Source organism: Chaetodon auriga, chromosome 20, assembly GCF_051107435.1.
Source record: "Chaetodon auriga isolate fChaAug3 chromosome 20, fChaAug3.hap1, whole genome shotgun sequence".
Taxonomy (NCBI): Eukaryota; Metazoa; Chordata; class Actinopteri; order Chaetodontiformes; family Chaetodontidae; genus Chaetodon; species Chaetodon auriga.
Genome location: NC_135093.1, coordinates 10,688,133 through 10,806,188, shown reverse-complemented (window position 1 = coordinate 10,806,188; position 118,056 = coordinate 10,688,133). Strand labels below are relative to the sequence as shown.

Sequence of the window (118,056 nt, the reverse complement as noted above, 5' to 3'; positions counted from 1 at the left end):
TCGGGATGTTTTTACGGAGGCTCGACTGTGTCTGTGTTGCCTTGAAGAAAGTGTGAAACATGCGCTGGAGCAGCTCTTGTGCGCAGATATCAATCGAACTCACGACTACATGTCAGTGGTGGTTTTGTAAATGAGATATTTATGGAAAGGAGCAGGCCCACAGAGCACAAGGGCCAATAAGAAGACACAGACATAAATCCCAAAGCCAGTGCTTTGTGTGTTTATTCTGTGCACAGCAGGTCTAACTAGTGCATGAATAAATTAGTTTTCTAATAACACAACAACTAAATTAAATAAGACAGCAATTCAGAGTTTACCTCAGGTCTGGTGTGGATTCATGTTTGGCCACTCTGAGACTCTATACGTTTGTAGTGTTGTGTAGCAGGCATGATGTCTACCATGATCAGTAATTAGTGTGTTATCAAGCTGACTTTTGCTAATTAGCACTTAACACAAAGTACAGTGGATCAGCTGATAAAAGCGTTGGACAAATTAAAATGATGACCAGCTGATGGCGCTAAGCTCAGAGGATCACCAAAGTTACTACTGAGGGGCACATGAATATTTGTACCAAATGTCATGGCAATCCACCCAATAGCTGTTGAGAGATTTCTCTTAAAACCACCAAATGCACCTCAAGGTGACACTTGATCAAATGTCAAGTGATCATAATGAAGTCTTAAGGATTCATCCTCTGGGGACTGCGCATGTCTGTTCAAAATGTTGTGCCAATACATTGAGTCCATTTTGAATTATCTTACAAAATAAGTGATTTGCTGGATAATCGTGGATGAATATATGCATGAATGTGACTAAGAAGTAGACTGACAATGAAACAAAATATTAAAAGAAAAAGACAAAACTTATTGTAAATTACACTTCAGAGATCTCACAATTAAAGCATTATCAGTCAAAGGGTTGTGGTATTTTGATAGTTTTATATGTTTCATAGTTCAGTTTTTTCCTCTGCATACTAGTGAAGGGAGCTCATATTATAGTTTGAGAGTAATGGCCATAAAAGGTGCCACCAGAGACCCAAACATTTAAATTCTAACTCTATCAAACATAGGACAGAGTCCAAGCTTGAAATGAGTAAATACTGTAATGCTGAAATGAACTGGTCCCAAAATATCCTCTGACCTCTGCTCACCAAAAGGGATGCAAATATCATCAGAGTTTGCAAACAATGTGTTGTGGAAACCACACGAAACCGTATGTGATGACTGGACAAGCAAATGCTGTTTTTGCTGTTAGCAGGTGGAAAAACAAAGCAAGTGGCACCTTAAGCGTCTTGTGTATGACAGGCAAATTGGATGTCAGAGCACAGCTTTGTTCCTCCAAATGAGCTGTCAGTGATCGATAATCCTACAAGTATTGCTGAGGTTAATCAGAGGTCAGTGGGCTGCAGCTGAGAAGAACAAGTGTTGCCTTCATGGGTACTGTTGGCAGTGGCAGCGTTACTGATGTGCTCATGAAGTGTGCAAACGCCTTGACTCAATCTCAGTGATAACTTGAACATCCCTGCAGTAGCTGACAATGAGCACAAGAGGGAGCCGTTTATGTGATTCATCTTGTGATGACTGATGATCAGCTTTGACCAGAACTAACCATACTGTGAAAACAATCAATTCAGTTCAGTCAACAGTTTCCATGTTGCATTGGTCCTATAGTACAACATATTGATGTGCTGTTTTGTGGGCACATCACAATTCTTAAGTCCTGAAAACAAGATGAAAAATAGTTCTTTCCCATATTCAGTCCAGTAATTATTTTGTTTGTGTTTGAATAAGATAAATCAGTTAAAATGAAACCTCCTCCCATCCTCTGTTCAGCTGAGGTGCACCAGGCTCACTGAGAGATCAATAATGTCCCATAGAGCCTCCGCCCAGCCTATATGGACCTCTGTCTGTTACTGTTTGGAAATCCTCTGAGCAGCAGTCACGAAGAAATCATGTTACTATCACCTGTTACCAATCAACCTGTTTACCTGTGGAATGTTCCAAACAGGTGTTTTTGGAGCATTCCACAACTTTCCCAGTCTTTAGTTGCTCCTGTCACAACTTGTTTGAACCATGTTGCTGCATCACATTTAGAATAAACATTCATATATTGTCTTTGTATTGTTTCCAATTGAGCATTATGTGAAGAAGGACTGGCAATGTATCACATCTGTTTCATTTGTTTTACACATCCCAACTTTTATTTATTACATGACAACAGCACGTATTAATTGACCATAATACAGATTTTTTTTTATTTGAGCACCAGTTATTTTATTCATAGTCACTGTCAAACAGCCTGGAAATGCGACATTGTCTCATGAATGCCGTGAGCCCTGTTGTGATGTTGCGATTAGGATGACAAATACAACATTGGGATTGAAGAGGTTGCAGGTGTTTCAATATGGGGTCATGTGTGATTATTTGCTGGACATAAATTCAGAAAACCACTTGTTCATAGATTAATTTTTAATTTTCACAACTCAGGGCCAGATCATGTCACAGTATATTCGGTTCTCTGACCTGCTGCCATTGTTTCCTCGTCTGCTCACTGGTGCCTTCACCTGATTGCACACCTGAGACTCATAGCAATCAGTGCAGTATATAAGCTGGTCTGCCACACTTACTCTTTGCCAGACTGTCATTGTTCTAATGCAAGGCTCTTCAGCAATTTCTCATGGACTGATCTCCAGTTACTGAACCTGCCTGTTTCCCGGTAAACACCTTAGCCTTTTGGTCCCTGACCACAAGTCTTGCTTTTCGCTTCCTGGATTTTGGTTTGCCTGAGACTGTATGTCCTGAATCTTTGCCTGCCTGTGTCTGATTCACTGTGCACTGATAGAGACTCTGTATTGTTGCTGCTTATCTGGACCGGCCAAGTTGAGATTGAAGTTGATATAAAATATATCCGAGTTGTGGTGGTTCTGCACTTGGGTCCAAAACCCACCCTTGTGACAGATCAGGTCCAATGGAGTGGCAGCTATGTCAGCAAAACATTAAGTAGAAGGTACAGTACATAAATGTCAGAGATATGTTTGCTGTAATTAAGAAAAATGTTGCCATAACATAATTTAAGCACCAGAGAGCACTGACAAAATTACTAAGATTATTATTATTTTAATAGAAAATTGTCCCACAGTGTACATTTCTTACCAACCAAATTCAACTGATCCTAATCCAAAACACTTATGTGATGAATGTTCATTTTTATTAAAAATGAGTATCAGCCCATATAATGTTATCATAGTTTCTTAAACAATATCAGCAATGGCCTCACAAATCCAATGTTGGCACAGAAGCTCTGCACTGGTCAGGTAGGACAACAGTTACTCAGGATTAAATGTGACAAAACACAGATGGCACCCACAAAATGTACTGGACTGGGATGGAACAAAAGACATAAAAAAGAACACGATGTCGAGAAAATTTGTGCACACTTAATCTGCACATACTGTAAATTAGCAGTTGACCTTTAAAAAGTAACTGTGTTGCAATCTCAATTGACTGAGTGTAATCTTGTGTCGACACAATAAATGGAAGTTCTCATAGCCCACTATCTGATTCTGAGACACTACTCGCTGTCCAAATGTGTTATGATACCTGATTGTTGGACTAGTTATATGTCTCCTCAAAAAGTCTGTAAGTAGCGGATTATCAAAGTCACGTTGGTTGCCAGGAAAACTTTTTGACTGAAGGTCTTCAGGTGACAGGCAGCACAGGGTCTGAGAGATGTTTCTGGATCTCAGTCAGTCCTGAGGTGATGTCCAGGTTCCCCGGCAGTGATGGGTAGCGGGGGCTGCCGCACAGCCTGGGATTCTCAATGAGGGAGGATTGTACTGATGGCTGGGGCAGCTGCGGAGTCAACCCTGTATGGGTCTCGGTTTCGGGGGTGACGGCCATGAACATGGTGTCATCTGACGCCACAGTCACATGGATACCACTGGACATTGACTCCTGGGACTTCTGGGTGAATTTTAGGTCCGTCTGGGTAGAGCTCTAGAGTAAAGAATCCCCATACTTTTACATTTTGTTTCTTAAGTAAAATGTTAGAAATGGATCTCTGTTAGCAGCTTACACAGTGACTAATAATTTCTCTACAAGTTTCACTGTATCATTTGGTATTATTCTGTACCTGTGTTGGTGCCCTGCTGTCCACCTGTATGGTAGAAATGGGGTACATGCTGTGCAGCACTGGTGTCCCAGTTCCATACATGCCAGGTGAGTCAGTAGGGAGGGTACTAGACGATACAGTGCTGTAAGCAGGAGGTACAGGAGCAATCTGCCTCTGGAGGAGCTGCAGAATAACGTTGATGTCGGCTGTCATGCGAGTCTCCAGTCTGGTGGAAATAAGAGACGATGAGAATTGCAGAGACTTCTATGGTTAAACGATCAGTTATATCAGAAACAGTATCCAAGAGCCTTCTTTCAAACCTCACCACTGCTCACAAGCATTGGCCTCAATTGTGATACTTGATGAGAGAAAAGTGGCCTCAACATCAAGTTGTTCCTCCTCTGCATTGAGGTTTGGTAATTTTAGAACCTAGAATACATCCAAGGAGACCTAAAAGCACTTTGAGAATTCATCAGGAGGAGCCAAAGGAAACATTTTGTCCACTGCTACACTTGCCCTGCTACCATAACCCTAATACAGGACAGCACATTGCATCTTTAATGAACCTCTACCTTCCAGACAGGTTCTAGTCAAAACTGTCTTCATCTCAACACTTTCTGAGTTACCCACTGCTTATGTTCTGCCTAAGCGACAGTATCGAAACAAGCTGAGAGCATCATTAAATTCACCTGTTGAGCTGTGAATGTAAAACCTCAAGTCGAGACTCTAGCTCACTGGGCCGTTCTTCTGTGAATGGTGGTGGATGGTATGAGTTGCGAACAGAGGAAGATCGCCAGGCACGACTGGAAAGCTGTGGTGACTGTCGGTCTGGCCAGTATCGATACATTCCTGGGACATTCAAAGATGAAGCTGAGAAAAATATAAAGACAAGAAAGTGGTGAACATATTAACCATTTAAGAAATGGGAATGTCCAAAGTGTTCGAAGATATGAACAGAAATACAATATATTAAAAGCATGTTGAGTTTTGACCACAAGAGGTGCTGTAGAGCAATGTTTTAAAGCAAGAATTAAATTCAATGTGTATGTATGGGTGCTGCATACACCCAATGTAAACTCCATAAGCTACTTTTAACATTGAAGCCTCAGTCTACTATGCAACATAAACATCTGTGGTTAATTATAGCATATTTGAAACTTCAAAACACTGGACAAACACATCCTGTATTTCTTTACAGCGCAATGCAAGACTCATATCCATCTACCTTGGTGGCCGAGGTCCAACACTGGTTCTCTCCCCACTGTGGGGCCACTCGGGGGTAGCAGCTGCACTACTGAGGGGGAGTAGTCCCGTCTGGCATCTTCTGAAGAGTAAAGCTCTACTTTGGCACTGTGGGCAAGAGGTTTAGCCAGGTCTTCACTTGACTGGGAACACGGGGATCCGCAGCTACAGTGGTCATCCCAGTGGGCCCGAGGAGGTGAGTGACGATAACGGAAGGACTGAAGGGGGTACGAGTCTTCATGATCAATTCCATCTGTTCACATGAAGGCATTCAATTACACTTTTATTTTGACCACATTCAGGGTGTCAAGAATCCAGAACCTAGAATGGCTACAACGGGGGTTGAACAACAGGTCAACAATCCATTAATGGGCATTCAAAACTGTGAACATGATTAGACACCGGTAAAAAAAAAAATACAAATACAAATATCAAATAATACAAATATCAAATACAGCACTAACACACTGACCAACTCTATTGACTTCTTGTCCAGTAAGGTTCAAATTATGCCTTTGTATCTCTTACTAACAGACCTATCATACTGATGACCGAGCAGACCATCTCTTAACGCATGACAATTTAATCTTTGCAGGGCCATGTATGCAAAAGATTGGCAGCCTGACTGATACCAGATATCTCACCTGGTCTGATTCTGCAGTCCAGGGAGTGGATCCTGTGTCTTGGCTTTTGGCGATAAACAAAGTCGTCACCAGAGTCATCGGTTGTTATCATTGGTGGTACTTGGTCGGCCTGATGAACACAGAAACAACAGTATCATATACAATTTCTAAATTAGTCTAATTTATTAGACAGTCGACAGTAGTGAGATGATGGAGAATGACATGCAACAAAGGTCTCCAGCCTGATGCAAACCAGGTATGCTGCGGTTCATGGTCTGCACATGAACCCCTAGACTACCAAGAGGGTTTTAAGCCACCAGTACCTAAACAATACTAGCAGTAGTTCCATTCAAGGACAAGTGTCTCTACTTTTTTCTTCTAGGAGGAACGCTAATACTAATGAAATATGGTAAAATATTTTATGTGTCAATGAGGAAACATCTGACATTCAAATTGTCAAGATGTACATTTTTTTCCAGCAATCAACTGCCAACATACATCTCTGAGGTCAAAAGTTATCTCCAGGTTCCTCCAGAAGTTGTCCGCAAAGCTGGGGTAGATATCGAGGACCTCCAGCAGGTCATCCCTCAGTATGCGGTGCAAGTCACAGTAGGTGATAGTGTGGACATCTGAATTGGACTTCCCTGGCTCATCATACAGGTGTATTGGTTCCCCAAAGATGTCATTCTTTTCTGCAACAGCATTAATATTTTTTATTCAAGTAGATGATGTTTTGAGGTGACCACAATCAAATCCCCTGTGGTTGGATGGAATTACCTAATATGGCAACCACCACATCATCCCTGATGACCTGAATGGAACCACGTGAGATGAAGAAGAGAGAGTCCAGGATGTCTCCATAGTGGATCAGGTTATCTCCTGGAGGAGCGTGGACTGTCTTGAACCTCATACCCAATGCGCGCAGACAGGCTTGACTGCCTCCATGGAAAGCCTTGCAGTTCTGTAGCAGAGATCTGTTCAAGTGCAAACAGATATCTGCCTGCAAAGACTCTGGAAATCCCTTCAACACCTGAATATGGGAAGAAAAGATCATCAACATATCAGCAACAAGATTAAAAAAAAACAAAAAAACAGGGATAATGAAAAACAAAAGTAGGACTTCTGACGAATACAATAACACTCAATTGTGTCACTTTTTACTTACAGCATTCATGTCAATGCCATTTGTGTAGGACCAGGCATGCTGAAAATACTCCTCCAGCCTTTGGCGAAGGCTACCTGGGATTTGGTGGAATCGAATGAACTCTTTGACTCGCAACATCTGGGTATGGTACCGGGTTGTACCGGAATACAGTCGCTGGATGATGGCTGACACATTCCCAAATATGCTTGCATACATGAGAGCTGAGAAGGAGCATGAGAACATCAAGATTACAACAAGGTCCTGGTGATTGTGGCATGTCAATTGCAATATTGGCTAGTTGTGGAAATGGGCAGAGTTCATGTTTCGTACAGTAAGGACTATATGAAAATTATGAGGAAGGGGTGGTCATAAAGGGGGACTGAATTTATAGAAATAAGATCAAATGCAAAAATAAAGAACAAAACAATGAACACTCTTATTTCAATAACCACCCCAATAATTTTCATACAGTGTTTAACAGTCCCTTGCAGTGTTGTACAACTCACAGCCAATGACCATGACACAGATGGAGAAGATCTTCTCTGAGTTGGTGTTTGGAGAGACATTACCGAAGCCCACACTCGTCAAGCTGCTCAAGGTGAAGTAAAGTGCAGTGACGTACTTGTCTTTGACTGACGGACCAGAGCTGGAGTCGCTGTCGTTGTATGACTTGCCCAGCTGCTCAGCCAGGTTGTCCAACCAACCGGTCTCCGTGTACGGCCTCTCCACAAAACCAATGGCGTACCAAATGCAGGCAAGCCAATGGGCAATGAGCACAAAGGTGCACATAAGCAAGAAGAGGACAGCAGCCCCATATTCAGAATATCGGTCCAGCTTTCTTGCCACGCGGACCAATCGCAGCAGCCGTGCTGTTTTCAGCAGGCTTGTTAAGGTTGCCATCTTTGGTGTCCATTAACAACAGGGAAGAGGATGTTAAGCAGGGAAATAGCCATTCAATTAACAGTAGCTTTAGAGAGCTTCACACCTGAGGACAGTACAATTATGAAACAGGTCCTCCTTCAAAGTAATTTTAGAATCAATATAAACAATGTAAACTGGGTTGCTTTTGAATAAATGTTTGTAATATAGGGGCAAAGTTCTTACCTCGTCAGAGCCAGATCTGAAAATGAGAAGGTCAAAAGGGATCGCTGCGAACAGATCAATTGGGAACCAGCCTTTGATATAGTGCTTGGCTATCCGGCTCGGCTGTGTGACCACCTCATCGTTGTGATCCACATATGTCGTGCGAAGGTTGATGACTATATCAACAATAAACAGCACGTCCACCAAAAGGTCCGCCACATTCAGAGGGTTACACGTGTAGCCACAACTCCTTTGATGTAAATCCCCGTGTTCATCTAAGAGGAAGGCAGCCGAGTATGGAGTGAAAACAGCTGTGTAGAGGACCAGGAGGAGAATAATCCAGTCCCAACACGCCTTGAAGGGGCTGTAGTGAAGCAAGATCCACCATGTTGTCTCTGGCACCTGGAGTTTGTATTCAGGCAGTACATCAGACTCCAAAGAAAGCACCTAAGCATAAAAAATGCATCATTCTCCCATATCAGTACTTACTTTTAACATTCATTCAATTATGTATCTTCCTTGCTTAATGTTTAGTGCAATTTTAATGGATTTTGGGAAAACAATTCCCTTTTCCAGAAGGCAAACAAATACTCTTACATTAACCAAACTCTTCTCACTTTGACACAAAACAGATCTAATCTTTTGCTTTGAAGTGCATTCCCTGACAACAACCCCCCCCCCCAGTATTTTCAAGACTCTTTCTCTCTGAACTAATTTCTAACCAACAGACCTTTCTAGAAGACGTACTGTTTTGACCAAGTTCTCTGTGGAAGCTGCATGCTCTGGTTTTGCGACCTTGTAGGTCCAACAAATCCTTGACCATCCTGTCATTGGTGACTCAGCGGAGGCAAGACTTGAATAAAGATCACATCCAGGTAGTAAAAATATATCTTTAGGAGGAAGCTAAAGCAATAGTGTGCTGTAATCAGACATGCAAGAGCTGACTGAGTGCAGGGTGCTGGTGGGCTGGGGCGCTGTAATGATGAGTTGGGCGTCACAGTCACATAACTGAGTTCATGTGCTGCCACAGTACTCGTATTCTCTTTAGCCCAGTTTCAAATTAATATTTGCTGCCCTGCTGAATCTCATTAACCTTGCAAACACATATATCTATCAGGTAGATAAATAAGTAAATAGAAAAATAGACAGACCATCAGATGGACACTCAGGAATCAACAAGTAACCCCATGCAGCAAGGTCACGGGTCGTTACAAAAAACTTTCCTTGCTTTTGTTTTCTATCCACCACACATCATCCCACAGAGGCAGTGATGCAGAATGCGGAGCCCCAGGGCTCCAACAGTGACAACAGTAGGTCTGAATTGAACTGTGGCTCAATGTAACTTTGCTTTTCACACCCAGAAGGAAAACATCCAGCCACCAAACCACCTACTGATTTTTCCACTTGTGGGTTAATTAATCGTGGTCTTCCTGGAAGTCTCTTTTTTTGTTAGAAATCAAAACATGACTAATGTGAGCTCATTGTTGATGGACTGAACCTGGAAAACAGTGAATGCATCATGCAACGTTACAGTCACAGATTTTTCACTTGAAATTTGGTGGTGAATGCCCAAGTTTGTTCATTTTGAGCTCTCTAATTTGGGACTTCTTCGCTCTCGGCCAGCCAGAGACTGAGCTCTTGTGAGGCTCTCGACCCCGTACCTGCGTGACCTTCTCTGTGACGTTCTGAGAGCGGTCCTTCACCTTGGAGGGGCTAAGCAGCTCCATCCTTGGAGTTGGAGGCGAGTGGCATTCAGGGCCCCTGCTGGCTGGTCCCCCACTCTTCATAAGGTCAGAGTCAGACATGGAGCTCTGATGGCCTATGGTGACAGGAAACATATTTGTATTTATATTTAGGCCAAAGAGATCCTAAGAAATCTTTGTTTTTCGTTTCTTTGTTCTCATTTTGCAGTTTTTTTCCTGCCTTTTTATTTTCTAGAAATATTCAGCCTACTACTACTATTACTGCAATTATTCAGTAACAGTAACACTGTTAGCTACATTGCTGTGCTCATGATGTAATTTTCTTGCTATATTGGACTTATATTTGCCTTGGAAAATCTCAATATGAATGCAAAAAAGGAAGTACTCAGTGACAACCCCCTCCTCCCCAAATTCCTCCCTGCTCTGATTTCCCAGAATGCCAATCTAACTGTGCCCCTCCCAAAAATACTCTGCACTTGAATACTGGATAGTCTCAATACTTGTCTCACAGAGTGTTGCTGCATTGGGAATGCAGCAATTACATCTCTGCTCTCACTAGTCGGTCAAGGTGACGGTAAATAAAACACAACATACCTGATTTGAAACCAGAATGTCAGATCCTTCTTGGTCTTGACCACTAGGCAGCCATGACTCAAATGTCCATCCTTCCAGACACTTTTTTGGAGTGTTTTCAAGAACATTCACTCTCCCTTTTCATGGTTCATATTGAGGCAAATCAAATGAACTTCTTTCAATCGGACGTCAATGTTGAACTCTCCACTCTGGCACAGGGCAGAGGACTGGCCTGCAGCTCGCATGTTGCCGCGCAACATTCGCCAACACTGGAAACCAATCAATGCCATGCTATAGCTGAGAGGAAGTGGCTGGGAAATCGAAGACGAGCATTGATAAACTGAGCAAATGGCCTCCGAGCCATTACACTGGACTTCGCCGTTAACATCATATTACCATTTCAGTGTTCCTGTATGCGATTCAGTTTGGTGGAGTGGGTCTAAAATGTAGTTCAGGCTGTGACATACATGACACTGCGGTGTAAAAAAAAATAAGTTGGTGGCTAAAGGAACAATGTTCGCTCGATATGTTGCATGCATACTGTTGATGGGGGGATCTTATTGACTGCAATGTTGACACTACAGTAATATGAGGGGGTAATGACCTGTGATGACATTGGCTCAAAATGTCCTTCAGCACTAACCTTCAGCGATAACTGCGTCGAGTCCCCTCGACCCAAAAAATGTTCTTTGCTTCTTGTTTCTTCACTTTGATTTTTTTTAGCTTCACTGTGCAGAATGATGCACCTGCAGAGTTTGACACTTTATATCTGAGATGAGCATGATTTTGTGACATCACAACCACTTTTCAGCTAACCATGGTCCAGTTCAAAACTTCCGCTCGTGTCATGTGAAATCTTCAAACCTCCATATGAAAAACATATTTGCATATTCATAGATTTTGGATTATGACAGAGAAGTTATCTTATTGTCTAGAGGGGACCTTTAAATTATTTTATTTTCTGATCCTTGTTCTCAACTAGTACAAGCAAAACATGCTTGAGTCCAGCTGTCCAGCTCCAAGTTTTTTTCCCATACAGAAAAAACACACTTATATTTCAATAATGATAATGACGAGCAGTACAGGGCATCTGGTGACGTGTCATTTCTCTGCAAAATCAAATATTCCACATAATAGATATTCACTGTCCACCAGGAAGCAGACTCAGCTGTCCACCTGGATGTTGTCCCACACTCGAACTATGTCTGGAAAGTCATGGAGGAGTTCTATTAGCCTCGAAGCCACATCCAGCTGATCCTGGTTTAGAGACAAGAGGGTGCGTGGAACAAACTCCAACCCGGCAGACGTAATCTGCATCCCCAGCTCCTCCAATGAGGCCCGCACTTTCCTCACGTCCGTCAAGTCACAAATAAACTGAGGAGACAGGAACAGATGGAAGTATTAGGGAAAGGTTTCACAAATGTTTTTGATGCACACACAAATATTTCTTAATTTAAATAGATGAAGCAGAAATACACAAACACATGTACATATATGTTGCAATATTCATCACATGACTGCTTGTCATGTGTGAACATCACCGCATTTGTGTGTAGGTTTCCTGAGACCCAATTCACAAATGCATGTTTCTCAACGGGTCATATCTTTGGCCAATCAGATGGTTCCTTCCGCTTCAGCCACATATTTCTTTATATCTGGATTTGTGTGCATTAAAACACATTAATGTGGAGGAAGCCATGTATACATAAATCCCCAAAACCAAGACAAATATTCTCCTTAGAAAAGATGCCTCTTCATGTCTGACCTGCAGGATGGGCTGCTCCTCCTCATCCTCAGCCTCTTGGACGTCTTCGGCTCCCACCTCAATGGCCAGCTCCAGAGCTCGCTCCGTCGAGATGTTCTTGCCTGGCACCACCACCAACCCCCTCTTGTTGAAGTTGTTGCGTGCTCCGTCTGACAGCATCCCTCTGTGGATGAGTGCAGAATTACACCTCTGTGACAACATGAGCCTACATTAAACTATATGAAGTGATCCTTCTGTTTAAATGCATACACCACTTATGGGTATTTCTTCTTATTTGGTATCTTTTACTGAATGTATGAGTATACTTTCAGGTATTCCTTTCAGACCAGTTAAACAGTATTTGTGTACAACTAGTGGTGTTTGCTTCACCATTATTTAAGTGCCAGAGGTATTACACTCCTTAACAATGCCTAACACTCAGGATTAAGCATCAGTAGTGTGGTGAAAACACATGACATGTCTGCGTTTGAGTATTTCAGATATACAGTAGAGTAATAAGAAGCCGGTCCTGACCCGTTCCTGATAAGCAGGCGTTTAATTTCCTGCAGGCTGCGTGAGTGGTTGTCAGTCAAGACCTCCATGAGCAGCAGACATCCACCAGGCCCCCGAGCTTCAAATATGTACTGGGACATTGGTTTAGCCTTTTCCTGCAGAGCCAGGGGAAAAGACAGGAATGAGAATCTGTGCCGAGGCATATTTAAGCTTTTCACGTGGCTTTTGCTGGTCCACTAAGACGCTTCGTGTTGTTTTTTGAAATCATGTTTCACCCGCTGGTCTGAGGCAGTGTGTTGGCGACCTACCGCATTCTTGATTGCAGCCTCTATGGACGCTTTGGGCATGTTCTTGCTTCTGCACTGGTCCAGTACCTGGGCTAAGTTTACATTCATGTCTGGGTTGGATCCACCCTCTGCATGTCAAAACAAAATTGAAATTAGCGATAGCTGACAAGAAAACACACCAGCTGTGATTGAAATGCATGATTTCCTTGTCTTTGAGCGAGTTCTTGTCTCACCTTTCACAGCTAACTTGATCATCATGCCAAACTTCATAAACATCCTGCCCCGCGCATCATCTTTAGGTCCCTTGATGTGTTTCACCTTTGACCACTTGTTGTGTCCTGCACACACGGCGGAGCAGAGATGCAGCGCCCTGACAGGAGAGGTCCTCCACGGCGTGCACGGAAGACATGAAGCCAGCGGGAGGACGGATTCCACCTGGACCGGGAACCTGGCTGAGGTCGCGGCCAGGTTCCTGGGGCGCAGGGTCCGAAGAGTCCACAGCCCCACGGCCCCCGCCATGCCCTTCACACACACAGGCGAAGTGTTAGTGAATTCAGTGCTACTGTCACATGTTTAAGCTGCTGTACGTGTGGAACAAAGACTGTTCAAGAGCCGAGCTGGAGGCCTCCGTCTGCAGGAGAGGTCTTTAACGTCAGAAATCAATCGTTTTCAGATCGATAAGTAAATTAAACAGCCCGACGTTTACTGACTTACAGTTTCGACAGACGGCACAGCACGCAGCTGCTGCTGTCCTTGTGAACCCGGTACTTCCTGGTTGCGATGACGTCAGGAATCGGCCTTTCAAAATAAAAGATCAACCAAGCAGCGCGTGGTTATAGATATGTATGACTGTAAGGTTGTTCAGGGTCATGGAAACGCCATATAAGTGTATGTGACGTGCTTTATTCTTTATTCTCTTTATCATGAATCTTAGAATTTTAACCAGAGTGTAGCTGCAAAAAAGAAAAAAAAAAATCAATTATTGTTATTATTATTGTGTAAAATGTGTGCAATAAATGTAGAAAATGCGCTGTAAAATATTTGTATTTAGATAATATTAGAGTAAAATGATTTTGTTGATATTAAAAAAAAAAAGGCAAGCATTTTGGGCACTGGTTACCGATCATTGCTTGTTCAATATTCACAAACTGCAGAAAAAGTACATGCCAAATTTGTTTTCTGCTTATAATCTAGTCATTTCTTCACATGTATATCTATTCTCATACAAGTCGTTCTTATTGTTTCAAAACTTCTGTCTTCATTGTAAATTTTATTGAATGAGAGAAATGTATTATAAATCCTGAACCATGGGAACCTGAAATCTCTTGGAGGACCCGTGGGTGTTTCTGGCTGAGATTGGGAACCGCAGCAGAATACCGGCACAAAACTCAAACATCTGGTCCCATGTAATTTGTGTATCTGTAACATCTGCTGGTGTCAGTGTCAGGGATGTTAACACTGTAGAGATTATACAATAATAATAACACAATAACTAACTGGGACAAACAGTAGTTAGTGTGAGTGTGTCCTCCAAAATGTCCCAGCGTGGGAAATGGAAATGAAATGTTGGTCTCTTGCCATGGGACCAAAGCCTATTAAATCATACTGCTTCTATTTATGATGGTGGGACATAATAATAATAGGCTTATGACCCAGTCTCTTGTCCTGGATTCAAAAAACAAGAACATACGTATGTACCAAATCCTTGAGCAATATACTTGTGATTAATATATACGGAATTATCACAAGGATGGTAAAAGCTAAGACCAATTTGTCTGATAGTGGGAAAAAACTGTAAAAGGAGACAAGTGTGAAAAACAACAAATAAAACAGACAGATAGAGAGGATGACAGAGACAGATGTCCACACCAGAGGAGCACAAAGAGTTAAGTGAGATGGAAGCCACAGCCAATCAAGGCCAACCCATCTCTGATAGGCAACAGTCCAAAGAACTGTAAAAGGAGGAGATTTCTTCCACAGAGCTCCCCTCTCCCTCTTTTCCTGTCAGAAACCTTCTCACACTAGTCTGGCTGCTACATGGTCCCTCAGACCTGATCAGCGATGTCCACTGAGCCTCAAGGAGAAGACTGGAGACAGGGGACATTTTGAAAAGGGATGTCAAAAGTACGCAAAGCTCAAGAAGATATCTCCAAAGGCAGCTCTTATTGGCAGGTGAAACCCAAACAATCGCTTAAGAACACCAGGAGCACTGATGAGACACCAGAGGAGAACTGTCGTTGACTGTGGGACACAAGTTCCTTCAGTGCAACCTGAGGAAGACAAGATGATCTGATGTTAATGAGACGTCCCGTTCAAGACAACAGTTGAAAAGACGTCATGTTATCTGTGCAAGGAACTGCCGCCTTGGCTCTTTTCCACGGTGCTCTAATAGTGGCTGCACTGGTAAGTGTGTTTGAGTTATTGATTACGTCATTGATTGAATGTTTTCCTTTCAGAAATCTGTTTTAGTTTATCAACAACATTTCTTTTCACTTTGCTTTCACTTGAACAATTTTCATGTTTTGTAATTTGTGCAAACTTAACTTCTTCTGAATAATATTGATCTTCTCATATTTGTGGAGGGATTGGTGAGCATGTGATCTCCTACAGAAAATCACCAGCTTAAATAAAACGAACACAATTGAAGCTTAACTCTCAATCCAGTGTAAATGTATAAAAGGATGATTTTTTATGTTCTAAATTTAAACTTTTCACACAAGAGCATCATATCTTACACTATAATACGACCCTGAGTCAGAAATAACACTCCCATACCGCTGCGCCTTCAGCCAAATGCAGAACATTTCGTATATCTGTGACTTTCTTTGATCATTTGAATTTTGGACATAAATTTATCTCGCGTGTTGGGAAACCTGCCAACCATTCACCAGCAAGGCAGACCATCGATGGTTGGCACAACTTTCTTCCTTTTTTAACAAACGTGGTGATGCTGAGTAACTTCTTTTTTGCAGTGCTGCTGAGGAATATCATTTTTTTTTTCTTTTTTGAGTAGTTTTATATATTGTATAGTTTATTTCCAACTGTAAAACAAAGTCAAATCAGGTGACAATGAAGCCCAAAATGACCTAAAAGCCAAATATTTATTTATCAACAATAAGATAGTCAATAAATTATTGGATATTTGGCAAATTTGCCTGCAGAATCTTGTGTCCAAATGGGAATACTGCTTTGAAAAATGTAGGGGATAACAAAGGCAACACACACACGCTTACAAACAAACAAGAGTAGGTCTCTTTGAAAATATGATTTCTTATAAAGGGCACTTGAGGTTATTTTTTAGGAGAAAAGACGTTCAGATAAACAACAGACATCTCCTTGACTGAGACAAAAGCCTGTGAAAACAACAGCATCAGCAAAACCAAACCAGAAACCCTCAACCTCTGCCATCAGAGGCCACCTGTGATCTGCTTTACCTCACAAACCTCCATCAGCTCTGACCTCTTTAACCTTTCGCCCACTGAAGCACGACCCTCCTGCAGCTCGAGCTGACCTTCTCCTGCGCCTGAGCCCCATCTCTTCATCTTCCCTCAGGTCGATCCTGAGTGTCGCCCTCAGGCAGACTTACAACCTCCTGCTCAGTCAGCCTGAAAATCACTTTACATGAAGCAGAGGCCTGAGAGAGCAAATTCAATTACGACACAAAGCCGAGGAGATGTCTAAACCCGATTGTTTTGCTAACACTCCCTGTCCGTCAGCAGAAAACCCTCCCGTTCAAAGAAAAGCGACTTCTCCGTATTGACTTGCATGTATTGAATTATGCCGCATGTCAATGTACTTTCTTCGTTTTTGAGGATGTTTTGTTGAGGACAGGTAGAGGACTTTATCTGGAAACTTGAAAATCTAATTAGGGCTATCAGTAATTGACGTGTTTAAATGGGATTGCGGACAGAAACTGACATACACACATACACACACACACACGCTGTAAGCAGTGTCAGCATGGCCAGAGTGTGTCCACAGTCCTCTACAGCAACAACAACAAGTGGTTTGAGCAGCTCAATATGTCTGTATTGACTTTGGCTGAGAGTCTCCTCCCAAAACAAATCACTGTAGGAAATGATAGCCGTTCAGCAATCCCAGTGCTACAATACTGGAAACGCTGTTTGCCCACTGGTGATTTATTTTAATGGCTTATACCAAGAATGTTAGTTATCACATATCCTTCGGCATGACTGGGTCCAGTCTAAGTTTTCTGACGTTTGCCAGGAAGACAGCTGTGAGAAGCAGTGGTGGAAGAAGTACTCAGATCCTGTACAAGTAAAACTCTGCTGAAAATTGGCCCTTATGACAGATAAATTATCATATTGTTTACCTTTTTTACTACTTCTTTGCTCAGTGGTTCCTAACCTACAGGTCTGGTCAGTTAATCTTTGGACGTTTCTTTCTTTTTACTCAGTCTTTAACAGTTAAATGAAACAATCTGAGAAACCACTCTTTGGTGGCTTACATGGCTTTAAGGGGAGTGGAGTTAAGTAAGAGTGGATCCTGTCACCATCCAAGGAAAAAATATCACTTCACCCTCAAATTTCATAACCCAAATTTCAATTTGTCCAATATTTTGATTGATGACCAAATATCTGAAAACTAACAACATCCCCATCATCAAAAACTTGTTTCTGTCTCTTTCCTCGCTCTTTTCTGCCTCATCATCTCTCTCACTGCTCTACTCTAGCAGGCAAACAATCCTTATGTGAGTTCTCTAGTTGCTAGATTTGCTGGTATGTTGTGAAATGCACCTGGGAACACAAAGCTGCTTGTGTAGACTAGCCCTCACCAGCATGGCCGAGGTGCAGAGGACAAGGCCCCCATGTGGCCAGCGGCAGCCCCACCTCTGGACAAAAAAGGGGCTGGTGAGGCATCATCACATACCGCACCCTCACACAACTATTTCACAACACCTGAAGGCAGCACATCAGACCCATGGGAGAGTTTTTGGTTGACAGATGGTTGTATTGGAAAGGGACTTCAGAAAGACTTTTATTGGGAAACTTCTCATGTCTGTGGGCACCTTTGAGGCTTTGACAAATACCAAACAGCCTAATCACACCCCTGCAGACGCATCATTGCGGTTGGGTAAATCACATCGCTCTTAAAGGATCACACCTTCAGTTCTTTTACAGTTTGCTACAAAGCATGCCTACTTCACATCACAGCTAACTATTATGGCATCTTAAAATTTTAGGTTTACTTGTTTTGCCTGTGAAGTAGCAGACTTTGTAATGTAATGCAAATGAAAGAAGTGCATCCAAAATCTAAAACTGCATAGTGGACATTTGAGATGCTCAACAAAAATGTTCTGTATTTTGTCATTAATAGGCTAAAACTGACAAAAAGATGTATATAAGCCTTCAATGCATCATTAAATGGTTAGTGAACCAGCTACAGCAGATGTTAAAAATCTGTTAATTCACCTTAATTACCTAACTTTTCTTTACATTTCTATTTCATGCCATACACAGAGGAAGAAAACCTGCTTGCTTATATTCCACATACATCACTGTAAATGCATTTCACGTCTCTCTTTCATCCACCCGCTACAGATAGACTCTGATGATGTCATCACGCGAGATGAGCAGATCTACGTCCTGATTGGTGCTCACGCCAAGTGTGAAAGGAACATCCAGGCACAGATGGCCCTGGCTGAAGGTTTGTGTGCTGCTTGGTTATCCCATCATCAAAACGTCACAAGGAGACATGTCAGCTTTCCTTTCAAAATATTATCGAAGACTCCAGGGGAGAAAAGCCCTTCAACAAGCACACCCAGCCTTAGTATAAAAAAAAAACAAAACACAAGAGGTCAGTGAGTGCACATCCAAATATATAATCAGAAACGATATTTATGACATCAATTATTTATTTAGGATCAGATATAACACCATCCAATGTCCTGCTGACCAGTATCTGTGTGATTACAGAGCTGAATTTAGGTGCAGACAATAGCAGGACATTTTTCATTCAGATTATGACGCAGAAGCTCATGATAAGTTGCTTCAATGGTCTGTTTGCAGAGAAATTTGATTTGAAGACGGAGCTGCAGTTTGAAGCCTAACAGAGGCACAGATATAATACAAAATACTGGATGAAATATTACATTATGTAGCTTATAGTGTGGAAACCATCAAAGGAAACCTGTGATACAGGCTCTGTTTTCTTGAATCACCCAAACACATTTTCATGCATAATGAGTGCTTCAACTTCTGAGACTTTAAAAGTATTTTTGCTGACATCAGATAATCAAAATCAATAAAAACCAACTTAGGGGCCTTCTGACTCCTTGGGCCCCGATCCTGTGTCAAGCCTACAGAGTATGTAGAAAAGCACAAGCTAAAACCTGAAATAGGTAACAGCTGTTTCCTATTATTTCTGAAGATGGCGACTGTATCCCTGAGTGGGACGGGATCATCTGCTGGCCGCAGAGTAGAGCAGGTCAGCTGGTGTCAGTGCTGTGTCCAGAGTACATCTACGACTTCAACCACAGAGGTAGGAGAGCTCAGGAGACACTAACATGCAGAAATAACACAGCAGCTTTGTCCCGGTGAGTGTTTTTATATATTTCTACTGTAGCACAGACCGTTATGCTAATGTTGTGACTGTATCCTGCTCTGCTGTGATGCAGGACAAGCCTACCGCCAGTGTGATGCATCCGGGAACTGGGAGCAGGTGCCCAGTATCAACCGCACGTGGGCTAACTACACCGAGTGCACCACATACTTGACCTCCAACCACAGGAGCCAAGAGGAAGTATGTACACGTGCGTTTGTCGAGATATGTATTGGACACAGACACAGTGTGTTCTTGTGGTTGGTTGAACGTGTGTGTTTGTGCACTTGTATAGATTAAAGAGAGGAAAGTTTCAGGCTGCAGATTGTTGCTTTGTTTTCGCTGAAGTGGAATTACTCCACACAATATTCTCTGTGTAATAATGACAATATTCTGTCATCTACTAAAAGGTTTCAGATGTGTTTGCAAGAAGTGTCAGAGATATCAAATCAGTCTGAATCCTGCAAATGTGGTTTGAAAAAATGTATTGATCTTCCCATATAAAATATGTTTACTCACTGACTTTTCCATAATAATATTGATGCACTGCTGTTTAGCCTCCGTGTTCAGTTTCAGTCATGCTGGCCTGGTGTTCTGTCTCTATGAATCTGCACACACGCACACTCTAAGTGTGTTTCTGTTTTGCTTCAGAAGGTGTTTGAGAGGCTCCATCTAATGTACACTGTTGGCTACTCCATTTCTCTGGTGTCACTGCTGGTGGCAGTCTCCATCCTCTGCTATTTCAAGTAAGAAACAGAAAACCTCAGTTATATTCAAGTGAGAGGATTTGTCCAAAAAACAGCAGAAGAGATTATCAAAAAACATGATTTTTTTTCATGTTAACATCCCAACATCTCTCTCTTTCCAGGCGTCTCCACTGCACACGCAATTACATCCACATTCACCTCTTCACCTCCTTCATATGCCGAGCAGTCAGCATCTTCGTGAAGGACGCTGTGCTCTACACCATATCTGATGACAGCAATGCTGAGCCGGAGTTCACTGCACAGAAGCCCCATATGGTAAATTATTATTAGGATGCAAGACGTGCTTGCGTACTTGTATGTTATGAAATTAAATTTATGTTCTTTGCTTTCTTGGCAAAAATGACATGAGAGTATTGTCACCACTCTGTGTGCTAAATATGAAGCTGCAGGCCGATGGTTAGCTTACCTTAACATAAAGACTCTAAAACTCATTAATTAACATGCTATATCTCATTCATTTCATCTGTGAAGGAAAAGAAGTGTAAAAACGACACATTCTGGATTAGATTTTTCCCTCTTTTTCCAGTCTGTATGCCAAGATCAGCTAACTGGTTATAGTTTCATATTTAACAGACAATTAAGGGACTGACATCGATCCTCTCACCTAATGCTTGGCAAGAAAGCAAATGAGTGTTTAAATGTCAAATCCTTCAAGAGGAAAACATAAATCCCAGTCTTCCTGATGCTACATATTACCATATATTTTACACAGAGCTAATGCGCCTTGCAGCGTTTATGACCTGACTGAATGTTTCATGTACATGCTGCTTTGTGTCCTCAGGCCGGCTGTAAAGTTGCTGTTACTTTCTTCCTTTATTTCCTGGCCACCAATCATTACTGGATCCTGGTGGAGGGGTTGTACCTACACAGCCTCATCTTCATGGCCTTCCTCTCTGACAAGAACTACCTATGGGCCCTCACTATCATCGGCTGGGGTAAGCGACATCGGCCAAGACACTGTGTCGTCATGTATCGAGCTAACAGTGAATTAACAGACTCACTCTCTCCGCTCATCTCAGGTGTTCCAGTTGTGTTTGTGTCCATTTGGGTCAGTGCACGAGCCTCGCTGGCGGACACGCAGTGAGTCATGTGATGTGTTCACATGTCTAATATTTACACGACACCTGTATCACAAATTCTTACTTCATCTTTGCGTCTCTGTCTTCAGATGTTGGGACATCAGTGCAGGAAACCTAAAGTGGATCTATCAAGTTCCCATTCTGGCAGCCATTGTTGTAAGAAAAAGTTTACATTTTGACACTATTAAAGGATATCTGACACTTGAATATGGCCTCACTGTACCCCTCTGCCCCTGTAGGTAAATTTCCTGCTCTTCGTGAACATAATACGTGTACTGGCGTCTAAACTGTGGGAAACAAACACTGGTAAATTGGACCCTCGGCAGCAATATCGGTAAATTTTCATTAAACCCTCCAAGAATGATAAGCTGGAAAGACTGTCTTATATTACATTTTTCCCTCTTAGTGTAAAACTCTCCTGAAAATCTTTTAAATGACTGTTGGCTGCCATCCTTTGACAAGAAACATTAAATCACCACATGAATGTTTCCACTCTTAATCGGCAGGAAGCTGCTAAAGTCCACATTAGTCCTCATGCCCTTGTTTGGAGTCCATTACATGGTGTTCATGGCTCTTCCCTACACTGAGGTCACTGGGCTGCTGTGGCAGGTGCAAATGCATTATGAGATGTTCTTCAATTCATCCCAGGTCAGCATTCATAAGCATCAGCTCTGCAAGCAATAACTAGACAAGACGGCAAATGGGCATGTTGTCAAAAATATCAAAGTATTGCTTTGTTTTGGGTAATAGAATACAGATATGTTTCCAGTATTTCGATGCAATACATTTACAAAAATTTTATCCTTTTTAACAAGATCTCAATTTCATCTTTCAGGGCTTTTTTGTGGCATTTATCTACTGTTTCTGCAATGGGGAGGTAATGAAGCTGTTGTTCAGTTTTCATGAATCAACTCACATTTTACAATTAAAAAAAAGAAACAAACAGAACTTACTGTTTGTCTCCTGCCTGTTCTCAGGTGCAGGCGGAGGTAAAGAAGGCGTGGTTAAGACGCAACCTCACGCTGGACCTTAAACAGAAAGCCAGGATAACCAGCAGCGGTGGCGGAGGCAGCTGTTACTACGGCGGCATGATGTCACACACCACCACCCACAGCGTCAGCTTGTCTGCTGCCAATCCCAGAGCTCTCTCCTTCACTGGAGGTGTTGTGGGCTCAGGTGGAGCTGCTGGTGGAGGGTCAGGGGTCCGGCCGCCACGCCACGGCTCTCTCCATCCACAGACCAGCCTGCCCGGATACGTGCCCGGTGATACTGAGACCGCCGGCCCCCAGCAGGAGCTAGCTGTGTGGAAGGCAGGGGGGACGGAGTCTGGAGTTTTTGCCAGGCATGCCAGGGCCAGCAAAGGAAATCACGAGTCCAGAAGTCAGGGAACATTTCCACAAACCCCTGGAGAAGAACCAGACAGCTACTTAACTCTGAAAGAGCTGGAGACCATCTTGTGATTGTTCTGATAAATGTCCAGCTGAGCTAAAATGAAGTACTGGACTCATGCAGATCAAACCAGTTGACAAAATGACACTGAAGGCCTCTACGCATTATGACATTCCAGATCAGGAATGTGTCTGACGGTTTGTGTTGTACTATAATCTCATCTCAAGCTATAGACACAATCTCCAGGTGGATATCTTGTGGATCTATTTAATTCCTGTCAGTGTACATGAATTGTACATTCATTTTATATGCTTTCAATTGCTGTGAAGAGGTGAAGCTGCAGAGGACAGACCTGGATGTTTAAACAGGGACATATTTGTCTCCCTCTTCACATCTTTCCTGTGTTGGATTTTCCAGGCCTGACTAGCTGACCCCAGTTTAAACTGCACTTACGTTTGTGTGTGTGTGTGTGTGTGTGTGTGTGTGTATGTGTGAGAGAGAGGGAGTTGCTGCTGTCTATGAGTCTGCTGTAATCATCGCTTTTCCAAATACTGACCTCCATACATATAAGCTGCACATGTATGATGGAGGGAGTATTATTCCAATAGTTACCAACCTAACTGTCCACATTTGATTATTTCTAAGAGTCAGTGGTGTCCAGACAGTATGTCTAGACAGGTTGGGTCTCTCCGTGCACCTTTGTTGTTGTCCATGTTGTCTACTCAGCCCTATTTATCAGTCTGACAGGAGCCTGAGGGCTCACGCACAAACCTTTTGCCCATCTCAGGCCAGACCCCACGCTCCCTCCTCCACGTGACCTCTGCCCCCAACGCTCTCACAACACTGTCCAGAATTTCACACACTCCCCTCAAGCCTCGGCTCAGAGCGAAGAGGCACCTGAGCTGTTTGTGGACCTCGTGCATGAGTGACAAACCTGCAGCACAAGCCACCAGTATTCACAAGATAAACAGACAGGAAACCGTGCTTATGAGTATTTTAGGTATCCAGAAATAGAGATGACTGCTCTGTGTTTATAGAATATGTACACTATAAGATAACTAATTTAAGAAATGTTCTGCCTTGAGAGTTTGAATAAAGTGAAATAAAATGAATGGAACTAAACCAAATGGAATTGATTTCCATAATACTTCATAGCTCTATGTGTAAAAAGTTTTGTTTGTTATTAAAGGAAAAACATTTACTACTATTCTCATTCTGCAAATTCCTCCAACATAAAATTATACTCACCTTTTAAGCAGTGATCCCTCACTTTTATAATCTTTTCTTCATTCATTTGAACTTTATTTAACCTGGTGAGTTCCACTGGAGTTGAAGAAATCTTTTGCAAAGACGATGATGAAAAGCAGTCTAAATTAAGAATAGAGTCAGTCATCATAGAGCTTACATTGGTCTCGTCTTCTGCCGGAGATATCAGATTCATCAATTTAATTTCCTTTTGCAGACTGTTCCAAGCAGCCTGGAGTAGGAGACGTTTAGGCTTTCTTTCCCTTCTCTGTACAGCTTGAGCAGACTGAGTATAGCAGGTGCGTCACCAACGCTACTGAAAGCCAACAGTAAAGATCATAAAGTCCAAGATTCAATGAGAAAAATGCCACCGCTATCAAAATCCTGAAATATATGAGCCAAGCACATTTTAAATGTCACATCTTTCCTGAAAACTACCTGCATCTCTTACAGTAGCTGTTTATACTGCATCATACTGCCGACACCATGTACCATATATTCAGTCTGAAAAACACCACCATCATGTAAATGTTTCTATTCCATGATCCAAGTGAACCTGCAATGTTATTTACTCTCATGTATTTAAAGGGTCACTGTTGCATAATGTTTTGTGCCGGTTCTGGACACACTTATCTAAAAAAAAAAGTAAGAAAGAAAAGGATGATGTTTGATATTTTTTCAGCTTTAGAAACTTTTATCCATCTCAAGTGAGTCCTTAATCTTCTGGAAGTGCGACATGAAGTCAGTGGACTGCCCCTTTAAGTGAATAGATACCAGATAAAACTCTGCCCCCTGCTGCAGGAATGAAAACACTGCACGTTAAAGTGTCTTCACTGGTTGTTGCTACATGAGGAGTCAAATGTGAAAAGTGAAATGGAAACAATTATCAATCAATAGTCTGTGAGTTTCCAACCATCAAAGAAAATCTATAAACGCACAGCGAGAAGTGCGTAGCATGGCGAGAACATAGGAGCCTTTTAGAGACATAACACTCATGCAGTCGATGGATGAAATTAAAATAATGGACAATAGTTTGACCTGCTTAGCTTTGTTTTGAGGGGGATTTGATTAAAAGGTTAGCCCATAAATCTTCATATAATGAGCAATAAAACACGAAACAATATGACAGTGAACCATGAGGTATTGTTATGTCTGCATATAACATCTGTTTATGTCTGAATGCTATCTCACAGCTCTGATGTTGCCAAAACGGGAGTATGAAGCATTCAAACATATGGAGCATCAGACCCAGATATGCATGAGTGATTACTCCTCCACTTCCACCGGGACAAAAAACCCCCACAACCCCAACCCCCCGCCCAACAATGCATGGTGGCAACCAGCTGTCAGCTCATTAGAGAGGAGAAGGTGGAGGCCAAAGTGTCACCGTTTGATGACACTTTACAGTTCTGCAGAAGCACAGAACCTCTTCTGGGAGTAGAAGGAGGAGGAAAAACAAGGAAGGGAGGAGACTGAAGAGGATGCTGATCGGAAATTACAGGAGGAGGAAGTGATCCAGCGTGATGACTGAGGTGGTGCTGCTGGCGTTGATGATATCACCCTTATTGTACTGTAAACCTGTTTTCAGAGGCTGCTATTGAACAAGAAACGAATGACACATAACCGCAGTACAAAAAGGTCTTTTGATGGAGAGACACACATGACGTTCATATAATAAAGATGCATTGTCCCTTAGAGAGAAAACATGCATTGAAATCTATTTTACAACACAATGAAAAATAATCGCAGTGTAATATGGAGGTCCTTTTCTGCAAATTGTCATTTTTTTATCTATAACACATGATTATACAGCATCTATGACATTAAAATCATAAATATATTATTGGGAAATACTTTTCTACGTTATATAAAAGCAACAATCAAACAAATAAACAGACACTTTCCCTTTTTAATCTTTAGATTTGTTATGGTTTCAAAAATCATCTTATGCCCCGCTGTCTGACAGTTGTACTCTGCATTCTGTTTTCTAGATGTTTTGTACATCGTTTTGTACACATTTACCCCAAATTCATTCTGACATATTTAGTATCTTTGGACACTTGGGGATGTTTACAAGATTTTCCGTGTATTCAGTAATAAAATCATTACTGTAGCTTACCATCTTTTCGATGTTTGTAATGACGGACCCATCAAGTGTATCAGCGAATATGAGGAGTTTTTTTAATATTTGATAGACTTATTGGATATATTTATCAAAATTACCTTTTAGATATATCTTTCATTTGCGTAATGCTACTGAAGTCCTTATGTGCAGAGTAAAAATGTTAAAACCATGTGGTGAAGCAGGAAAGTGCTTTCAAAGTACACTTGTCACTCAAACCGCTGAGGTGACTCGTCATGTTCAGTCTGCATGATGAGAGCTGATCCAGTGACGTCAGGCTGACGTCAAAATAGGCGGAGAGAGAGACAGAGAGAGAGAGAGAGAGAGAGAGAGAGAGAGAGAGAGAGAGCAGATGTAATTGGGTCCTCTGTGTATAAGAGTAATAATAAAAACAGATCAACACACTACATGCTCCGCTGTAGCTGATGTCTCAAGCCGCACATCCTCCGCCGTAAGACGAAGCGCTGCAGCCCGCTGACAGCGGCTCTGATGCGGCCAGGCAGCATCCTCTCTCTGGCATCCAGAAGTGAATGAGGAGGGCAGGTGGCCGACAGGGAGGGGTCCTTTGATTTCAGGGCTGCCTCCTCCTGGATGGAGTCCGGCTGTGTGCAGGCAGCGATGGCCATGGGAGATGTCTCGAAAAAAGCGTCGGCTCGGAACGTGGCGGTGGAGCGAAAAAACCTCATCACTGTCTGCAGGTCAGTGTGTGGTCAAAGAGACCGTGTGCGTTTTAAGTGCCTGTGCTCTGATATAAGCGCAGATTTTAAAAGGCTAAATGTTGCAGTCCTTCTGAATGCCCGTGCGATTGCGTGTGTGTGTTTTCTAACACCGAATTGACCCCTCCGGTGTTTTTATTCTCACGTAGAATAAATGCAGAAGACATATTTTGACATGCGCGCTGACGTCATCCTCATAATAAGTCTTTTTTTCATGAACTCCGTGCTGACAGTGGGCCTGCTCGCTGACGAAGCCTCTGTGCGTGAACCACCTTCTATTACAAATGTCTGACGTATAAAATCAGACAGACAGACAGACAGACAGACAGACAGACAGCCGGGCTCCTCTGTGTGACTTTAGCAGTGTCATCTTTGTCAGTACGATTCATTTTCTCTCCGCTGATGGCGTGGTTGCTATGACGACAACCTTCATGGGGCAAGGACTAGCTGGCACCCCAGGGACTCAGGGCAGGGAGGCGATGTAAGGCCTGTACATCAAGTCCTGATTGGACAGAGCTTAAACACATGCAGACATAAACATACTGTACATGTACGAAAGATTAAACTTCTGCCACGTTGTTGTCTGTAGTTGAGTCTGAGCTCTTTTAAAATCAATATGAAAATAATATTTTTACAGTAACAATGGAGCCAATGACTATGTTAAAAGGGTCACTCATAGAGATGAACCCACATAGATTTAGACAATCACCTGACTACACTTTCTCAGCTGTAAGGAGCACTTTGACATCTTTAAGCTCATTGTTTTTGTTTTCTGACCCACACCTTTAATGTTTTGGTTTAGTCTCACAGCTCTCATCACTATCAGTTTATTGGCAGCTAACGAGCTCTGAAGACTGAGCTTCCTGCTCGGCACCAAAACACTGGACAGGCACAGTAGGTGACTGGCTAAGGTAGTGTTTACATTCGCTAGTATAGCAGCTAAAGAGCCATTATCTCCTTCAGGAGTTGATGGAGAGTCAAAATCAGAGCTAAAAGGAGAGTGAATATAGGACCTACGATTGTCATGGTGACCAGAAACACGACTCCAAATTCGTGCTAATACTTTGTATTGGCTGGATGTGTGAATTGCATAGACTGTACAAAACATGGACGTAGTCTCTGTAACTTCACTAAGCTACTGCATTTCTACAATAAAGTTGGGCAGTTTTATTTGGGGGTCTGTGGGGATTGTCCTGCTTTTGGCCTCAAGTGGCCAATCGATATGTATTATTTATTAGATTTATTGGACTCATTATTAGATGTAGTTTTGAAAGAGACTTGGATATACAACGACAATTGCACAGTCATGATGCAGCTGCTGCTAAACCTGACAATAAACTTAACAATATATGCAAGATCTAATTCAGAATGCTTAATGGCCCCTGAACAACCCATCTTTAGCGTCTCTCCTTACAGATATACACTAGACACCTTAAAGAAATCTTTCCATAATGCTACAATAATTCATTCAAAGGCACATTAAAAGTGCTAACCCTGGCTTTGTGTCTGCTCTGTCTCTGAACATGCTGCTTGTCCTGCCAAGATTCAAGTCACTGATGTTAAACTCAAGCTTATTTTGAGGCCAAGTCATGTGGTTGGAGTCCACAGACTGGACATGTGGACTCCAGTCACATGTCCAGTCCTGCATTATGTTCTTGTCATACTGTATGTGGAACATTTATTAAACAAACACTACACAGACATCCGTGCAGGTGAACAAGACTGCACCTCTGCCGAGCCTATCTGGGTCATGTCACGTCCCTGCTGTCTGTAATACAGTGAAAACACAGAGGATTGTGCTCGTTTTGAGGATAATCAGCCAATTATTGTCCAGTATCTGGCTGCAGTCGGAGCAGCTCAATGAGACATTGTTGCCTTTGGAACAATGGGGAGTGAAATCACTTGCCTCAGTGGCCTCTGTTAGGATAAGCATTGTCTTATGGACACATGCACCATGCAACCTGAATATAAAGTGCTCCGGGATGGTTTACTAAAAACTGTTTGGGCTTGACAACTAAAACTCAACATCTGAGTCAGCAAAAACATGAGCAATATCTGTCAGAGATCATTTCTACTGCATGTCTGCCAGGTTTTCTCTTTTCCATATGGCCCCATATCTCCGTGTCACTGGACAAATAGCATTTGGCAGGCGTTCTTGCAGCAAATAGAGGCGCTGAATTATTTAGTCTCCAGGAAAATATTTAGGAGTGGTTATTTCAGGAGAAGGCTAATGTTGCCTGAAATACACTTACCACAGGTTCACAGGGTCTTTGAGTGTTACTCTATTATGGCGGGGGGTCACCCAATTGTAACCACTTCAGCCTCAAATGTACCTTTTGTTTAGCGACGATTTGCAAATGTTAGCATGCTAACACACGAACCTGAGACGGTGATCTAAACATTAGCCTATACCTGCTACACATCGGGATGTTGGCATTGTGAGCCTGCCTGCCATGCCAGTGTTAGCATTTAGCCGCTGTCAAAACTCATGCACGCGGTTCATAGGAGTTTTACTCAGAACAGACTTTCAGTGAAATTTGTTTAAGGCTCATCACAAAAGTTAAGCAGAAAACAATTTACAACAATACTGAATTTGTCTTCCATATTTGTTCATGTTCTCAAAATGTACTTTATAGGCTACACCATTACAAGCAGGCATCTATACAGCTGTCGGTGTATTATAACAGACTGGAGTCATAAATTCGAGCTGTCCAGTAAGAAGAAAATTGAGTTGTTGCAGCTTCCTGAAAGCTTTCCATAAACGTCCTCCTCACAGTAAATGGGTGACATTAGCCTCGAGTGTAGAGATGAGAGTCAGCCAGAAATGGATAGACTGTGGGTGTAAATCAACAAACATACAGGAGGAACAATGTGTCTTCTGATTCACTGATGCACTTTTTGATTTTGTCCATTTTACAGGTTTTATTATCGCAGTTTGCTACGTGATTTCTTTTTATCGAGTAGATTCCAAAGAGTTAAATTATAGTTTGATCTATGACGTGATCCTCCTACAGTAACTGAAACATAGAAAGCAGTAATCCATTAATCTGTTCCCTGACTAATTTATTCCCTCGATGAACCTTATTATTGGCAACCAAACGTTTTGTTTAAAACTTTGCTTTCTCTTTCTGTTCTGCACACAGGTTTTCAGTAAAGACTCTGTTAGAGAAATACACGGCCGAGCCCATAGATGATTCATCTGAGGAGTTCATCAATTTTGCAGCCATCCTTGAACACATCCTCAGCCACCGTTTCAAAGGTAATAAACCTGAACCAGGACTTTGTGTGGGATAGCACTGAGTGTGGGAAACGCTGAGAAATGAATGGAAATAAGTTACCTGTTATTGATAATGGATTGGAATGGAATGGAGAAGGTTTCATTATTAATTCTGTAAATATTAAACAGGAAATTAAGAAGTGGTGTGCTGTTAAACATTTATTAGAATCAATTCAATTAAATAACTCAATTGAACAACACTGAAATTACTATATTAAGTAGAGTCTAAACATGTGTCACATGTTATGTCTCTGCACTGTTGCATCTAAAGTGCTAACATTGCTGCAGCAAATTCAGATGCATATAACAAATCAGTATCAAGTGCATCAGTCTATTTCTAATGCCAACACAGTTTTTCATGGTCAAACAAAGTGGGTTTCCTCCATCAGCAGTACCTGCTCCTTGAATCTCAAGTTTCTCAAGTTATAGCTGCATCTGCTGGCTCAAGCCTCCACCCTCATTGAAATAAATACATATTACACATGGCGACAGTTAAGTTCAACATATCAACTCAAATGATATTTGTGTCACATTCTCGTTTTAGGCTCCGGCAGCTGGTTTGATGGTCAGAGGAGTTACTGGGACTACATCCGCCTGGCCTGCGCTAAAGTCCCAAACAGCTGCATTAGCAGCATCGAGAGCATGGAGAACATCAGCACCTCACAAGCCAAGGCAAGTCCTGCATGCAGTTGCAACAAAGCTTGACTGAAGTCTGAAGCTGTCTGAGCAAACTGAACTGCAGCATCCAGAAATAATGTGAGCAAACAGCTGTACACGAGCATGCTGCATCACACAAACACAAAGTCAATTTCCTGTTCTCTGGTGACTCCTTCAGGGGCGAGCCTGGATGAGAGTAGCCCTGATGGAAAAGAGGCTGTCGGAATACATCGCCACCGCTCTGAGGGACAGCAGAACGACCAGGTAAGAGGCCCCACACACCTGACTTTACAGCGCAGCATCACCCCAGCCCTGCTAGAACCATGTTCCCACCTGGCTGTATTTGTCTCTGCGCTTTAGGAGGTTCTACGCAGAAGGAGCCATCCTGTTAAGAGAGGAAGCCACAGTGCTAACAGGGATGCTCATAGGTCTTGGAGCCATAGACTTTAAGTGAGAAGACTTGGCCTTTATACACTGCTATTTCATATTGAGCAGATCATTTTAGAAGGGTATTAATAGTTTCTGTTCTTTTTCTGTGTTGTTCATCTTCCATAGTTTTTGTCTGAAAGGGGAGGCCTTGGATGGGAAATCTTCTGCTGTCATTGACTATACGCCATACTTGAAATTCACACAAAGGTATGTTTCATTGACAAATAATTATGTGTTCACTTTGTGCCATACAAGATAGGAGATTAATTATTTTAGGGGTCTTGCTTACATATCTTTTTCACAGCAGACATTGAGACTTGTCATAGCAAATGACAGACGTTACTAATAACATTAATGATACTTTTCTAACGGTCATTTGGTTGCTTTTGTTGTAGCTATGATTACCTGAGTGATGATGATGATCGGCAGAGTGTTGACAGCAGCACAAGTGACGACAGCGTCCCTGAACACCCTTACATCCCCCTGGTCACCGACGAGGAGAGCTGGAGCACAAAGTGTCGCAAGATGGAGCAGAGGTTCAAGATCGTCAATGCTCAGAAGGTGTGCAGAGATCTTTTTTTGTTTGAATGTAAGAAACTGTTTGACATTTTAGGAAAACGGCTCATTTGCTCTCCTTGCATAGAGGCAGATGAGCAGTTTGACACCACTCTCATATCTCATTACGTTACATACGTACTAATATGAGCATCCGAGGGCAAGTGTTTCCTTTCACTTAGTGTGGATGTGCATTGTCAGGGTTACCTGGAGGAGCTTGTGCGCTTGCGTGAGTCGCAGCTGAAGAACACGGAAACAGAGAACAAGAGGCTAAAGGCCCGACTGGAGGAGCTGCAGAGCCACAGCCTGCAGGAGAAGAAGGAGCTGGAGTCCGTAGTTCTGGAGCTTCAGGAGCAACTGTGAGTGATGTAGACAGAAGTTTCACCCACTGCAAAACAGCTGAAAAGATCAGCATCTTAAATCACATGTTAGAACCTTTTCAACACTGAATGGCGTCAGCATTTTCATTGGTTTTAGTAACTTGCAGGTGTGGGTGTGTCTGTACCAGAGGCCTGTATTTGATTACTTCTTAGTCATGTGTTGTATCCTCATGTTTGTCAGGACAAGCTTGATTCCATGTGACTCCAACCACCTGGCCAAAAACCTTTCAATCCCGTTGGTCAACCAGTGGCCGACGCTCCAGGCATACAACAACCAAGATGACTTCAAGCTGTTCCGCAGGTTTGACTGAGTGTCTGTCTCCTGGCGTAACTGAGCATACGGACAGCAAGTTAATTTCACTGCTAACTGAAAAGAGAGCACTCTGTTATGTCGACAAGGATGTGGCATTCAATACTGCTCTTTCCTGCTTCTTTAAATTATTATTTATATTCTGTTTACTCATACATCATGTACAGCACATGTATTTTTATTAATTAGTAATAGGTATTAGACATAGCAACCACAGCTGCATCTGCGGCTTGGTTTATCAGTTAAACAATTAATCATTTTGTCTGTAAAATGTTGCAGAACAGTGAAATATGTCCATTATGATTTCCCAGAGCCCACGGTGATGTCTCCAAACAGCTTGTTTTATGCGATAATGAGTGCGAAGACTATTTATTTACTTTTTTGTTTTTTTCAGCTGCAACCATTCAAAAATGGGCCGGTCTGGAAGCACTCTACTTTATTATTGACCGGCTACAGTGTGAACCCTAACCCTAAACTTGTGTTGACCTGCAGGAGGAGTTTCCCCAGCACAGAGCTGCTGTCAGTGGCGATCAGCCTGGATTCAGTCTCCCAGGGGATGGAGGGGAAACAGAATGGAGGTGCCTGCTGCACACACTGTGCCACACTGCCTTCTTGAAAGATCAGTAAACACAGTTAGACATTTGAAGTAACCCTTCCTTTGTATATCTGCCCCACCCCTCCAGAAAAGGACTACACCCCCTCCATGATGGGCCTGTGCGGGTCCTTGGCCTCTCTCCCGAGCTGCAAGTCTCTGTCTAGCCTCAAGTCCAGCGAGTGCCTGGTCAACATCAGCACAGAGAACAGTCCTGCCCTCTCTCCCAGCTAGGGGGCGCCAAAGAAACACTGCCAACCACTAAACAGACACTGAGACAATTCAACATGAACACAAAAAGACTGCTTTTGGAAGGCGGACAAATGCTCTCTTTCATGGCCCTTACGTGAGTCCCTTTACCTTTATGCTCTGAGCCCAGCACTCTCTCATCTTGCTTATTTTAAGCGAAAGAGCAGCCTCCGTGTCTGAGACTGACCAACAAAGATGCAGGAATAGCTGCTGTACTGCCTGACGGCCTCCTTCAGTTTCAGTCTTTAATTCTCCTGACATGTTTATGCCTCCTGAAATGCAAACAACTGGTTCAAGTTTGACCTCTCTTCCGTCACGATGCTTGATTTTGTGCACTTACAGTCCTGTATCTGTACCGGTCACATTCATCAAAACTCACTGTAGGGTTGTCCTGTATGTACTTGTCCATTTGTCTGTGTCTTAGCAGTCTGTCAGTGTATCTTATTCTGCCTCTTGCATAATAATGGCAGTGCAGGATGGATGAGCTGTTATAACCTTTTAGGGAACAGAAACAATGTTTTGCCATATCTATTACACTATTATAAGAGAGATAAAAAAAAGAGAGGCTCGCAATATGCTGAGTAAAAGTGGCCAGACTGTTTTATGATGAAGATTATTTAAAAATTAACGGATGCAGCTTCATGATATTAGGGTGAATGACAGTTTAGGCCTTATTCAATCATACAGTAGGTTAGACACAGAGTTTAGGTTGTGACATACAGGATCTGTCAGGCTACCAAGGTTTGCAGAGCCATTACAATGTGAACATAAAAAGCAGACATGATATCTATTGCATACAAATGCAGAATGCATTGTGACTATGCAGAATGAATGTTTTCATTGTCTTTTTCTACAAACCTGGCTTGATGGAGTATGAGCAGAAGAGAAATACTGAATGTGTGTAAGTGTGTCTTTGTTTTTTTTTTTGTTTTTTTTGCTCTCATTTTGTTTCTTATGATCTGTTCTTTTTATACGGTATTATAATTCATTTCATGACATACTTACTTCTGTCATTTACCATCATGTAAATTGCAATCTCATGCAGTGTTGGTCAGAGTTGGGATATGTTGTTGTTATTTAAAATTGCAATAAAACTGCCTTTTTTGAAACATTAAATGCTGGTATGCAATGGATGTGTGTTATTTGGGGTTTCTCACTCCACAGATAGTAATATCAGTCAGTCGGTGATGCATTCAACAATAATTGAATGCATCATTGTGATATTTTGTACAGACATTGACTTTGGTGACCCCTAATTTCTCCAATAGGCAAGTGACTTTCAATTTGACCAATACAAAAATACTTAATGTACAAATACCTGCAAAAATAATGGCATTCACATCAGCCTCAGCTGTTACTTAGTTGGTAAATATAGCAAATATTAACCATTAGCATGTTAGCATTGTCACTGTGAGCATGAAAGCTTTCAGCTCACTGTGCAGAAGTAAAGCCTCACGTTGCTGTACACTGCTAGCCTCCTTTATCTTAGGTCCAGACTGAAGTATCTCAGCAGCTAGATGGATAGATTGTTAACTCTCAGGGTGGGACATCCATGGTCACCAGAGAATGAATCCTGATGACTTTGGTGAATCTTTGGTGAACTTTTCATCTAGCGTTGCTATCAGGTCAAAGCTTTTACTTATCCAATGAAATATCATTTGCATCTACTAGATGAACTGACATAAACTTTTGTACAGACGTCCATGGCTGCCAGATGATGTATCCCAGTGACTTAAATGGTCTCAGGACTTATCTAATAGCGCCACCATTTTTGATTTGTCCACTGCTTTGGTTTATGTTTAAATAACAGCATAACATTTTCATCATTCCTCCTTCAGGCACATATTGCTCCTGAATCTCCTCCACATTTACAACCAACTATATCTTTTTTCTGCAAGTCCTGTTAAGTCAGAAACTGCTGTGTCAACGTATTGCAAACCTGATCAGACACAAAAATGCGGAGCAAACTAAAATTTGCTGACAGCAATTTCATTTACTGTAGGTCCAAGAAACCCAGCACGCGCTGTTCCCCCTGTGCCTTGGTCACTTTTTGTTTTCACGTCTCCCCTTTGTGGCTTCGCTTTGTTAAGCATGACATCGTGTCTCTTCCAATGGGTTTGAAATAGCTTACATGAGGTCATAGGTTAGGATCATTCATTCATTAACACAGACAAATACAGGGAGCTAAACAAACAGCAGCTGAAGGTCCTTTGGTAAACGATGGAAATGCATTATGTAGGAGACGCATTCCAGGTCGACATACTGTCCAATTAACTGCTTGGCTGTAAAATGAATGGATACCAGAGGGGTGTGAAAAGTTGGATTTATTTATCTGGCTTTGTCTTTGGCTGTTTTGTGAAAGTGACATCAATTGTTGGGTGGAGCTGCGCTAGATAGATGAGCAGGCTGCTGAACACATGGTTCAGCACTTCAGCCTTCTGTGATAAAGCACATGCACTCCCATTCTGCTGTGCCAGTCACACAAATGTGTTATCTAAAACATGGGCTGAGGTCTTGGTAAGTAATTGCATATTTAGAGCCAGTTTGGTTTGGGTGAGGAGGTACTGATCTAGGATCTGCCTCTAAAACTGCATGCCATGTTATCTCTATGCCTTACTCTTGTCCCACCATTGGCACTCCCTTTTACACAGGGTCAGACCATTTATCTCTCACAATGCACACTGTCTCACACATGCACACACACCACCCAAACCCACTTCACAGTCCACCCAGATGGTGCACACACACCCAGCTGGGGAGATTAAGTATGATGAAATAATTAGCCTACAAATGAATGAGTGAATAAAGGTGATGATTAATGTATGTCATTATGTATATTGTAGCTGAATTTCTGCAGCTCACGTGTATTTTATATCACAGCTAATTACTCTGCAAAACATGCAACAGCATTTTAGAAATTTGATCATATTTTTCCTTCTGTCAGGTATCCACTTGTTTCCATTAATTTCACACCGTATGAAAATCTATATAGCTGACTCTTGAAACTTTGTGCTTTGTGTGATCCATCACAGCAAACATCAAGTCTTCATTAATTTTTGTCAAATTCCATTATGGTATGAGGTAATGTGGTGCAGACTTTTTCAATCAATCTGCTCTTATATTGCATCACCATATAACGACAATCAAGTTTCAGGAGTGTGCATAATTTTCATGCAGTATGCTAAAATGAATAGAAAATGAAAGTGCTCTGCACAAACGCAGCTAACTAAAGCTAGAACTTGAACTGGTGTGGCCCTTTAAATTGGTCGACATTTAAAATGGTAAACTACAGAAGCTTCGAGCCTTTATGCAGTTTAACAAGTGCACCATGTTTTTTCAGTGTCATGATCAATCGTTACAACTGCCGATTTTCAAACTTTAAAAGCTTAAATTTTATATTTCAACACGAATTTAACGGCGAAAATCAGTTGATATGAGATATGAATTGGGGGCGGTGACACAAAATTTCATTGTCCGAAGTTTGACGGATTGATGGCAGACTGTCCAATAGAATTATAGCCTGTGGCGGCACAAACCAATGAAAAGTGAGCTCGGGAGCCGGGGCCGCCCTCCATATAATTAAATCCACAGCAGCGTGGTGGTGGAAGTGTTTGGAGTTTGCGTTAAAACGAGAACATCGAGGGGAGAATAACTGTGACCACCTCGCAGCTTTTAGGGGCTACCAAAATACGCTCCAGCCCGAAAAACTCTAATGAAACACACCTTCATGTTTTCTGAGAAGACGTAGGAGTTGACGTTAAAGTCGCTTTTTGAAACTGGAGCTGCTTCCTTGTTCGGCAACGGGCTGAAATATCTCAACATCCTCACAAAGAAACTTTGCTTGCTAGGCTGCTAACTCGCACACAAGCCAGAAAAAAAGTATGATCACCGCCGAAGACTTGACCTCGAGCTGCTAGTAACGTCTCATCTGTCGACTCAAGTGTTTCTAGTAGTTGCACTTACTCGGAAATGCTTTTCTAAATGACTCAAAGCTGCTTTTTGTAACGGTTTTGAGTAGTCATCATCAGCAGTGGAGGAAGGGCTGCAGCTGGTAACTTAGCCAGCCACACAGCGCCCCCAGACCTCCTCCAGGCAGCACGTCCAGTCCTTTTTTCACTTAGATAGGAGCCAAGTAGCCCCCGATTTGTGACTGGAGCCATGTCTGGCCGAAGTGGAGTCGGACAGACCCGGGGAGCCACTTTGGGTCCACAGCCCCTCAAGGCTACTGTTCCCTATCAGCTGGCCAGCAAGCCCCGACCCAGCCGGAGAGATGGAAAGCCAGGTATGAACCCAACACCTGCAGACTATATGGATCATATAGTTAAGTCCCCTGATACATGTGCACAGACTTAAGTGTGATGGCTTAATAGAAAATGTGAACGTCAGGTAATGTGGATTACTTATAATCCAGCCTTATATGGTTTCACTCCAGTTAAATCCATCACTAAGTTCGCAAGTAAAGGACACATTAATGACTAAAAGGTTTCAAACTTGAGACTGATGACCAAGTAAAGCCCCAGTGAAACATCTGTAGCAGCATCCCGTCAGAAAACAATCAATCATGTCAAACAAGGAAGTCCTGGCAGCATCTCTATCTGTAATTCATCAATGGATGTATTGTGTGGTTCTCGATGTACATTTAGTGATGGGTGTGTTAAAGTGTTTGCCTATAATATTAAAAAAATCGATGAAATAATGAAAATAAAATGACTTGATGATAAATAGGTGTACATATGATACAATGCACCAGTAATTACTCTGTGGATTTTTTTTTTAATGTTTATAGCTGCCACAAATGCTTATTTATATTATTGATTAATCTGGCAAAAACCTTCAGAAAATGGTGAAAAATAACCATTCGAGGTTCTCAGAGCCCAACGTGACGTCTTCGAATCGCCAGCTCTTAACCCATGTATTCACTTTACAGTCATTTCACACAAAACAGGAAACTTCATATTTTCAAGGCTGGAACCAGCAAATTTTTTGCCATTTGTCCTTAAAAAATTACTTAAATGATGAACAAGTTGTCAAGAATTGTGAATTCTGTCGGTATAATTGTTTAATCAGAGTATTTATTTGAGCTCTAGGTATTGTTAGTGGTGGCAAAGTGGCTTAAAGCTTTCTTACATGTAGCTGCTTTACACCCTTTTAGGCTCATACTCATGTATGAGTTGTTTACTGGAGAGTGTTGAGTATGTTACAGTCATCTGCTCTTAAATATCAAAGTTCAACTTGTTTGCCACCAACTTATTAAATAAGAGACAACTGAAGCTGCATGTTGACTAAAAGTTGTCTGCGCCTCACAGCTGGAAAGACCAAACCGCACCAGCTGAGCTCTGGCATGAGGCGGACGATGTCTCTCGACGCCATCGTCGGGCCGTACCTGCAGGGACACTGGCCCAAAGAACCGGAGGGCCCGAGCAGCTCGTCACGCAGGGATAAATCCACCCAGGTCAGCCCCGGAGGAAGACGTGTGAACATAGTTGTGCTGGTGAATTTCAGATTATAGCGATTTTTGTCAGAGAGAAATGAATGGAATGCATCATCACAGACATTTCCATATTTAGAGCTTTAATTTTTAAAATCATTAATGCGTCTGTGCAGTGGAGGGCAGATGGGGTCGGCTCATGTTAGAAGATTAGTTTGCAGTTTTTTGCGGATAAAGAAGTTGCCAGGAGACGGACGGACGGAAGGAGGGAGGGACTGTCCGGTGCTCGCGCCGCTATTACAGAGTGAGAACCACAGCGATGAGAACAGTCCCTGAAGTCAGCTGATGAGGCCGTTTTGGCTGCACCCATCCTCTCTGCTCTCTGTGCAGGCACTCGCCACTGCTCTATGGTTGCCCACATCCTCCCCCCCCTTCTTTTTGTTTTTCAGTTTCTCCTGCTCTTTCGCTCTTCTAAGTGTGAAGAGAGAATCTGTGGGTGTGGATGGTGTGATGTGGATGCAGATCAGCCTTTGAGCATAAAAAGATGTGCTAAGCGTGCAACTTTTGGTGAAATGCGTGTGAAGTCCTGATGTAACGCGTGACTTAAGCCTAACACTTTCCAGGTTTCAGGTCATGAGTCGGCTTCAGGCCACAACTTGGACATATGTGCTTATTTGTCATGTGTGATCTTATTTGAAGAGTATTAGTCCTTATGGTTGCTTTCTTCCTCCTTCAGACCCCAGACTCATGGTCGGATAAATCCCAGAGTGGGAGAGGGAGCAGCAACCACAAGCGATCGGCGTCATGGGGCAGTGCTGAGAATCTGCGAGAGGTGAATCTCTGCCCGCATTGCCCAACATGAGTTTGTTAAAACCAGACGAGCTAAACTGGATTTTTTTTTTTTTTTTTTTTTGTACGCGTATGTATCAAAGAGGACAAGCTCTTGAAAAAAGGCCTGACTCAATTATTTCAACAGCATTGAGCAACAGGAGACCAGATGATCTCATCTTTAAAGAAACTTCCCTTTTTTTTCACGCTCCTCATCGCATCTGTTATCTGAACCATCAAATAATCAGATTATCACCGCGAGAAACGTTCCCAGCACGCCTTGAAAGGGACCTTGTTGTAAAGTGTGTGACATTTGTACGTTTCAAGGACTTCCTCTGTGTGTTTGTGTGTGTGTGCAGGCTCATTGACTGACAATAACCTCTGTTCATTGCAGATTGCTAAACTAAAACAACAGCTGCAGCAGCGCAGCAAACCTGCAGCCTCAGGGGGCCACGACAAAGACCGCCAGCGTGGCTATCCTCAGGGGAGCTGCAGCCTAGGAACCGCTCAGGTACCATAGCATCATCAACACACATACGCACACTGCCTGCTTCATGCATGCGTGTGTGTGTGTGCACAAAAAAAGGCAAAGTTTGACAAAGACAGCAGATGTGAAATGTTGTATCAGAGCAACCTGTCTGACTCCAGACGAGTGCCACTGATTTTATTCATCGCGAGCCGGTGCAGCTCATCGCAGGAAGCGAGTGAAATAAAACACAGAGGCAACAGGAAGACCACTACATCACGTTGCTTCTGCTTTTCAGAGTGAAATGCGTAGTTCTGCTTTTCAGCACAGCTGGTTTGCACCGACTCAGTGCACAGCGCCACGCTCCTCTTGACTGAGGCGGTTTCAGATAGTTTGAAGTGTGGTGACATGACAAACCAGTAACAGCTGATTTGTAACCAGTCGTGTTTGTGCGATTTTAATAATGACCTGCACACTTTAAGATTTTAGATGATCATTGTGGAACCTGATGAATTTGAGTGATTTCTCAAGCACATGTTGCTTGATGCTTGCTTGCCTAATTTGTTTTGTTTTTTTACAGCACTCTTCCTGCAAGGAATGTAGCTCAGAGTGCATCATAATAAGAGGAAACAAGAAAAACTGACTTTGAAAAAACAAGCGTCTGCTCTGCTCGAAGTTGCTTCTCAAGACTAATGCGGCCTAAATTCCATTTAAGTTGTTTTCGTGTCCTCAGACTCAGCCGATTCCCATCCCCCTCGCTCCCCTGTCTACACTGGTCCCTCGACTGCGCTGCAGCGTGGAGGGCCTCAACCAGGAGCTGGAAGGCATGTTCATCTGCCAGCCACCGCATCTGCAGCACAGGGTAAGTGTCAAGTGAAAGGACAAGTAGCCGATGTCAGATAGCGTGGCTGATGTTGACTGCGCGGCTAACACGCGGCTGTTTCCTGTCTTGTCAGCTCCTTGAGGTTCCAGACGGTCACAGGGCTCCAGTCCCTCCACAGAGCTGCAGCAGTGGATCTCAGAGTGACCCCCTAACCACCTCTCTGTCCTCGTCCTCCTCTCCCAGCCCACCTCCCACCTCCCCACCTAACACCGACGATGCACCTCCAAATATCCACCAAGGTTAGTTTCTAAGTGTAATAAGGTGTTTTTACCTTTTCCAGTGGTGCTGCCCACTGGAAACCATGTGTCCGTCAGTTCTGGTTTTAACTTGGATTAGTATTTAAAAAAGGTGAGTTGCCCGAAAACAAAAGGGAAAGTGGAGTGCCGTGTGACACTCACACCTGCTGCAGCCACTCAAGACATGGCCTAAAATCAGAAACCCACCCAGACACAACCTAAAATCAGAAAACCACATATGACCTTACATTTCACACAGGGCTCTGGGGATTTACTCAACATCACAGAAGACATTTTTTCTGCAATATTTTTTCTTCAGAAAGCTCACATGCCAGAATTAGAGTATCCGTATTTACGTTGACCTGTTATTGTGCGATGACAGCAGATGCTTCATCAGTTGACATTAACCATCAGTTTTGCTTTAATTGAACAAGCGTAACTCATTGATGAACATAATTTGAGAACAGTTAAGTGTAGCTGTCTCTACGTGTTGTGCACACATCCAACTTTCAAAAACTCTCCTGAACTTTTGCTTATCGAATCTGTTATTAGACTAATTTATCACTTCCCTCCTGTTTCCAGGTTTGATGGACAGCGCAGAGATGTGCCTCCTGTCTCCGCTCTCCTCCCAGAATGAGGCTGACCACTCCCTGCCTCTGCTCATGTCTTCCTCTCCGGGACCCAACAAAAGTTGCTGCTTCCAGCGAGAGCCTCCAGAGGGCTGCGAAAAGGTCCGAGTCTGGGAGGAAACCGGGTACGTTCGCTCCACACCTGAACAGAACGGACAGACCTGGACAAATGTAGCACATCAATTCAAACTGAGCCAGTGTGTGGATGCCCTCTGGTGGTGATTTCACTCTGTCCTCATGCAGTAACAAGTGCTGACTGTTGATTTCTGCTTTCTGTAGACATGACCAGGCATTTAATCAGAGTGCTAGAGTAAGCTAGTTAAGGTTAGGCATTACAATTTTTGAATGCACCTACCAAGGAGGTTGGGGTGGTTAGATGGCTCAGACAGATTTTCACCCAGGAGCACAGGGTTTGTGTCCTGTGTGAAACCAAAAGTGAAGTTATGTCACTTAACGTACGTAACTAACTCACTTCGTTTAACCCAAACCATAGTCTTTTCCTCTCTGGTGCCTAAACCTAACCAAACTGCGACCACGTGTTTATTATTGTACTTTGCAAGTTTTATTTTGAAAGTCTAACCTGATGGTGCACTTCTGTTATTGCTAACTGGACCGCGGAGCTGTACATAATGCAAAACATGGTGCACGAGTGTCACGTAGAGCATCATGGTCTGGAGCGTAGGGTCTCTGATCAAGCTTCTATGTGACGAGTTTGCAGTGAGAGCATGTTGTGTAGCCAAACTTTATTTCTATCACTCACACCTAAGAGGAATGAGCTCAGTCACTCATCTGTTACAGCCCCTCTCCTCTCATTCTGCAGCACTCCACACCAACTCAAGCCGGCCCTCATCTCCTCCTGCCCAGACCCCAACAAGGTAAACTTCACCCCCCACGGGGGCTCAGCCTTCTGCCCCGTGAGCCTCCTCAAGCCCCTGCTGCCCTCCATGGACCTGTTGTTCCGCAGCCTCTCCGTCTCTCCAGCGGGCGCTTGCTCGAACCAGGGGACGAGCTCCTGCCAGGCGATGTCCTCTGGCAACCGGGCGGCTCCTCCAGATGCTCCAGCCACCTCCGCCGTCATGGGAGAAAGCTCAGGGGAGGGCCTGGCGTTCTGATCACAGCTGCAGATCTTTCTGCAGAACGTGCCTGATGCAAATATTTCAGTGGTCAGGGACAGATTTGTTGCTTTATTTTAGGGAAGAACCATTCTTTTCTATACAGGTTTCAAATAATCTTATGTTGGAAAATAAGAATATTTTGGAGGAAAAAGAACTAATGTCATATTTGAACACAATCAAACGGATATGCTCTGTGAGCTGCTTGTTTTGGGTTTCATTGTAACTTTCCTAAATTGAGCTCTTTGTTTTGTTATTTCATAGCCCAAAGATATCTTTTTGGCCAAACACGAGTGGAGAGACTGTGACTGTCTTATGGCAGGACTGTTAACTCTATGTGAGAGGGGATTCACTGGATGACTGTCAGCCGCACATTTCTCCCGTTTCCCCAAAGAAGCCATGACATACTCTTATTTGTTGATACCAATTTTTAAACTCTGACCGTATTGTGTGATCTCTGGCCAAAATGTCAGCAGTCTGGGTCAAATAAGAGGAAAAAAACCTTCTCAATATGTTTGTTTTTAAGTCATCAGCCGTTCATCTTAACGTTTTGCCTAACTTGACCCTGGACCTGTTGCTGGTGTACAAAGCACGACAAATCAGTAGGGTACTTTTGATTTACCTGATGGGGAAAAAAAAAACAAAATAACACGACACGATGGAATCACATTCTGTTTATCGTAGACTGGAGGGATTTTGGACTTGGGTAGCATCGATACCTAAAGGCTTCAGCTCGCGCATTCCTGCTTTAAAACTTCTACAGATGTTATTTTTGCTGTTTACTTCCAAAAAAAAAAAAAAAAAGTATCTCGTGCACGTGTTAACGGATGAAAACCTGTTATTCCTTGATGTTATAGATGTGTGCTTGATGGTATGTTTCTAAGTTTGGAGGTTTCACAGCCTTGTTGGCTACCTAACCAGTTTTAGTGGTGTAGATTTATCATCCTTAATGTTTTTTTTTTTTTTTTTTTTCTTCTGCCAAGCTGACAAGTTGATGTTGAGATAGTTTTATTTCTGGTAGACATGTTTGCACAAATTGAACTGCTACTTTTGAGTCGCAATTCTTATTTTTATATTCACTTTTGTACTTTAAGAGTAGTAATGTGTATTTTCTACATCTTTTTTTTTCCTCAGTTACCTGCAACATAAGCTAAAAAAAAAAAAACCTTGTTACTTTTTAGGTTTGCTCTGTCAGTATAAGTGAGGCAGGTCTTACATGCGATACTGTATCGGGTGGATTTTTATGCACTTCCAGGAGGGGGTTTTGTATGGAGGAGGAGACGTCTCTTCCATATGTTAGTCCTGGGTTTATCGTCTCTGACAGCAGTTTTGTTCGTGTGTGCGCGTGGATGGAAAATTAACTAGTCCGATCGTTTGACTTCCTCTAGTTTTAGTATCCCGGTGAAATACTGATCGATCGAAACATTGTCTCTTTCCAAAAAAGCCTCAATATCAATGTTTTCTGAATCGGTGTGGATGCTGTGGACGTGCTGTTATCTCAGGTTCTGTGTTCTGTCCACATAAATATACAATTGATGGCGTGCTGTCTTTGTCATTTATTAAACTGGTCTTAAGTCCCGGCTCCTCATGCTCTCGTCTGTATTGTCTGCTGAGAGGTGTCGCACCTGGAATTGCTCTGACCTGGATCATCCAGATGTTCACTGTTAGAAAATAATACAATACACTTGACGTCATACACTGTGACATTTTTCAAGGTCTCTTTTTCCCTTGTCCTGGATCAGATTTTTAGTCCTTACAGCTGTCTTTTGCACTTGCTGCAGTGAAATTCAAATCTGATCAATCACCTTACAACAATTTTTAACATTTTTGGGCATTTACACAGACATAATTTGAGGAAACATATTACATATATATCAATAATCAATAATAATATCAATCTTTAAGCCAGTGGACTAGAAAAAGTCCTCCAACTGCTCAGAAAAAACAAAAACACCTACAATTTCATGACCTGCTGATAAAAACAATGTGGGATGACTGAAAACTCCAGAACAGCTACCAAACGGTGGTTGTGGTGAGACTTTTCCTCAAAACGATTGTACGTGAGCACAATGCAGGTTTATGCTTATGTTTCATGATGGTTGATGTGATTTAAATGATCCCTTACTGCATATTGAACTATAGACAATGGACTTTCAGTTTTTGTTTTTTTTTCTCATGAAGCTCAGTGAGCAGTTTTCTTTAAGACCTGCTGTCCCGCTGTGACATACAGTCATACAGCTGTTACCGTTGCATTGTGGGATTGGCTGACAGCAGAGGAGGTGGTGTGTACTTCACTGTACGTCCGGGCCTGGAGGAAACAGCACCAGACCCTCCGCAGGAACGCGCATTTTTCGCCGGCAGATCTTCACTTTAACGGACTCCGTCAGCGGGAGGATTGTCCACCATGTCGTCCATGTTGGGGACCGTCGCCAAACAGCTGAAGAACCACCCGGCTGTGAGTCCTGAACCCCGTTTGTCTGTAAAACACGCGGACGACCCGCTGACATTGAAAGCGCAGAGGAGGACGCGCGGTGTGCTGACGCGCGCGCCGGTCCCCAATATTCTCACCTTAATTAATCTGATGTATCACCACCCGTTATTATTTTTTACTGTTATTGTTATTTATTATCGTTTATCATCATTTACACACGCTGCTTTCCTCTGTGAATGTGATGTTTGGGATGTCTTACAGCACGCGGATGATTTTTTTTTATTATAAGTCTGTGAGTGTGTCTTAATTCCTCCACATGAGCCACTGATACTGGAAGAAATGGACGAGAAATCCACATTATAGTCCATATTCATCTTCCCAGTCCTTCCTTTCCTTTCTCATGTTGAGGCTTATAATTTTGCTCTGCCGCCCACCAATTGATCAAGCCAGGATTCGTTTTTCTCTCTGAAAATGAAGCCACCTGCTCAGATGCGGCAGAATATATTTAATTTCAGCCAAGAGGCGGTATGTTAATCGGGGTGTTGTATGGCGGCTGTGATGAGGATAAACATGGCCCGTGCCCACAGGCGCGCCGTAACGTCCACAGCCATGTGTGTGTGTCGCTGCAGCACGTACAGATCTGTATGGAATCCATACTGGCACGACTCAAGGCCAGAGGAGAGAGCGTCGATCCAAGGGCGGCGGGGTGAGAGCGCCTGCTTTACGGCAGCGTCCATATTAATAGATCACTGGGTAGAAAGGTTTTTGTGCCCTGCTGAACGGTGGGAGCTTCACTGGAGGTGAAACGTGTCTGTGATTGTTGAAATGATCCTGATACTGTCAACGGGGGAAAACAGTTATTTTGCTGCTGGAAGGGAATAAAACAGTTTCCATCCTAATAAAGGCTCACAAGACATATCTGAACATGATACCCTAAGTTGTTCTCGCGCTCTTTTAGTTGTTCTTCTCATTTTTCCATCTTTCTTGTCAGTTACTGGCTTTTTAAATTACATTTGAAATGTCTGAAATGATTCAAATAAGACACATGGAAGAGCCAACTGGAGTAAAGATGATCCAATGTGATCATCATCAACCTCCTTGTTGCCTATATCATGTGATTAAGACTCATTTATCTTGTTCTTTTCTCACCAGCTCATCCCCCTCTTCATCTTCATCGGTGGCGGGGCAACCATGAGCATGATGTACTTGGGTCGGCTGGCTCTGAAAAACCCTGATGTCTCGTAAGTCTCTTATCATCAGAGAGTAAACAGTGATAGAAACAGGGACTTCTAGTTGTGGATTTAACCTTGTCTTCTTCAGCCCTCGTCTGGTTTGGGGTCCCATCAGTTTCGGTGTGTTTAGGTCTCAGGTTTTATGAGAAAAACGTTGATGATCTTCCATGTTTTTCCTCATTTTCCTGTCCTCAGATGGGATCGCAAGAACAACCCGGAGCCCTGGAACAAAATGCAGCCCAATCAGCAGTATAAAGTATGTCGTGTTAACTGTTAACTGTTTTCTGCATGTGGCTCTTTGGTTATGTTCAAACTGAAAACATGTTTCTGTCCAGAGCGAGCCATATCTCTTCTGTTATCATGCCTCAAAGTCCATACTGCCTCCCCTCATGCTGATTGTGTACATTTGCTCTTGTGTGTGCCTTCCCAGCTTTTCGCCATTAACATGGACTACTCCAAGATGAAGAAGGACAGGCCTGACTTCTAAGTCGACCTCCGGTGTTGTCGTCAGTGTGAGGCGCCTTTGCACTTTTTGCCAAATATGAAACAAACCCACGACGCTGAGTGAAGGTTGATAAATACACGCTGTGTGCTGCACTCGTTCAGTCGGTTCATTTCCAGTGTGAAGGGGGATGGGGGGGGGATCATTCATGTATCAATGACTGTATGAACAAAACAGGCGACCACCTGTTTTAATAATTGATGAATTTATTTTTGACTTTGTTGTAAATTATTAAAACCATTTAAATCACACACTTCTCACTTGCATGTGTACTTTTTGCACATCATGAAAAACGTCAAGTTTATTATCAATTTGTATTTTTTGGTGGGATAGTAATGATTGAGTTGCAAAGAAATACATTACATTTTATGGTTTTGAGATCATCATTATAAGATCAAGTGGCATCAAAGGTGTCACTATGGCCAATATTGTGTAATATCCTGATCAAAGCTTACTCAGACACCCTGGTTGGACATCTGTTTGTCCTTACTGTCCGCTAGAAACCGCTCTCAACTTAAACATTTTTAAATTATATAGCTGCCGTTGACACCTGACATTTGGTTTGAACAGGAAGAAAATGGCACAAAAATTGTGATTGAAGGCTTTTGAATATGACACTATTTGTCTTCAATCCAAGGTAATCTATAAAAATGTAAACATTCAACATAGTCCACAAACATCAAACCTCAGTGGAGCTGCACTTACTGAATGCTGGTGAAATAATAAGTCTTTATGGTAAAATTCTGAACGTTATAGTAACTTTTTTCGAGCCTGTGTGTCTGACGCTAAAAACCCTTGGAAAACCCCAGGAACAGGTTTCAGCCCTCATTAAGAAATTACAGTCAGTGATGAGTTCAGCGGAAATCCAGTCATTTCCTGTCACGTATTGAGGTTTTACAGCCTGTGGGGAATACGACCATTGTGGACAGCAGTGCTTGAAAACTGCAGCTGTTTTAATGAGGATTTCATGAGGTTGTTGTTGTCCACGTCAGGGACACCACAGCAGGTCACGAGAGGAGAGCGCCGCTGATGGATTCTGTTTTTTACTACCACTATCACGATTGGGTATGAAAGGGGAATCCTCGAAAGGCTCAGTTGTTTACAAGAAAGGATGGAGACAGGTTCACCACTTTGTGAACACATGATTGGAAAAGGATATCACTACATGGGCTCTTGTGGTAAAACTATTGTGGTTAAACACTGTTGGTTGGTAAATGATTGCATTGCTTTACATTTCACACAGAGTTACAACTTTTTTTGGAATCTTGGTTGTAAATTTCATCTCCTAGCCATGTACAAATTTCAGATGTTCTTTTGAGAATAACATTGGTTTTTTTGGGTTTTGTAAATTTTTTTGGGTTTAGATATTTTTCGAAAAATGCTGCAAAAACTTGTGGCACCACCCTTTCAAACCATAGAGACAGCCACTCTGGAATAATATTTAACATTTTCCATCTGCATCTGCATCTGCCTGTGCCTTCATAATTTTTACATTGGATTTATTTATATATTAAAGTATTCTTTTATTGTATTCTCCACCTCTTGAGGTCTGATATGAACAATTTCTTATGGTTGTAGCTGTTATTCCGTTTTTGACCAGCAGAGTGTGCTGTTACACCCACAAATACAAGATTGTGGTGACAAATATAGTTTACTATAGTGGACAAGAGATGAAAAAACAAAATTCGAAACTTAATTATTAACTTAATTATATACTTAATTATCTTGTCGTGTAAGTTTTGGAGACACATATACAAAAGCATAAGTTTAATTCTTGTAATTTAAAAAACACGTGGATAATCACAAACCGTCAATCATCTCAACATCTGAAAAAATGAAAAGGCTAGGATCCTGTCTGTGCCTAAGTGCCTTTTTTAAAGACCTGACACGTACGGCCTCTGTTTACATCTTACTCTTGTGTGTTTCATTGTATCTTACATTAAATGTTACTGGTAGTATTTTTTTTTTTTTAGTATTTGTGTTTTCTGTATGACCAAGAAAAAACTTGTGATTGATTCGTTAAACAAAGAGACAGAGAACAACTCAGCTAATAATATTAAAAATATATTTTTATATTTTCATAAAACACCAATATTGTGTTCTGTCCTGATGGTGGCGATACCACTGTGGTTGGTGATAAACCGGCATTTAACTAAAAGCGCAGAAGAAGAACCGACATCTCGCGAGGGTTCACTTAAAAATAACGCGGGACAGTGTGAGAAACAAATCCGTTGAAAAGTTTGTCCACGGTAAAGCCAGATAGCATGAGACAGTCAATAGAGGATTAATAATGATTAACTAGATAAGACATCTAATAAATGACATTGTTGTCGGGCAACCCGCTTTTGTTGGACTCGCTGATATTTGGAAAAAAATCGCCTGTTTTATAAAAAGCAGGTTAATACGGTTAACCGTTTACCCTTTGCAGACGTTTGCTAGCGAACATCAGCTCCCCAGCTGACTGTCTAAATGGATCATACGGAGGACCTGTCTGCTCGGTTCCTGCTGACAAATATTCTCAGCACCGATCCACCCAGGACTCCCATCAGCCGCAGGTACTACAACACCACATGAACGTTTAGAAAGGTTTTCTTTGAAATAACTAGCTGTGTCAAACTAATGGTGTTTCCTGCTAACTGGCTAGCTAACTAACTGACGCTAGCTAAGATATGACCAATGTTACGCATCCTCGTTTTGGGCTTTGTAAGATTAAACTTGGTTGCTGATGTTGAATGTATTACTGTGAAGCTTTAATTAAACAGAGTAAGACGTAAAACCCGCTCTAAAACGTTTACACCACTACGCCTGATACAAGAGGCGTCAAGTTGCCATAGAAATTCTTGATTTTCAAACTGTTCCGAATGAGACTCGGTGACTTCCAGTTTACGAGCTGTTTTGTCTTCAGTGCCTCCAAAACAGAGAGTACGAGCGCGACCAGGCGCAGCAGTAGACTGGCTAACAGAGATGCTGGTTCCCAAACTCCAGTGGACATCCTAAGGCGCAGCCTGAGACATAAAATACGTGAGGTGAGGAGCAGAATTAATCCTGATGATGGACATTTTCTTGAGTCTGTTATAGCTGACCTATCTACCTTGTTTCCAGAGTATAACCAGGAAATCCCTGCCAGCTACTAAAAGGAGGACTGCCTCAGCCGTGCTCAGAAAGATGAACACGCCTGCACCATCCTCAGTGCTGTTTGATGACGGGGACACACCGAGGCACATACTCATGAACATCCTGCAGACTGGTATGAGCATGGGCCAGCTTTTATTTGCACATCATGCTGTAGCTGTTTGTTTTCCTTTTAACCATGTCCTTTGTCATGCCATTCAGATCTCGTGAGGTCCCCTGTGGCTCACGAGGAAGCTGCGTCAGAAGAGCCACAGCCGTCCTCAACCAATTCTAGCATTACCTGCAAGCGTCCAAGGTGAGCTGTGCTGGTACATTTGAGATGGCCGTCCAACAGGATTTCAGATCAGTGCTCTAGCAATATTGACTGCAACTGGCTGAATGATGCAGTGAACCTCTAACAGGTTTGTATTTGCTTGACTTTCAGCATGGAGCTGTCAGAGTTTGACTTGCCTGATATAACTGTTGGCAATGCTGCAAGTCTCGCAAAGGGGCTGAGCAGAAAGAGACCACGCCGCAGCCTTAATGTAACAGCTTTTGAAAAACGACTTCAGAATGTGGACGGTAAGGTTAAGGCCACTATTGATAGGCTTTAATGGGATTTAGTAAGAGTCTCAGGAGGTTTGCTATTATAAATTCATATATTTTCATGGATGCTTGTGCTTACAGATGTTGAGAAGGAAAATGAAGAATCACTAGGCGAGCATTCTTCGCTTTCTTTATCAAGGTAAACTGCATAAAAATGACACTGTTGTGTAGTTTATGTATAAAAGTTTGACTGATCAGGCATTGGCCTTATTAAGTAGATCTCTTTTTGTGATTTAACAACAATTTGATTGCTCTTTACAGTGTTAATGAGTGAATTGATGACCATGTTTCCTGTCCAATCTGTTTTTCCAGCTCCACTTCTCTGAGTCTAAAAACACCCTTTGTGGATGATCAGACAGAGAAAAGGGGCCTGCAGAGAAGAGTTTCTAACCGGCGAAAAGTCACAGAGGAAGAATTTGGCGCCGCTGTAAATAAAAGGCAGATTGGAGGTGGTTACGATTATTAAAATACTCTTTGTAACCTTGATCATCTGTATAACTGGTCATGAGAGCACTAGAACACAAGTTCTTTTTCTCACTGAGACTAATCAGCCATAAAACCTAATGATACAAAACGAAGAAAATCAAGCATAGCTGTCACCAGAACACAATTAATTGATCATACAAACAATATATTTTTCTTTAAAAGTTATCTGTAGCGGCTGTCCTCAGTGTTGTTGCTAATGCTCTTCTCTCCTTTGTGGTTTCTCTCTCCCTTCCCTGTCACCCAGGAGCAAACAGCTTTGTGATGCGGGGTCTCAGTGAGACCGCCTGCTCTGAAGGCTTCCCTTTGGGCCTAAGCAAACTCAGCGAACCTGATATGACAACTGACATCATCCACTGCAACACGGCTCTCTACGCTGAGCCTGATGCCACGACCTCCAACTTTTCCGTCGTTGCAACTCAGGACAAACCCACAGTGATGGCGTCTCAGCTCCAGCGACAGATGATAGCGCTGGAGCAGGAGGAGCAGATGATAGCGGCACAGCGCAAGCGGGGGAAAGGGAGCTCAATGTATCTGTTTCCAACTGAAAAAGGAGTCGTGGCAGAGCTTGAGAATGAAGAATGTTTCTCTCTGTCTCTGTCCAATGATGATATGGATGAATCTCGAAAAGAGGACGGGAGGAGTACAGTTGATGGTCAACTTGAAGAGGCTGCAGCCATGTTGAAATCTGAGGAAGAGGAAGGCGCCGCTGAATCTCAGACCCGTGTACAGGATGATGCAGCTGAGTCTGAGGAAGAGGAGAACAGAGTGGGAGCTCAAACAGAACAGGAAGGTGTAGCAGACTCTCCAAATGAAGAAGATGGTGCAGTTCACTCTCAGACTGAAGAAGACAAAGAAGAAGATGGAGTTGATTCCCAGCCTGAGGAGGATGTTGCAGCCAGGTCTCAGTCTGAGGAAGAGGAGGTTGCACCAGACTCTCAAACTGAAGAAGAAGAAGAAGGAGCAGCTGACTCACAAACTGAAGAATTAGGTGCTGTTGATTCTCAGTCTCAGGAAGAGGAGGACGCTACTGAATATCAAAGTGATCATGAGGGTCCTGCAGAGGATGGTTTGGCTGATTCTCAACCTGAAGATGAGGGTGATGGAGAGTTGGATGAAGAAGATGATGAGGAGGCATCAGAACAGCTAGAGGGTCACTTAGAACACATCAGTCGGAGGGCTCATCGCTCAGGGGGAGTCATGGCTGTTACAGAAGCAGGGGGGGATTTGGCAGATGCCACAGAGGCAGGTGAGGATGTCAAAAAATAGAACCTCACTGTGGATGTAACTAACTATTGTGAAAAATTTGTCAGCTATTTTTTTTAGATGAACTGATTGTTAAGTCTTTAATTAAAACAAATTTATAAAGTACGGGTTATCAGAGTACAATTCTCTGTGATGAGAAAATCACAAATATTTGGCATTTTGGTTTAATAAACAAATGAAACAATCAGTTCTCAAACTTTTGGCAATTACATTGATTGTCATATCAGTACTAGTATGGATAATACTATGTTTTTATTGTCAGCTATTGAAAGACACTGACTATGTCATGTGCATTGGTACTTTAAAGTGAGACTTCTTGTTTAACTCTGTGTTGATGTTTGTTTGTAGGATGGTCTGATGGCATGTCCAAAGCACACAGCGCTATTGATGAACAGATGGGAACCCAGGAGAGCGGTCAGCCTCGCACTGGGACCCCTGACATGGCCGAGTCCTCAACCCAAGGACAGACAGATGCCTCTCGTACAGAGGCCGAGTGCGGTGCTGATAAAGAGAACTCCTTTCATCTGTCCGTTGAAGACAGTGGGCAGCTGGGTGACAATTCACCTGAAGAAGCTGCTGCCGAGGACCCTGCTGAACAGGAAGAAGAGTGGGAGGACGAAGATGACGATGAAGAGAGTGAGGGTCAGTCTCTTTTTGTGTGTGTTTTATTTTAGGAAATTAGAATAAAAGTAAACTATGTTTTCTTTGCTGAAATCTTTAGAAGTCCCCAGCAAGACTCCAGCATTTGTCCGAGAGAAAAGGAAAATTTTTCTCCCTGATCCTCTGGCTTCACCCTCTGTTCTTAAGAATGTTCAAACCAGGCAAGTTGCATCTCGAACACCTTTTTTTTTAACTTTAGAAAAATACATATTACAATAGTCCCAGGCTGATAAAACATAGCACATATATTTTATGTTACTGACGAGTTCTTCTGATATCTGCTTTACCAGCAGTAGTACCAGTGAAGGTTTTCCTGCACCTAAACCAACGCAGGCAAGAAAGAGGACGGGGCCAGCTCAAAAGGAAGGAGGCCTTCCTAAGAGCTACCTTATGAGCGTGTTCAAGCACTTTGCCAAAACGAAGGTCTCTGCAGATGTGTACCCGATCTTGAAAGAAACGTAAGTAGCCATGACTGTGGAGGTTTTGATTTTATATGCTTGTGCTTTTTCTTTTTTTCCACTGTAATATGGTGAATTTATTTCACTACCTGCACTGAATACACTTTAACAGAATGGATAAATTCTTCGAGCGGCTGGCGGACGACTTGGAGACGTATGCTGTTCACGCGAAGAGGAAAACCATTGAGGTTGAAGATGCTGAACTTCTGTTGAAAAGGTAGGCGTGTGAAATTCTTATGAAATGATTCAACTCCACAGTCCTCAAACCTGCAAACCTACGAGTGAAGCCTTTAAAGTTACACACAGTAATTTGACCCATTGTTAATGTAACAGAATAAAAGACAATCAAGTTAAAAAAAAAAAACTCTAAATCTGCAAGTGCAGCAAACATGAAATTTCACTTTTATGCCTGTTAAATCCTTAAAAAAGACCTGAGAAATCAAGCATGGATCGCATCAGATCACAGTGAAGAAGATCAAGAATTGCAAAGAAGGACACTGTATGGAGAAATATTGCAGCCGAACAGGCAAAACCGAACTGACCTCTAGATGGCAAGCTTGAGCTCCACATTCAGTCTAAAGAAGCAGAGGTGACTCTATCAGTAAGCATAAAAAAGGAAACTCCAATTCTGAAATATTCCTCTAACATACAGCATTCATCTATGAGAGCACACATCTGGCTAACAGTATACATACAAAATGCCTGACACTTATTAGATTGCTTACATGTAACTTAACTGGAGTGTTTTTGCACTGCAGGCAGGGTTATGTGAATGACAAGGTGCCGGTGGAAGTGCTTATTGAAAAATATCTTCGTCTGGACCAGCGCAAGCTCCTGATCCCCATTGCAACCAGTGGAAATGTTGTTGTCCCTAAGAAGAGGAGATGAATGTTGTCTTACGGCTGTTTTTTTTATGTGTTTTCTCGTCTCTTGGACATACGACTTACACTGCATTTGACTGACCATTGAATTTAATGTTGTTCATCAGTCTGTAAATGTGTAAATATTTGTTAACATATTCTTTACCAAAATTTAAGTTTAGTGTGTTATGTCTTTATTGCTTTTTTCTGTCTTTCTTCTCATCTGTATTATTTGTGTACTGTATGAGGATGTATTTGTACGTAATGCAAGCATCGGCTTGTTGACGACAGTGTGTTGTCATTATCAATTAAAGATTGCATGAGATGAAGAATGTGTCGGCTTTCTTCACGTGTCTTTTTATGCATGGACTTTCAACGGCTGTGCAGACTTGTAAAAATTAACATTTAAATTCTACATTTACAGAGTGATCAGTTTGGGCTAAAAATATGATGCAGATATGACTTTTTTCCATGAGAATATTAGAAAGAAAGCAACATTTTTGCAGCGGGATTGTGAGGAAAGTCCTGCAGAGGTTGTATTGTACAGTGCTTCACCCATGTTCACTTGATGGGACAAATTCATTATAATTAAGCCTTATCACAATCAGTTGAACTTGTGCAAATGCATTATTTTAATTAATGACATACACAAAGTATCTTAGCTTTTGTAATGGAAAACCTCTTTCCCTCGACTCTAAGTTGTTTGCACAGTTTATCGCAAGAGAACTGTCCCTGCAAAGACATTAGTTTGTGAACATTAAAGGTTAAAGATGTATTAAAAACACTTTCAGGGTGAGTGGGTGAATTGAGAGATTAATTCTATCTACATTTTAATTAAATTCAACCTTTAAAGGTTGATATCTGTTAATCTTGGCACGCTGTGTGCAATCTTGGCACAAGGCAATAGCTCAAACAGTCTGCTGATCAAGATAAATTAGTTTTTAGAAGTGATACAATTAAACACGGGCCCCAGCAACCATTTCAATGAACTATGGACATAACAGCTGTAACTAGTTATTAATTTCATCTCTTACAAACAGGCAATGAAGAGAAGTTAGAAAGAAATTTATATTCAGGTTTTTTTTTTTGTTTTTTTTTTTTGTAATTTCAGTGAGGTTGTGAAATTACTCCGAGACAGAAGGGGGTGCTCTTCGGTCTGTCCAGCTCTACAGACAGCTAGCCTGCTAGCAAACAACAACACAGGATCCCGGACAACTAGCGTTATAATTCAACCTAAGACAAAGGTAAATCCGTCGATAAATTGAACAGAAAGCAGTAATATACTGACTACAGGGTTAAAATCACACGATGGAGGCTGGTGTGTTGTATTTGTAGTCGCAGTTTTTGCGGCAAATTCCCCGACCTTTTTGTTTGGCTTAGGTTAGCTGCTACATTAATGGGGCTAACTAGCCGACTAGCTTGGTCGAGTTAGCTCGCGTGCTATCGTGAGATTGTCTGGATTATTTACAGTACTTATTTGCTTTTAAATGTATGAGACCTGGTCATAACTGTATGGGATTTTGTTTTCTTTATGAGCACACTGGTCTCTGCGTGTAGCTAAAGTAAAGAGACAAAATAAAGTAAGATACAGTTATCGATTATCTGTATTGTTAGCAGGTTACCTACCTGCTTCTGTCACCGCCTACATCGTCTGCTACAATTTAAAGATTAGCAGGAGAACTCAACAGAAACACATTTAGTATGGCTACGTTTAAACTTCAGGTCAAAAGTAAATGTTTGTGGTTAATAAACAGATGTTAGGAACAAGATTTAGGTCCTGGGCCTCCATCATACTTTTTCACCAGAACCATTTAATATACTGTAGTGGATCATTTAAATATGGTAGGTGTAGCCTCAGAAGTGCTCATGTTATTTGTTTTCTCAACTAATAATTTTTTTTCCAAGCTGCTCAAAAACCGGTTCGTTGGCCAACTGTCATGTATAATTGTTGGGGTAGAAAGGGGTGAGTTTAGGTTCTGTGACCCTGAGGCAGTGAACAGTGTTATCTTGTCTGTATTTGCGCATCAGTACATGTGCAGTGGTCGAATGAGTCAGGCTCACTGGAAACAGACCAACCACCGCAGCAGTGATTTCACTTATAATCCATGTCTTTCTTATTAAAGGCAGGTATTGTGTATCTCATGCAGCCAATCGGCTGCAAAATGAAAACAATATGAACATAGGTATCAAATCTGAAGATTGTAATGCAAGAGTGTTTAGGGGAAGGTTTGATTCAACTTGCAAAATGTTGTGATTTGTGGTGCTGTAATAGATAACATGATGTTGTAAGTGAGATGTTCATATTAGTCCTGCCTGAACATCTAGATAACCAGGAATATTTGACTAGAAGAAAATACAAGGAGAAACAACTGTTCTTCCAGCCAAGAGCCCGTAGACTATATTTCAAATATATAGCCACTATTTCTAAATTAAATGCAACTAAAGGGGACACTGACAACTGCATTTCTTTACTGTGATGATTTATACCGCGAGTGTAACCTGTGAATCAAGCCTTTCTTGCAGCACTTGCAATCTGTAGTTGCTACATTTTTGCCTAATATTGAAAGTCAAAGTGCTGCCACGCAGCAGGTTTAAAATGGCCTGCAATTGAAGTTTTTCCTGAGTCTGTCTCTTTGCCTTCCAGATGCACTGAGTATACATAACTCGGTTTAGCTGAGCTCACCTTTACTGTGATGAGCCAAAGTGAAATCCACTGCGGTTGCGCTCTCCATTTTTCACACGCTGTGAAAAAGAAATGCAGTTTGGAAAATGATGTCTCAAATTGGTTTTTGACTCTGCAGTGCATGCAATCACATTTTTGACTCATCAAACTGAGTCCCAAGTCTTTGTTTAATCCCCGCTTGGCAAAGGATTTTAATACTCGTTCTCTTACTTCAACTTGAGGTCAGATTTATCTGTCTTAAGTAGATAAATTGTGCAACTTCGAAAACCTACAAATCTGATGCCTATTCCCTATTTTCCCAGTATTCATAAGACTTTTGTTTCATTAGCTCTCACAATGGCATTAACTAACAGTATCAAGAGGGATCTGGTGATTGCATGAACAGTGCAGTGGTTGAGTTCTCAGCTGTAGGGCTGACTCATGCCAACACATTTCTGTTACACTTCAGTCTGTGATGAAAAGGCCACTTGAAGAAGCTCAGACAGCTTTTGCATTTAGAATTTGTTTGGCATACTCTATAAGGGTAGTTTATTGATTTCTGACAGCTTTTTGTGATATAATACTGTGTGTTTTGTGATGTAGACGTTGATACAGTCCAGCTTCACTCTTCTTAAATTTCAAATGGAGCCTCTCCCATCATGATGTCTTACACAACAACAGTGTCTGTCACACATTGCTGATTCATGATTTTTAATTTAAACGTCATACAGCCCTCGTCTGCAGTTTTTAGCCATTGAATTGTTGCATGACTTTTCAAACTGCAAGTGCAGTTTTAAAAAAAATTAACCAAATTAAAGAATATTATTATGAATATTTCCACTGCTCAGTTTTAAAGCTCTAATGGCTGGACTGCTTGCAGTGTTGCAGCCTGCAGGAGTGTTTGCCCTGAGAGGTCAACTTGTCACAGGTAACTGTTGGTAGTTGGATGAAACAGGTGACTGGAGACATTAGATATGCATTGAGGTCCCTCCCCCCTTTAACCTCCCATGCCTGGTGAAGTGAGGAGGGTTTTAGTGAGGAAGTACAGGCAGGAGGTGAAGCCTGGCTGCTAATGCTTTCTTTGCCCTGTCAAATCCCCTTCAATCTAATTGTGGGTCTGCACAAAGTCAGGGATGAGAGCAAGGCAAGCTGATCGCTGTAGCAAAATCAATAGTTCATACCTCTCTGAGATTGAGTTTTTAGGAAAGGAGGAGCACCATGACCAAGGGCAGAATATGAAATCAGTCCCACAGAGGCCCGACACGCACTGTGCCATCGATCCCCGGTCCCTGTACCAATTATACTTTTAAGGTTTGTCTGTGGCTTACTGCAGTCCTCAAAGACCAAAGCTTTGGAAATAGACATTGTGTTCACTGACACTTCGACAAGGGTTGCAATTTTTTCATCCCCCTTGGATATTGCTGTCTGAAATGCCTCCATACCACCAGTCTTTAATTTAGAGCAGAGATTGATTTCTCCTTTTTCTCGGTCAGGGGAGTGAAATGTGAGGGAGGGGGAGGCATTGTGGTCATAACTACCACCTTATGTATCTTATCTCCACAGATGTACATTCAAACGTTTTACTTGCATTTCTTATTCTGTGTTATTGTGGTCGCAAATGTCGCCGTGATCGTATAAACACTGCTGTGAAATTCAGACTGATTTGTCTTCACAGGATTAATGAGGAATAGTCAAAAAGCGAACCGTACTTCTCACCATGAGTGCACTGATTGAAGAGTTCATAGACTGTTTTCCTTTCTACCACCATCTCCCACATTTTAATTAGATTTTTGTTAAATGTTTTTGCTGTTTAACTCTGAATGCAGCCTTCACCCTTGTCGAGTATTTGTATTTGCTCAGATTATTGGACACAGATTGTTGATAAGTGCATAGATTGTCTGGTGAAAGTTCATGTGACAGCTTTAAGAATTGATCTCCGTGCGTTTGACCTGCGCTGGTGGTACTTTTGTGTTTTGTGTCTTGAAACGTTGTTGATCGATAGATCTTCCAGAGTTTGGTCGGTGTAGAGAAAAGAGTCTTTAATGTTTCATCCCTGATTGATTGGGTGCACCTGTTTTTATTGTGTGTTTTTTCTTATTTTATACAGATATTTTTTAGACTCTTTGAGCCTTTATTTTATGATATGAACAGCTCAGCGTGAGACAGGAATTTGGGGAGAGAGAGGAAGATGCGCAGCAGAGGGTCACTGTTTGAAATCGAATCTGGGCCACCGAGGGCTCAGTACGTGTGGCCAGGTGAGCGACCATTCCGCCCTGGTGACACCTGTGGTTACCGTGGTAACACCAAGTGCAGTTAAATAATACAATAAAGTGGGTTATGTTTGGAGCTGGAGATGTGCAGCCTGTTGCTTTAGCTCTTCATCTAACAGCTCTCTGTGAGAAGCTTGTTAAAGCTGATCTGTGACCAAAAAATGCAGAAAATGACCGTTGTCTTGTTTTTGATGTTGAGTTTCCTGTGGCGTACTCGCAGTGATGTTTTTCCAGTTGAACACTTATATTGTGAGGCAGCAGGAGCAGTTGGTTTATAGTAGCAGTAACATTATACAGCTGTGCCACAGCGTTACAGTAAACAGTGTGTAAACAGTTTATCAGTGTGATAAAACTGTGCTGAATTACAGTAGTTTAGAGAAATCATTGCTGAATGTAAACACACTGAATGACTGCAGCAGAAAGAATGCTGAATGGCATCAAAAATGGGGTTTGATGTCTTGAGACCTATGGCTGATGTGTGTTGGGTTAAGCTCACGTCTCAGTCCTTGGGCAGTTGAGAATGAAACCATAGTGCACAAACTATTGAAAAGGTGCTGCGACTGTTTCACTGCAGTGTGCATCTTCATCGGAGTCCCCCTGTCCGAGAACCTCGATTTGATTTCTCTCTCATGCCTCTGTTTGATTGTCTTTTGTCTCCATCCAACCGCTTTTTGTGGCAATTTATCTGTTTGAATGGTTCCACAGACGGTGGCCCATCTTTCATTTGCCATCTGTTTTTCCATTTGGCTTTTCTATCACTTCTCTTTTCATTTTCTTTCCCTGTACCCTCTTCCTTCATCTTCATCTTACTCCATCTTACCAGTTACTTCTGTTAAAGAACCAAGAAGATTGGTCGGTTCTTCATTCATTGGATTTTTTGAAGGCAGTATTGGACCTTGGCTGATCAAGCCTCTGACACATTGTTTTATGTTGGCTGGTCATATTCGACTAAACATCTGGACTGGAGTTAAGATATGCATACTCAAAGTGGTAATGTTACGATATACGTCATTAATTATGCTCAACTTTTTCCCTTTTGCCCTGAGCAGGTTTTCTTCTCCTCCGACAGCTTGTTGTCCACTTTGACTTGGCAGTGTCACCTCAGTTCCAGCAGTTTTTAATGGGGTATTCATGATGAACATCCGATCTAATCCAAAAAGGTGTTTTACTTGATAGAAATCTGTTCAGGCAATTGTACGACACTGTTACTGTGCCAAAGATATCGTAAACATTGAACTGGAAGCTGACAGGAAATGATTCAAGTTGTGCTTTGAGAAAGGAGAAGAGGAGAATGTGGAGAAACCAAAATGTTTTTCCAGAGAATTAATTCCTCATATTTAAGTTTCTGACCTCTCACCATCATCCACAGCTGCACTGTTCTATCCGGCTGTCATGGTGTGACAGTGAGGCTGCATGCACAGTGCAAGGACCCTGAAACTGAAGCAGCTAAATGAAATCCAGCCATCATTCATTTTATTATTTACACCTGTCCTTTTCCTACTGTAACATGTCAAAACGCTTCAGTGAAAAAGCCTTTTGAGGCACAGGAGTCTGAAATCACTTCTTCGCTCAATCATTCTGCCCTCCCTATGTAATAAATGCGGCTCGTTGCATTGTGGGATTGTTAGCAGAAAGTGTAGGAATCTACTGTAGCATTAAAATCTGTTTTAATCCGTTGGGAAGTGTGCCTCACGGCCTCTGAGCAGCATCTCTGTCAATGCATTGCCTTCATTCAGTGTAATCATCAGGAACAGAAAGCTCAGCCCCCAGCCGTCACAATTTGTTACACTGCATTTTGACCTAAATTGAATTTATGGATGAAGACATTAAAAGCTGTGGGGTGTGCTGAGGAAGGTAGAGACGGATGAAGAGTCAGGGGAATGGTGAAAAGACTGGTGAAAAAGAAAAAAAGGCTTTGAACAGTGGACAAATTGGCCACAGATTGAGTGCGAGAGCTCGGAAAGAGACGGACCGTTACATAGCAGTGAAAAACGTTGTGATAAACGGTGCATTGTTCAGCCACTGACCTTGCAGTAACATGAAAAAGGCTTATGAATCTGGCATTGTGTCAAGATGGTGTCTAGTGCTGCGTGTAGAAGGGGATAGAATGAGGGCGATACAGCACCTTTACACCTGTATCACGCAATGAAGCATCGACGCTGACTTGTGTGTCTTCCCGTCCAGACCGCTCGTTTTGTCCTTACTGTCCTCACTACCTCTGAAACCGCGTCAGTGATGGCTGTTTTGCAGTGGTGGGCATTGTGGGTGTGACATATTTTCTCCTTCACTGGGTTGGGAATTTGTCCTGATGAAATGCCTCCCTCACATTCTCCACACTGCTTATTCTGTTCATGGTTGTGGATGGAGTTTATCGCAGCACACACGAGACATTGTAACCACAATCATTATAGCTTTTAAAAAAAAACAACAACATTATTCACGCTTCTTGTGTGATCTTAGTTCAAGTGTGTGTGTGTGTTAAAAATAAGTTTTGCAATCCAGAATCCCATGAAACGACGATCTGGTAGTTTCCCAACCTGTTTTTGGTGCTCAGCCACAGCTGCTACTGAAGCTGTAATTAAAAAAACACAGATTTTCATTTTTAAAATGGATAAATACATTTTCTAACACAGCTGGAAACAATAAAATAATATATTTCAGGGTTTTTCTGTGATTATGATGCTCTTGACGGCATGACAAAACACTGAAAAGTTGCTGTTCAGCTCTCCTCGTGGGATTTGTGATTGGCTTCGCACTGAACAGGGAGCTTCTGCGTGAGGTGGTGAGATAAGTTTGTTGCGTTGCCCCTGTTGTTGTTACAGTCTTCTTGTGCTTCGTGCATATCACTGTGGTTTGTTGTGCATCTGATCTTTTGAAACCAAACCACTTCCACACTGCTGTAGTCGCTCCACTGTTTGGAACAAACTCCCCCACCGGGGAGCTGACAGTGATGAAACTTTCACTTTCAGCCATGCTTCTTGTTGCTGTGTGTGAGCAATATCATGTTGAACAGTATGATATGGCACACCCCTACTGGAAAGTTTTAAATAAACTGAACTCAAACTGGATGGAAAGTACATTTTGTTATGTTTCCAGCGGTGGATTAATACACTGTGATGCTCTCGTCACACGAGCGTCACGAGTCGAGTGAATATTTACAGCAGCAGCAGGACGATGTATGTGCGAATGACTCACCCGTATCACCCTGTGCAACAGTGTGGCTCGCTGTTGTGTTCTTAGCAATTTTTGGACAACAATAGAGGTGTATGGCACGGAGGAGTAAGCTATATCAGGCTACACAGGCAATACATTTGTTTGTTGCTTTGGTCTTTCATGGGATTCAGTGACAGTAATATAGAATATGTTCATGTCACTTGTCTTATCCTTCAATGCGTAGATTAGTGTCCGGCATGCGGGAGAATTTCAATGCCAAGTCTGAACCCTGACTGAGCTGTCCAGTCTGTGAAAACCATCCCACCAACCCATCTGTTCAATGTAAACCGAACAAATTTTGATTTTGTTTATTTATTTCAAAGGCCAACAACCGAAATAGATCTGCCCACACCAACTTTTCCTTTCAGAAATCTGTGCAGAAATGTTGGAGGTCCCAGTGGATTGAAACTCCTTGTGCTTTTCATGTCGCGTTGTTTTCAACTTGTGTAGCTCAGTGCCATTTGTTGTGTCAGTTTAGTAACGGCTAAACTCCTTTAGGTATAGAGCCGTGTTTTCAAGGTTTACAGGTCTTGGTAGTTGCTTTTCATGGCATCTTCTGTAAAGTTTATTCAAAGGAGTTTTGTGTCTAAGAGAAGGAGACAAAAGTCAGAGTTTTATCACAGCAGATGGAATTCTTTGTGGTATTAAATGGTCACTGCTGACCAGTTTAAGCTCTTAAAGAGAGCCAGGCATCAGGGTTGAATAAGATTTGTACAGTATAAGATCATGCTGTTGAAGTTTAAGAGTTTGTGTGTGTTGTTGGAGGAGGGAAGGAATCACAAATCTGCACCATCTTCCAGCGTGGCTTGAAGGTAATTTGGGAACCTTGGCTTTGGCCTGTGGCTCTCACCCCCAGCACAGTCCTGGGAGGCAGCTTGTTTATTTACAGTTCATTTTTGAGACTTAATTGCAATTGCAGCGGCTATTGATCTCAGAACAGGCATGGGCCATCGATCTCCTGCTGTCCCCTAATGGGTCAGGGACAATTCATCTAGCCCCGGCACCACACAAGCCTCAACGGCAGCACTGTGGCCACACGAATTAAATGATATTGAATCTTAACTGGATTAATGAAAGATACAGGGCTTGTGTGTTGCATCACAATGAGCTTGGCTTTGTGTTGAACATGGTTTTGCGTGTGTTTGCCTGCGTCTTTGCTCGAAGGATGCATTTCAGGGTTTTCAAGGAGCTTCACAGAGCTGGAATCTAAATCCTCGTCTGATCACTGAATCACACTCACATTGTCTGATTCTAGGGGGCAAACTGCTTCCATCTGGTGTGTACTGATGCAGATGGACGTCACGACTGAACACTGACGAGTGGAAGTGACGGATTCCTCCTCCTCCTCCTCACCCTCTTGCCCCTGACACCTTCTGTCACGCTGGCAATGTCAAGAGTCCCGAGTCCCCCACCCCCTGCGGAAATGTCCAGCGGGCCTGTGGCCGAGAGCTGGTGTTACACACAGGTAAGATGACCACGCAGACAGGTGAACTGCTGATCAACCATCTCACAGTCCTCTGAGCACATCGCTGAATGTCTTTTCCTTCGCCAGATCAAAGTGGTGAAGTTCTCTTACATGTGGACCATCAACAACTTCAGCTTCTGTCGCGAGGAGATGGGCGAGGTCATCAAGAGCTCCACCTTCTCTTCTGGGGCCAATGACAAGCTGAAATGGTGGGTGAGCAAGAGAGAGGCTCTGTTTCAACACGCTCTAATTTCCAGCATTTGTTATCTTACTGCACTGTGCAGGAAGTGGACTCCTGAGAAACATCCACAAAGTCCCACCCTGTCTGATTAGAGTCACAAACACTGATGTTATTCCTGGCATCCAGTCCTATCAAAGTCTTTTTTTAACCTGCTTGGATGCCTTTATCAAGCAGACAGCTCAGACTTAACGCCTTACAAAGCAACGTTTCACAGCAGAACCTTGTGAATTCTCAATGAGATTGAGAGAAAAATCAAATGCTGCTGACATGAAGATACACTTCAAAGTAAAAGGGTGGTCACTCATTGTAAACTAATCCTAAAATCAACCAATGTACTCTCATAGTTGCCTTGCATGTGCATGATCTAAGCAAACACTGCTTCAACCTTCATGAGAGAGGGTAACCGTTGCTCCCTCCACCACCATCAGGTGTTTGCGAGTGAATCCTAAAGGCCTGGATGAGGAGAGCAAAGACTACCTGTCTCTCTACCTGCTGCTGGTCAGCTGTCCAAAGGCCGAGGTACGCGCTAAGTTCAAGTTCTCCATCCTCAACGCCAAGGGAGAGGAGACTAAAGCCATGGGTGAGTGGACTGGGTAGCACAAACATGTGACATGTGAGGCCACGAAAGCGTCACATTGTAGAAAATCACACCTGTATTTGCAATTAACCTCTTTGTGGTTTCTCTCCTGGCTGTGTGCAGAGAGCCAGAGGGCGTATCGCTTTGTCCAGGGCAAAGACTGGGGCTTTAAAAAGTTCATCCGGAGAGACTTTCTCCTAGATGAAGCCAACGGTCTTCTACCCGACGACAAGCTCACGCTCTTCTGTGAGGTACGCAGCCCAGTCTTCTTGCTTTATACCTTTTCTCATTACAAATTCTCTTTGGAGTATTGCATTTAATGCCAGTCCTCTCCCTCAGGTGAGTGTGGTGCAGGACTCGGTCAACATATCTGGGCAGAACACCATGAACATGGTGAAGGTGCCCGACTGCCGGCTAGCAGATGAGCTCGGGGGCCTGTGGGAGAACTCCCGCTTCACAGACTGTTCCCTGTGTGTGGCCGGCCAGGAGTTTCAGGCCCACAAAGCCATCCTGGCAGGTCAGACACACCTCCATACCACTGTCTTTGGCTGTGTGTGTCAGTGTTTGTGTATCAGTTTGTCTGCTTGATCCGAGGATTACTTACATGTGGCCATTGTTGCTGTTGTCCTAATATCTTTCCATATCACTGCTTTCAGCACGTTCCCCTGTATTCAGCGCCATGTTTGAGCACGAGATGGAAGAGAGCAAAAAGGTGAGCCCAAGGACCCAAAGCTTTTTTTACTCTTCGAAATGATTTCATTTTGTTTCTCAGAGGTTCAGCTGCTCGCGTTCCCCCTGCTGTGTTGAGGGGTTAAAGTGAGTGAAGGATTGTGTGCTGTCAAACGGCTGCAGCACGGAGCTGTTTGGTGAAACTGAATGATAGCGCACCTGAAATGAAATTGTCCTGCTGTACTTGAGGGTCAGGATTCATCCTTCACTGACAAAGCCGCAGAAGCAGAGAATTGCTTTTTTTCATTTGTGCACATGTGACTGTAAGAAATGAAATCGCAGGAGCTGGCCAGATGTTTGTTTGTTGTTGTTGTTGTTGTTTTTCAAACCAAGGCCGTTTCAGGTTTTATGTTGCAAACTTTTAAAATATTCCACTTCGTCATTGATATTTAAAATATACATCACTTTTTGCCTGAAAAGCAACAGATGGAAAACGGTTTTATGTCCAATATTAATCAAAACTCATCACTTGATGAAATGCATGAAAAACATCAACTCTTGATGTGTTAAACTCAAGCAAATGTACAAAAAAATCCAAATAAAATGAGATCAGACGATCAGATTTTCATGTAAACGGAATTTGCCTTGATATTTTGATGCATAATGTTCACAATAAATTAGTTAGAATCTCAAATATACAAAGAAATTTACCATAAAAAAAACTAATCTAGATCTATTTAGAAGTGATTTTGCTTTGCTTCATTTGCAGCAAGGTTATTTTAAGTGCACAGACTTGATTTCTACCGATTGTGATCTCAAATATTATGCATCTTTTGACTTTTATAGTTTGAAACCAGAAGCATTCATCAGTTAGTTTAATGTGCACCTCCATCATATTGCTATATATGTATATTGTGCAATTTTAAGCCATCTTAAGTTGTTTTTCACTGTCTCTTATTCCTAAAAGGTATATCAGCATTGCAGATAGTTGTTTTTATGGCACGATGCAGAAACCTGATTAGATGAATCGCAGGTATCTTAAAAAATGAAGAGATACACACTGTAGGTGGAGCTCACGTCGAGGTGAAATGCTTCAATCTAACCTCCTGATTTCTCGCCTGCTCCTGTCAGAACCGTGTGGAGATCAACGACGTGGAGCCGGAGGTTTTCAAAGAGATGATGTGCTTCATTTACACAGACAAGGCTCCCAACCTGGACAAGATGGCTGATGACCTGCTGGCAGCAGCTGACAAGGTGACATAAGAATACATGTAATGAACAGTGACAACCACTGCAATGATATATTCAGACACACTGAGACAAAATATTTAGAATCCATCAATTAGGACTCTTTGACTACTGATCTTATGGTACTAATGTCGTCAGTACTGCAGACAGTACTGTAATAACGTGATGAAAGTTGTGTATTATTTTGTTCAGAGGCTGTGAGATTTCAGATACTCCCACAGGTAAAGGTATTAAGATGCATCAGGACCTGAAATGCTACAAGTGCACAGTATCCGCTGAACGTCAGCCCAGTAAGCCATCAGGATTTCAAGAAACAGTTGGGCGATTTCACACTGATCTCACTCCTCCATGACACCAAATGGGAGCTGACTTAGCGACACAGATTCTCTCTGAGGTCGAGCCTCGAAACGTTTATTTTACGCCCTTGTATTTCTGTCTTAGAAACCGGATACTGGATGGTCTTTGTTCGGGGTGCGTCGCAGACAGCAGGGCCAGACTGACGTTTCACTGTCAATTTGAAATGATATTAAAAATGCTGTCAGAGCACATGCCGCATGAATACTGATGAAGCCCATGTGTGCTGATCTTACATCCCCTCTCTCTTTCAGTACGCTCTGGAGAGACTGAAGGTCATGTGCGAGGACGCTCTGTGCACCAGCCTGTCTGTGGAAAACGCTGCAGAGATCCTCATCCTGGCCGACCTGCACAGCGCCGACCAGCTCAAAACGCAGGCCGTCGACTTCATCAACTAGTGAGTTCACGCGCAGACAAGAGCTCGTCATCACTTAGGATGATGTCTCCAGCTCCTTCTTACAGACTCCCAGATCCTCAAGACCGTGTTGTCTGCGTAGCCGTGTCTCTCTGGTACATCTCCTTCATCTTGGCATCATTACTGATGGCACAAGGACTCAGTCTCACCCTCTCGCCTCGTCTCTTGGTGTCACAGTTAATAATTTAATTTCGCATGTCTCCTGGTGGAGTGGTCTGTCTGATGCGCGTCGAGGCTGTCAGAGGGATCGGTGCGACCTGACTCCTCACTCATCCCGCTGTCACCTCTTCTGTTGAATGTGTGATAATAACTCTGAACATGTGTCCGTACTGGCTTTCAGCTCGCACATATTCTCCTCAACTACGCACGGTGCATCATTTATACTGACAGAGCTGAAACACAGTCAAATAATCACATTTATAATAATGATAATGAATATCTAATATGTGTTTTTTGTCTCTCTGTCTCTCTCACGCCCGTCCTCCAGCCATGCTGCAGAGGTGATGGAGACAGCAGGGTGGAAGTCCATGGTGGCGTCTCATCCGCACCTGGTGGCCGAAGCTTACCGCTCCCTGGCTTCAGCCCAGTGCCCTTTCCTCGGACCTCCGCGCAAGCGCCTCAAACAATCCTAACAGCCTTACGAGCAAGGCGTCGACATCCGTGCATACACACACACATGCATACACACAAAAACACACAGATATCCCCCCCTCAAACACACAGGGACAACTTTTCCCCTTGCTGTTACCTACTACACTACCTACAGCCTCCCCCGACTCTCCCCCTTCTGCCCCATCCAAGCCTGCTGTATTTAGTCTCTTCTAAAGATGGAGGGAAGAAGAAGAAGGATGAGGAGGAGGAGGAGGAGGTGGCAGAGAGGATCAGGTGGGATCGTGAAGTGGATGTTTGTCGTTTACAAAGAAACCACAGCACCCCTCTCCTTTTCTCCTCGGCTCTGGCTTAGCGAGCTCTGACATTGTGCTCTTTTCCTCGTGTGAAGATGAATCTTTCGGCATCCTGTTAGTTCCTACCCTGGAATCTGTTCGGGAGGAAGAACTGGACACAACGACCCAATAAGAGCCAACCGTCTGGAAATTTGGAGGCTTAAAGGACAAGTGCAGATAAATAAAGTCTTTAACTGTCTATTTTATCATAAGGCTTCTTTTTGCTCTGTTCTTAGCGTTTGGAGTAGAGCTGTCAGAGAAGCTAATGGACACATGGGCCTGGGACGGACAAGAGAGGAAGAAGAAGTGGGCCTGTTAGTTACAAACTAGAAGCCCCCCCCCCGAGAAAGGCAACCAAGGGCTAGTCTAAAAAAAAAGCAGATATGGGACAAAATCATCAAACTAATTCTCCCAAAGGAAGTTGGGAAAACATTGCACTAAAGTCACAGGTCACCCCTCGTCAATCCTTACCAGCAGTGAAGTAGAAATACTGTAGGCAAGCACACATTGAAGCGAGCTTCATGGACTAAAGACCCAGCTGGACCACCAAGAACAAGTACCCTTTAAGAAGATCTATCAGCAAGTGACAACAACATAACACGTCGTCCCATTTGGAACTCTGCTTCATCTGCGTCTCTTTTCATTTTTTTTTTTAAAGGGGGTGGGGGGGACAGTGCAGAGAGCATACGGAAAATAGCAACGCACAACTGGATGTCATTTCAGGGGAAATCGGAAATTTGCGTGTGGCTCTGTCTTTGTAGCCCTTGAGAGAAAATAAAATCCAAGGCGTCAAAGGGCAAAGCAACCAGGAGACAACAAATGGGAAGTTTTCAAAGTTCAAAAATGTTCAATCAGGCATGTCAGTGTTCTTTTATGACTGATTTCCCTTTTGTTTTATTTTATTTTTTTTTCCTCAGAACTGTCATTTCTATTTTTTTCATAGGAATTTGTACAGACACCAGTGTTTTTGAAGCTGTGTTGACAAAAGCATTTTCATGAAACTTTCGTGAAATTGAGAAAAAAAAAAGCAAAAAAGCAAAAAAAAAAAAAAAAGTTGTTTGAAAAGATGTTTTCTTTGCAGGCATGAAGACTGAGGGGAAATGGAATTGAAATGAACACGTTTTAATGTTCAGAACAGACAGAATGTGAAGAGATGCACACCGAGGCAAACCACATCAAAAGTCAGCATTTGAACCTGTTGGAAAAATTGGTAACTGAAGGAACTGTTCTTGTTTCTTTCCTGTAGATATCGCTGGTTATGAGAAGTGACACTTAGTTGTTGCCATTTTTTGTTCCCAAAAGAATAAACCACAACTATTTTGTATTGAATGCAGTGCAAACTTTGTCTGGGTATTTTTGTATCAAGTATGTGTTTGTATTGATTCATGATTGTCACTGGTGACATGAAGCAACAGGAAGTGTTCCTGAGGCTTCAGACGCAGCTCACACCTAACGTGTGGACATTTAGTGTAATGGATTCCTGATGACTCAGCGTAAGTTTTATAACAGCATGAAACCATAAATGTAGCCTAATTTAGTGTAAACTTTGACAGTTACATCTTGTATTTAGCTTATTATTATTACTTAATAATCTACATGCAGCGGCAGAGGAAGGAGGCTTTGTCCGTTTCTTTAGACATTTTGCCACATTTCATTGTCTTAAGATTCTCTGGTTTTGGTGAAAGTATTAGTTTTGAAACAAACGTTGGTTTATTAGACTGAGGGCAGCTTGCATAACAGCGGTGGGATGTAACTACTACTACTGTAATTAAGTACAAATCTAAGGTTCTTCCACTACGCTTCTGGGGGCAATATTGTACTTTTTATTCCACTACATTTATTTTACACCATACCTTACTAGTTACTCTACAGACTAAGGTTTTAAATATAATAATAAGGACTGTGGGGATGTTGACATTCACTCATGTTGATTTAACAGAATCAGCCTTTGCCTGCAGTTTTAGCATCCAAACAGCACAATGCAGCCGTGGTGCAGAGGGAGTGAAGTCATGACTGTGAGGGTCGGACCAGGACGTCACCTATCACCTGTCATCTGCATCATCGACTTAACAGCGGTGAGTTGATTATTAATCAATTAGATGACTGACAGAATTAATCGGCAACTACTTTATTAACTGTTAAAGTCATTTTTCATGCAAGAGCAGTTCATGGCTCCAGCCTCTCAAATGTGAAGATCTGCAGCTTTTCCTTTGAATTATTTTTATTCATATTGAATAATTTAGAATTTTATGAACTTTCATAAAGAAAACAATTGATTGAGAATATAATCAGCAGGTGAATCCAGTTCAGCAGTTCTATACAAAATAGTACAAAATGAGCTCCACCTCAACCAATAATTAGTCATTAATATGTAATAGAACAACAGTCACAGGGGCCATTGTTTGATACTTGAAGTAAATTTTCGGAATTATGCTTACATACTTTTACTTAAGTCACATGTTCAATGCAGGACTTTTACTTGCAGCAGAGTATTTTTTACAGCGCAGTATTATTGCTTTTATTTAAGGATCTGAATACTTCTTTACGTCCACTTCACTGTTCTGCCGGACCAATCACCGCACGGCACTCTGACAGCCAAGCAATGTTTAAGAAGCATGCTTATAACCTGCTGAAGCCTGAAACTGTAGTTTTCCTCATTTATAGCAAACATGAGAGCTAAACTTTAGCCTGAGTGAGTTTGTATAAAGTATTCTGAATGATGCCATTGGCATTATGAACAAAAAACAACAGAGGATGATGATATTTTAACTCTCTCAAACCAAAAAAAACAGTGCCTTTGTCTAGCTTCAGCAAAGTATTGTGGGAAAAATTATGTGTGGAGCTGAAAGGATTACTGGGTATCGGCAAGTATTTTGTGAATCACATAATTGTTATAATTTATATAATTTATAATAATTTTATAGATGTCCTGAAACAAAAGGTCTTTGGGTTTTGAGCAAATCATTTGAGGGTTGTGGTGAGCATTTTTCACAACTTTCTGTCATAAAAAAAATAATAAAATAGAAAATAAAACTTTGTCATAAAAATAATAACACTGAAATAAAATTGCCAGAAATAATCATCACATCAGTTATAATGAAAAGACTCATTAGCTGCAGCCCTAAATATATGCATTTCATAAAAACTGACTAATACAACTCTTGTAGTCTACAACAAGCAAGATATCTCACTAAAAACAAATACTATACAGCATCTGGTGAACTGTAAGACTCGGGGGGGAAAAACATATTCTCCAGAGAAATGCTAAACTTTGGAATCGTTTTAAAAACTTCCACTTCTCATATCTCACAGCTGCTCAAACTGGACTTCTTGAAACATCTCTATCATGCTTAGTTCAACCTGTGGGCAGGTAGGCTCCTGGATTCTGGTAGCTGTAGTCTGGACAGACTTTCTGAACCAGTCTGTAGTCTGTGCTGTAGAAAGACACGTAGATGCAGATGACCTGGAAAGGTTTGGAGCACATCCAGGTGACGTGGCTCTGGGTCTGCTCCTGAGCGCACGTCTTGGACGGGTCATAGTTGCACAGCATCACCTTCTTGTTGCGTTCGGTCTTCTCGTAGTCCACCCTGCAGTTGAATGTCTTCGAGTCTTTGGGGGTGACCACACTTTGCCGCTCAAGATCAAACTCCACCTCTTTCTTTGGTGGGACTAGACTGACAGAGACGTTGCCCACACCTGTGGAGTTGTGGCGGAAGTAGACCCCGAGAGAGCCGTTCCCGTGGTCCACGATCTTCCCCATGATCAGCAGATTCAGCTTGACAGTTTTGATGTTTGAGTAAAAGTCCCCCCAACTGAACGTACTGGAGAATTTAGAGGCTTCATGAACTTTCATGGCGGGACCGAGCTTTGTCTTTAAGGACGGGCTGGAGTATGAGTGGGGATTTCTTTTCCCTCCAAGTACTTCCAGAAGTCCCTCCTTTGAGAGAGGAATGAAAGAACTGATGGGTAGCTTGGTATTCTGAATCAAACCCCCAGTTTGGGATGCCCGGCTTTTCTGTGAGGGAGGGTCTGGGTCTCTGTTGTCAGGTGATGCTCTCTTGCTGAAGTTGCCATGATGTTGCCCAAGAACCAACTGGACAGAAAGTCAGGAGAGAAGTTTGGACATTGAGCGCAACTGGAATTTATAAGTTGAGCAAAAACAAAAGGCTAGATTCAGTTGATACTCTCTCTAATTCCCTAAAAATCTAAATTCTACGAGAAAGCACGGCCAAAAACTTCTGTTATGTTATAAAAACAGACTGGAAATATTCATCAGAGTCACATTAGAAACACTGTGATGAAAAATACTGCATTCAAACTGACTTATCTGTGTAAGTGCGGCAACAAAAATCATCAAATCTAAAATAACTTGTGGAGAATTTTACTGATGGAGGAGCCTGTGAGAAGCATTTAACTGCCCACAAATACCGTTGTTAGATTAAACTCCAATAATGCACCGTAGTTAATTAGCTTCTGGTGTATTTTTTTTTTTTAATTTAAATAACAAATATAATAAAATAACTAATATTTTTAGTGCCTCATGTAGAAAATGTAGTTGAAAATGACAGCAATTTGTGTTTTTTTTTTTCAACTTACCAAACAAAAGGTTCCTTTCAGAAGTATCCAAACAAAGCACTGCCTGGCAAACATCTCCATGTTGCATAAATCCCTGTCTGGAGATCCATCCACTCTCACCTGAAGTTCATTCAGGTCGAGTTAACGTCTGGGTGTCCATGTTGAACGGCTCCGTCCTCGTTAAAGTCTGGGAGAGACACTGCCGGACCAGCTTCCTCTCACAGCTCACGCACTGGGAGGCTTTCTCAGATCTCCAGATTTTTAACACTCAGTTTTGCTGGGTCTGCCCCCTCTCTTTCTCTCACTCACCCACCCACCCAATCACACACACATATTCCCTTGAAGGATATGCAGTGTTAACAATGTCACACTGTATCTCCTGCCTGGAGTCTTCCTCCCCCTCTTACTGTCACTGAAGAACATCTTGCATTATGTTCCTGGTGATGAAGTACTTCAATTAACACTTTGGTAAATGCAAAGTTATTTTCATTCATGGTTTTTAGAAGGCAAACTAACCCAACACAATGTGATACTGCCATCTTGTGGCCACATATACATAAGTCCTATTTCTCAGTATTTCATTCAGTTCTGTGACGAAAACTAAATGAAACTGTTATTTTTAAAGTAAGGATTATTTTTTAAAGACATGACCGTAGAAAATAATGTACCTTACACAAAAAATGATGCCAGATATTGTTAAATATCTATCATCAAGATAAGAAGCTGCCGTCACAGCTGGCGATTGAGAATCTCCAACATGAGTCAGTGCATGAGCAAAGGTCAGAGGGGCACTGGAAACAACACCAGAGGGTCAACGCCCCAGTTACCGGTCGATAGAGCAGTCACCCAAGACTCTAGACCAAGCTTAGCACCGTCTGGATTGACATCAAGAAGGCCTACTACTCAGTGCCAATAGGCTGTCAGTGCACTGATAACCTGCATCAAGGGCTCAATACGGCGGGGACAAACAACCCTGGAAGCCAACTACAAGACCACTGCACAAATCACCATCAAGTTCAACATACAGCAAGGAGATGCACTGTCCTCTGCATAGGCCTGAGCCCCCCCTTAGCCAGATCATTGCAGAGAGTGCCTATGGATGCAGATTCAGAAGTGGAGCGACCAATAGCCAGCTCCTGTGCATGGATGACATCACGCTGTATGCCAGGAGTGAACGAGACATCAAGAACTCATTCAGTTTGGCTGCATGGTACCAAATTCTAATAGTTTTGGAAATATATCCAGACATATAGTGGTTGAGCTTGCAGGTTTGCACCTTAAGAGTGGACTACCGGCCTTTGGCGGAGGTCTGCGCTCTCTGACTGCTCTTCTAGCTTCTATATAAAATTGTCTTTATAGGGACCTCAACCCAAAATATCATGTTTTCTCTACACATTTCAACTCAAATCAATGGGTTTATGTGGCAGCTTGGTTTACTATAACCTGCTGAGATCCTGTTCTATGGGCTTCACTGGTTCTATATTCAGCTGCACACACTGCAAACCTTAATCTTATATTATATTACCTAACCTTATTTCCATGCACCGAAAGTAATCTGCTGCTTATCAGTACTGCTGGAGGAGATTGTCTGCCTCAAGCTGTGAATTCATGTGGGTTAAAGATACTTAAGTTAATAATGATTTGCTCCATGTTAGATGGATCTCAGCCAGCTGCTGCATATCAGATGGATTACTGGGTTTAGAGGAGTCAATCTCAATTCTCTACAAAGTGCAAAGATCAGTAATCTGAAGTTCCATGTGTACTTCCTGGAGATGACTCCAAGTTTCCTCTCACCGGCTATGGGGTTATACAATATCAAGAAGTGTTGATAGTGTGCAATGTGTTTTAGCAAGGGGGCTGGGCTCCAACGTGGAGGCTGGATTAAAAGACACTGTCCATGATGAGCATTAGAAGTGAACTGTGTTGGCTCAAATGAACAGTTTTTAAAGCTAATTTCTTGTATCTAAAACAATGTTATCAAGTAGTCTGTTTTACTGTACACTATTGTACAATATTATACAATATTAAGATGCTTTTAATGTAATGTAGCATTATCATTTCACAGGACTCACTTTAGTAAAACCAGTCAATCAGTTTGAGAGTGGTAAGAGAAGCTAATCCTGTCTTGTCAGCTTTAATAGTGGACCCGCCTTTTCTGAACATATATTGATTGTGCCTTTGTTTCGAAATTAGTAAGATGACTTTCCACCTTTGTCTTATGCCCAGAGAAGACAAGACAGACATGACAGTTAATTTATTAAAAAGGCAGTCACTTCCCCTGAGGCTGTATACACAAGGCCCAGATTTTTGTGTTATGCCGCAGTCACGGTCACTGGGACTTCCATCACCTCACTCAACAACTCATCATCTTGTAAATCCCTGCTAAAATTGTAGGTTAGTGCAGGTGTGTGGTCGCATTGATTGTGCCTTTGGTTCTAAACTAGTAAGATGACTTTCCACCTTTGTCATATGCCTAGAGTAGACAAGACAGACATGACAGTTTATATATTAAAAAGGAAGTCACTTCCCCTGAGGCTGTATACACAAGACCCAGATTTTTGTGGTACGCCGCAGTCACGGTCACTGGGACTTCCATCATCTGACTCAACAACTCATCATCTTGTAAATCCCTGCTATAATTGTAGGTTAGTGCGGGTGTGTGGTCGCAAACAAAATAAAAAAAAACACAAAAAATCACGTGCCACTATACAAACAAGAAGAATCTCAATGCTTTTGGGTCGTAGACTCTAGGATTGGGTTGCACCTGGAAAATGTCCCACCTCCCCTGAATGTGCCTTCGCTCGTGACTCAGGTCACTGCAAGTTTTGTTTTTCTTGGAGTCAATTTTTTTGGCCCTAGATTTACAGTCAGGAAGAAGATTCAGAAGTCATCAAATGTCACTTCCAGTTCAGGTTAGAGAGGTTTGGTTTATACTGACTGGCCTAAAAGCTGTGAATCTCAGAACAACATGCCAACATTGTGATGACCCTTCAAAAAAATCAGTTTAGTCTTACCAGAGGGTGTCATGAAATCTTTCACACTATATATTCAAAAACATAAAATGAATGATTGCCATTTAATAATTGGTACATCACGAGCTTGATACATATCACAGAGAAGAAAAGTAAAACACAGACTCAACCAGACTAACCAGACTTACAGCTGTAAAACAATCTGTTGCTTTCACATTGCCAGACCATGCCAATCCTTTGTTACGAACCTTGTGCATCTAATACAGATGCACAAGGTAACCTTCGGTGTGTGGCACCAAAACTGCTTGGTTAAGTTTAGAAAAAGATACATAGGTTCATGTTTGTGACATAGCTTAAGTTAGTTAACTTAAAAGAGGTCAACGTTGATTTTTGGTTTCAAACAGGACACAAATCCCAGCCTCCTGAGTGAAAGTCCGGCATTTGACCCATCGATCCACCCTGAACTGCTCCATATGAGGACTTTTTTTGCTCTTTCTACTACGTCATGTCGCTCTGAGTGTCTACTATTACAGTGAGTTGGCTGAAAGCTTGGATGCTAAAGGGTAACCTGTGCGTCTGCATGAGACAGAGGGCAGTGACAAAACGTCTGTATTTCATACCCTGATATGAGAACAGTGCAGCCACAGTAGCTGCTGTGCTTTTAATGGCCTGAATTTAGTACACACCAGGGAGTTTTGATCAGTCGATAAAATCATAATAATGAAAAAAAGGATCACTTTAGTCTGTTTTTCTGCTTATTTATGTAAAGTTAGTTATGCAAAAGTTCGACGGAACAACAAACAACAGGCACATAAGCAGTAAACTCGTTCAGTCGGTTATTAGATTCATCAGGAAGGAACTCTTTTCAGCACAATTTTGACTCATCAATCGGGGAAAACGCAGGCTTTGGGGAAGCTTCAGGGAAAGTCTCACATGATGACTTCCTCACCCCATGATCACCACTCCACAGGAGTCCGAATGTCTTTTCTTCCTTTTTAATTAACCTGATTGTAGCGATAATGCTAGCTGTGGTCAGGCTTGCTTGTTTTTTCAGGAAATACGTGAAATATGAGGAAGCACACAGCACTCCGCAAGCCTACTGATGGGAACTTATGTTGCCTTTATTTATATACGCATTCTACAGATTCTTTCTTTTCACAACATTGTTTTTCCAGTAAGACATAGTTTCATTTTGAGATCGATGCACGCCCGGTTTCAAGGTCTACTGACAGGGAATGAATTCTTTGTTGTTAGGTGTGGCTGAGTTATTACAATAATAATAACGAAAATAATAAAATCTAAAAGCTGCGTGATTTCAAAAATAGGCGAGAAATAAGCTAAAATGTTGACTCATGAAAAAAATGTTTACTCAAGTAAGACAACTGACCAGCAGAGCGTCTTGCATCTTACTTAAACCCGTCGTACATTGTTTTATGTTAGTCTTTGTTTCTGTGCATGTACCGGAACACTGAACGTGTTTTCAGTTGATGAGATGCCATCACTCATCACCTTTCTTGACATTTCTGTGCTGTATAAATAAACACATGTAACATATATGCTTCCTACAGCGGGGCAAATAGAAGATAAGATCTTAAGCTTACTTTGTTTTGCCGAGTTATTAAAGTGAATAACTGAATTCACTACATTTCTATTTAATTCTTCCATGTATACTGTATAACTAGGAATAACAATGCACATTCAGAAAGTAACCAAAGTAAGGCAAACTGTCACTGGTGGATAAATAACCTCATAACTCACTTGAAAAGTTACTTCTTTTGATCACTTGGCAGCTTTTTTATGCCAATGATTTAAAAGATTTTCATATAAAAAGCTCCTTATCTTTGCCTGTTTTGACTGTGCTATTGATGTGCGCAGTCCAAAATCAACTGCGCAGACGAACAATTCGTAACCTTTCAACAGAAACAAAACAGAAACAAAACAACCAAGCCTTGGAACAGAAAGTACTCATCTATAAATGACCTACAAAGGAGTTGTAAGTCAGTAACTTCCAAAACAAGCCCTTCTACTAACATTTCAAATGACCTGCTGCCCCCATGGTTAAGGTTTGGTTAGGTTTAAATAACTTTATGTTTAAAGTTAGGGGGTGATCGCCTTAGTGGTTAAAAAAAAAAAAAAAAAAAGTTTGAGGACTGGAACTATTAACTACCAAATAAATACATCCCGTGATAGTAATTTGTTGACTGTCTTTGGAAAACTGAAGTGTTTTTTCAACGTCTTTTAATATTGGCAACACCACAAAAGGAATTCCAGAATTCCATTCGCCCGCATTGTACAGGGATGGAGGCGCAAATCTTTGAATGGGCATTTCAAAACATGCGGGCAAATAAAACTAAAAATATCTTAATACCACGATGTTCCTTGTAATGCAATCACACCAATCCTTTGATGAGATACTTATAAGATATCCAGATAACTCAAAAAATGGACCGTGAACCTCGTCATCAGAGGTAATGATTTAAACAAAGAGCAGGTCATATGTGCTCAGCATGTAACTCTGACAAGCACAGTGCTGCAAGGTGATCATTTGTTTTTGTTATCTGACCACATTTATAAGAAAAGTACTGAATAGTTGTCTTCAAAGGAGGGATTAGTCCCATTTCTATGGCGGTACTACAATGGCGACCATTATTGTTTTGTGGTATAACATGTTAACAAAATGCCCCTCTGGAACAAGCATCTTGACACTTTTTTTTAATAACGTACTGAAGTACTAAAGCCTTTGGTGGAATATTTCATTTACTTTTTGTTTCTGCTCAATGCAGTCTGATAATTCCTTATTCTTAATGTACAATGGAATGTTATAAGGAAGCAATTGTATTTTTTCCATCTGAATTCCTGTAACTGGTCAAACAACAAGTTCATGGATCCGAGCCAGGTTTTACTGTATAAAGCCTCGCTGCAGCCCCTGCAGTTTCACGCGGAGGAGAGACACAAGACGCACATAAGAACAGGTAATTAATCTTTTGTGTGACATTATCTTCAGACTGCTGTGGGGGATAAAAACTGGTGCTTATTTCCAACTGGATTATAGCATTATTACAGGTTATGTGTTAGTGTAATAACATTTCTGAAATATCACAAAAAATAAGGCTGAGCTTATGAACTAGTGATTTGTTTTTGGTGCAGATGCAGGATCTTTGACAGAATTTCTGAGCATTGCAAGACTTTTTTTAAACATTTCCTCAGAAATAATTGCACTTCCATTTTCATTCTCATGATCTGGATCAACATGCACTGAAGTCTCGAAACATCATTTGCTCTTAAAACCATGCAGGAAAGGGTTAGAGGGCCGTGCATCCTTGGTTTGGTTGGTTTTATTTTTTCTAGAATTTAATTTCTTATATTTGGTCAGCAGGGTTTGATTTTGGACGTTGGAGGATGGCAGGTCAAACCATGTTGGCTGTGCTCCTTTTGGTGATGATAAGTAAGTATTTGATTAAATCAAATTAATTAAATTCACCTTTACTTCTGTTGATGCATTTATTTATTTTTTCACAAACTGACTTTTTGTCTATTGACGTTACAGTCTGACATTTTTGTCCATTATATGAATAATGCATTTTGTTTTCATAGGTACGGTGACTTCTCAGACGGCTTCAGGTAAGCTGAAGCTTTGATAATGTCTTAGTTTTCATTTATTCATAGTCTTAAAAGACCTGACATGCAATCATGTTTAAAATCATGAGCTCAAAGTTGTTACTGCTTCACAATTATAACTTACACTGGCTTAATACCACTGTTGCATAGTTGTTTGTTAGCAGGAACAAGTGTGTCTATCGATCTATCTATCTATCTATCTATCTATCTATATATATATATATATATATATATATGTGTGTGTGTGTGTGTGTGTGTATATATATATGTGTGTGTGTGTATATATGTGTGTGTGTGTGTATATATATATATATATGTGTGTGTGTGTGTGTGTGTGTGTATATATATATATATATGTGTGTGTGTGTGTATATATATATATATATATATATATATATATATATATATATATATATATATATATAGAGAGAGAGAGAGAGAGAGAGAGAGAGAGAATATAGGAATTTCACATGCACTATGCAGATGAAAAAAAATAATCAAGAATAATGGCTATAAACTGACAGCACAGAACCTGAAGTCTTGTACATGAATTCTGTTATAATCGTACAATTGACAGTGTGACGTTCACAGAGCACAGCTGAAGCTTAAGGTGTGGAGACTGATGAGGTATCAAACTCTGACAGCAGATGGAAATGTTTGCTTTGCTGTAAGCCCAACAGCTGGCTGTTTTAATCTTTTCATATGTAAAGAGTAACTTAATACTAGTTTGAAAGGCAGCGTTTCACCGCCCCCCTCTGGTTGCAGCTGGGAAGTGCTCCGAAATGTCTCACGATTGATTGTGTTTATGTGTTTGTTTTCATAGCCACGGTGACCACTGAGGGGATTCCTCAGTGGACTCCTCAGGAGACTCCTCAGGGGACTCCTCAGGGGACTCCTCCAGAGGATTCAGGTAAGTTGAAGCTTTGATAACCTCTTAGTTTTCATCTGTTTATACTCTTAACGCTTCAATCTTGTCCAAATCCGTGTGTAATTGACAAATGGTGTGTACTCACTGAGCCCTAATTGTGCTCATGTTTGCTGCGGCATCGCCTTGATATGGCACTTAACTTAATACCAGTTTGAAAGGCAGTGTCTCACCGCCCCCCTCTGGCTGCAGTTGGGAAGTGCTCCAAAATGTACTCTGATTCACCTGTAGCTACACCCAGCAGTGATCTGATGGTGTACTGACACAATGTAAAGTTCACTCAGACTAAACAAGTTCTTCATGTGTTGTTCACTAACTGACCTTTTGTCCATTGTTGTTTTCTATTCATTTATTCAATTGCATTTATTTGTTTGTTTTCATAGGCACGGTGACCTCTGAGGGGATTCCTCAGACGACTCCTTCAGAGGATTCAAGTAAGTTGAAGCTTAAAAAACCTCTTCATCTGTTCATACTCTTTCAATCAATCATCGGTCTATTGATGTTTTTTATTGATTTATCCAATTCCATTTTTCATAGGCAGACAAGGTCATCATGTGTTGTTCACTAGCTGACTTTTTCTGTATTGCCATTTTATATGAATTTATCCAACTGTATTTATGTGTTTGTTTTCATAGGCACAGTGACTCCTCAGGTGACTTCTCAGGTGACTTCTCAGGTGGCTCCTCAGGGGACACCTCAGGTGACTTCTCCGGTGACTTCCCAGGGGACTCCTCATGTGACTCCTCAGGTGACTTCTCCAGGGATTTTCGGTAAGATGAAGCTTAAACAATCTTTTTTCAATTCCATCTATCCTTCTATGACATGCCAAAATTTCTCTGTGTTAAGGTCTTTTTTGGTTGGTCGTTACATTGAACTAAAAAAATCCACAAAAATGAATCATACCATCAACATATTTTGTATATTGAATCAAACATGGATATTAATGGTTAGATGTGTTGACTGAGAGATGTTAAACATGAAAAACACTGCAACATTTGCCAATAAGGCCAATGTGGATGGTAATTCTACTTGTTTTTTCCTTTGTTATATCTAGAGCACTTCTACCCAGTTGCTGGGTTCACGACCATTCCAGCACTTGATGGAAGTTCCCCTCAAATTCTCCTGCAACGTCCTTTTGTTTACTTTGGAAAGTCCTATTATCAGATTTACGTATGTAAAAACAATTTTAACAAACTATGAAATCCATATCTTTTGAAGGCTTTTACAAAATCTGGTAATCTGGTTTCATGGAGGAATACAAATTTCTGTTTCTGGTTTTATTTGTCTCCAGGTGAACCACAATGGACACATGACCTTTAACAGCCCGTGGAGTAGTTACTACCCCCAAAGGTTTCCAATGTATGGATACAGAGATGTCATTGCTCCATTCTGGACAGATTTTGATAACAGAATAAACGGTCTGGTCTACTACAACCAATACACCAGTGGCAATGTTCTGCAACGGGCTACACAAGACATCAATGAGTACTTCCCATTGCTGAACTTCAATGCCTCCTGGGTCCTTGTTGCAACATGGTATAAAATGGCCTACTGGCCAATGACTGGAACAGTGAGTCACCTCGTTCTGAATGAGCAAATACACAGGATGTGTATATGTATTTTACCTATTACCATATTCACAGTAGAAACCACAAGACAGTTTTGTTGTTGTTGTTGTTGTTGTTCCAGGAAACTACAGTCCAAGCTGTCTTGATCTCTGGTGGCCAGTATTCTTTTGTGCTGATGAACTATGGGATAATAGCCCAATCATATCACAATGTACAGGTTAGAGTCACTAAGATCATATGCAGTATATTGCAAAATGTGTAAATAAGTTGCTGTGCTTATTTAGATATACTAAAATGCAGTAATGGAAATGTACAAATGCATAAAACCTAAAATGATTTTTATCTTTGTGACATGTAGGCAGGATATGACACAATCAACTCTGTTCACCATTTCACCATCCCTGGATCATTCTCTAACAATGCAACTGGCAGCAACTCAAGTTTCCTCGTGAGCAGCAATGTCAACGTACCTGGTCGCTGGGCTTTTCGGTTAGATAATGGATCAAGAAGCTGCAATTTCAATGGTAAGGCCAAAACCAGTGTGTTTTCACCATTACTTCTTTATCGTGCATATATGACTACCATTCCATAACGGTACTGGTAAGTCTGATGATAAATCTATGTTCGTTTTTGAAATAATAATTAATAGGCTGACTATGTTGTGCACTGAACAGATACAGGCTTTAATTGCATATTTCTACATATTTTTTTTAATCATTAGATATTTTTTAAATGTGTTATTTGTATTAGTATATCAATGTACTGCAATGCTTGAGCAATGCTCAAGTTAAAAGGTACCCCCCCCCCCCCCCCCCCCCCCCAAATGGTTTAAATGGTAATAGTGTTTGTGTGTTAAAGTCAATGGCACTTTTCTTTTCATCTCCTTCAAAGGCGTACCCCTGCTACTGGGTGATTCATTCTGGAGCGACAGCACCTGTGCACAGAAGTGCACTTGCACCTCATATGGCCTGCAGTGTAACATCCAACCCTGCTCCTTTTCCCAAATCTGCATGCCGAGTGACTTTCAGTTCTCCTGCCAGACAGTGCAGAGACGTTCTTGCACCATAAGTGGTGATCCACATTACTACACCTTTGATGGCAGATTGTTTCACTTTCAAGGCACCTGCACTTACGTTCTGTCAGAGCAATGTGGTCAAGAGCTGCCCTACTATCGAGTAGAGGGCAAGAATGAGCACCGGGGAAGCACTCATGTTGCCTGGACACGACTGGTTAAAGTGTATGTCTATAATGAAACTATTGAGCTTGTGAAGGGGCATCCTGGTGAGGCTAAGGTTAGCAAAAATGACTACTTCTCCAATTACTACAATATATTTATTTATTTAATATTTTCACAAGTATGTCATGCTTGCTGGTTTGCTCACAGGTTAATGGAAGCTTTGCAGCCACTCCTCTGTTTCTCAACAATGGTGCCATCCAGGTTTATCAGTCAGGTTTTTCTGTGGTTGTCAGCACTGACTTTGGCTTGGAGGTATCTTACGACACAAACCATTATGTCAGGATCAGTGTGCCTTACACCTACTATAATGCAACGTGTGGCCTGTGTGGAACCTTCAACAATCACCCAGAGGATGATTTTCGAACCCGTCAAGGCGAGATTGTGAGCTCTGATGTGGATTTTGCCAACAGCTGGCAAGCATCAGGGGATGATGAGCCTGGTTGTGAGGCACAGTGCGAAGGTTTAGGATGTGCTGCCTGTACTGATGATCAGACAGCTTTGTACAGCAATGCTGTCCATTGCGGTATCCTCCAGAACAGTTCTGGACCTTTCGCTGCTTGCCATGAACAGCTTCCCCCACAGACCTTTGTGGAGAGTTGTGTGTACGATCTGTGTGTAGGAGGAGGGTACCAGCCCATTCTGTGCCAGGCCCTGAATGCATATGCAAGTCAGTGTCAACAGAAGGGTATACAGCTGCCTAGCTGGAGGAAACAAGGCTTCTGTGGTATGTCTGTCAGTCAAGCAATATGATTTCAAAATATCATTTGAGTAAATTGTCCATGAACTCAACACTGATTTTATTTTTTTCTATAGAAATCCCCTGCCCACCCAACAGCCACTTTGAGTCCCAAGGCACAGGATGTCCAGCTACCTGTGTCAACCCCAATTCGCCCCACAACTGCCCTCTACCTCCTCAAGAGAGCTGCATCTGCAATTCAGGCTACATCCTTAGTGCTGGGGTCTGTGTCCCTCATGCTGATTGTGGCTGCAGCTTCGAGGGTCGCTACTACCGCTCTGGACAAACTGTAATACTAGATGAGGACTGTGGGAGACAATGTAGCTGCAGTTATGGCTCCATGAGCTGTCAGTCCCATGATTGTGGCCCACTTGAATCCTGCAGTGTGGTGGAAGGAGAAAGAGGGTGCAGACCAAAGAGCTACGCAACATGCTGGACAAGGGGCCCAGGGTCATATTACACATTTGATGGAGTGGCATACCAGTATCCTGGGGCATGTCGATTGACCCTTGCCAAGGTGATGGGATTGTCTGATCACCCACACTTTGTGGTGACAGCAGAAAAAGTGCCCAGAGGCCAGCAGGGTTTTGCCCGGTTGCTCAAGTTTGAGGCAGAGGGTACACAAATCTCCATTGAAATGACAGGTAGCAGCAAAGTTCAGGTGAGTGACTAAATAATATATTTCAAAAACTGATGTGAAAAAAATAGTGCTGACACCAGAGGATGATTTTACTAAGAATTCAAATGATTTCTGTCTTGAATGTTGCAATCTTATTGTGAGTAATGCATAAAAGAGAACTATTTCCCCCCAAAAAACTGAAAATGTTGTCACCCAATCAGTCTGACACTAGCTATTTGAATGGCCCTTTAGGTTGACGGTCAGATGATCAGACTACCATTCACCTCAGCGTCCAATCACATCCAAATCTACCACAGCAGCATTCACAGTATCATCCTTCGCACCTCCTTTGGTGTAACTGTGCAAACAGTTTGGCCTCACTTTGTGCGTGTCACTGCACCTGGCATCTACAATGGCTCACTGGGTGGACTCTGTGGTAATTACAACGGTCACGCACATGATGACTTCCGCACTCCCAATGGCCTCCTGGTCAACAGCTCTCAGGTCTTTGGCGACAGTTGGCGAGATGGCTCCCTTGCTGCACAATGCGTGGAAAGTGTGAACGATAATTCAACACATTACAATTCTAGCGAGTACTGTGGCATTCTTAGCTCACCACATGGGCCATTTACCCAGTGTTGGGCCACGTTGGACCCATGGCTGCAAATGGATGCATGTGTGCAAATCATTAGTGCTTCAAAAAATCCAGCATCAGCACTGTGTGAGGTCCTACGAGATTATGCGCTAATGTGTCAACAGAAGGGCGTTGCACTTGAACACTGGAGGAACGCAACAGACTGTGGTAGGCACTTTACCCTCCTTTTTATTTAAGTGGCTTTAAAATAAAAATAAATCCACTGACCTTGCTTGACCTTCAATTATTTTGTGTTACTCTAGAGCAAAACTGCCCTCTGAACAGCCATTATGAACTCTGTGGAACCACTTGTCCTTCCGCCTGCCCCAGCCTTTCCTTTCCCTTCTCCTGTGACACCACATGTCAGGAAGGTTGCCAGTGTGATGATGGTTTAATCCTCAATGGGAACCAGTGTGTTCCACCAACATCCTGTGGATGCTATCACCAAGGACGCTATCGGCAAGGGGGTGAACAGTTCTGGGATGGTGAGGACTGTCAGAGCTCATGTACATGTGATGGCACTGCTGGGGCAGTCTACTGTATCCCAAACTCCTGTGGTCCCCAGGAGTCCTGCCGTGTGGTGGAGGGTGAATATGGCTGCCATCCCAACCCTCATGGCACCTGCTCTGCCTCTGGAGACCCTCACTACCTTACCTTTGATGGCAAGGCCTATGACTTCCAGGGAACCTGCCGCTATGTTCTGGCGACATTGTGTAATACCACTGATGAACTCCATTACTTTACAGTGGAAGCAAAAAATGAGCCATGGAATGGCTTGCCAGTTTCAATCACAACTGAAGTTTTTGTGAATGTGTGGGGCTATGAAGTCCGAATGTCAAAGGAGAGCAGCGGTACGGTTGAGGTGAGCTGAACCATTTCTGAGCCATGATAGATATTCTTCATCTGAAGAATCGATAAGAGGAACTTTACAAAAAAGAATTTTGTGGCTAGTGACCAGAAAAAGTTGTTGGAAAAAAATTGTTCGAAAAAATGTGTCCGACCAATATTGGTATCAACTAATGACACTGTCTTGTTCTTCCAATTTTGTTTTTCCAATGGCACAGGTAAATGGAATAACTAAAAATGTGCCAGTTCTCTTGAATGGAGGTCGAGTGTCCATTTATACAACTGGATCTCGCACATTTGTCAGTGCTGATTTTGGTCTGAGTGTCACGTATGATGGATGGAGTACAGTGTCTATCTCCGTGCCTTCAAATTACAGGTTTATGTAAACTTAAAACCTAATCAGCCCTCATTAGCCTGACTTTTGTAGATATATATCTTTATATCTATCTATCTCTCTCTTTTCTCTAATTATTACCATCAATAGTGGTCAGACATGTGGGCTTTGTGGAAACTTCAATGGAAATCCAAATGATGAGTTCATCACCCCATTTGGAATGATGGTCACTGCTCCACATGAGTTTGGGACAGCTTGGAAGGTGCCTGGCAACTACACCTGCAGTGATGGCTGTGGTTCCTCCTGCCCACAATGTACCAATGACCTACCTGCCAGAGCTCAGTGTGAGGTGATTCAGGCAGCCGATGGCCCCTTGAGCTTCTGCCATGAGGAGGTGGACCCAACACCATATTTCAATGACTGCGTGTTTGATGTTTGTGTGTCGGGAAATGATGGCCAAGATCTTCTGTGCAGAGACATTCAGGCATATGTCAGTGCCTGTCAGTCTGCTAATGTTCAAATCTACCCGTGGAGACAGAACACCACCTGCAGTAAGTCAACCTGTCAATGTGTTGTTTATCCACAGCTCAGTTAAGTCGAAGAAATGATCGAAGAGGTGTTTTGAAAAAAAAAAAAAAATTCTCTCATTGACATAATTTCTTTTCTCATCTATGAAGAACTTGACTGTCCAGCCAACAGCCATTATGAGTTGTGTGGTACAGACTGTGGCCACACCTGTGCAAGCAGCATTGATGCCACCTGTGAGCAGGTTTGCGCGGAGGGATGTTTCTGTGATGAAGGCTTTGCCAGGAGTGGGGCAAGCTGTATCCCTGTAGAAAGCTGTGGCTGCCTATATGATGGCTCCTACTATAATGTAAGAAACCCATGAATCAATAAAACACTAGATTTGTGTAACTATGCCTGAATAACTGGTCAGACAATTTCTGTTATCTTTGCACGTATACCAGCGCCAAAATAAGGCGCAAATGTTAAAATTGTACTGTATGTAGTGTTGGATTATTTTGACATAGACAAGCAACAGTCCATCAGTTATGCACTTGTGTTGAAATTGACTAATGGGGATGTGGACTGGAGAGGCAACCTCACCTGCTTAGGAGACAGGAAATGCATACCATTTCATAACACTGCCTTAGCTTGTGATGCATCAAAGGTGAATCTTGCATAAATATGTGGTGTATCACATGACTATGAATGTGTGATAGGCAACATTTAATTATCCCACTCCCCTTTTCCCTCAGCAGCCTTTTCATGTATTAGTGCAGCAAAAGTTCAATTTTATAATATTTTATGCATCTCTTTTTCTCCTATGCTGCAGGCTGGTGAGTCGTTCTGGACAGAAGGTTGTTCCCAGCGATGTGAGTGCCACGCTCCCAATGATCTGCGCTGTTCTGCTGCACCTTGCAGTCCTGCACAAGTGTGTGCTATCAGAAACGGCCAGCTGGGCTGTTTCGATGCAATGTCAACCTGCACTGTGTGGGGGGACCCACACTACATCACCTTGGATGGGGCAGTGGCTCATTTCCAGGGAACATGCTCTTACATCATTACTGAGAGTGTGAACCACAGAACCAACGAAACCCACTTTCAGGTAACAGCCACCAATAATCACCGTGGCAACAACCGTGTGTCTTTTGTCTCAGCAGTGGACATATACCTCTCAAATCAACCAGAGAGTGCAAACATCAGAATTGGACCCAACAGAAGAGTAACGGTAAATTGTTAACTATTTTCAAGACGAACAACTTTCTACATCTGTCAGGTGAAAACATTGAAAACCAATTGCCCTCTGTCCTGTCTCTCTCTAACCTTCAGGTGAATGCAAACGAGGTGTCTCTTCCCACCACCGTGGGAACATTAGCTCAAGTAGTAAGGCAGGGAAGCTACATTGTGGTCAACACCATTGACCTGATAGTCCAGTTTGATGGCCGGAGTACTTTACTGGTCAGAGTTGGTCAAAACCGTGACAGCAGAGTCACCGGGATGTGTGGAAACTTCAACAGTGACCCTGCAGATGACAAAGTGCTGCCCAATGGCACATTGGCACAAAATGACAATGACTTTGGACACAGCTGGAAGGCACCCACAAGCCAGCCAGGGTGAGCCGAGATGAAAAGCAGTATGCATGATTCTATGGATGTTATTGCAGCAGACGCTAATGACAGCATGTGTCCTTTTCAGATGTGGATCCACAGATGAAAAGAGTGGTGATGGATTGAGCAACTGTCCCTTTAAGGAAGAATACTCTGAGCTCTGCAGTGTCATCGCCAACACTAGCGGCCCATTCAGTGCCTGTCACCTGTACTCTGACCCCGAGCCTTTTTTCAGTTCCTGTGTCTACGATCTCTGCCTCTACACTCAAGCTAACGGCATACTGTGCTCTGCTGTCTCAGCCTATGAGGAAACCTGCTCTGTTCAAGGGTTGAACATCCCTGAGTGGCGGCCAGCATTGCGATGTGGTATGTTTGCATTGGTCTTATGAAGAGCCGAGATAATAAATGAGAAAATAAATCCTTAGCTTAATCAGGCTTGCCATCTGTCCTGCTTGTTTGAAAATGTGTTGATTGTTGCTTGTTTTGTGTCAGTTTCACCACTCCTTGTCTCATCCTTTCCACTTTGTTTCCATAGCTGAGTCAGACCCCTGTGAACAACTGAACTGCACAGAGTATGAGTGGTGTGGCGAGAAAGACGGTGTTTATGGCTGCTTCTGTGATGAGCACCACCATCGGCCCAACAATGAGAGCTATGGTGAGGGCAGCTCCTCTTAAAACACTAACTACACTAACACTAAACAAACACTAATCTCTCAAGTGGGGGGAGCTATTTCAGGCAGGTTTCAGAGGTAAAAGTCCCACTAATTCTGCTCATAGATGCCATTACTCACAGTTGAAACACTTACGACTTGGAATGGCATAAAACTCACCCAGTTAAATCATTAGTACAAAAGATTAACAACTGCCATTGAAAACATCTGGTTCTTTGATAAAAAGTCCAAGGTGCATAAAGTTTTGAGGTGAAATTCAACTATGAGTTCTGATGTATATTTCTGCAAAGAATATCCAATCACAGAGCTTAAAATTCCATCTGCAGCTCTAATTATTAGATAAGTTATAGAAAAACTACAGAAACTATTATTTTTTTAAATTATTTCTTTCTTTCATAGACTCGTCCATCACTTGTGTCAGTAGTTCAGGCATCATGTCCCTGTCGCGCTGCCAGCTCTTTGAGGCTGGCTTCCACTCTAGTTCCCTCCATCTCCAGGAAGACTCCTGCCAAGGGACTCTCCAGGATGGACGACTGGTGTTCCAGTTTGACAATGACGACCACCTGTGTGGGACAGTTCTCAGGGTGAGTCCATTGACAAACTATTGGCACACTCTGAACAACATTTTGGATAGAAAGGTACTCTGTAAGACATATTACAATTATAATCAACTATTTTGTTATTTCCATTTTAAGAGCAATGGAACCCACTTCATCTATGAGAACACCATCCAGGGTGATGTGGACCCCCATAACGGTCTAATCAGTCGCCAGAAGAACCTTCATCTGCGTTTCTCCTGTGTATACCCTTTGGACCAGGCCCTGTCTATGGCTGTGGGCATCAACCCTGTAGAGAGGTGACCATAACATCTCCTTTTAAATGTTGTATTTGATACACCTACCATCTAAACCAACAATACTAAAACAAAGCCAGGGGAGTATGTCCCTGTTCTGTAGGTGAAATGTGAATGTGTCAAAGATGCCCCTTAAGACTTTGTCCAGCATATTTTATGGAATTGGATTCACTGCACAACTGTTAAGTTTTAATTAACGAGTAGCTTCAGCTTGGAAGTTACCAGGAACCTGGCAGGAAACTGTTCCATCTCAAGTGTAGTCACATTATGTGTTGTTTTTTCATAGCATTGTAAGGAAGAAGCTTCCATCTGGCCAGGGGCTGTATCATATGAGGATGATCCCCTACCAGGACGCTGGCTTCCGCTTCCCCCTGACCAGCGACAGTAACATAGAAATGGAAGTTGACCAGAGGTTTTATGTGGAGGTCCGGACAGAAGGAGTCGATGAACGGCAGATCTCCACCGTTCTGGACTCTTGCTGGGCCACACCTGTCAACGTTGCCGACTACCCTGTCCGCTGGGATCTCATTACTGCACAGTAAAGGAGATATTTCAACTTGACTTTGCCTTTGCATGTTCATGTCTTGTTCTTGATTGTCTAAAAAACCCACCCTCTCTTTTGCAATATAACCCTGTTGCTTCACTTTATTGCCCACCTGATAATATTGTATCTTCTCCAATTTTCATTGTCTTCCAGGTGTCCTAATCCATCAGATAATACAGTTGATCTGGTTCAGAACGGCATCTCCACTGTGGCCCGATTCTCATTCAGGATGTTCACCTTTACCAACTTTTCATCTGTCTACATTCACTGCCGGGTTCACCTGTGTCTTCTGAGCAATAACAACTGCTCAGCTGTAAGTACTACTGAATTTGTGTGCGTGTGTTTGTAGAAAAATTCAATAGATTATCTACAGGTGCATCAGCAGAAGTCTCTAATGTTGTTTTCCTCCAGCACTGCTACCCAGGTCACTTCAGGCGATTCAAGAGGGACATATCCTACCATGCCACTGCAGACATCTCAGTAGGACCACTCGTCCTGAGGCAGGATAACACAGGTAAAGCTCGCTTAACTTTTCAGAACGTTTTTACTCTTGTAGATGACATACAGCTTGATCGATACGTTTTGCATAAATGTTGGTTCTTCTCTTGCAGGCACGATGATGAAAATGAGAAATGCTTCAGGCCAGTTGACTGTTTCACTGGTGATCATGCTTGTCAGTTTGCTGACTGCCAAAACTCTGACATAAAGAGATCAAAGAAGATGATGAACATATACATATTACACTACAGCATATTAATCAGTCAGCAGTAGCTTAATCATGGTGAACTCATTTAAGAATGCTCAGTTATTTTAAGCTAAGTAGTCTTTCATTTGCAATAAGAATTAACAATGATGATGAAAATGATTAATGAAGTAATTATGGGTGAAACATGAATCCTCAGGAAATCACTGGGCATACTGTACATTTACATTTGGTTTGTATTTCCATTTGACACGCCTCATTCATTTCTCCTTGTGTTTTGTTATTTTGGTGAGGGGATAGCAACATGTAGCATACTAAAGTTGAACTCATTTGCCCTTTGTTGTATTCTCTGTGTATGATGTTTATTAATTGTATCCTTAGTTTATTTGTGGTAATTATTTTCATTCAATCTCAGTCTCTCAAATCAGAAATAATCATGCATAATGAAGGTTAAAAGCATAAATAAAGTATTTGTATGTATGGAGTATGGATCTCATTTGTTGCTCCCAGTCCTTGCCACATATTACAGTAGATAAGGATGAACCTTTTTCTCTTGTACACAGTTGAGGGTTCTGTGGTTGTTGCAAGCTGGCAGAAACCACAAAAATCAGATTATGGCTTAATGTCTACACGGCACTGCAATGTAATGCAAATTACTGTTACTGTTAATCTGAACATGAGGTAAGTCATTGAACTTTTTTGTCCACTTCTTTTAACATCCTTTATTCACAAAATTTCTAATCTCCAACAAGATGACCAAAATCCAAAAATGCCCAGCACTAGTTGGTGTGACATTGAAAGTGATACAGTCAGTGAGTGTGTTTGTGTGTGTTGTCCATATCGTCCACCTAACACTAAGTGGATCACTGACTAACCAAATCCACATCCTGCTGCCATTGAAGCCAAAATTAAACCTTTTAAAATGCTACTGTATTTTCTGATTTGATTACAATCATTCAGAGACCTATTTCGACAAACAGTACACAACAGATGCATCTGTGTGAAGAGGTTGCTGATGTGTTCCTGAAACAGCTTTGGATCATTGATTTACATTGATTTTCCCATTATAAGCATTTGCAGAAATGTGGAAGAAAGAAAAGTGTTTGTAAACAATTAGTTCAGCTCACTGCGGTCAAGTAAGCAGTCACTTCTAAAAACTTCCGAAAACTTTAGCCAACGACTTCAAAGTTATGGTACCGATGCTTGGAACAGCCGAAAAGGATGAAAGAGTCGCATTTCAGCAATCCTCGCTCACATTTTTATATACCAGACATTATAATACATGTCATATATTAAGAAAAAGTATTATTATTCTTATAAGACATTTATTTTTCAGCTTTGTTTAAAAGTTCAATAAATGTCAAGTCAATAAATGGTAAACAAGCATGATTCTAATTTTTGCCATAATTGAGTGGCCCAACCTCCAGTCAGAGAAGTTAAAAAACACACACCACAGTCTTTTGGTGAATGATTATCATTAGAGAAAAGTAGTAATGTGTTAGGATCCGGACCTCTTAGTTTTGTTATTTCCTGTTTTGTTTTGTAGCCATCCCTTGTGTGTCATAGTTTACTTCCTGTGTTTTCCCGCCCTTGTGATTGTTTGATTGTGTTCACCTGTCCGATTAGTCTCCTCCCTTATCTATTAAAGTCAGTGTGGCTTTCCTTTTTCCCTGAGAATAGTGAGTAATTCCTATTCTGGTCCCTGATATCTGTTTTTATTGATCCGAGTCATGTTTCCCAGTAACCTTCTTGTTTTTGGATTTAGTTTGCCTTATTTTGTAAAATAAATTCTCTGAACTGTTTCCGCTCTGCCTTTTGTTTATTCTGCATATTTGGGTTCACTTCCTTGTTTTTGTTTGTTTGTTTGTGTTTTTGCTCGGCCACAATTCGTAACAGAATGATGTGACCAGAATTGAACCCAGCAGACTTTTTCCCACATTTGGACGAAGTCAAGGACATTGATGCCATTTGGCATAATTTTGACTTTTATTTGTTGGGATGGTTCCTTGGACTCTGAGTCTAGGTTAGGAGCTTTAGGCCTTTGCATAGCCAAATCTGGTTTTGGGGACTTCTTGACATGTTAGAGGCGTTGAGCAGCATAGGGTACATTAAAATCTGGCTTATGAGGCAATTGGTTTGCCATCCAGTAGTTTCAGCTTCTCAGCCAAGGACCCACTGCCTGTGTCAGCTAGCCACTGCCCTGCTAGCCTCCCACCAGCTCCAGCTCCTGAGTCAGCTGGCCCCAGTCCTGCTAACCTCCAGTCAGCTCCTGTCCCTGAGGTTCAGCTGCCCAGCTCCTCGTTCTCGCCTTGTCCAAAAGGGTCCCAGAGGTCCCACAGGTCCTGCGGTCTGGCATTCCAGAGGGGCTCTTCCTTTGCCGTCAGGCTCCTGAAGGGTCTCGCCTTCGCCGACAGCTTCCAGAAGGGCTCTGCCTTCATCGCCAGCCTTCAGAGTGGCTTCGCCTTCACTGCCACCCTCCAGAGAAGTTCTGCCTTCGCCATTCACCCACCCATCCTCTGGGGAGCATCTGCCTCTGTTGGCCTCCTGAGAGGCTCTGCCTCTGCTGGCCGCCTGCCCATCCTCCTGTGTGGTTCAGTCTCCGCTGGACCTCTTCTTGACCTCCCTCCACCCACCCAGCTTTTTATAAACTTTCTGGACTTTGTTTTTTTTAGGGAGGTGATTGTTTGATTGTGTTCACCTGTCTGATTAGTCTCCTCCCTTGTGTATTTCCCTTTGTCTTTGTCACATCATCCCCTTATGTGTGGCTTTCCTTGTTCCCTGAGAATCGTTAGTAATTCCTAGTCTGGTCCTTGGTATCTGTGATGTTTCCCTTGTAACCTTCTTGTTTTTGGATTTAGTTTGCCTTATTTTGTAAAATAAATTCTCTGAACTGTTTCCGCTGTTTAGTTTGCATATTTGGGTTCACTTCCTTGTTTGTTTTATTGTTTTTGCTCATCCACAATTCGTGACAATAATTAAGTTAATGACAGCACAAAGTGTGTTCCAATAAGGAAATGACATGCACCAGGTGCTTCACATGGAAAAGACATGGCATGAACATAAAAACGGGGCTGTACAGAATCATTTTCACAATCACATTCTATGGTCAGTTAGAATCGTCTATGCTGTAATTCCCTGGGTTGAAGACATTGTGTCTTTGTTGTTGTTGTGTCATAAACACAACATTATAACTTGTACAAAAACATAACTTTACGTGTTTACAGCAATCAACAGTGATATTGACTGCTGTAAACACCAATCAATATCTGCGATGAGCTCCTCCCAGCTGCCTGTTTTTACAGTATATTGGTTAAAAATGAGGAAGCGCAAAGCACTCTGCAAACTGATTCATGGGAACTTATGTTGTCTTTATTTACTTGTGCATTTTACAGATGTTTCTTTACACAACACTGTTTTTCCAGTAAGACATAATTGCATTTTGAGATCAATACACGCCCATTTTCAAGGTCTACTGGCAGGGAGTTCATTCTTTGTTTAGGCGAGGCTGTGGCTCATGTTTGTTCTAATCATAATGATAATACAATCTTTAACTGCCTGACTTCAAATATGGATGAGAAATAGGCTAAAATGTTGAACCATGAAAAAAAATGTTTTCTCAAGTAAAAGCAATTAACCAGCAGAGCGTCTTACATAACTCGATTTTATAATGTTGTATGTCACAGTCCAGCCCAGCACTTACCTGTTGCTGCAGCTCGTCAGCCACGCTTCACACCTGCTCATCTGCACACCTGACCTCAATTAAACTCATCAGGAAGGTTTTAAGCAGCGTCGGCACTCTTTCCTATTGCCAAGCTCGTGGCTTGGCACAATACTGGCTTGGTGCTCTGGTAATCCTAGTTATAAAGAAGTACATTCCTGAGCAGTGGATTGTTTCTCACCGACCTACCCCCAAACCGTAACTCCATCTGAGTTGGCTCTCTGCTCAGCACGGCACATTGTTAACCCGGTTGTCTGTTTCCCCTTATTCCCAGTAAATCGGCCGGTGCTGCAATTGGGTCCTCCACTAGCCCTTTAGAGTTTTATATTAGTCTTTGTTTTATGTACATGAATTGTAACATTGAACATGTTTTTAGTTACTGAGGAACGGACTTCTTTTTTTTCTTGACATTTAGGAACAAGATTTTCTTGTTTGAATGTACTTCAATGCACGCTAATGTGCATTTCAGATTTCTTCACTTTATGAATAAATAAATATACATAATTTCCCCAGTGTTACGTTATGTCCCCATGGTGGGATCAATAAAGTTAGATCTTATCTTACTTAAGCTTACTTTGTCTTGCCGAGTTATCAAAGTGAATAACTGAATTCACTACATTTCTATTCAATTCTTCCATGTATACTGTATAATTATGAATAACAATGCACATTCAGAGAGTAACCAAATTACTTTAGTTACAAATTACTTTGGCAAACTGTCGCTGGTGGATAAATAACCTCATAACTCACTTGAAAAGTTCCTTCTCTTGATCACATGACATTTCACATGAAAAGATTTTCATGTGAAAAGCTCCTTTTCTCAGCCTGCTTTTACTTTTCGACTGTGCTATTGATGTGTGTAGTCCAAAATGAACTACGCAGACGAACAATTCGTAACCTTTCAACAGAAACAAAACAGAAACAAAACAACCAAGCCTTGGAACAGAAAGTATTCAGGGGTTGTTGGTCAGTTCAGCAACTTCCAAAACAAGCCTTTCTACTACCATTTCAAATGATCTGCTGCCCCCATGGTTAAGGTTTGGTTAGGTTTAGATAACTTTATGGTTAAAGTTAGGGAATGATCGCCTTAGTGGTTAAAAAAAAAAAAGTTTGAGTACTGGAACTATTAACTACCAAATAAATACACTTCATTTTTAATAACGTACTGAAGTACTAAAGCCTTTGGTGGAATATTTCATTTACTTTTTGTTTCTGCTCAATGCAGTCTTAGAATTCCTTATTCTTAATGTACAATGGAATGTTATAAGGAAGCAATTTTATTTTTTCCATCTGAATTCCTGTAACTGGTCAAACAACAAGTTCATGGATCCGAGCCAGGTTTTACTGTATAAAGCCTCGCTGCAGCCCCTGCAGTTTCACGCAGAGGAGAGACACAAGAGGCACATAAGAACAGGTAATTAATCTTTTGTGTGACATTATCTTCAGACTGCTGTGGGGGATAAAAACTGGTGCTTATTTCCAACTGGATTATAGCATTATTTTAATTAGGAATTTGAATGGACTGATGGCTAAAATAAATTACTTTTAATAAAGCAGTCAGTTAACAGGTTATATGTTAGTATAATATAATATTTCTGAAATATCACAAAAAATAAGGCTGAGCTTATGAACTAGTGATTTGTTTTTGGTGCAGATGCAGGATCTTTGACAGAATTTCTGAGCATTGCAAGACTTTTTTTTAAAAATTTCCTCAGAAATAATTGCACTTCCATTTTCATTCGCATGATCTGGATCAACATGCACTGAAGTCTCGAAACATCATTTGCTCTTAAAACCATGCAGGAAAGGGTTAGAGGGCCGTGCATCCTTGGTTTGGTTGGTTTTATTTTTTCTAGAATTTAATTTCTTATATTTGGTCAGCAGGGTTTGATTTTGGGCGTTGGAGGATGGCAGGTCAAATCATGTTGGCTGTGCTCCTTTTGGTGATGATAAGTAAGTATTTGATTAAATCAAATTAATTAAATTCACCTTTACTTCTGTTGATGCATTTATTTATTTTTTCACAAACTGACTTTTTGTCTATTGACGTTAGCAGTCTGACATTTTTGTCCATTATATGAATAATGCATTTTGTTTTCATAGGTACGGTGACTTCTCAGATGTTTTCGGGTAAGCTGAAGCTTTGATAATGTCTTAGTTTTCATTTATTCATAGTCTTAAAAGACCTGACATGCAATCATGTTTAAAATCACGAGCTCAAAGTTGTTACTGCTTCACAATTATAACTTGGTTGTTTGTTAGTAGGAATGAGTAGCTTTGAACACAAGACGTTGCAGTCAAATCTCATTTTAATTGGTCCCTTGAAAAAATACCGCCCCCCTCTGGTTGCAGCTGGGAAGTGTTCTGAAAATGTACTCTGATGCACCTGTAGCTACACCCAGCAGTGATTTGATGGTGTACTGACACAATGTAAAGTTTACTCAGACAAAACAATGTCTTAATGTGTCGTTCACCAACTGACTTTTTGTCCATTGTGGTTTTCTATTGATTTATCCAAATGTATTTATGTGTTTGTTTTCATAGGCACGGTGACCTCTGAGGGGACTCCTCAGGGGACTCCTCATTGGACTCCTCAGGGGACACCTCAGGGGACTCCTCAGGGGACTCCTCATTGGACTCCTCAGGGGACTCCTCAGGTGATTCCTCCAGGGGTTTCAGGTAAGTTGAAGCTTTGATAACCTCTTAGTTTTCATCTGTTCATACTCTTAACAGTTCAGTCGTGTCAAAATCGGTGTGTAATTGTTGCGTACTCAACCAGCCCTAATTGTGCTCATGTGTGCTGCGGCGTCGCCTCGATATGGCACCTAATACCAGTTTGAAAGGCAGTGTCTCACTGCCCCCCTCTGGTTGCAGCAGTGAAATGCTCCAAAATGTACTCTGATTAACCTGTAGCTACACCCACCAGTGATCTGATGGTGTACTGACACAATGTAAAGTTCACTCAGACTAAACGAGGTCTTCATGTGTTGTTCACTAACTGCCTTTTCTGTCTGTTGATGTTTTGTATTGATTTATCTAAATGTATTTATGTGTTTGTTTTCATAGGCACGATGACCACTGAGGGGACTCCTCAGGGGACACCTCAGGGGACTCCTCAGGGGACTCCTCAGGTGACTCCTCCAGGGGTTTCAGGTAAGTTGAAGCTTTGATAACCTCTTAGTTTTAATCTGTTCATACTCTTAACAGTTCAATCGTGTCAAAATCAGTGTGTAATTGACTAATGTTGCGTACTCAACAAGCCCTAATTGTGCTCATGTGTGCTGTGGCGTCGCCTCGATATGGCACCTAATACCAGTTTGAAAGGCAGTGTCTCACTGCCCCCCTCTGGTTGCAGCAGTGAAGTGCTCCAAAATGTACTCTGATTAACCTGTAGCTACATCCAGCAGTGATCTCACAGTGTACTGACACAATGTAAAGTTCACTCAGACTAAACGAGGTCTTCATGTGTTGTTCACTAACTGACTTTTCTGTCTATTGATGTTTTGTATTGATTTATCCAATTGTATTCATGCGTTTGTTTTCATAGGCACGATGACTCCTGAGGGGACTCCTCAGGTGACTTCTCCAGAGGATTCAGGTAAGTTGAAGCTTAATCATTTTAGTCTTTAATCTAATCAAAGCATTCATTACGTCAGGGCAGTGTTAATTTTGCACACACACCGTGGCCCTGATATGGCACACACACAGTTTGAAAGGCAGTGTTTTATGGCCCATTTGTTTTCTACTAATTCCATATACTATAATACTATATTTGTGTGTTGTTTTTTAAATGTGTGTGCGTGTTGTTGTTGTTGTTGTTGTTTGTGTTGTTTTTATTATTAGCACCCCTGTACCCAATATCGGGAACTGCAAGTTCTCGATCAGATGATGGAAGTTCTCCACGGATTATCCTGCTCCGACCTTTTTCCTATTTTGGACGAATTTATACTCAGATTTATGTATGTAAAACTCACTTAATCAAATAATGTACTGTAATGTGTAGATGGTGAAAATATTTTGCAGTGAAATTACTTTTGCCGCCATCAATCACAAACAACTTCCAATACATGGTCATTGCGAAAATATGGACAAGTCACATTTTGTAAAGTTGCATACATAATATTTTCATTTCTTTTAAAGTTCATACACAAAATGCCTAATCAGTATGGAAGGTGATAGTCTGAATTTTGTAACACTAAACAGTGTAATTAAAGAACAGTGGTCTTAGTACCAGGCAAAATCTGAGCCTGTGAATATAGGAATTGTAGCCGATGACAAGTACTTCTGTGTTGGTGAAGAAAGACTGTTATATCTACTCATTTATTTACAGGTCAACCACAATGGACACCTGACATTTGTCCATCCACTGAGGACATATACAGCTCAAAGGTTCCCTTTACACGGAACCAGAGACATCATTGCTCCATTCTGGACAGATCTCGACAACAGACGAAATGGCCAGATCTACTACAATCAATACACCAGTGGCAGTGTCCTCCAACAAGCTACACAGGACATTAACGACTACTTTCCAAGTTTGAACTTCAGTGCAGACTGGGTCTTTGTGGCGACATGGTATGAGGTGGCCTACTTTCCAGTTACAGGAACAGTGAGTCACCTCGTTCTGAATGAGCAAATACATAGGATGCATATATGTATTTTACCTATTACCATATTCACAATAGAAACCACAAGGAACAGTAAGTCAACTTAATTCAGTGTCACCAAAAAAAGGGACATCTTGAAAGGTGAAAATACAATGAAATATATAAGGGTTTAATGCAAAAAGAAAAAAACAACGTCCTAAATAAATAAAGTTAATTGGAGGCAACTTTGTTGTGAATACAATGAACTTAAAAGGAACATAGAAGCATGAAATGATAAATAAATGTCTTAATACTGTGATGCACAAAGACAGTGTTGTAACAAATGTGTTTCTGACTTGTAGCAGAGCATAGAAAAAGCATTACATATGATAATGAATTCATCTTTTGCAGCGCACAACTGTCCAAGCTGTGTTGATCTCTGGTGGCCTGTATACATTCGTGCTGATGAACTATGGGATAATAGCCCCAACCATACGGAATGTGCAGGTCAGATCTACTACAGTTGTGAAATGTATATTTAGTTGTTATGACTAAATACGATACCAAAATTGATAATGTTTTGTGGATTTGATAGCCTACATGCTATTTTTTTTCACAACAAAAATACACTCACAAATTTTGATTAAATTAATTTCTCTTTTTTCCACTTGTATTTATAGGCTGGCTATGATACAATACACTCCACTTACCATTTCTCCATACCTGGATCATTCTTAAGCACTGCTACAGGCAGTAACTCAAATTTCCGCCTGAGCAGCAATGTCAACAGACCTGGTCGCTGGGCCTTCCGTACGGATCAGGGACCAACAGCCTGCACTTTCAGGGGTAAAATTAGATACAGAGGGTGATTACTATTGTGTGCATCGTTTGGGGCAACATCACTACTGTTCCTCATGAAAGTGATGTGTAACTGTGGTAGACTTCTGCAAGGGCCTTCAAGAAACCATGACCCTGCTGTCCTTCACTGTTATTAATGTGTCTTTTGACAGTTATGTATATTTTTAATATAGTCCAACATGGTACAGACATTCCATCTTTTTCTTCATTTTAGTTCAGCTATTGACGTTCAGTAAACTGCACAGAGAAAAAAGCTTTTCCCAGGGCTTTGAGCACTTTTCTCCACCTTTCCAAGACAAATGGACAAAATAGTGGATTTTTTTGTTGAAACAAAAGGCAAGCCGGTGTGCTTGTGACACAGCAATAGTGATGAAAAAAGGATAATCTTAAATGCCTCCTTCCATCTGTAAAACATGCTAATCCCAATGGTTTCGAGGAAAATTATGCTTGGACAAAGTTGATGCTCTTCAGAGTTTGGGCGCCCAACAAGCAGCTTTTACAAGACCGCATTCTGAGCACCAGACCAAGTAAAATAAATCCAAACTGTCAGTTTGTCTGGAATAATTCACAGAGATGAAGGGAAAACATGACGTGGAACTGAGCAATTGCAAGTGTCTGTATGGTGTGGCCTTCATGGTGGACATTACCAGATACCTCTCACAGCTGAACCTCAAACTCCAGCCAGCTTCTCAGCTCCCTCTGAGCAAAATTAAAGGCATGGCAAGTGCAACTGGAAAAGGGTAACACTGTGCATTTCCTTCTCTACAAAAAAAAGCCTGCTACTACAAATGAATATGCTGATGTCCTTCAGGCATTTGGTAAGAGGCTGCAGGACATGAAAAGTAAACACAAGGAATTTAAAATATTTGCTATGCTGTTTAATGTGGAACCAGCTGATGTCAACTTACGACACTAATCATTGAGCTGCAAAGCACCAACCTACTGCTGGGAGCAGTGCTGACTCTTGCTAAGACTGAGAGGAGGAGGTGGTATATGCCACTTACAATGCAGTCCTGAGATCCCTCCAAAGGCGGCTTAATACCCATTCACACCCTAACTCATGTGACCTTAGCCACTCTGGCAAGGCCACCCTGACACAATTGAGCCCTTTCCCCCGCCCCATCACATATGCACAATAAGCTTCTCAGACGCTGACCAGTTAACAGTGACAGCCCCTGTGTGCCACTGAATATGGCCCTTGAAGGACTGTGTAAAAATCGATGTGGCCCTTGATAGAAAAGAGGTTCCCCACTCTGTTTTAGTACCTTCCTGCTCAGGTCAACAGTATGCCTTGCTATACTGAGATTCCTTTGGCAGATGCTGCACTGAGGAAAGGTTTGGCTGTCAACAAATGAACGTCTGGGTCATCCTTAATGGTGTGACTTTTACTAGCATGTTCACCCACTCCTCAAACACAGTGCGAAACACTCTTCTTTTGATACTGGGGGCAGCTTGGTTAGCTGGCTAACCTGGCCAATTTGCTTCGCATACCATACTTGTGCCTTAGCCAAAGTTTCTATAATTTGGGGACAGTTTCTCTGAGTTCAGTGCCGCAATATTGCAGCATTTTAATCTTGATAACTGACCAATACAATACTCGCTCTTCTTTGCTTCTCAATGATGAAGAGCTTCTTTCTAGTTTTACATGACTTGAGCCCTGCCCCTAGGAGCCTGGTTCGAACGGTTCGCTGTGCACTTCATCCCAGCTGCCATTTGCCTTTATTTTTGTTGGTCACTTGATGTCATCCTACGGTTGCTGAGTGACATTCAAATGAGTTGACAGTCATCCCGGTCAGTGGAGAGTCGTTTCCGCCCCCTGCCGGTCTGTGGCGTTGTTGTCCCCAATGTCTGCCGCTTGACATTTTTCTTATGAACCTCCATCTTAGAAATTTTAAGGATGGAAGCAACCAGGCGTTCACTGTACCCCTCTGCCAGTAAAGCCAGAATTGAACCCTTCTTGAACTTTTCCTTTCAACTCTTTTGGCATGGTCAGTAGTTATTTTTTGATTCCAGTTACTTTTGAGGTACTACCAGCACTGTTTTTGCCATCCAGCTCGTCCTATTGCAAGAGGATAGTGATGACCACCGCAATAGTTTTTATACTTTTCCTTGTTAAATACAATTTGGTTCAGGTGATCATCTAGTACTTCATTAAGTAGAATGAGGTGTGCTTGTATTGGAATTCAACAGAAACTGGAATGGAGTGGCTGTCATACATGTAGAGATACTGATTTCAGAAAAAATTGTAGTGGTCTCTTAATTTTGTCCAGACCTGTATACTTGTAATGCAGATAATTGGCAGGGTCATACATGTAATGGTGTCACCATGTTAAGTCTACTATGACCTTTTTCTTACATTTTTTTCAAGGTTACCCCATGGCACTGGGTTACTCATTCTGGAGCGACAACAGGTGTACGCAGAAGTGCACCTGCACGCCAGAGGGTCTGCAGTGTCACAACCAACCCTGCTCCTTTTCCCAAGTCTGCCAGCGAAGTGACTTTCACTTCTCCTGCCAGACAATGCAGCGAGGGACCTGCACCATAAGTGGTGATCCACATTACTATACCTTTGATGGCACAGTGTTTCACTACCAGGGCACGTGCACTTACGTTCTCTCAGAGCAATGTGATCAAGAGCTGCCCTACTATCGAGTAGAGGGCAAGAATGAGCACCGGGGCAGCACTCATGTTTCCTGGACACGACTGGTCAAGGTGTATGTCTACAATGAAGTCATTGAGCTTGTCAAGGGACATCATGCAAAAGCAAAGGTTTGTAATTCTGACTGGAGTTAAAATCAGTACTTCATTTAAATAAGACCAAATGTGTCATTTCTACTTTTGGCATATTTGTTGCTGTGCTTTCAGGTTAATGGAAACTTTGCAGCCACTCCATTCTACCTCAACAATGGCACCATCCAGGTTTATGAGTCAGGTTTTTCAGTGATCATCAGTACTGATTTTGGCTTGGAGGTATCCTATGACACAAATCACTATGTCAGGATCAGTGTGCCCTACATTTACCAGAATGCAACATGTGGCCTGTGTGGAAACTTCAATGATATTCCTGACGATGACTTTCAAACCCGTCAAGGCGAGATTGTGAGCTCTGATGTGGATTTTGCCAACAGCTGGCAAGCATCAGGGGATGATGAGCCTGGTTGTGAGGTATATTGTGGAGGATTAGAATGTGTTCCCTGTTCTGAGGATCAGACAGCTTTGTACAGCAATGCTGTCCATTGCGGTATCCTCCAGAACAGTTCTGGACCTTTCGCTGCTTGCCATGAACAACTTCCCTCACAGACCTTTGTGGAGAGTTGTGTGTATGATCTGTGTGTAGTAGAAGGGTACCAGCCCATTCTGTGCCAGGCCCTGAGTGCATATGCAAGTCAGTGTCAACAGAAGGGTATACAGCTGCCTAGCTGGAGGAGACAAGGCTTCTGTGGTATGTCTGTCAGTCGAGCAACATAACTTCAACATTTTGAGTAAATTGTCCATGAACTCAACACTGATTTTATTTTTTTCTATAGAAATCCCCTGCCCACCCAACAGCCACTTTGAGTCCCAAGGCACAGGATGTCCAGCTACCTGTGTCAACCCCAATTCGCCCCACAACTGCCCTCTACCTCCTCAAGAAAGTTGCATCTGCAATTCAGGCTACATCCTTAGTGCTGGGGTCTGTGTCCCTCATGCTGATTGTGGCTGTAGCTTTGAGGGTCGCTACTACCACTCTGGACAAACTGTAATACTAGATGAGGACTGTGGGAGACAATGTAGCTGCAGTTATGGCTTCATGAGCTGTCAGTCCCACGATTGTGGCCCACTTGAATCCTGCAGTGTGGTGGAAGGAGAAAGAGGGTGCACACCTAACAGCTACGCAACATGCTGGACAAGGGGCCCAGGGTCATATCACACATTTGATGGAGTGGCATATCAGTATCCTGGGGCATGTCGATTGACCCTTGCCAAGGTGATGGGATTGTCTGATCACCCACACTTTGTGGTGACAGCAGAAAAGGTGCCCAGAGGCCAGCAGGGTTTTGCCCGGTTGCTCAAGTTTGAGGCAGAGGGTACACAAATCTCCATTGAAATGACAGGTAGCAGCATAGTTCAGGTAAGTGACTAAAATATATATTTCAAAAACTGATGTGACAAAAATAGTGCTAGAGGATGTTTTTACTAAAAATTATAATTATTTCTGTCTTCAATGTTGCAATCTTATTTTGCATAATGCGTAAAAGAAAACCTTTTCTCCAAAAAAGGAAAAAGGGATTCTGAAAGGTTTGTGATGGAAACTGAAAATGTTGTCACCCAATGAATCTGACACTAGCTGTTTGACTGGCCCTTTAGGTTGATGGTCAGATGATCAGACTACCATTCAGCTTAGTGTCCAGTCGCATCCAAATCTACCACAGCAGCATTCACAGTATCATCCTTCGCACTTCCTTTGGTGTAACTGTGCAAACAGTTTGGCCTCACTTTGTGCGTGTCACTGCACCTGGCATCTACAATGGCTCACTGGGTGGACTCTGTGGTAATTACAACGGTCACCCACATGATGACTTCCGCACTCCCAATGGCCACCTGGTCAACAGCTCTCAGGTCTTTGGCGACAGTTGGCGAGATGGCTCCCTTGCTGCACAATGCGTGGAAAGTGTGAATGATAATTCAACAACAGATTACAATTCTAGCGAGTATTGTGGCATTCTTAGCTCACCACATGGGCCATTTACCCAGTGTTGGACCACGTTGGACCCATGGCTGCAAATGGATGCATGTGTGCAAATCATTAGTGCTTCGAACAATCCAGCATCAGCACTGTGTGAGGTCCTACGAGATTATGCGCTAATGTGTCAACAGAAGGGTGTTGCACTTGAACACTGGAGGAATGCAACAGACTGTGGTAGGCAATTTTCCCTCCTTTTTATTTAAGTGGCTCTGAAATAAAAATAAATCCACTGACCTTGCTTGACCTTCAATTATTTTGTGTTACTCTAGAGCAAAACTGCCCTCTGAACAGCCATTATGAACTCTGTGGAACCACTTGTCCTTCCGCCTGCCCCAGCCTTTCCTTTCCCTTCTCCTGTGACACCACATGTCAGGAAGGTTGCCAGTGTGATGATGGTTTAATCCTCAATGGGAACCAGTGTGTTCCACCAACATCATGCGGATGCTATCACCAAGGACGCTATCGGCAAGGGGGTGAACAGTTCTGGGATGGTGAGGACTGTCAGAGCTCGTGTGTATGTGATGGCACTGCTGGGGCAGTCTACTGTATCCCAAACTCCTGTGGTCCCCAGGAGTCCTGCCGTGTGGTGGAGGGTGAATATGGCTGCCATCCCAACCCTCATGGCACCTGCTCTGCCTCTGGAGACCCTCACTACCTTACCTTTGATGGCAAGGCCTATGACTTCCAGGGAACCTGCCGCTATGTTCTGGCGACATTGTGTAATACCACTGATGAACTCCATTACTTTACAGTGGAAGCTAAGAATGAGCCATGGAATGGGTTGCCAGTTTCAATCACAACTGAAGTTTTTGTGAATGTGTGGGGCTATGAAGTCCGAATGTCAAAGGAGAGCAGCGGTACGGTTGAGGTGAGCAGAACCATTTCTGATCCATGATAGATATTCTTCATCTGAAGAATCGATAAGAGGAACTTTACAAAAAAGAATTTTGTGGCTAGTGACCAGAAAAAGTTGTTGGAAAAAAATTGTTCTAAAAAATGTGTCCGACCAATATTGGTATCAACTAATGACACTGTCTTGTTCTTCCAATTTTGTTTTTCCAATGGCACAGGTAAATGGAATAACTAAAAATGTGCCAGTTCTCTTGAATGGAGGTCGAGTGTCCATTTATACAACTGGATCTCGCACATTTGTCAGTGCTGATTTTGGTCTGAGTGTCACGTACGATGGATGGAGTACAGTGTCTATCTCCGTGCCTTCAAATTACAGGTTTATGTAAACTTAAAACCTAATACTTCCTGGCTATCTCTCTTTTCTCTCTCTCTCTCTCTCTCTCTCTCTCTCTATATATATATATATATATATATATATATAAAATTTGATTCATCTTCTCTGATCTCCTTTTTGTTATTGTATTTTATCTTTTTAATTGTTTTTTTATATATACTTTGATCATTTTTATCGCATTATCATCCGGTCAATCATTCATAAATCACTTTGAATTGCAGTAACCGCTATGAAAGATGCAGTTCAAATAAAGGCCGATTGATTCAATAATCAAGCTCATGATCTGGTTAATGACACTTTTCTCTAATTATTACCATCAATAGTGGACAAACATGTGGGCTTTGTGGAAACTTCAATGGAAATCCAAATGATGAGTTCATCACCCCATTTGGAATGATGGTCACTACTCCAGATGAGTTTGGGACAGCTTGGAAGGTGCCTGGCAACTACACCTGCAGTGATGGCTGTGGTTCCTCCTGCCCACAATGTACCAATGACCTACCTGCCAGAGCTCAGTGTGAGGTGATTCAGGCAGCCGATGGCCCCTTGAGCTTCTGCCATGAGGAGGTGGACCCAACACCATATTTCAATGACTGCGTGTTTGATGTTTGTGTGTCGGGAAATGATGGCCAAGATCTTCTGTGCAGAGACATTCAGGCATATGTCAGTGCCTGTCAGTCTGCTAATGTTCAAATCTACCCGTGGAGACAGAACACCACCTGCAGTAAGTCAACCTGTCAATGTGTTGTTTATCCACAGCTCAGTTAAGTCGAAGAAGTGATCGAAGAGGTGTTTTGAAAAAAAAAAAAAAAAAAAGTCTCTCATTGACATAATTTCTTTTCTCATCTATGAAGGACTTGACTGTCCAGCCAACAGCCATTATGAGTTGTGTGGTACAGACTGTGGCCACACCTGTGCAAGCAGCATTGATGCCACCTGTGAGCAGGTTTGCGCAGAGGGATGTTTCTGTGATGAAGGCTTTGCCAGGAGTGGGGCAAGCTGTATCCCTGTAGAAAGCTGTGGCTGCCTATATGATGGCTCCTACTATAACGTAAGAAACCTATAAATCAATAAAACACCAGATTTGTGTAACTATACCAAAACAACACTACAGTTGTTATTTTTCATCAGATTGCTTAAACCATCTACTGTAAAGGGTTAAAGAGAAACTCCTCATTAAATATTTTTGTTGGCTGCACACAATATCTGATAGATTGTGTCGTTGTCTGATTTGTAAATCTGGACCAGGCATATTTAGATAGCAGATAAAAACCAGCGCCAAAATAAGGCACAAATGTTAAAATTGTACTGTATCTAGTGTTGGATTGTTTTGACATAGACAAGCAATAGTCCATCAGTTATATGTTTGTGTTAAAATTGACAAATGGGGATGTGGACTGGAGAGGCAACCTCACCTGCTTAGGAGACAGGAAATGCATACCATTTCATAACACTGCCATAGCTTGTGATGCATCAAAGGTGAATCTTGCATAAATATGTGGTGTATCACATGACTATGAATGTGTGATATGCAACATTTAATTATCCCACTCCCCTTTCCCCTCAGCAGCCTTTTCATGTATTCGTGCAGCAAAAGTTCAATTTTATAATATTTTATGCATCTCTTTTTCTCCTATGCTGCAGGCTGGTGAGTCGTTCTGGACAGAAGGTTGTTCCCAGCGATGTGAGTGCCACGCTCCCAATGATCTGCGCTGTTCTGCTGCACCTTGCAGTCCTGCACAAGTGTGTGCTATCAGAAACGGCCAGCTGGGCTGTTTCGATGTAATGTCAACCTGCACTGTGTGGGGGGACCCACACTACATCACCTTGGATGGGGCAGTGGCTCATTTCCAGGGAACATGCTCTTACATCATTACTGAGAGTGTGAACCACAGAACCAACGAAACCCACTTTCAGGTAACAGCCACCAATAATCACCGTGGCAACAACCGTGTGTCTTTTGTCTCAGCAGTGGACATATACCTCTCAAATCAACCAGAGAGTGCAAACATCAGAATTGGACCCAACAGAAGAGTAACGGTAAATTGTTAAATATTTTCAAGACGAACAACTTTCTACATCTGTCAGGTGAAAACATTGAAAACCAATTGCCCTCTGTCCTGTCTCTCTCTAACCTTCAGGTGAATGCAAACGAGGTGTCTCTTCCCACCACCGTGGGAACATTAGCTCAAGTAGTTAGGCAGGGAAGCTACATTGTGGTCAACACCATTGACCTGATAGTCCAGTTTGATGGCCGGAGTACTTTACTGGTCAGAGTTGGTCAAAACCGTGACAGCAGAGTCACCGGGATGTGTGGAAACTTCAACAGTGACCCTTCAGATGACAAAGTGCTGCCCAATGGCACATTGGCACAAAATGACAATGACTTTGGACACAGCTGGAAGGCACCCACAAGCCAGCCAGGGTGAGCCGAGATGAAAAGCAGTATGGATGATTCTATGGATGTTATTTCAGTAGACAGTAATGACAGCATGTGTCCTTTCAGATGTGGATCCACAGATGAAAAGATTGGTGATGACTGTCCCTTTAAGGAAGAATACTCTGAGCTCTGCAGTGTCATCGCCAACACTAGCGGCCCATTCAGTGCCTGTCACCTGTACTCTGACCCCGAGCCTTTTTTCAGTTCCTGTGTCTACGATCTCTGCCTCTACACTCAAGCTAACGGCATACTGTGCTCTGCTGTCTCAGCCTATGAGGAAACCTGCTCTGTTCAAGGGTTGAACATCCCTGAGTGGCGGCCAGCATTGCGATGTGGTATGTTTGCATTGGGCTTATGAAGAGCCGAGATAATAAATGAGAAAATAAATCCTTAGCTTAATCAGGCTTGCCATCTGTCCTGCTTGTTTGAAAATGTGTTGATTGTTGCTTGTTTTGTGTCAGTTTCACCACTCCTTGTCTCATCCTTTCCACTTTGTTTCCATAGCTGAGTCAGACCCCTGTGAACAACTGAACTGCACAGAGTATGAGTGGTGTGGCGAGAAAGACGGTGTTTATGGCTGCTTCTGTGATGAGCACCACCATCGGCCCAACAATGAGAGCTATGGTGAGGGCAGCTCCTCTTAAAACACTGAACTATACATTAACCTCTCAAATGGGGGGAGCTATTTCAGACATGTTCCAGAGGTAAAAGTCCCATTAATCCTGCTCATAGATGCCATTACTCAGTGGTGAAGCACTTCTACGACTTGGAATGGCATAAAACTCACCCAGTTAAATCATTAGTACAAAAGATTAACAACTGCCATTGAAAACATCTGGTTCTTTGATAAAAAGTCCAAGGTGCATAAAGTTTTAAGGTGAAATTCAACTATTTCTGCAAAGAATATCCAATCACGGAGCTTAAAATTCCATCTGCAGCTCTAATTATTAGATAAGCTATAGAAAAACTACATAAACTATTTTTTTTAATTATCTCTTTCTTTCATAGACTCGTCCGTCACTTGTGTCAGTAGTTCAGGCATCATGTCCCTGTCACGCTGCCAGCTCTTTGAGGCTGGCTTCCACTCTAGTTCCCTCCATCTCCAGGAAGACTCCTGCCAAGGGACTCTCCAGGATGGACGACTGATGTTCCAGTTTGACAATGACGACCACCTGTGTGGGACAGTTCTCAGGGTGAGTCCATTGACAAACTATTGACACACTCTGAACAACATTTTGGATAGAAAGGTACTCTGTGAGACATATTACAATTATAATCAACTATTTTGTTATTTCCATTTTAAGAGCAATGGAACCCACTTCATGTATGAGAACACCATCCAGGGTGATGTGGACCCCCATAACGGTCTAATCAGTCGCCAGAAGAACCTTCATCTGCGTTTCTGCTGTGTATACCCTTTGGCCCAGGCCCTGTCTATGGCTGTGGGCATCAACCCTGTAGAGAGGTGACCATAACATCTCCTTTTAAATGTTGTATTTGATACACCTACCATCTAAACCAACAATACTAAAACAAAGCCAGGGGAGTATGTCCCTGTTCTGTAGGTGAAATGTGAATGTGTCAAAGATGCCCCTTAAGACTTTGTCCAGCATACCTTGCGTAATTGGATTCACTGCACAACTGTTAAGTTTTAATTAACAAATAGCTTCAGCTTGGAAGTTACCAGGAACCTGGCAGGAAACTGTTCCATCTCAAGTGTAGTCACATTATGTGTTGTTTTTTCATAGCATTGTAAGGAAGAAGCTTCCATCTGGCCAGGGGCTGTATCATATGAGGATGATCCCCTACCAGGACGCTGGCTTCCGCTTCCCCCTGACCAGCGACAGTAACATAGAAATGGAAATTGACCAGAGGTTTTATGTGGAGGTCCGGACAGAAGGAGTCGATGAACGGCAGATCTCCACCGTTCTGGACTCTTGCTGGGCCACACCTGTCAACATTGCCGACTACCCTGTCCGCTGGGATCTCATTACTGCACAGTAAAGGAGATATTTCAACTTGACTTTGCCTTTGCATGCTCATGTCTTGTTCTTGATTGTCTAAAAAACCCACCCTCTCTTTTGCAATATAACCCTGTTACTTCACTTTATTGCCCACCTGATAATACTGTATCTTCTCCAATTTTCATTGTCTTCCAGGTGTCCTAATCCATCAGATAATACAGTTGATCTGATTCAGAACGGCATCTCCACTGTGGCCCGATTCTCATTCAGGATGTTCAAGTTTACCAACTTTTCATCTGTCTACATTCACTGCCGGGTTCACCTGTGTCTTCTGAGCAATAACAACTGCTCAGCTGTAAGTACTACTGAATTTGTGTGCGTGTGTTTGTAGAAAAATTCAATAGATTATCTACAGGTGCATCAGCAGAAGTCTCTAATGTTGTTTTCCTCCAGCACTGCTACCCAGGTCACTTCAGGCGATTTAAGAGGGACATATCCTACCATGCCACTGCAGACATCTCAGTAGGACCACTTGTCCTGAGGCAGGATAACACAGGTAAAGCTCGCTTAACTTTTCAGGACGTTTTTACTCTTGTAGATGACATACAGCTTGATTGATACGTTTTGCATAAATGTTGGTTCTTCTCTTGCAGGCACGATGATGAAACAGAAAAATGCTTCAGGCCAGTTTCACTGGTGATCATGCTTGTCAGTTTGCTGACTGCCAAAACTCTGACTTAAAGAGATCAAAGAAGATGATGAATATATACATATTACACTACAGCATATTAATCAGTCAGCAGTAGCTTAACCATGGTGAACTCATTTAAGAATGCTTAGTTATTTTAAGCTAAGTCGTCTTTCATTTGCAATAAGGATTAATAATGATGATGAAAATGATTAATGAAGTAATTTATGGGTGAAACATGAATCCTCAGGAAATCACTGAGCATACTGTACATTTACATTTGGGTTGTATTTCTATTTTACATGCCTCATCCATGTCTCCTTGTGTTCTGAATTTCTGGTAGGGGGATAGCAATGTGCAGCATAGTCAAGTTGAACTCACTTGCCCTTTGTTGTATTCTCTGTGTATGATGTTTCTTAATTGTATCCTTAGTTTATTTGTAGTGATTCTTATCATTTAATCTCAGTCTCTCAAATAAGAAATAATCATATATAATGAAGGTTAAAAGCATAAATAAAGTATTTTTATGTATGGAGTATGGATCTCATTTGTCCTTGCCACATATTACAGTAGATAAAGACGAACCTTTTTCTCTGGAGCACTGGGCATGATTTACAGAGAGGAAATACAGTTATGTTCAAAATAACAGCAGTCTAACATCACTAACCAGATCAATCACTGTTTTTGGTAGAAATTATATTTCTACATGGCAAATAAGCTACTAGTAGGTGTAGTAGAGTAATAGAAAACCAACATATCCAACAGTCATGACATGCATGCTGCTGATTCGGAGTAATTGAGTTATTAATTGAAAGGGGTGTGTTCAAAATAATAGCAGTGTGGAGTTCAATTAGTGAGGTCAATCATTCTGTGAAAAAACAGGTGTCAAACAGGTAGCACTTATTTCAGGATGAAGACAGCAAATGTTGTACATGCTGGTTATAGTGCATTTCTCTCAAAAAATCGGAGTAAAATGGGTCGTTCCAGATATTGCTCAGAAGAACAGAGTACTTTGATTAAAAAGTTGATTGGAGAGGAGAAAACATATAAAGAAGTGCAGAAAATGATCAGCTGCTCAGCCAGCTAAAATTATCTCAAATGCTTAAAAATGGCAACCAAAACCAAAAAGGTGCGAAAGAAAACGGAAAACTACAATTCGAATGGATCAAAGAATAGCCAAAATGGCAAAGATGCCAATGATCAGCTCCAGGATGATCAAAGAAGGTCTAAAGTTACCTGTGAGTACTGTAACAATTAGAAGACGCCTATATGAAGCCAAGCTATGGGCAATACATTGACTGGCCTAAAGAGAAATGGTGCAACATTTTGTGGACTGATGGAAGCAGTTTGGGTCTAGGGGCTGCAGACAATTTGTCAGACGACCCCCAAGACAGTGAAGCATGGTGGTGCATGCATTGTGATATGGGGATGTTTCTCATACTATGGTGTCGGGCCTATTTATTGCATACCAGGGGTCATGGATCAGTTTGAATACATCAAAATATTTGGAGAGGACATGTTGCTTTATGCTAAAGAGGAGATGCCCTTGAAATTAGTGTTTCAACAAGAGAGCGACCCCTAACACACCAGTAAGCGAGCAGCATCTTGGTTCCTGACCAACAGGAGTAATTTATGGTGTGGCCAGCCCAATCCCCTGACCTTGATCCAATAGAAATCTTGTGGGGTGACATCAAAAATGCTGTTTTTGAGGCAAAAACAAGAAATGCAGAGGAATTGTGGAATGTAGTCCAATCGTCCTGGGCTGGAATACCTGTTCACAGGTTGGCTGACTCCATGCAACACAGATGTGAAGCAGTTGCTAGAAACAGTGTACAACTAAATATTAGTTCAGTGATTCACAGGAAAGCTAAATCTTCAAGCATTTTTCAGTTTATACAGTAAATGTTTTAGTTTAGACAGCCTAATATTTCCTTTTCTTCACTTCCTGTAAAGTAATAGCAAATTTGATCAATCTTTCTTCATGTTTTGATTTGGAATAGAATGTGCAGTGTTCCCAATGCATTTGCGTGTATGGAAAAAAAGCTATTATAAGGATTTTGAGCTTTGAACACACTGCTATTATTTTGAACACAACTGTGTCTACATCATGTTGTGTGCAATGAATTGAACACATTTCCTCCAGATGTGCCAGACTGTCAAATTCCAAAGCCTCTATCATCCACCACATTCCAAAAATCCACCAAGTGTTCAGAAACTTCATGATGTCAGCTAGCACGGCTCTCCTTGAGTTTTCAGAACAAATTCCATGATTCCCAGACAAAAAAGCTGTGGATTGCATTCTTCACTGCAGCAGCAAACAGCTTCCAAGCCCCAATCGTGGCAGATAAAGCAGCATCTCAATTGCAATTGCAAGATGTACTGATGATACTGACTGTGTGTTTGATGTTGCGCCGAAAATGAGGGCCAAGGTCTTCTGTGCAGGACCATTCAAGCATATGACAGTGCCTGTCAATCTGCTAATGTTAAAATCTAACCATGGAGACAGAACGCCACGTGCAGTAAGTCAGCCCATCAATTATATATATAATAATAATAAATAATAGACTTTAGACTGCTTCTTTATTGATCCCAAAATGGGAAATAAAATACAGGGAAACACAGGGAACTATTAAGTATTTAACTGTACTATAGAGGCCAACCACGATCAAGTCTTCTTAATGTTTAATCTACCATAGAGGCATCCAAGAGGACACTTTTTTTTTTTTTTTTTAACAACTATTGGTGCTTGACTTCCCATTACAGTTTAAAATCCCATTCGTTTTAGTTTGGATTTTATATGTCTAAATAAACCTTCCAGGCAGCCTAAGCACATCGTACAAAGGCGGCACTTTACTCAGTGACTAAACAGAATAAATCTGAGGATAACATAAAAGCCAGCGTCAATAGTCAGAAGCATAACAAACATACTAATCAAATCATGATAAATAATAACAATAGATATTCCATACAAGAATATAGCATCCTGACTGATGCTTCTCGCATTCAACCTCAAACTATCTATAGCTGTGGTAGTTTTTCTTTACAACATTAGAGGGCAGCATAACATCAAATACACGTTTTACTCATGTTTTTACATCAAACTTATATCCGCTGGCCACCCTTTTGTATTCAGTGTAATTATATCAGTTGTATCCTCCGGGCATTGAAATGATTTTTATTGTCATCAAGTATTTCATTTGTAATAATAAATCATAACAAAGATTAAAATTACAAATTAAGTAATTAATATTTAAAATATTAATCCTATTGTATATATTCTCAATTAAAAATATAGTCTGGCCTGTAGATTACCTGAGGACTCCGGTGCTGATTGATGTTTTTATCTGGACTTTCTACAGTTTTTGTTTGGAAGTTTGGAGTTATTTCTTGATATACAAGTAAGTCAGCAAATTCCACTATGCTGTCCCAGGGTGTTCTGTGCAGGATGTAAATAAAACCATGACCACAGTCCAAAGTATTAATGCAGGATGGTTCTCATTTGACTTGAAAGAAGCTGCCAGTGACACAAGAGGTCAGATTTCTCTCTTTTGTGCTGAACCACCTTTGAGTTGGAGCCTGACAGAGCAGATATCTCCTGTCTCTCCTGTTTGGGAGTAAAATTCATCATTGTCAGTCAACATGTCCTCAACAGTATAGGATGAGATCTACAGTAGACATAACAACACTTACCACACACCCACAACATGTAATTTGTCATTGGTGGGCAATATGTCCAAGGCCATATGGCCCAATACACAGATTCTACACACCACTCCTGACAATTCAGCTGAGTTATGTGCAGATGACTTTACGGATCATATTTCATGTCTTTTGGCTTCATAAAAGAATGTGTGTGTGCATGTATAATCTTATTGAGCAGTGTTCATGGTTAGCATCATCTATACCCAAATATATCAATGTGTTCATGATGGCGCTAGTGGACCAACACCCTCTTAACACAGAAATCATTGTTTGATCACACACTGTGTCTCTCATGTAATAGCTTAGCTCTTCTGACGGTGTACCATTGGGAGGTTAATCCTGCGGCTTATGTGGAATTTGCAGGCTTTCTGAGTCAATGTGTGAACATGAATGGGGGACAGAAACAGAGACTCATGCACAAGAAATAATATACAGCTCACAATGGAACTGATATCTGCAAGTCATTATTTAGCAGACATCCTTTGTTGAGGGACAACCTCGCAGCAAATCTGATGTCATGTCCAGCCTTTGCAGGAAACCATGTGCCTCATCCACCTAGGATGACAAGGCAGTTTTAGTATACAAATCAGTTGCTTGCAGATTGCTGGAAAGTACTTTATAAATGACTGAAGGAAAATTCGGTTTAAAAGAAACAAGCCTTAGTTTACCTAAATTATCCTTGGTTAAAATTTGCACAAAGAGTTTGGAAAGTAACGTAAGAAGAAGAAGTAAAATTCTGCAGAGAAAGGCCTGAGCCGGGCCAAGGTGATGTGTTCAAATGAGTCCCAAAAAGTACATCAGTGCATCCCGAATCGTCAGCTAGATGACTTGTGGACTTGTCGACTACTGAAAACACTTGTCAACACAGTCAACTGTAATATAGTTTCATTTTAGATATACTGTCATTAATGTGCAAAACATTGCTGTGCTAGCCACTCTGTGAGGCTGTACTCAGACAGCTTTGAGATAATGTCAGAACGCTAACATACTCACGGCAACAATGTCAACATGCTGATATTTAGCAGATATAATGTTTACCATGTTCACCAGTATTGTGTGTTAGCATGCTAGCATTTGCTGATTAGCACATAACACATGAGGATGATGGGAGCATCACTAGTTCTGCACATATTTGGTGATAAACCAAACTATTTGAGGAATAAAAAATTAGTCCTTATGATGGCTCTGAATGAAAAGTTAAGGAAGTTATTCCAGAAACATTTGTGTACCAGATTACATGACACTTAATCTAACAGTTTTTAGAGACGTGGGACTCAAAGTGACGAATGTCAACTTCAGGGTGGTGTCAAAGGAAAAGTCAGTAAGATCCATTCTCAGGGAACCATGAACGAAAATTAACAGCCAATACATCGAGTAGATTATGAGATTTTTCATTTCACTGAAAGCTTGTCCTCATGGTGGCACCAGATGAAAGTCAGGGGACCACTAATGTCATTCTATCTCAGTAGTTACTGAGATATTTCAGTCAGGACCAACTACACAAACATTGCCATCTCATGATCCAGCTTCTCCAGTACTGCTCCAAAGAATGGTAAACAGGGGCTAACCCTTATTTATTATTCCTCTACTCTCAAAATACACAGTATAATGTATCCTCCTGAAATGCATGTGCATCGCTCTCAAATGGTCTTTTCAGTCACATTTATTCTGTCCTTGTCTTTAACTCATCTATCCTGTGTGTAATCAAATTAACTAAATGCAGTTCCCATAGTTTCACAGATTTTGTACCACCTTTTTGAACCCACCCACACATGTCAAACTTAACAACATCCATATGTGGCGAGTCATACTTTATCTTTCCTTTGTAATCTGCTGTCGTTCAATCACTTTACCGTGCTCTCCTTGATCTAGAGAGCTCTTATAACTGTTTTGAGATCAGATGACCAGAAGAAAAGAGAACAAGCTGGTGAAAACTTATATATATCTAAACACACAAATATGCTGTAATTTAAATCATTGTGTCGATGTATCTCAACAGTCATCAATAAAGTTCCATTAGATGTTAAAAGCTGATGCTCTTTTCAAGCTTTGTTTTGGTTTAAATGTCCTGTTCTGCATCATCCGTTTCCAACTCTGAGCCACCTTGAACACTTGTGCCTCCACTTCAGACCTGGGCTGTTTTTAGAAGCAGGCCTGTTTCGCGACGAGGGAGTTTGTGTGGCCTCAGCAGGGAGGCTAGTGAGAGAGAGAGAATAAAGAGGAAGATGGTGAGAGAGAAGGAGAAGGCGGTGGATGGGGAAGAGAGGGAAATATGAGTGACGGCTTGTTGACTTTCACAAGATGCTGAGTGCTTAGCAGGCTAAATTGGATTCGCTCATAAAGTCCCCTGTGTGGCGTGCTGGAGGGGTCAGGAACGGTCCCATCTGACATTTGACCTCTCCTATCCCCCTCATGTCAGCACGACTGACCACAATGCACTGCGGCATAATTACATCTGAACTTAAGTGCGTTTATGCGAGATGGTTGGGAATTTATTTAATTGCAGTCTTGCTATGTATCGATCATTAGCTGCTAACAGTGAGCTTTTATTGTTTTTATATATCTGGCAGTTTCCAGAATGCT

The 118,056-nt window shown here is 42.0% G+C and overlaps 11 protein-coding genes and 1 long non-coding RNA gene across 13 annotated transcripts; 9 read left to right on the top strand and 3 right to left on the bottom strand.

Moving 5' to 3' along the window:
- Positions 1–2,240: 2,240 nt before the first annotated feature.
- On the bottom strand, positions 2,241–9,942 carry kcnh6b (potassium voltage-gated channel, subfamily H (eag-related), member 6b). The gene is made up of 11 exons (XM_076760032.1): positions 9,864–9,942; positions 8,224–8,649; positions 7,626–8,019; positions 7,141–7,340; positions 6,753–7,005; positions 6,474–6,667; positions 5,997–6,105; positions 5,336–5,605; positions 4,800–4,980; positions 4,132–4,336; positions 2,241–3,995 (listed from the first exon to the last, which is right to left on the bottom strand). Exons 1-11 carry the CDS (start codon positions 9,927–9,929, stop codon positions 3,699–3,701), a joined length of 2,595 nt encoding a protein of 864 aa, XP_076616147.1. The 5' UTR covers positions 9,930–9,942; the 3' UTR covers positions 2,241–3,698.
- Positions 9,943–11,381: 1,439 nt separating this feature from the next.
- Positions 11,382–13,795, bottom strand: taco1 (translational activator of mitochondrially encoded cytochrome c oxidase I). Its single transcript, XM_076760142.1, has 6 exons — positions 13,737–13,795; positions 13,256–13,544; positions 13,044–13,150; positions 12,757–12,890; positions 12,244–12,406; positions 11,382–11,852 (listed from the first exon to the last, which is right to left on the bottom strand). Exons 2-6 carry the CDS (start codon positions 13,539–13,541, stop codon positions 11,643–11,645), a joined length of 900 nt encoding a protein of 299 aa, XP_076616257.1. The 5' UTR covers positions 13,542–13,544; positions 13,737–13,795; the 3' UTR covers positions 11,382–11,642.
- Positions 13,796–15,000: 1,205 nt separating this feature from the next.
- Positions 15,001–23,942, top strand: pth3r (parathyroid hormone 3 receptor). 2 transcript variants are annotated; one of them, XM_076760040.1, is made up of 13 exons: positions 15,001–15,425; positions 18,584–18,689; positions 19,413–19,523; positions 19,660–19,784; positions 20,235–20,329; positions 20,452–20,605; positions 21,132–21,285; positions 21,370–21,430; positions 21,519–21,585; positions 21,669–21,763; positions 21,936–22,077; positions 22,265–22,306; positions 22,407–23,942. In XM_076760040.1, exons 1-13 carry the CDS (start codon positions 15,360–15,362, stop codon positions 22,887–22,889), a joined length of 1,701 nt encoding a protein of 566 aa, XP_076616155.1. In that variant the 5' UTR covers positions 15,001–15,359; the 3' UTR covers positions 22,890–23,942. The 2 variants fall into 2 exon arrangements, with proteins under 2 accessions (XP_076616155.1, XP_076616156.1); XM_076760041.1 differs by having other exon boundaries at positions 15,241–15,425; positions 20,238–20,329.
- Positions 23,943–26,503: 2,561 nt separating this feature from the next.
- rundc3ab (RUN domain containing 3Ab) lies at positions 26,504–34,464 on the top strand. The gene is made up of 11 exons (XM_076760682.1): positions 26,504–26,883; positions 30,045–30,160; positions 30,723–30,850; positions 31,014–31,099; positions 31,196–31,285; positions 31,391–31,471; positions 31,660–31,825; positions 32,021–32,178; positions 32,381–32,500; positions 33,002–33,087; positions 33,193–34,464. Exons 1-11 carry the CDS (start codon positions 26,777–26,779, stop codon positions 33,333–33,335), a joined length of 1,281 nt encoding a protein of 426 aa, XP_076616797.1. The 5' UTR covers positions 26,504–26,776; the 3' UTR covers positions 33,336–34,464.
- Positions 34,465–36,953: 2,489 nt separating this feature from the next.
- LOC143338698 (protein FAM117A-like) lies at positions 36,954–44,511 on the top strand. Its single transcript, XM_076759273.1, has 8 exons — positions 36,954–37,632; positions 38,657–38,802; positions 39,515–39,610; positions 40,001–40,117; positions 40,806–40,934; positions 41,029–41,194; positions 41,774–41,945; positions 42,641–44,511. The coding sequence occupies exons 1-8, from the start codon at positions 37,509–37,511 to the stop codon at positions 42,930–42,932; spliced, it is 1,242 nt and encodes a 413-aa protein (XP_076615388.1). The 5' UTR covers positions 36,954–37,508; the 3' UTR covers positions 42,933–44,511.
- Positions 44,512–45,202: 691 nt separating this feature from the next.
- ndufa4b (NDUFA4 mitochondrial complex associated b) lies at positions 45,203–47,348 on the top strand. The gene is made up of 4 exons (XM_076760033.1): positions 45,203–45,387; positions 46,516–46,604; positions 46,791–46,851; positions 47,026–47,348. The coding sequence occupies exons 1-4, from the start codon at positions 45,337–45,339 to the stop codon at positions 47,080–47,082; spliced, it is 258 nt and encodes an 85-aa protein (XP_076616148.1). The 5' UTR covers positions 45,203–45,336; the 3' UTR covers positions 47,083–47,348.
- A 2,668-nt stretch (positions 47,349–50,016) lies between these two features.
- Positions 50,017–50,503, top strand: LOC143339364 (uncharacterized). Its single transcript, XR_013079319.1, has 3 exons — positions 50,017–50,123; positions 50,200–50,344; positions 50,431–50,503. It is a non-coding gene; the product is annotated as an uncharacterized LOC143339364 (long non-coding RNA).
- A 151-nt stretch (positions 50,504–50,654) lies between these two features.
- cenpt (centromere protein T) lies at positions 50,655–54,675 on the top strand. The gene is made up of 9 exons (XM_076760463.1): positions 50,655–50,790; positions 50,896–50,953; positions 51,127–51,263; positions 51,545–52,546; positions 52,912–53,205; positions 53,285–53,384; positions 53,514–53,681; positions 53,794–53,898; positions 54,440–54,675. The coding sequence occupies exons 1-9, from the start codon at positions 50,655–50,657 to the stop codon at positions 54,567–54,569; spliced, it is 2,130 nt and encodes a 709-aa protein (XP_076616578.1). The 3' UTR covers positions 54,570–54,675.
- A 1,024-nt stretch (positions 54,676–55,699) lies between these two features.
- Positions 55,700–69,932, top strand: LOC143339195 (speckle-type POZ protein). The gene is made up of 10 exons (XM_076760296.1): positions 55,700–55,785; positions 63,942–64,151; positions 64,239–64,360; positions 64,821–64,972; positions 65,093–65,220; positions 65,309–65,486; positions 65,626–65,681; positions 66,770–66,892; positions 67,495–67,637; positions 68,143–69,932. The coding sequence occupies exons 2-10, from the start codon at positions 64,074–64,076 to the stop codon at positions 68,285–68,287; spliced, it is 1,125 nt and encodes a 374-aa protein (XP_076616411.1). The 5' UTR covers positions 55,700–55,785; positions 63,942–64,073; the 3' UTR covers positions 68,288–69,932.
- A 1,887-nt stretch (positions 69,933–71,819) lies between these two features.
- Positions 71,820–73,293, bottom strand: LOC143339197 (neurexophilin-1-like). The gene is made up of 2 exons (XM_076760297.1): positions 73,196–73,293; positions 71,820–72,692 (listed from the first exon to the last, which is right to left on the bottom strand). Exons 1-2 carry the CDS (start codon positions 73,253–73,255, stop codon positions 71,955–71,957), a joined length of 798 nt encoding a protein of 265 aa, XP_076616412.1. The 5' UTR covers positions 73,256–73,293; the 3' UTR covers positions 71,820–71,954.
- Positions 73,294–79,012: 5,719 nt separating this feature from the next.
- Positions 79,013–92,780, top strand: LOC143339020 (alpha-tectorin-like). The gene is made up of 28 exons (XM_076759995.1): positions 79,013–79,118; positions 79,520–79,591; positions 79,741–79,767; positions 80,588–80,674; positions 81,073–81,123; positions 81,325–81,459; positions 81,744–81,859; positions 81,981–82,259; positions 82,379–82,474; positions 82,616–82,781; positions 83,149–83,549; positions 83,642–84,218; positions 84,308–84,891; positions 85,102–85,651; positions 85,747–86,345; positions 86,548–86,705; positions 86,814–87,214; positions 87,341–87,537; positions 88,000–88,395; positions 88,497–88,780; positions 88,863–89,140; positions 89,310–89,429; positions 89,845–90,029; positions 90,141–90,301; positions 90,585–90,836; positions 90,996–91,155; positions 91,254–91,356; positions 91,454–92,780. Exons 1-28 carry the CDS (start codon positions 79,028–79,030, stop codon positions 91,546–91,548), a joined length of 6,621 nt encoding a protein of 2,206 aa, XP_076616110.1. The 5' UTR covers positions 79,013–79,027; the 3' UTR covers positions 91,549–92,780.
- A 3,871-nt stretch (positions 92,781–96,651) lies between these two features.
- Positions 96,652–112,168, top strand: LOC143339021 (alpha-tectorin-like). The gene is given in 29 exon segments (XM_076759996.1): positions 96,652–96,677; positions 97,148–97,216; positions 97,367–97,393; positions 97,808–97,942; positions 98,330–98,416; positions 98,811–98,861; positions 99,107–99,222; positions 99,594–99,872; positions 100,261–100,356; positions 100,530–100,695; positions 103,076–103,476; positions 103,573–104,149; positions 104,235–104,818; positions 105,055–105,607; positions 105,703–106,301; positions 106,504–106,661; positions 107,003–107,403; positions 107,534–107,730; positions 108,324–108,719; positions 108,821–109,104; positions 109,186–109,454; positions 109,624–109,743; positions 110,128–110,312; positions 110,424–110,584; positions 110,868–111,119; positions 111,279–111,438; positions 111,537–111,639; positions 111,737–111,766; positions 111,769–112,168. Coding segments are annotated over 28 exon segments (6,489 nt in total). The 5' UTR covers positions 96,652–96,677; positions 97,148–97,170; the 3' UTR covers positions 111,825–112,168.
- Positions 112,169–118,056: the final 5,888 nt, after the last annotated feature.

Coding starts and splice junctions, on each gene's coding strand:
- LOC143339197 (XM_076760297.1), bottom strand. CDS start 73,255: ATGGAGATGTTTGCCAGGCAGTGCTTTGTTTGGATACTTCTGAAAGGA. Junction 72,693..73,195: donor TGAAAGGAACCTTTTGTTTG/GTAAGTTGAAAA, acceptor CTTTCTGTCCAG/TTGGTTCTTGGGCAACATCA.
- pth3r (XM_076760040.1), top strand. CDS start 15,360: ATGTTATCTGTGCAAGGAACTGCCGCCTTGGCTCTTTTCCACGGTGCT. Junction 20,330..20,451: donor TCCATCCTCTGCTATTTCAA/GTAAGAAACAGA, acceptor CTCTCTTTCCAG/GCGTCTCCACTGCACACGCA. Junction 22,078..22,264: donor TGTTCTTCAATTCATCCCAG/GTCAGCATTCAT, acceptor TTCATCTTTCAG/GGCTTTTTTGTGGCATTTAT.
- cenpt (XM_076760463.1), top strand. CDS start 50,655: ATGGAGCTGTCAGAGTTTGACTTGCCTGATATAACTGTTGGCAATGCT. Junction 51,264..51,544: donor AAATAAAAGGCAGATTGGAG/GTGGTTACGATT, acceptor CCTGTCACCCAG/GAGCAAACAGCTTTGTGATG. Junction 53,206..53,284: donor TGACGATGAAGAGAGTGAGG/GTCAGTCTCTTT, acceptor TGAAATCTTTAG/AAGTCCCCAGCAAGACTCCA.
- kcnh6b (XM_076760032.1), bottom strand. CDS start 9,929: ATGGAGCTGCTTAGCCCCTCCAAGGTGAAGGACCGCTCTCAGAACGTC. Junction 5,606..5,996: donor GGACTGCAGAATCAGACCAG/GTGAGATATCTG, acceptor TCATGTGAACAG/ATGGAATTGATCATGAAGAC. Junction 3,996..4,131: donor ACAGCAGGGCACCAACACAG/GTACAGAATAAT, acceptor TCTTTACTCTAG/AGCTCTACCCAGACGGACCT.
- ndufa4b (XM_076760033.1), top strand. CDS start 45,337: ATGTCGTCCATGTTGGGGACCGTCGCCAAACAGCTGAAGAACCACCCG. Junction 45,388..46,515: donor AGCTGAAGAACCACCCGGCT/GTGAGTCCTGAA, acceptor TTTTCTCACCAG/CTCATCCCCCTCTTCATCTT. Junction 46,605..46,790: donor CTGAAAAACCCTGATGTCTC/GTAAGTCTCTTA, acceptor TCCTGTCCTCAG/ATGGGATCGCAAGAACAACC.
- LOC143339020 (XM_076759995.1), top strand. CDS start 79,028: ATGGATCCGAGCCAGGTTTTACTGTATAAAGCCTCGCTGCAGCCCCTG. Junction 81,460..81,743: donor GACTTCTCCAGGGATTTTCG/GTAAGATGAAGC, acceptor TGTTATATCTAG/AGCACTTCTACCCAGTTGCT. Junction 86,706..86,813: donor TCCGTGCCTTCAAATTACAG/GTTTATGTAAAC, acceptor TACCATCAATAG/TGGTCAGACATGTGGGCTTT.
- LOC143339195 (XM_076760296.1), top strand. CDS start 64,074: ATGTCAAGAGTCCCGAGTCCCCCACCCCCTGCGGAAATGTCCAGCGGG. Junction 65,487..65,625: donor CCACAAAGCCATCCTGGCAG/GTCAGACACACC, acceptor CACTGCTTTCAG/CACGTTCCCCTGTATTCAGC. Junction 65,682..66,769: donor AGATGGAAGAGAGCAAAAAG/GTGAGCCCAAGG, acceptor TGCTCCTGTCAG/AACCGTGTGGAGATCAACGA.
- LOC143338698 (XM_076759273.1), top strand. CDS start 37,509: ATGTCTGGCCGAAGTGGAGTCGGACAGACCCGGGGAGCCACTTTGGGT. Junction 37,633..38,656: donor CCGGAGAGATGGAAAGCCAG/GTATGAACCCAA, acceptor TGCGCCTCACAG/CTGGAAAGACCAAACCGCAC. Junction 41,195..41,773: donor ACCTCCAAATATCCACCAAG/GTTAGTTTCTAA, acceptor TCCTGTTTCCAG/GTTTGATGGACAGCGCAGAG.
- taco1 (XM_076760142.1), bottom strand. CDS start 13,541: ATGGCGGGGGCCGTGGGGCTGTGGACTCTTCGGACCCTGCGCCCCAGG. Junction 12,891..13,043: donor AGGCTGCAATCAAGAATGCG/GTAGGTCGCCAA, acceptor CTGGCTCTGCAG/GAAAAGGCTAAACCAATGTC. Junction 12,407..12,756: donor CGCCTGCTTATCAGGAACGG/GTCAGGACCGGC, acceptor ACTCATCCACAG/AGGGATGCTGTCAGACGGAG.
- rundc3ab (XM_076760682.1), top strand. CDS start 26,777: ATGGAGTCCGGCTGTGTGCAGGCAGCGATGGCCATGGGAGATGTCTCG. Junction 31,100..31,195: donor AGGGACAGCAGAACGACCAG/GTAAGAGGCCCC, acceptor TCTGCGCTTTAG/GAGGTTCTACGCAGAAGGAG. Junction 31,286..31,390: donor CTTGGAGCCATAGACTTTAA/GTGAGAAGACTT, acceptor CATCTTCCATAG/TTTTTGTCTGAAAGGGGAGG.